Source organism: Ovis aries, chromosome 6, assembly GCF_016772045.2.
Source record: "Ovis aries strain OAR_USU_Benz2616 breed Rambouillet chromosome 6, ARS-UI_Ramb_v3.0, whole genome shotgun sequence".
In the NCBI taxonomy this organism is placed as follows: Eukaryota; Metazoa; Chordata; class Mammalia; order Artiodactyla; family Bovidae; genus Ovis; species Ovis aries.
The window spans coordinates 91,789,134-91,933,090 of NC_056059.1; the positions used below are offsets into that span (position 1 = coordinate 91,789,134).

Here is a 143,957-nt window from a genome sequence, read left to right on the forward strand (position 1 = left end):
GATGCCAAGGACTATAGCTCATCGGGCTCCTCTGTCTATGGGATTCTCCAGGCAAGAATACTGGAGGGGGTTGCCATTTCCTTCTCCAGGGTATCTTCCCAATCCAGGGATCAAACCCTGGGATCAAGATCTCTTCCATCTCCTGCATTGGCAGGCGGATTCTTTACCACTGAGCCACCTGGGAAGCCCCAGAGCATGAGTAATTGGGAGTATTAACCCCCATGCTCCTGAGGGGCTTCCGGGGCTCTGGAGAAAGACTTGAGGCAAAAAAGCACAGCATTGGACCTACCTGAAGTGAGGCTTGTCAGGCTGCCTCTAACTGTCCACCACAGTTTGAGCTCAAATTGGAGGTGGCCTAAGAGGTATGACTCAAGCCTGATTCCATCCACAGGGCGAAGAGCACCTTTCAAATCAAACTCCATGGACCACTGAACACTTGATGACATAATATACAGTTTCCAGTGCAATTTCATAGAAAGTATTTTATTAGTGAAATAGTCCACTGCATTAAGGGTAGAAATACACATGTCAAGAATCACATGAAAGGAACCAGCAGTATAAACTACAGGAAGAACATTCTGGGCAGCATTCTCTTTAATAGTCACAAGTAATTAATCCCAGTGATAGTGTCCAGAGGGCCAAGGATGGAGGTCACCTTTTACAGAACTCTCATTTCAAGCAACTGAAAGAAAGAATTAGTCTCTCTTAAATAAAAACCCCAATAGAAGTTAGTTGTGTAGTACCTGCCCTGCTTGACCATTAGTGATCTTTCTAGAATAAAGTCTAGTGGGAGAAGCCTGGAGTGGAAAGTGGCAAAGCCCATTTCCTGTCCTGTGTTCAACTCCCAGTTTTCCTCGAGAGAAGGGAGGTAACCTCTCTCTGTTGGGTTTCTCTGTAAATTGAGCATCACAGTACAGGACATGGTATTCTTTGATTGTGACAATCACAAAGATTTTGGGAGCCTGTCTAGGATAACAGCTCCACAAAAATGATCATGAGAAACTGTTTGTTATTTTCAACCGAAAACCAAATAGGTACATTCGTTCTTAACCAATCTGTAATCTTGACTGCAGCATATGGGTTTGCCACAGATTTTTTAGGAGGAAAATATCAAATGTGATTTTTTTAAGCCAAGTAACTATTAAGAATCATATGAAAATAATATGTTTTGGGGTCCCTGGCTGTGTGGGACTCAATCAAAACGTGTACATCTTTACCTGTTATCATAGTATTTAAAAATTTCATCTCAGATGATTATATCTTGATAATAGAATGAATCAATGGGTATGCACTGACTTACAGTTTTATTTGTGTGAATAAGTGGGTGCATAACAATAAGATGGACCAATTATCTAGTTAAATGTTGATGAATTAAAACATCTAGATATTTGGCATTACTAAAGACAAATTAACTTCAATTTAGCATCTCACATTTTGGTGATTTGGGGTATCTATAGGTTCTATCTTAATTTATAGAGAAACTGAGAGTTTAATGAATTGCTCCTTCAAAAAAGGGAAACATTACATATTGCTTTAGTGTAGAGAGTAGGAAAATTGGGGCAAGAAAATGATTTATTGGCTCCATACAGGGATCAGAAGCTATATTTGTGAAATCTGTGGCTTTTCCCCCTCATTTGCTTACACTGAAATCTCGTTTTAAACAAAAAAAAATCCTGCAGAATGATTCAATTGTTGAGAAGTTCTCTGTGCGGTCTGCCAGATTAACTGTACAAGTTTCTCAATCCAAAATGAATAGTGAGCATTAAGAATCAGAGAAACTGCCCTTAAATATGCTTGAATTCTGTGACAATGGATGGTTCTCAATCCTGACTCAGGTAACATTGAGAGTCAAGAGGTCTTCTGCAGACAGGTGGCTCTGCTTTTGACACCAAGCGACCTTTCTTAAAAGTACTTCCTGTGCAATATTTTAAAACACCATCACTCTGTCAGCAAAACAATTGTCACAGGAAGCACAGGGCACATTTTTCTCTACTCACTGAGTGATAGTGAGCCACAAAACATCAGAAGGAACTGAGTCTGAGGTGAGAACAACTCAGAAACAATTTCAGAGTTACCAAGAAGACTGCCCCAGAAGAAATGTGTATTTAGTGCAGTAAGACTTCCTGAAATTTAAGTGTAAGTTAGGTTGTGGATAGATGGATTTCCTATATTGATAAATAATTTTACAAATAATCACTCAATAGTATTGTAGTTAATACAGTCATATTTGGCAAGGGTGGTTTGGGGGCAAAAAACATCAGTTACTGATTACATTTTCCCAGAAACACCTTTCCACATCAAGATCATTCTGACTAAAAAAAAAAAACAAACAAACAAACTACCCACAAAAGTCATAACTAGCACTCTATTCTATATGAAATATCTGTACTTGTCCTCACCAACATTATTTATGCATTCTTTCAATTCACAAAAGTACAAGTCAAAAATCCTCAGGTACTTGTCACTATCAACTCATGGGGACCACCCCAACAACCCCTTCCCCACTTAATCCCATCCTGGGTGAAAGCTGGTCAGAAGACTGAATTATTATCCTGGAGGAATTATGAACTGAAGATTTGCAAGAAAGGCAATATGTACTTTTTCAAAAGAGGAAATTAAATGCATTTGAATACTACTGAATGATGTTTACCATTTTACCCTGCATTCCGAACTCTTATTTACTTCTGTTTGGTGGATGAAATGAATGGAGGAATACAACATAAAGTAATATGTATGTATTCTGAGCACAAAGTCTGGTGAATGAAGAGAATTGAATAAGGTTAGACCCAGTAGCCTTAACAAGTGATGCAAAGACATTATAACCACGACAGTGGTCACAAAATTCTGGAGCTACCAGCACCCAACAATAACAAAAAATTACAAGCGTTTATTAAATACTTGCTAGACACATGAAAAAGAAAACAATCTGTCAGGGACCGCAGGATCCTAACGGCCAACCAGGTCAGCCTGTTCCTGAACCTCTGCCGGAAGGTGCTCATCACACGCCGGAGCACCGTGATGAGCGCGTCCTCCTCCTGTCTCACCAGGCGGCAAGCCCGTGAGGACACAGGCGGTTGCCCCATGTCATCACGGCCCAGGTCACAACAGTGCGCATGCTTCCTTCCCCAAGCACGGCTCGTGGTTTGATTAGGTTCGTATGAGGGGCGCTCTTTCGTCTGCAGTTCCCTGAGACCAGAAGAGAGAGGACAGTAGGGTTAGGCGGTCACATCACCGGCTTCTTCCCAGATACAAAAGGTGTGGGGAGGGGATGGAGGAAGGTGGAAAGAGGAGAAACCGCCAGGAAGGATGTCATCCGCTCACCTTCTCTTCTCTTGGCCTGCTTCCTCCCGTTCCTTCTTTAACTTTCAGCTCTAATCCTCTCCAGGAGGCCTGCTCTAACATCCTCACCCTGACACTGGGGCAGTACCCTTCCCTGTGTCGACGTGAAACATAATCCTCATCACACATTATTTAATTTGCCTCCTTCAAGGGGAAACCCATCAGAGAACAATGTCTTGGAGGCGGTGGGTGCAGTCACTGTTTGCTTGTGAATATGTGAAGATGGTTGACTGTAGCAGCACTCATGACACTTACGTGGGCTTTCATCTGTGTCTGTGGCAGTAAGATCCATTTTAGAGTGACTTTAAGATCCATAGATAGAGATGGAAAGATTGCTGCCTCACCCCTAATTCATGCTAATGTGATGGGCGTGGGTCGAGAGGCATACTGGGAGCATGCAGGGAAATCTGAACTAACATGATTTAGATGGTTTCAGCCTATTTCATTTCCTACTTCATATTTGCCTCAGACACTTAATGGAGGTGGTGGAGAGAGAAGGGGAAAAAGCCTTTGCTGCCAACTGGAAAGCTGGTGGGAATTTAAGAAAGGCTCATCGAAGGTGTTTAGACCCCTGGGTTGGCCTGTTGGTCATTTAGGGAAGCCAACCTGACCATTTATCCCATCCATTTGGGGATGTTCCCATCTCTCCAGAAAAGGAACCACTCCCCTGTGTCCACCATTTATTGTGCAGTAACGACTCAGTGGTAGGTATCTCCTGATACACCAGGGATTCTTTCCAAGCAGATCCCTGGCTGCCTTGCTCTGTAATCATGGAGCTGTTTTGTCCTATAACTAATATTTATTGAGCTCTTACTAAATGTTTACACTGGGCCAAGTGCTTTAGGTTTAAAGTATCATCAAGTCCTCATAAAATATTCCTAAGTGAGGCTCAGTTATCCCATTTTACAGATGGAGAAACTAAGGTATGATTTCTAGGGTCATACAGCTATTAAGAGTCAAAACTGGAATTTGAACCTGGACATTCTGACACCAAAGTCTGGGTGCTCAGCTGTTATATATTCTTCTTTCCAAAGATGTAATCCTTACTCCCAGGGGTTCTAGTCCCAACAAGAGAGTCTGAAACACTGAAGAGTATTATTCTATCACCTCTCCATCTTTGACACACTTCCCTTGCTTCTCCTTTGGCTCAGCTCAGCCTAAGTAACACAACCATGAAATCACTGTGCCCAGCATCAAACCTCAGAGTCCACCCTAATGAGCCCACTGACACCCCTTCAGTGAAGCACAGCTGAACATAATCCTGTAAGGCAGACATTCCTCCAGCCACTGCTCACCTCATCTGTGGATCCCTGTCCTCTGCACGCAAGCCAGGTGAAGATCAGACCAAAGAACACACCCAGCGCCATGATAATGTAGGGTATGTTGGTGACAATCAGAGTAGTGTTAATCACAGACTTCAGTCGACTTGCAGTCTCTTTATCAATGAGAACACTCTGCGGAGAGGAGCAAGAAAATAGTATTCCCTTGATTACTAATGAATATCCAGGGGGTAAAGCTTTTTGCGCTATCTTTCTTCCAAATCATTAAACACAATTTGGGTATGTCCTCCTGTCAGCAAACCAGAGATACTGAAAATCCATTTATAAGTTAGAATAGCCAGAGGGGGCACGTAGTCATTAATGTCTCCTCTTTTCTCCTGAGCATGTTTTACTCTAAATTGGAGGGGGAAAGGAGGGAGAAAATATTCAGATAATACCAGGAAGTATTTCCTCCTCCTGAAAAAGGAGGGGGAAATATTGGGACGATACCAGCTTTTCTTTTGTATCAGACTCCAGCTCATCCTTCAAAGTCCAGCTCAGCATAACTTCCTTCCAGAAGTCTTCTCTGGCCACATCAGGCCTCGTTCAAGGCCCCTTTTCTAAGCTGCCATCTCACATTCTAAAGTCCTCCATCACTGTCTTCACATTCTGCATTGTAACTGCCTATTTACCTATTTGTCTCCTCTTGACTGTGGAGTATTCCTGAAGTCAAGACTCTTATTTCAGTCAACCAAAAGCTGGATATAGCACCCCATACACAGTCGGTGCTCAATTAATGTCAGTTGATTAGATGAATAAATGAATGAAATACTCCCAACAAATGGCATGTAGAAAGTATAATTTCTCTCTTAGTTAGCTATACTAATCGGGACCAGAGATCTCAACAGAGAGTGTTCAGAGAAGTCTAGGCTAACCAGAATTGCACAGGGTATTGATATATAAGGAATATTCTAGAATAACACTTTCTGGATGAAAGGCAAAGGTATTATCACCTTAAATTGTCATGGCTGAGGTATCTGAAGAGCTTAGTTCAGTTCAGTTGCTTAGTTGTGTCCGACTCTTTGTGACCCCATGAATCGCAGCACGCCAGGCCTCCCTGTCCATCACCAACTCCTGGAGTTCACTCAAACTCATGGCCATCGAGTCGGTGATGCCATCCAGCCATCTCATCCTTGGTCGTCCCCTTTTCCTCCTGCCCCAAATCCCTCCCAGCATCAGAGTCTTTTCCAATGAGTCAACTCTTCACATGAGGTGGCCAAAGTACTGGAGTTTCAGCTTTAGCATCATTCCTTCCAAAGAACACCCAGGGCTGATCTCCTTTAGAATGGACTGGTTGGATCTCCTTGCAGTCCAAGGGACTCTCAAGAGTCTTCTCCAACACCACAGTTCAAAAGCATCAATTCTTCGGTGCTCAGCCTTCTTCACAGTCCAACTCTTGCATTCGTACATGACCACTGGAACAACCATAGCCTTGACTAGATGGACCTTTGTTGGCAAAGTAATGGCTCTGCTTTTCAATATGCTTCCTAGGTTGGTCATAACTTTTCTTCCAAGGAGTAAGCGTCTTTTAATTTCATGGCTGCAGTCACCATCTGCAGTGACTTTGGAGCCGCAAAAAATAATGTCTAACACTGTTTCCACTGTTTCCCCATCTATTTCCCATGAAGTGATGGAACCAGATGCCATGATCTTCGTTTTCTGAATGTTGAGCTTTAAGCCAACTTTTTCTCTCTCCTCTTTCACTTTCAGCAAGAGGCTTTTTAGTTCCTCTTCACTTTCTGCCATAAGGGTGGTGTCATCTGCACATCTGAGGTTATTGATATTTCTCCTGGCAATCTTGATTCCAGCTTGTGCTTCTTCCAGCCCAGCGTTTCTCATGATGTACTCTGAAGAGCTTAATGCTATAACAATTAATAGCAACAACTGGGAGTTTAGGCTTAATTTAGGCTCAATTTGCAGGTGAAGGCCCATCAGAGTCTCCTCTGGAAAAAAGGGGTGAGAGAGCACAGTCTCCAAGGTCGCTTCCAGGTCTAACGTTTCACTTTCCTAGAGAAAAGTCAAGTTCTTTCTGGGTGGGAGCAAAAGCACGAGGTTTCACTCCATCATTCCCCGGACACAATCCAGTCTTTAGCAAAAAGTCAAAGCAAAGGTTCAGGTGGAGGGGACTTCAGATATGCTGCAACTTGGCAGAACAGGGCCCTGCCATACTCTCACAAAGCCCTACTTCCAAGGCACTCCCCACAAACAATAACAGTAATGACCCAGGAGAAACAGCAAATAGGTCCTGCAAATAGTAAATATTGCCTGAATTTTTCCTATGAAACAATAAAAGCCTTGTCTTAGAATTGTAATCACAAACCCTTCAAAAGTTTATCAGTGTGGCTACTAATACAATGCTAAGTGGAAAAAAAAAAAAAGATATCAAGCTCAATCTACTGCATGGGTCTCAAGTTTGTAATATCAAAACCAGAAAAATACTGAGGCAATGTAAGCAGATGTCACCTGCATTTTTCTCTGAGGGATGGGCTTATTAAGCAGTTCACTTTTTAAATGTTATTTTTAATTTCCCAAGAGTTCCAGAAAGAGCATGTGTTATTTTTACAAAATGCAAAACATCAAATTATTTTTACAAAGCTGTTTTGGAGAACGGTTTTTATAACACATTGTTGAGGAAAATAAAGCAAGTTAAAAACAGTTTACCAGTCTGGCTCAGGTTTTGTGAGAAATCATTTTTAATTTGTCTTTTCTTGCTAAGCTCTGTTACTAAATCTTCTGCAAAGAAAAAATATTTTTATGGAAGATAGAAAAATCACAAAACTTTAAAAAATGTTACTGTTAACACTGGAAGCCAGTCCAGTCAAGAATTTGATCCTGCAGCTTTTCTCTCAAAACTGGGTGAAAGAGAGAAGGGAAATTGAGGAGAAATCCCTATAGTAAGTGTGATATGTGATTCAGAGAAAAATTTATCACAGGTGTTTTACATAGTGGGTAAGTGTTTTCTGAGCCTTCAGAAATATGCTTTATTTACAAAACTTCAATTTATACCTAACAATTAGGGATAGTATTTCTCTGGGTACATTGTCAAAGAAATTTCTTCAGAGAAACTCCTTTTGTTTGAACTAAGACAGGATCTGTTTCCTATAATTCATGATGTATGCTTGTTTATCACAAAGTAGAAGAGACGTCTATGCTGTGATGAAGGATAAGGCAACCACATATCACTGCAATCAATGGGCAAGTATCCCATTTTATTTAATCATTTCTCAACCAGCTCATGCTCTTTTTCACTCTTTTTCTCAAGTAATAAATGGTAAACTGATCACCTTTACATTTTGGTTCTTACACAACCAGCTTCCAGAAAGGAGCTTCACCCACATAATGTTCTTGACAAGGGAAATTTCTGTCATTTTCAAATCTCACAGACAGATTCATGTAAACATATAAACAGAAAATTTCTGAGGACAAACAGGTTTTAAAAAAAAATCACCTTTGCCCTTTCTCACATCTAAAATTACACATAGCAAATAAATAAATAAATAAATAAAATTACACATAGCTACAATCACAGACACCATAATGGAAGATCCCCAAGCTTCCATAGGTGAAATATACCCATGGCTCCCTCCTAGGACTTACCTCATTGATGTACATCACTGGGAAAACCAGGGTTTGAATGTTTCCTGTTTCACTATAAAAACAACAGAAAAGATTATTTTATAGACATCCTCATTATGATGGCACACTGGCCCGATGAGGAAGTGTATATGAAAATTCCAGCATGAAAATTGAATTACCCAGAATTTATGCAGCCTTCTTACCTTTGCAAACACATAACAATCAGCCATTAGATCACAAACAGTCTAGCAATTTGAAGTGTTGCACATTTATGGAAAGTGTCTTTACCAAAGCACAAGATGCTGAAAGCAAATTCATCAAAATGAAAACTATACTCCCAAGAGTTATGGGAGGGAAGGCTCCAGCCACCTCATGGGAAAAGACTCATTGACTCATTGGAAAAGACTCTGATGCTGGGAGGGATTGGGGGCAGGAGGAAAAGGGGACGACAGAGGATGAGATGGCTGGATGGCATCACCGACTCGATGGACGTGAGTTTGAGTGAACTCTGGGAGTTGGTGATGGACAGGGAGGCCTGGCATGCTGCAATTCATGGAGTCGCAAAGAGTCAGACATGACTGAGACTGAACTGAACTGACTAAATATTGTCTATCCAAGAGCCTGGAGCAATCAGCTAGTGAGCACGTACTAAGCACCAGCTCTGCCCCGGGCGTCTTGGGAACACATCTTAATTCTCACATGCAGAGGTATTACTGCCCCAGGTTTAAGACAAGGAAATGATGGCTCAGAGTAAGCTGCCCAGAACTACCACGAAGAAGGGCTAGAGCCAGGACTGTAGTTCCATTTTGATTCTAAGGCTCTAGATCGTAACTACTAAATTATATTCCCTCAGAAATACACACACAAAATACATTCTTACAAACCACACTTGCTTCCTAAAAAGATGCAAAACACCTGGGCTTAAATCTGGCAAATTCGATGGGGGAAACTAACCAAGTCTGATTGACAGGCAGACAGAAAAAAATGATAAATATGATATTACGGATACATACTACAGTTTTGGATCCAGTTTCTTCATTTGCCATTAAATCATAATTAGCATTTTCTCAGTGTCCACTGAAAAGTCTCAGCAGGAGACTGTACTCAGGAATCCTAACTAAGTAGTGGTTTTTAGATGGTGTGTGGGGACACTGAACTCCATAGAGTTTTAAATCACCCACAGGAAAGCTCATGGCTGGCCCTGGGTGGGAGCAGTGGAAAGAAAGGAAGAGAGGAAGGGAACCAGAGCCATGGTGTGGGAAATGTTTGCTGTGTGCTATGCTTAGTCAGTCATGTCTGCCTCTTTGTGACCCCATGGACCATAGCCCTCCAGGCACCTCTGTCCATAGGGATTCTCTAGGTGAGAATACTGGAGTGGGTTGCCATGCCCTCCTCCAGGGGATCTTCCCACGCCTAGGATGGAACCCCAGGTCTCCTGCACTGCAGGTGGATGCCTTACCATATCTATATGATATCTATATAATAGCTAGATATACCATATCTAGGGCTTGCCTGGAGGCTCAGAGGTTAAAGCGTCTGCCTCCAATGTGGGAGACCCAGGTTCGATCCCTGGGTCGCGAAGATCCCCTGGAGAAGGAAATGGTAACCCACTCCAGTATTCTTGCCTGGAGAATCCCATCTAGCCTTCCCTGAGCCACCAGGGAAGCCTGTGAATACTGGAGTGGGTAGCCTATCCCTTCTCCAGAGGATCTTCCTGACCCAGGAATCAAATCAGGATCTCCTGTGTTGCAGGTAGATTTTTTTACCAGCTGAGCTACCAGGGAAGCCCATGGGAAATGCTACTGGATGGGTAAGAACAGCCTCTGTAACTTTACTAGCTGTGTGAGTTCTAGTTCTAGCAGGTTATTAAACCTCTCTGTGCCTCAGTTTTCTTATCTGTAAAATGGAGATGAAGTGAACTGAAGTTAGTCACTCAGTTGTGCCTGACTCTTTGCGACCCCATGGCCAGGCTCCTCTGTCCATGGGATTATCCAGGCAAGAATACTGGAGTGGGTAGACATTCCTTTCTCCAGGGGATCTTCATTCTTTACTGTCTGAGCTACCAGGGAAGCCCCACAGGGTTATTGTAAGGAATAGATAAGTATGTAAAGAACTTAGAACAATGGCTGATTCATGGAAAGAATTCTATACATGTTTGCTTAAATAAAATAAGTAAATTCTAAGTCCAAGGCAGCCCATGAAAATGCTGACTGTGCCTCATCCCTGAAGGACAAGGGTGAACAAACTTAGAAGTGCGCTGTACCCCATCCCGACAGCAACCCCACCAGAAAGTCAATGTAGCAAAACCACCCTCTGCCTCTGCAGAAAGAAGCAAAACTTACATGAAGTCATCTAATTTTCTGACATAAACGTTGATTTGGAACCTCTTGGCTGCTCTTAGGATAACTCCAGTCAACTGCAAATCAGAAAAACAGAAAGAAAACATTCAGTTCAGTTCAGTTGCTCAGTCGTGTCAAACTCTTTGCGACCCCATGAATTGCAGCATGCCAGACCTCCCTGTCCATCACCAACTCCCGGAGTTCACTCAGACTCACGTCCATCGAGTCAGTGATGCCATCCAGCCATCTCATCCTCTGTCGTCCCCTTCTCCTCCTGCCCCAAATCCCTCCTAGCATCAGAGTCTTTTCCAATGAGTCAACTCTTCTCATGAGGTGGCCAAAGTACTGGAGTTTCAGCTTTAGCATCAGTCCTTCCAAAGAAATTCCAGGGCTGATCTCCATTAGGACTTCTTAAAACCACACACAGAATCTTGTCCAATAGAGCACCGTTTCTGTGTGGTTCTGATAAACAGGGAAGACACTGCCATGCTTGCTAGGCAGAGTGGAGCAAGGGACAACTGTTCCCCAAGACAGAATGAGGACTAGGGGTTGGGTTAGGAGCCTGGGAGACCAATGTTTCTCACACTTACTACGCATGTGAATTCTTGGGGACCTTGTTAAAATGCAGATTCTGATTTGGTAGGTCTAGGTTGGGGCTTGAGATTGGGCAGGATGCTGTCACTTTGGGGTTTTATTTAAATAATTTTATTTTTATTTACTTATTTCTGATTGTGCTGGGTCTTCGTTGCTGCATAGACTTTCTCAAGTTGCAGCAAATGGAGCTACTCTCTAGTTGCAGTGCATGAGCTTCTCATCGTAGTGGCTTCTCTTGTTGTGGAGCGTGGGCTCTAGAGTGCATAGGGTTCAGTGGCTGCAACTCTCAGGCTGTAGAGAGCAGGCTCAATAGTTGCGGCACATGGGCCTAGTTGCTCCACAGCATGTGGGATCTTCCTGACCCAGGCATGGAACCCGCGTCTCCTATATTAGCAGGCAGCTTCTTTACCACGGAGCCACGTGGGAAGCCCAGGATGCTGTCACTTTGAATAGCAAAGCACTAGAGGACCTGGGCCAGAGAAGGCAATGGCACCCCACTCCAGTACTCTTGCCTGGAAAATCCCATGGACGGAGGAGCCTGGTAGGCTGCAGTCCATGAGGTCGCTAAGAGTCGGACACGACTGAGCGACTTCACTTTCACTTTTCACTTTCATGCATTGGAGAAGGAAATGGCAACCCACTCCAGTGTTCTTGCCTGGAGAATCCCAGGGACGGGGGAGCCTGGTGGGCTGCTGTCTATGGGGTCGCACAGAGTCGGACACGACTGAAGCGACTTAGCAGCAGCAGAGGACCTGGGCAGGAAGGAGATTTAACAGATACCCTGTTTAACAGTCACCCATAGATGGTGACTGCAGCCCTGAAATTAAAACACGCTTGCTCCTTGGAAGAAAAGTTATGACCAACCTAGACAGTGTATTAAAAAGCAGAGATATTACTTTGCCAACAAAAGTCCATACAGTCAAAGCTATGGTTTTTCCAGTAGTCATGTATGGATGTGAGAGTTGGACTATAAAGAAAGCTGAGCGCAAAAGAATTGGTGCTTTTGAACTGTGGTGTTGGAGAAGACTCTTGAGAGTCCCTTGGACTGCAAGGAGATCCAACCAGTCAATCCTAAAGGAAATCAGTGCTGAATATTCACTGGAAGGACTGATGCTGAAGCTGAAGCTCTAATACTTTGGCCACCTGATGTGAAGAACTGACTCCTTGGAAAAGACCTTGATGCTGGGAAAGATTGAAGGCAGGAGGAGAAGGAGACAACAGAGGATGAGATGGTTGGATGGCATCACTGACTCGATGGACATGAGTTTGAGCAAGCTCTGGGAGCTGGTGATGGACAGGGAGGCCTGGTGTGCTACAGTCCATGGCATCATAAAGAGTTGGATATGACTGAGCGACTGGACTGAACTGGACTGTTGGGCCTGGGTATGCAGGCAGAGGATCAGACCAGTATGAGGAGGATATGGGCACAGCCAGAGAATGGTGCCCATGCACAGCCAGGCCCACCCCACCGAGCCCAGAGGGCAGATGCAGCACCATCCCCCATGGCCACTCCACCTTTGCACCAAGGGTGTGGGGCTGTGCCTTGCCCTGGTGACAAGCACCTGCAAACAGTTTGGTTGCTGAAAAGGAATTGACTGATGGCTAAGACAGAAAAGGGAGAAAACCACACCAGATCTTATTCATAAGATGTGCTGAGTGTGCTCAGTAGCTCAGTGGTGACTCTCTGTGACCCCATGGACTGCAGCCTGCCAGTCTCCCCTGTCTATGGGGATTGTCCAGGCAAGAATACTGGAGTGGGTTGCCATTTCCTCTTCCAGGGGATCTTCCCAACCCAGGGATCTAACCCTCATCTCCTTCACTGGCAGGTGGATTCTTTACCACTGAGCCACCTGGGAAGCCCTCCTAAGAAGATAAGGGCACCAATTTCTCAAATGTAAATGCAGTGAGTAGTTATGAGTGAAATGCCCATAAATTGCTGTGCTCAAAGAATGGGTTTGCTCTTGTATGACTGTTCCATGCGTGTGTTCAGAATCCCAAGAAAGACGATATCGCATTCAGTCCCTACAGTGAGGGGCTCTCATGCTATGAAATGATACTCACATTCTTTTAACATGGTTTTTAGTTTTTCTCCTCTGTGAACATGGGATTACAGTGCATGTATATCTGATGCCCTTTAAATTAATGTTATCATAAACTAACTCTCAAAAACACCTGTATAAAGTGTTTTGCCAAAAGTGACTAAAGCTTATATATAAATATATTTAAATTTCAACTAAAACATTCCTGGCAGCAAGTAAGCAGAGGAATATCTTCACCCTGCTGATCTGTGGCCCAGTGGGAGAAATGCATATATATGTTCAGGCCACTCTTTCGGCAACAAAAGAAGATCCAGGTTACCGTGTCTGATTCCAGTGGTTTCCAATGATGGAACTTTCATTGTTGCTTTTGTGTTAGAGGGGATTTGCTGATATTTCTGCATATTAGCTTCATAGAACTTAGCCTTCTAATGGCCGGGTTATGAGACTATGCACCACATTGCACTGAGCCGAGTTCCCTCCACTTGATATATAAATGAATGGAAGACAATATATTTCTCAAGAGTGCTCAGGGCTAAACTGGTGAACACCATATAGACAGAATAAAATGTCTGCTTTTTAACCAGGAAGACGTGTGTACTCACAGGATTGATGTCCACAAACGTCTCATGATATTCCTTATTTGGATGCATGCCTTCAATGGCAGAGACAAACTTTTCGTCTGCCTGGTAGAAGTGTGGGAAAGACATAATAATAGGTGCACCTGCAGTGTGAGGAAAACAGAAATGAACGGTGTGGTTCTTTCAAGTCTAAGTTGAATATACAGTTCCTGACCACAAATCTGGTTCCTCAGTGAGGGGTGGAAAGCTGGATACAGAAAACTTGAGTGGAGGAGAGGGTCAGGCTAAAAGTCCTAGCTTGGGATTTATACTTCAATTTCTGACATGTCATTTACCCCTATTTTATACCAAGAATCTGCCTTCCAATGCAGGAGACTCAGGTTTGACCCCTGGGCCAGGAAGATCTCCTAGAGAAGGGAATGGCAATCCACTCTAGTATTCTTGCCTGGAAAATTCCATGGACAGAGGAGCCTGACAGGCTTAGTCCACAGGGTGGCAAAGAGTCGGACACGACTGAGTGACTAACACTACTACTACTAGCTGAATTATTCATTTTTCAACTAATATGTGCTGTACTTTTAAAATGCAAGTGTTTTATACACATTATTTTAGTTGACATGCCCAGAAACCCTATGAAGTTAGAACTATTACCTTCCATTTGCATTTGAGGAAGGGGAGGTTGACAGAAGTTACACAATTTCCTGAGGACATTCAGCAATCAGGTGATGGAGACAGAATTCTGACCGAATAAGGGTCGGCTCATCTTCAACCATTTGTTTCACCTGCAATTCTCCAACCGTAAGTGGATTTTCCCCACTGCCCTCCTCACCTGCTTGCTTTTCTGTTTTTGTTTTACCCAAGATAGGCTTTGTTCTCCTGCGTGTGTTGATACAGAATTTTTTTTGGTGGGGGGTGGGGAGGCTGTATCTCATGGGATCTTAGTTCCCCAACCAGGGGTTGAACCTGTACCCTCAGCAGTGAAAGCATAGAGTCCTAACCCACTCTACCACCAGAGAATTCCCTATGCAGATTTTTTTTAAGACTTTGCCTGGTCCTGCCATCGGCCCAGCCTCTGACTAGATCAAGGTCTGCCCCCAGGAAGACACTGGTTTTCTTTTCTTTCTTTTTTAAAAAATATTTTCTATTCCTTTTAAGAAATAAGTAAAGAAGCAAATTATTAAAGGAAACCTATTCTAGGTTTTGCTCTTGAAAAGAAGAGTGGGACCCAGTCACTCCTGCCAGGAAAATATATTTGGGGAAAAATTAGCCTGTGTGTTAGCTGCTCAGTTGTGTCTGACTCTTTGCAACCCCACTAATTGTAGCCCACCAGGCTCCTCTGTCCATGGGATTTCACAAGCAAGAATACTGGAGTGGGTTGCCATTCCCTTTTCCAGGGGATCTTCCCGACCTAGGGATCAAACCTGAGTCTCTTGCATTGCAGGCAGATTCTTTACCATCTGAACTACCTAACGGCAAGTAATTGAAGTCCGAGTCCATGGCTCAGCCATCTCACTTGTCACACATAGAGTTCTGTTCTCTATTGCTACACAGTTTCACAAAGACACGATTTCCTTCCTTCTTTAAAGGACGCTGACCTTTAAAATGTAGTTTTAAAGATGCATTGAAGACAATAAGGGCCAGACACTGTCCTGAGTGTTATGCATACATTTATCTCTCACCTTCACACAGCCTTCCAAGGACGTTATAATCATTCCCATTTTACAGATGAGAAAACTGCTGTCCGGAACCCTCCTTTAGCAACACGGCCAATTTGCTAACAAACAGAATAGGCTTCAAACCCAGATTCCTCTGACTCCAAAACCCTCACTCATCCCACTAGCCAACATGTTCCCCTGAGGAATTCAAAACGCTGGAGGACAGTCCTGGAGGCGACCATTTTAGTCCACATCTGGGAACACAGAAGAGGCAAGAGGAAAAGGACTAGAGCAGGAAGTCTGTTGGAAAATAGAATCCTTCTGGGGGGTTCTGACATCAGCTTCTTGAGGAAGCAGAAGGTTACTGATGTGTGCCTTGAACCACAGAACCATGGGCTGATCAGGCACGTGCTGCTTCAGGACTACCCCGCAGTGAGTTTGCAGGAGAGGTCTAATCTCCAGGTTGGGGTGTGTGCTCCCCAGAACAGTCATTCCTAATCGTGCAGGCATCATCTTCATGAGAATCATATGCAGCCCATTAAAAAATACCGATTCTGGGGCCCTAGTATGTGGGCTCTGGGACAGATGCTTTTAATGATTCTCCGGATCATTTTGATATATGGCCAGTCTTGTGAGCCATGATCTCAACAGACAAGGAAAGAGAGGATTAGCCCAAAGGGAACTTCCAAACCACATGGACAAGGGGTGAAAGTCACCACATTACTCAGAAAAAAAAAAAAAAATTTTTTTTAATCAAGAGAAAGGGGTTACCAAGTTTCTCAACAGAAACTTAAAGAATTGAAGCCCAAGAAACATCACAGTACAAATATGAAAAGACCCTAAATTCTAGCAAGAATTTGCTCAGATAAAGACTTTATTAAAAAAAAAAAATCCTATTCCTTCTCTGAGCCTTGGTTTCCACAGTTATTAAAAGAGGCCACTGGCTGTCTATCTAACAAGGCTATTTTTGCAGCATATGATTGTGAAAACTATCCTTGTGGTACAGAAAATGCTTTTGTCAGCTGCACCGCTGGTCATTTCACCTCATTCACAAAAAGGAGCAGGTTAGCTCAGACATTTTTATGAAACATTGGGAACTTTGTGGTCAGGGTTTAAAACTAACTCTGCTTCAAATTAACTCTTAGTTACAAGAGTAATGAGAATCATTACCAAGGTATGAACTTTCCTATTACCTGAGTCTTTACTTTCTGTTTCAGCCTTGTTTTGAACATGAAATTAGTTAATACTTTACATGTATTAACTATATGTAAATATGTGAAGCACTTACAACAGTGACTGATACTAGTAAGCTGCTAGTAATATGAACTATTATTTCTATTAAAACTGTAACTGGAAAAGATACATGCACCCCAATATTCATAGCAGCACTATTCACAATAACCAGGACATGGAAGCAACTTAAATGGCCACCAACAGATGAACAGATAAAGAAGTTGTAGTATATATTTACAGTAGAATATCCTCAGCCATTTAAAAAAGAAAAATGAAATAATACCATCTACAGTAACATGGATGGGCCTAGAGAGTGTCATACTGAGTTAAGTAAATCAGAGTAAAACAACCATCACATGATATCGCTTATATATGGAGTCTTAAAAAATGGCACAAATTAACTTATTCACAAAACAGGAATAGCGTAACATGAAGAAAATGATCTTATGGTTACCAAAGGGGAAAAGGGTAGAAGGAGGGATAAATTAGGAGGCTGGGATTAACATATACACATTACTATATATAAAATAGACAACTAATAAGGACCTACTGCATAGCACAGGGAACTCTACTCAATATTCTGGAAAAATGTACACGGGAAAAGAATCTAAGAAACAGTGCATATATGTATAACTGATTCACTTTGCTATACAGCAGAATCTAACACAACACTGTAAATCAACTCCAACAAAAAAACTAAAAAAAAAAAAAAAACAAAAATGTGCTAGATTGAAGAGCCGAAGGGAAAAAAAAGGACGCCTAAGCTACAGCCCTGCCCCCTGTGGAGCTGCGCGGCACCCGCGCCATGCGCATGTGCAGGAGACCCGGGGTGGGGCGGGGTCCAGCTCCCCAGGCCAGCGCCTTGTACCAAGGCCACCCCCAGAGCACAGGCGGCCACGAGCCACTCCTAGCCCAGGGCCAGCTTGAAAACAAAGCCAAAACCACTCCTGAACTACTGCCCAGAAAAAACACAACATGGCATCCTAGCAATAAAAGCATTTCAGGAAAGCCAATGCTTTTCATGTCACAAAACTTTTTTTAAAATTGTAGTTAATTAACAATGTTGTGCTCATTTCTGGTGTACAGTGAAGTGGTTCAGTTATACATATGTATTCAAGATATTGAATATAGTTCCCTGGAGCTTGTTCTTTATTTTATATATAGTAATTTGTATCTGCTGGTCTTAAATTCCTAATTTATACCTTCTGCTTCCTCTTGGTAACCATAAGTCTGTTTTCTACATCTGTGAGTCTGTCTCTAACAAAACATTATTCCTAAGAGCTTGGAATTGCTCTTTCTATTGGGCTGACAACCTTCTTTGTTGAGGAACATCAATCGTACATCCAGACCCCCACACCGCCACCTGCATCCCCTCTCTGAATTCTTACCATTCTTGCAGACGCTGACATTCAAAACTCCTGAGCCCAGGCAGTTTCCTTTAGGTATACAGAAGCCAGCGTTGTCTGAGGTATTGGCTAATATTTCTGCAGGCACCTTATACCTCAAGGCAGGCAGTCCCTGGACACTCTCAAAGTCACTGAAAGTTATATACACTGACCTGTTAGGAAGTAAGGATAAAAAGTCAGCTTGGGTCCCCATCAGCATGGTCTGCCTGAATCAGTAAGTCAGCCAACTGTTCTCAGGTATAATATGGCTAAACGCTTACAGGATACACGGGAAATGAAGAGGCCAAAGAAAGACTGAGAGGAGCTCAAGCCACTTAGTGTATAATAAAGTCGGAGATGGATTGCAGTGAACGATGTTTAAGAGGCAGCAACTGTGCTAACATCAGACTGAGAAAAAGACATAATGTGTGGTAGAAAACCAAGACAATGAGTTAGAATGGATGCTTATGCTAAAAGAAAGAAGCGTCGTCCAGACCAGCACGGGCACATGCCAGTATGGCTGAAGCAGAAGCAAAGGAAAGAAAGCCAGGGAGAAGCCGAGACAAAGCGGAAGCAGAGGAGGTGACAAACAGCATGGCCCCGCAGATTCCCAAAGGCCTGGACAAGTGCCCCATTAGACAGATACTTGATTAGATGTACTCTGATACCCATTTCCCCCAAGTAAAAATCGTTTCCATATTTTGCCATGGTTATTTATTTCAACAGAGTAGAACATCAATTCTGCCCTCAGAGATTAGAGTTTCTATCAGTGGTTCCTTCTAACACAAACCACCCAGCTATTTGCGTAGCACCTGAGTGACAGCTGGGCTTGCCTTGTGACTCAGCTCGTAAACAATCCACCTGCAAGGCAGGAGACCTGGGTTCGATCCCTGGGTCGGGAAGATCCCCTGGAGAAGGGAAAGGCTACCCACTCCAGTATTCTGGCCTGGAGAATTCCATGGACTGTACAGTCCCTGGGACTTTCACTTTCACTCTGAGTGACAGCCAAGGCACTTTCACAGGCCTTGTCTTAGAGCCTTCATCCCTGCATCTGAGGGTGTCTGAAGGCTGAGGGGGGCCTCACGTTTCATCTCTGAACCACAGGTGGGACACATCTCTCGCTGGGTTGTGACTAATGTAGGAGTTGCCTTCCACTGTACATCTCACCCCTGCAGCATTTCTTAATGAAAATTTTAAGCAAATAGAAAAATAGAGAAAAATACTATAATAAATACATTTTATAACAAAAACCACTCAGATAAATAAAATGTATATTTACAGCTACAACTGAAGTTCTCTATGTAATACTCCTGATTCTGATCTTTCTCTGCATCCCCAGAGGTAACCACTATCCTGAATTTGGGGTTTATCATTCCTATGCAGACCACTATGCTTTAAAAAAAAAAATAATTAATTTGGCTGTGCCGGATCAAAGTTGGCATGCAGGATCATTGCATTTTTAGTTGTGACATGCACACTTGGTTGTGGCATGTGGGATCTGGTTCCCTGAACAGGGATCGAACCAGAGACCCCTGCATTGGAAGCACAGCATCTTAGCCACTGACCACAGGGAAGTTCCCAGGCCTTTATACTTTTACCTACATACATACTCATAAACAACATGTGGCACTGTTTGTTATTTCTAAATGTTATTTTAATAGTATACCATATTGTTTTTCTGTAATTTGCTTCTTCCTTCAACATTATATTTTTAAGATTTCTTGCATTAAAGTACATGGCTCTGGTTGCTATATTTTACTTTTTATATGATATTCTATCATACAAAGATCCCATTTATTTATTTATGTTCTCCTTTGCATAGGCACTCAGATTACTTTGGATGGAAGAAATTTTTACATATTGAGATATGGGGAAGTGATTTCGGCTTATACATGAATTAACTTAATCTTTATGCTAACGAGAACAGCCTGTCTTACGGCCTGTCAAACATGCATGGTACATCTGCTTTAACCATTAATGAAGAGAATGTATTTAGAAACCAAAATGCAGTAGCTGTGGTTCAGACATCCAGGAGGGAATTGGGTGACCACTGTGGATGTGGTTTCAGACACACTCCTGCATCACTGAAAACCTGAACTTTCTGAACTGCATTAAACTCAAGGACACCACTAGCTGTTCTCAAAACAGTATCTCCTAGCAGTGGTCAGCTGCAACTTTGCAGGGTCAAGGTCTCCCCTTGCAATTAGGCAAACATTTCAGATCCCAGCCAACCCTTGTTTAACAAGCACCCTTACTTCTTGACAGGTCCAGTTATATTTCTTGATAAACAACTCATGTAACTAACTGTAACCTTGAGGTTTTTGCCTTGAACACCTCCCACATTTTGTAGTCTGACAAAATACAATTCAAGTGCTCTCTGAATTAGCGTCTCCTGGGCTACAGCCCTCAGTTTGGCTCAAGTAAAACTTTTCTATGCCAATTATAGATCATTCATTGGTTATTTCTGGCAACACTTCCAATGTTTTCTTAACTACAATCGACGTGTAATTCTCCCTCATATAGGTACCCACGTTCTTCAGGCTAGGGAACCCATGTTGGAGAGGCGTGTGAAACCATGGGGTTGGAGGTCTTTGGCATTGCTAAGCGCTGCCAAGTGGCTCTTCACAAGTGGTGGTTCCAGACAAGAATAAGTTTCCTCTGTGGCAAATCTTTAATAAGCCCCTCCTGCCCTTCTAGGTTTCCTTGTCTCACTCATTGCACTCAAACATGTTCTCTTTCTTCGGCCCTTCCGCAAATACTGACCAGGTAGAACAGCTGGCTGGAAGGTGACTGATAGTCTGCTCCAGAGCTGGAAAAGGTCTGCACTGTGGCACAGAGAGTGGGGAGTGAAAGAAGAGCTCTTTCTGAGGAGGATGACTAGCACTTGCGGCTAATTTAGTGCAAGAGATGAGGGAGATTTACAGTGATTCTGACAGGGCTGGCTGGGGAGGTGCTCAACTGTGTGAAATATGAGAGTCCCTTGGACAGCAGGGAGATCACACCAGTCTATCCTAAAGGAAATCAATCCTAAATACTCTTTGGAAAGACTGATGCTGAAGCTCCAATACTTTGGCCACCTGATGCAAAGAGCCGACTCACTGGAAAAGACTCTGATGCTGGGAAAGATTGAGGGCAGAAGGAGAAGGGGGTGACAGAGGATGAGATGGTTGGATGGCATCTCCTATTCAATAGACATGAACTTGGGCAAACTCTGGGAGATGGTGAGGGACAGGGAAGCCTGGCATGCTGCAGTCCATGGGGTCATGGACACGCTTTGGTGACTAAACAATAAATGAAAGCCAGAAGAACAGCCATTCTTGACACCATAGGGTCAAAGGTAACTAGGTGACGTCCAACGGAAGAGAAGTCTCATAAAAAGCCTTGCAGGAGGGTACGGGAGAGGAAAGGGAGGCTGTGTGATCAGCTACTCATCTGAGCAGTGTGATGGTGAAGGGCGGAAGGAGAGGTAACGATGGGGAGACGGGAGTCAGGGTGTGGAGTAGGATGCCTTCCTCCCACGGAGGGGGCTTCATCATGGGTGTCTGGAGAGAAACAGCAGGTGGGAGAGAGGGATAGATGTGGGCAAGGGTGAGCAGATATGCTCAACGGGAAGGTTAGCACTCAGCAAAGACCTATGAACTCTGAAGTATGGACCACGGCATGATTTATCTTCTATGCACCAACTGGAAGAAGACCAGAGCAAATTTCACACCTGATAGAGGACACCATAATAATGAAGAGCTAATATTATTTACTGTGTGACAGGCCCTGGGTTAAGTATTTTATTAAAGTAACTAATTCATCCTCAAAACAACTCCCAGGGTAGGCAACTATTTCTGTCCCTACTTTATAAATGAGGACAGTGAGGCAAACAGTAGTTAAATAATGTTCCCAAGTCACACAGCTGTAAGTGGTGGAGCTGGTATTCCAACCAACACAGCTGGTCTGTGAACGGCTACACTTTCTCTTGTTTCTCAATATGCCATTATTGCTGGTCACTCATTAAGCACAAATATCCTCATCAAATAAGTGCAATTATATACATCCCTCATATTTTTGGCACCTGTATAGTCGTCACATTTCAAGTTCTTACCTGCAAAAATCAGATGGGAAGACATAAAGGACTTCATCTTTGGTGATTAATGGGTGAAAAGAGTCTCCATCTGTTCCGTTGATCATATTGCACTCATCTGCTGTCCACCAGTCAAGCGACCTGTCACAGGGAAACAAGAAAGAGTCCAGATGGCCACACTGGATTTTACACTATTTTTAAAGATACATATATCTATCTATGTATTTTTGGCTTCGTCGGGTCTTAGCTGTGGCACAAGGACCCTTTATTGTGGCATGTGGGCTCTCTAGTTGTGGTGCACGGGCTTAGTAGCTCTGCAGCATGTGGGGTCTTAGTTCTCAGACCAGGGATCAAACACACAGTCTCTGTATTGGAAGGAGGATTCCTAACCACTGGACCACCAGCAAAGTCCCTAGGCTTTTTTTTTTTTTTTAATGGTCTGGACTTTTCAAGACCTAACTGGGAGCTGGCTACCCACAGAACCTTGTTCACACGCAGACACCAGGGCGATATTGGTTGGAAATTGGATGAAGAGGGGAAAAGCAGGGCCCTGATTTCCAAATATCAGTTCTGACAGAGAAAACAGTCAAACATCCTTCTTCCCTTCCTTCAAAACTGAGGATCTCCTGTAAAGATTTAGAAATATCCACGTGCTTTAAGCAGTGATCCAATTTGCCATTCACAACAGCCGTGTTCACAGCCAGCCCACAGTCAGATGAACTCTGGGCAGACATGTTCAAGAAGATAATATTCACAACAGGTCATTAACTGTCTCCCCTCCAAATAGCTCTCTGATCCAAAATTAATTTCTCTTGGGTCTCAAGAAAGCTTAATTTTGAATCGATTTTATACTCACTAAGAGCACAGTTGAGATAGCAGGTTTTTAAAAATTAATCCCTTGAACAATGGTATAAAATGCAAAAGATAGGAAGGAATGGGCAAAAAACAGGAATTCTTCCAACTTCTGGTCAAGGTGATATTCTAAATTCATGTATTAAGGGTCTCTTCCAAGTAAAATCACAGAGCAGTGGTTGATAAACCATAAAAGGGAACATTTAAAAGGTCTATACTCTACTCAAGCACAAACATCTTTTTCGAGTATGAAAGGTGTTAAATGCCAAGTAGTGAGAAGGGTAAAGCTGCTGGCCTACTGGGCTGCAGGTATGGAAGCCAAGAGAAAGATCTGCAGGTCTAGATTCTGAGGTTGGTGAGGATTAAAGGTGGTCCATCAAGGGCTTGAAATCAGGATCTGGGGCAGGGATTTTTTTCTGCTCAGCAAGAAAGGCTGAAGAAAGCAAAGCTGAGTCACAGGGAGGCAGAAAGCTCCAGACACCTTATAACCAGAACCTGGGCCAAGATGCCTGCTGATATTTTGGCCAGATCTGTGATGTTGTTCAGTTGCTAAGTCATGTGTGCGTATTTCCAATCCCATGGACTGCAGCACACCAGGCTTCCCTGTCCTTCACTCTCTCCCAGAGTTTGCTCAAACTCATGTCCACTGAGTCGGTGATGGTATCTAACTTTCTCATGCTCTGCATAATTTTGAGGTGGAGGTCCACCATGTATACTGGTTTGAGGGGTTACTGGGTGGACTACTGCATACCTGCTACCTAGGGAGAGGTGAGAGGATGGATGGATAGTTGGATGGATGAGCAGATGGATAGATAACAGACTTACCAATGAAAATAATTCTGCAAGTTAACATTTTTTTAATGAAAGCAACTTATGCTAAGAGATAGGCAACAAAATCAACAATGATAAGATGAATTCACTTTTGAAGAAATTAAAGTAATTGAACAATCTGGTTAATAAATAGGCTGTTTAGTATCCTCAAAGACACAAATGAAAGAACAGCATCCTTCAAAAGGAACACTAAACTACTAACAAATAAAAAAGGAAGAATAAAATAACAGTTCAGTTCAGTCGCTCAGTCGTGTCCGACTCTTTGCGACTCCATGAACCGCAGCACACCAGGCCTCCCTGTCCATCACCAACTCCCGGAGCCCACCCAAACCCATGTCCATCGAGTCAGTGATGCCATCCAACCATCTCATCCTCTGTCATCCCCTTCTCCTCCTGCCCTCAATCTTTCCCAGCATCACAGTCTTTTCAAATGAGTCAGCTCTTCACATCAGGTGGCCAAAGTATTGGAGTTTCAGCTTCAGCATCAGTCCTTCCAATGAACACCCAGGACTGATCTCCTTTAGGATGGACTGGTTGGATCTCCTTGCAGTCCAAGGGACTCTCAAGAGTCTTCTCTAGAGAGACCCAAAGAATAAAAAGTAGATAATTTTCAGAATAGAAACAGTTTCTGAAAGAAAAACTCTCTATTGGGATAAACTCTAGACTGTACATAGTTGGAAAGAACAGGCTAAATGAAATATTACTTCAAATAATTTACACAGATATAATCTTAGGAAGATTAAAAATGGAAGGATCAAGATATAGAGACTATATCAAGAGGCTTCAATAAACGTTTAGTGAGAGTTTGGGGGACGGTAGTGAGAATAGAGCGAATAACAGAGAAGCAATAATTTAAGAGATAATTGTTCAAAGTTTTCCAAATTTTAAGAAAGATAGAAAGCCTTAGATTTAAAGTATGCTCCAAGGGCTGAACAGAATAAATAAAATAAATTCAAATTTGGATTATGTTGTAGTAAAACTGCAATAAGGTCAAGGAAAAAGATAATCAAAAGTAAATGGAGTAGTATCTTCATAATTTTGAACTGTCAAACTAGAATTCTATACCAAACTAAAATCATTAAAAACTGAATGTGAAATAAAGATATTTTTAAATATGCAAAGTCTAAGAAATTTTACCACCCACAGATCCTTACTGAAACAACTACTAATATAGGATTTCCCAACCTAGTATAGCCAAGCTTCAGTTTTTCCAATAGTCATGTATGGATGTGAGAGTTGAACCATAAAGAAGGCAAAATGCAGAAGAATTGACGCTTTTGAATTGTGGTGATGGAGAAGACTCTTGAGAGTCCCAGGGAGATCAAACCAGTCAATCCTAAAGGAAATCTACCCTGAATATTCATTGGAAGGACTGATGCTGAAGTTGAAGCTCCATCACTTTGGCCAACTGATGTGAAGAGCCAACTCATCAGAAAAGACCCTGATGCTGGTAAAGATTGAAGGCAGGAGAAGGGGACAACAGAGGATGAGATGGTTGGATGGCATCAACGACTCAATGGACATGAGCTTGAGCAAGCTCTGGGAAATGATGAAGGACAAGGAAACCTGGGGTGCTGCAGTCCATGGGGTTGTCCATGCTGCAGTCCAAAAAGTCGGACACAACTTAGCAACTCAACAACAACAAACAATCCAGTAACATTTTGAGCCTGATGTATGGATGTGAGCGTTGGATTATAGAGAAAGCTGAGTGCTGAAGAATTGACGCTTTTGAACTGTGGTGTTGGAGAAGACTCTTAAGAGTCCTTTGGACTGCAAGGAGATCCAACCAGTCCATCCTAAAGGAGATCAGTGCTGAGTATTCACTGGAAGGACTGATGCTGAAGCTGAAACTCCAGTACTCTGGCCACCTGATGCAAAGAGCTGACTCATTTGCAAAGACCTTGATGCTGGGAAAGATTGAAGGAGGGAGGAGAAGGAGACGACAGAGGATGAGATGGTTGGATGGCATCACCGACTCAATGGACGTGAGTTTGAGTAAACTCCGGGAGTTAGTGATGGACAGGGAGGCCTGGCATGCTGCAGTCCTGGGGTTGCAAAGAGTCGGACACGACTGAGCAACTGGACTGAACTGAACTGACGGAACTCTCTGTAGGGGACTATCTTGTACACTGCAGGATGTTTAGCATCATCCCAGGTCTCTACCCAGTAGACGCCAGTAGCGACCTCCAGTTGTGATGATATGTGTCCAGACATCACCCAGTGTCCTCTGGGGAGCAAAACTGCCCCTGTTTGAGAACCACTGTACTAATGATCTTCAGCAATAAGAAAACTAAACCCAAAGGGAAGATGTGAGAAGAAAAATACCAACAAATTAATAAAACACATTGGTATTTTAATTTACTATAAAAATAATGAACTTTTAAGTTATATTTGGCTTCCTAAAAAGGTGAAACAAGTTGTAGACAAGAATAACACAGACGCTGTGTTAAGAAATGTGTAAAGGTATTGTTTCATTGGATGAAGAAAGATAATAGCTAACTTTAGATTCTGTTAGGAAAAAAAAGAACTATTAACTATAATCTGAGGGTAGAATAGACATAACCAGCTAAGGGTGAAAAAGAATGTCGAAATAAGTGTAAATATATGAAATAATAAATCATTATACAGTAATTGTATCAGTAGTTACAACACATATTTAGTAGGATTAAACTCTATTAAAAGAAAACAACAGATTGGCTTTAAAACAAAATCCAGCTATATTATGTTTACAAGTAAATTTCTCTCTTAGCCTAGTACCCAGTCATCTAGTTATGCCTCCAAAGGCAACACTTTTGCCAGTTTCTTATATTCTTTCAGGGTTCTTATATCCTTAGGAAGGAGTGTGTATATGTGTATGTAAATATATGTGTATGCACCTGGATATATGTGTTATAACAAATTTTAAAAGTTTTTTTAATTTAACAAGTTTTTGCTTTATATAGAATTGTAAAGATAATATTCCACATCAGTTTTCTTGCCTGTATTTCTGGGAAGCTTTAAAGGAAATTTAATGTTCAAGAAGAAAATTTCTCTTACCACAGTCCCTGAATAATTAGCCTCCCTTTTCTTGAAGATTTCTAATTTCTATGACCTAAAAAAATTATTTTGCTTTATGTGTGACTTAATTGCAAGCTGCCTCAGTTCCTTTTTGGAGAAATTTGGTTTTGGAGCTGGTTTGTTTACAAATTATAAATGTGAAATAATTTTGAAATTCTATAGCAATGAACTGAAATGTATTTCATCATAAAAGAGACACAATGTACAATCACTAAATTAAATTAAAAAAAGAAAAAAAATTTCTTTCCTTGCCCGCAAACAGGCAGCAATTTGAAAAATATTTGCCCAGCAGAGACACATCACTCAATGTGGGTTCGATCCCTGGGTCAGGAAGATCCCTTGGAGGAGGAAATGGCAACCCATTCCAGTACTATAGCCTGGGAAATCCCATGGACAGAGAATAGTCCATGGGGCTGCAAAAGAGTCGGACATGACTGAGCAACTAAACAGCAACAAACAATAGCAAGTGGAAAAGTGAAACTTTTCACTGGATTGTGATTCATGCTGTAACCATGAGAAACCTACATATCATTATATGGTAATTGTATACTAATACTAATAATTGTATAATACTAATAACTTAGTATTTAATCTGTGGAGTACCTTACCCCAATCCTGATTTACAAAATAATAATTTTACATGTTTAGACTATATGATTTATATATAGGATATTTTGCATAATTATAGATTTTTAATTGATATATTTTTACCCAAAAATGATTGTGCTAATTTTTTAAAAAAATAAAGCAGAAGTGGACATTCAATTTAAATGAAAATTGAAAACATAATTATACTGATAAGCCATTAGACTTACGTTTTTCCATTCCATTCCACAATCTTGGAAAAGTTAAGGTAATTGTCTTCTCCAGTTAGAAAAACATAGTCTCCGTCATTAGTCCCATTTTTCTGAAAATAAGTGAATACGGTTATTTAAGTTAACTGTGATGGTTCATTTTATGTGTTAACTTGGCCAGGCTATGGTGCCTAGTTGTTTGGCCAAACAATACTCTAGATGTTGCTATATATTGTAGATGTGATCAGTTCAGCTTTAGTAAAGGAGATTACTGTTGATAATGAATGTAGGCTCATTTAATCAGCTGAAAGCTCTAAAAGCAAAATCTGAGGTTTCCTGGAGGAAAAAAAATTCTTTCCTTAAGACTACAGCATAGAAATCTTGCCTGAGTTTCCAGCCTTGCTAGCCTGTCCCACAGATTTCATACTTGCCACTTGGCAGCCCCCACAATCATATAAGCCAATTCCTTAATCCTGGGTTTGCTGGAAGTTCATCTGGGTTTTTCTGTAACACCCTAGGGGCAAAGCAAAATGAACGTTCTGGCCAACACAACATAAATCCCTCAATAAATATACAAATCTCTACTGATTCTGTTTTTCTAGAGACCCCTAAATGATACTAGCGCATTTAATCTTTATGAAACTGCCCTAGTGGAACCTACATGCCTCATGAGACTGAACCAGAACTAGGGAATAGAGTGACTATTTGTTAAATCCCATATTGGCCAGGTTATTACTTTACGCTTTTAAAAAGTATGAGCCCAATTAAACAATGGACAGAGAATTGAAGAGACATTTCTCCAAAGAAATTATCTAAATAACCAATAAAAACATGAAAAGATGCTCAATATTATCAGTTATTAGAAAAATGCAAATCAAAACCACAATGAGATACAACTTCATACCCATGAGGAGGGATATTTTAAAAAAAGGAAAAGACCAAATGTTGGTGAAGATGCGGAGAAACTAGAGCCTTTCTACACTGATGGTGTGAATGTAAAATGTGGCAGTTGCTATGGAAAACAGTTTGTCAGCTAGTCAAAAAGTTATACATAATGTTGCTTAAGACTCCAAAACTCTACTTCTATAATATACCCAAGAGAATTCTACTCCAAAATTTATCTCTAATGGCCATATAAAAACCTGTACACAAATGTTCATAGCAGCATTATTAATTGCCAAAAGTATAAATGAATCAAATATACATCAACTGAAGAATGGATAAACAGTGTGGTATATCCATACAATAGACTATCACTCAGCCATGAAAAAGAATGAGTGCTGATATATGCCACAACATGGGTGTGAAATCATTTATATGATTTCATATAAATTCCATTCCATTTATATGTATGTCCACAATAGGCATATCTATACATAGAGAGAGTAGATTCAAGTTACCGGGAACTGGTAGGAATGAGGAATGGAAGAGACTGCTAACAGTCTGTGGGTTTTGGGGCAGGTGATGAAAATGTTCTGGAATTACACTGGTGATGAAACTGTTCTGGTGGCACTTGCACAACTGTGTGAATATAATAAAAGCCACTGAATTGTATACTTTTCAATGCTGAATTTTATGTTAAGTGAATTCTATCTCAATTAAAAAATTTTAAAAGAAGCGTAAATCCAGGGCCAGGACCTGACTACACTTGAATAGAAGAAAGTGATATTAATATAATTCCATTCTTCAACCAAAATTTTCTTGAGTTGTATATTCTTTCCAGGTTACACTTCTTAATGGCACACATACTCTGTAAATTCTTACAAGTTCTTCACCTGAGATGGAGTTTTGGTTTCTGGGAAATGCACGAGTTACTCTGAAACATTTAAATGTTTAACCACTTAGCTTAGACTACATCTGAGTTAAGTGGAGGACTTTAAGAAGCAACATACACTTTTTTTTTTCAGTATTTTGGTCTGTTTCTTTTTAGTCTTTTTTCTACAGAAAATTTGTTTATAGAACTTATACATATATATGTAATATACATATGTAATATACATAAGCCACACACAATTTTTGTACATATATACAATTTCTTTAGTTATTTGTATATTTCCTGTTCTTCCTAAAAAAGTTCTTCCCAGGTTCAACTTAATGACTTCATATTAGGTGGAAATAATTTAACCACTTTCTTATTACTAAATATTTAGTTTAAAAATTTTTGCTACTATGAATAATGTATGTATATCTTTATGATTAAAACCTTTTTATTTTCTAAATAGACCACTAAAGGTGATACTGCTAGCTAAAAGAACATTAACATTTTTAAAGCTTTTGAAACTCATTAGCAAGTTGCTCAAGATCACTCAGTGGAAAGAGCAAGATACATCAATTTACATTCCTCAGATGCCTTTTGTTAAACTTTGCTTATTGAGTCAACAACAAAAAAAGGGGTTCTTATTTCTTTTTGCATTTCTGTATTCAGTGAGGTTGAATTCTTTTTTCATTCAATCCTTTGCCTTAAAAAACATTCATACCCTTTGTGAATTCTCTTTTCAATTTTTTTTTTTTTTGGCCTACCTGGGTCCTTTTCATCACAATATTATTTCACTAACTATGTCAGTATGTCAACACTGTCCACATACATAACAGTCACATTGTGTTCCACATATGAAGCTTTATATGACTTTAAAATATGAGAAGGGACCTCTCTTTGAGAGCAACAATGTGAACATACAATAACATAGAAGCATACTCACACAAAAGAATGTTGAACCACCAAATTTTAAAAAGACACGTGTTTTACTTCTTGCAGTCCTACAGCTAACTCAAATGTAGGCTAAGCTAAGCGGGTAAGCATTTAAAGATTTCAGTCACTCAGACTTCTCCCCAACTGTTAGTGGCCTAAGAGTCAGACACAGAATATCAATGCTTCCTTGTTACTCACTAGAACTTTTGTTGTTTGAAGACAAATAGGAATAAGTAGGTTTTGTGTTACTGCAGTGGGGATGTGGGTTGCATACAAGAAACATATTACTGCAGGAGGTTGAGAAATGTTCTGAGAATAAGACATCATTCATACTCCTAGCATAACAAATGCATAATCCATCCATGCAATAGGACTGGCTGACTTCTCAAAGATCCTTCCCAGCCACCATCATTTTATGTAACACATCCAAGAATCCACACTCACTGGGAGGTGCCTGAACTCTTTTATGCCGAGGAAAACAGAGGTACCTTAAAATCAACAGGTACAGATATCCTGACTGGCTTTCCAGTAGGCAACTAAGAGATACCCAGCCAGGCCTCTTGCTCTTGGGAGCTGTCTTGCTCTCACACTGTCTGTATCACCTCTTCCTACTCACTCTCACATTCTGTCCTGCCATTTAAAGATGAAACAACCAAATCATTTGATTGTTTCATCATTAAAGTCTTTAAGGAAAAAATGTTCGATGGCCTTAACTAAGGTTTTCTTCTTTAGTCACAAGGTGCAGTGAAGCTGGTGGAATGGTCTAGGGGATCAGAGGGATATGTGGTAGATACCACTGGGATTAAGGAAAGACTGGAGGCCAGGCTCAGACAGGTGCAGAGCAGTAGGTGCCAGCAAAGTACACAAGCCCACGGTCTGTCCCAGTCTTGCATGAATGGCAGCCCAAGTGTGGATCTCTGTACTGCTGGCGACAGAGTCAGTATTTGGCTAGAGCAGATAAAAAACTGAACAAAAAACACCTTTGCATTTTTAAAAACAACAGTAGAGAGAGTTTATTCGGCTCCAAAATGGAAACATATACCAGTCATTCATATTATTAGTAATTCAGGGTCTTCTTTTCTGAGTGAGTCACAGAAAAGAAAAAACCAGTTCCTGAAATGTGTGTTGCAATTTATAGTTTGCAAAGCACTCTTGTGGACTCTCATTTTGGCTATTTCAAACAAGCTTTGAAGTGTGGATACCTTTATTCTCAAGTTACAAATGATGAAACTGAGGGTCAGAAAAGTCCCTTGGTTATTAAATTAAACAGTCAGGAAGTGGATCCAGCCCCTCTTGAGTCAATGTCTCACGCTCTTTTCCTGAACGTGGGAAATCCATGCCAGGTACTAATCCAACTGAGCAATGCTATGGTTTTTCACTAATGAGGTTTTATAGAGTTACAGTGGAGGCAAAGAAAGAAGAAAAAATAAAGTAAACCAACACATTCTTCCTGTGGGAAAGCAAAACTACCAATTTCTTAAATCAGCCTGTAAATGTGAATTACATTTTTAAAAGGTATTTAAGGATATTAGTTATAAGTCTGAGGCATGCATGCATGCTAAGTTGCCTCTATCATGTCCACCTCTTTGTGACCCCATGGACTGTAGCCCACCAGGCTCCTCTGTCCATGGGATTCTCCAGGCAAGAATACTGGAGTGGGTTGCCATGGCCTCCTCCAGGGGATCTTCCTGACCCAGGGATCAAACCCACATCTCTTATGTCTCCTGTGTTGGCAGATGGGCTCTTTACTGCTAGCACCACCTGGGAAGCCCCGTAAGTCTGATGGGGTCAGTGTAAAAACAAAAAGCAAGCTATACAATGAAAATTATCAGAGAAATACTGAGGTATGAGGAATAGAATCTACTTGGCAGATGGGTGGTAGCCTTTGTATCTCTCTGTAGGGAGTTTCCCTGCAATTATTTCTAGACAGGAGTTTAGTCACAACAAGAAATCAGTGCTTCCTCTGGTCCCATGGAAGCTGGGTTCCTGTCAGATGGAACCTTCCAGGGAACATCGATTGGGTCTGCTTGCCCAGAGTGAAGGATTTAGGGTTGGTAGGACCCTAGTCCTAGGACCCTCCTCCTCTTGTGAAGGTAATATCTAAAAGTTGTTAACCATTTTGTTAACCATAGTTTTTAAGTGTTATATATCCCTGACAGTACAGGGGCTGTGTTACCACCATTTACCAACTGAAATGCTAAGAGATTACAGGATGAGGTGATATTCTTCAGTAGTTAGAGCCAGAGAATAACCACAAATTTAAAGATGGGGAAATTAATCACAATTACATATCCTGCCCTGAACTTACCCTCTCTTCCTGAGTTTAAGTTTGTCATTTATCAACCTTTCAACTATCCATTTTACTCAAGTTTTTTTTGGGGGGGGGGTGGCGGGCAGGGGGATACAGACTTTAATTGCTTTTAGGTGGCACTAGCAGTAAAGAACCCACTTTCCAATGCAGATGTGAGACATACAGGTTCGATCCCTGGGTGGGGAAGATCCCCAGGAGAAGAGAACAGCAACCCACTCCAATATTCTTGCCTGGAGAATCCCACGGACAGCCCTCCCTGGAGGGCTACAGTCCATGGGGTTGCCATGAGCTGGACAGGACTGAGCAACTAACACTTTCACTTTCACTTTTTGTTTATTTCAAGCTCAAGCAGTTAATAACATATACTTCAAATAATAATTACTTGAATGCTGATAGTTTTGGTTTGCTCAGTTATGTCCGTCTCTTTGCAATGCCATGGACTACACAGTCCATGGGATTCTCCAGGCCAGAATACCGTTGTGGGTAGCCTTTCCCTTCTCCAGGGGATCTTCCCAACCCAGGGACTGAACCCACTGCAGGCAGATTCTTTACCAGCTGAGCCACCAAGGAAGCCCAAGAATACTGAAGTGTGTAGCCTGTCCCTCCTCCAGTGGGTCTTCCCGACCCAGGAATCAAACCAGGGCCTCCTGCCTTGGAGGTGGATTCTTTACCAGCTGAGCTACCAGGGAAGCCCATTTTGGGGGTTGCAAATCAAAGTAAATAAAATCTGCAAAGAAATGATGCAAAATTTCACTTATAAGCTAAATAAATCATAGGTGAAGGGCACATGGAGTTTCAAATTATCCAACATCTTTCACAAATGAGATGTCTGAAAATATAATAAGTACTTCCCATCCCTAACGTACTATCACATCCCTATTTAGTTTCTCATTTGCCTTTGTCAGGCTGATCCATGGGTTTAGTCACTAAGCCATCGAAACTTGACATTGATCACTCATATTTATGACACTTTGAAAGATTAATGGCACAGCCCCACTTCATACATTTTTTTCACACTCATTCAAAGTCAGTGCTGGTAGCATGTTGAAATTGTAGAAGTTTTTCTTCCCCTACTAAAGTACTTTCTTATTTTTCACATACTCTACAAGAGATCAAGAGTGCCAAGTAATTCACCCAAAGTGAAGATATAATCTGGCTTGCAATGCCCTCCTCTTCAGCTGAACACACAGTTTCTGAAAAGAAAAATCGACTTACCCCATAAAACAGGCCAAAATAGGGAGAGACGTCGTGTTTGAAAACGCTGATGAGGGATAAGATTTCATCTTTGTAACCCCAGAGCAGTTCATCCACCGTGTGGGTCACAAAGAGCTTCTGCCGATAGGCCTTCAGCAGGGCCTCGATGAACTCCCGGAGTAAGGGCAGCTGGCTCCATTCCATGGCGGTCTGAGGAGCACAGGCAAATTCAGACAGCTGTGTCTGCACCCCAACCACCTACCGTCCCTTCAGCAAAGGGGGCTGCAGATCTAAATGTAAGTATTGCGATCAAACAGCTGAAAAATCAGCCAGTGAGCTCCTCTCTGGCTGAGCATGAAGGATAAATCTCTTCACTTATTGTCCTTTCTCAGTATTACATTTCGTAAATGAGATCCTCACTTGCAACCCAGGAACCACAGAAAGGGAACAACTCTTGCGGTGCATTGGCATCGTTGCCACAAGATGGCACTATCTTCCTCCTGATCAGGGCTGGAGGCTGGGGGCGCCCGCATATACTGCCCCATTAGGCAGCTGGGCTGGGCCTGATCCGGGGTCTAATACTTTCCAGGTCCAGGCGCATATGTGGTGGTCACCTAGGAGTTAAGATGGGAGCCTCCGAGGGAATGAGTAGAAGTTTCTTGGGTCTCATGTATTTCTATTAACGATAATTGCCCTTAAAAACAGAGCCCAATACTAGGTTGTCTTCAACAGCCTAGTCTCTGCTATTTAAAAGGAGATGGGGGAAAGTCAATACATATTTTAAGGATTAAAAAAATCCATCATAGGAAGCGAAATATGTACACACTACTATATTTAAAATGGATAACCAACAAGGACCTACTGGAACTCTACTCAGTGTTATATTGTGCCAGCCTGGATGGGAGGGGAGTTTGGAGGAGAATGGATACATGTCTGTATATGGCTGAGACCCTTCACCGTTCACCTAAAACTATCACAACACTATGAACCAGATACACCTCAATACAAAATAAGAAGCTAAAAAGAAAAAAAAGTAGCAAGCAAATTCTATTGCTAGAGTTTCTGAACAAAAACAAGAGGGAAAATAAACACTTTAAATATGATCAGCTACCCTCCAAAATCCTAGAGACATGCTTATTTGCACAAGTCTGATCCTGAACACACAGGAAGAAACTGAAAAAAAAAATCTTAAAATTTGCACTTTGTCACCATTTGAAGAGACCACATTTGAAAAACCTCAAAAAGTCTAAAATGAACTTTAAAGAATGGAAGGGGAGAGATATAGATATATATACACATACACATATTAAAAAATTAAAATATGTACATATTAAAAATATATATATACACCTAAATATATAACTTAATAGCTCCTAAAAGCCCCAAGGAGATCCAACCAGTCCATCCTAAAGGAGATCAGTCCTGGGTGTTCACTGGAAGGACTGATGCTAAAGCTGAAACTCCAATACTTTGGCCACCTCATGCGAAGAGTTGACTCATTGGAAAAGACCCTGATGCTGGGAGGGATTGGGGGCAGGAGGAGAAGGGGACGACAGAGGATGATATGGCTGGATGGCATCACCGACTCGATGGACATGAGTTTGGGTAAACTCCGGGAGTTGGTGATGGACAGGGAGGCCTGGAATGCTGCAATTCATGGGGTCGCAAAGAGTCGGACATGACTGAGCGACTGAACTGGACGGAACTGAAAAGTAAAACTGTAATGGACTTAGCTTAGCTTTTTCCTTTCTTCTAAAATCCACAATAATGAGATTTAAAATGCCTACTTACCAATGCAGGAATATTTATTGTTCTAATTAAGTCAATTTTCGGGTCTCCAACAGATTTGTCTCGTTCAAAAACATAGGCCTTGTTGCTCACAGCGGATATTGTTGTTCCATTATCTCCAAATTGAATTTCGTCTTTGTTTCTGAGTTCCCTAAAAGAAAGAAAAGGATCTTGTTGAAAATAGGCAACACTTTGTTAAGTAATACAATTTTCATTTCTTTCATCATTAAAGTTATTTTCAATATAACATTCTCAGTATACTGGGAGAAACAGCAGATACTGAACCCCCTAAACACTGGAGATTCCAGCTACAATGTGGGAAGGAAATAAGACCCCAGAGAGAGTAAAAAACCTGTTGCTTTCCTTCTTTTCACCCATAATTTGGAAAAGCAATATGGGGTTACTTTGACTAGGCAATCAAAGCCAATAACTCTCTCTGAGGTTATAGTTTGGTTCCAAAACATTTTCAGATTTTTCAGTTTATAGATTCAATTTCCATTTCAATATGTCTACCAGTGTCTTTTCATTTCTAAGTTGAATTCAATTGAAAATTAATTTAACAAAATGAATGTCCAAGGCTTAGTCAATTAGAGGAGTTCACTCATGGTTTTGATATCCAGTTCAGCCTGGTTCAGGAGAGTGCCCCCAGATGAGGTATTGGCAAAGTTGGTAGGAAGTGCCTATTGCCAGGCCTGGGATTAGGGTGAGGGAAATGATGCACCTGTCTTGGGTACAAAATGTAAGAGGAGCCCAAACACTCTGTAATTAAAATAAATAATATTTTAATGCAATTTTAAAAATCAAAATTAATGCCAAAAATTCATGATGAACAAAATATCAGAATTTTACATAAAAACAGGACCAATGTTTTGTTCATTAAATGCCTCATGCCAGTTGTGAATCTGCCTGGTCCACAGTAGATGGTCATTAAATTCCCATGTCTTTCCTTCTCTCCCATGACTGCATACTGTTCTTCCTGTTCCATCTAGGGCTGTGCTGTCTTACCTGGTAGGCCTGTGTCTGCTGAATGTTTGAACTGGGGCTAATTGGAACTGAAATGTGTTATAAGGGTGAGATACACACCAGATTTCAAAAACAGTACCAAAAAAAAAAAAAAAACCAATGTAAAATATCCAATGTTTTAATATCGATTACATGTTTAAAAGATACTATTTTATTCTGTTTATTTTTAAATTGAAGTATAGTTGCTGTGCAATATAAGTTACAGGTTTACAATATAGTGATTCACAATTTTAAAAATTAATTTATAGTCACTATAAAGTATTGGCTACATTCCCTGTGTTGTGCAATATAACCCTGTAGCTTATTTTATACCTAATAGTGTATACCTGTTACTCCCCTACCCTTAGACTGGCCCTTGTTCCCTCCCCACTGGTAACCACTAGTTTGTTCTCTATATCTGTGAGCCTACTTCTTTTTTGTTATATATTCACTAATTTGCTATATTTTTCAGATTCCACATAGAAATGATATCATACAGTAATTTACCTTGCTATGACTTATTTCACTTAGCATAATGCCCTTTAAGTACATCTAAGTTATTGCAAATGACAAAATTTTACTCAATTGTATATGTGTATGTTTGTGTGTGTGTATACATACCACATCTTTATCCATTCAGAAATGATACTATTTTAGAATGAGTAAAATAAACATATATTATTTAAATTAATTGCATGTTTCTTTTTACTTTCTTGAATGTGGTTACTAGAAAAATCTGAAATGCATAGGTGATTCACATCTATTTCCATTGAACAGAGCTAATTTAGAGTTTATAATTCTGACACAGGCATTGGGCAACGGGGTTACTCACCACCTCCTTCAGAGGCCTTTCCTGACCACAGTCACAAGCTGGGTTTCTCATCCCTATACCACACCTCTGGCACTCAGTCATAAACTGCTTAATGATGTTATTTAGATTGTAAATGAATAATCTTAACATCTCAGGTAAATTCTAAGTAAGTCTTTTTTTCCCTTGGAAATGGGTATCTGGATAATTTTAATGCTTTAATATAAATCTGAAAACTGTTTTGAAGACTCTCAGATATAATCATTTCATCACTTAATATAGTTATTCATCAAAAACAGCTCTATGGGGTTAATCTGGTGGCTCAGTTGGTAAAGAATCAGCCTGCCAGTGCAGGAGATGCGGGCTTGATCCCTGATCCATAAGGAAGATCCAGAAGTTGCTCCCTGCCGTGGAGCAACGAAGCCCGTGCCCCACAACTAGTGAACCTGTGGTCTAGTGGCCAGGAGTCACAACTACTGAAGCCTAGCAGGCCTAGAGCCTGTTCTTGGAAACAAGAGAAGTCACCGCACCGAGAAGCCAGCGTACCACAACTAGAGAGCAGCCCCTGCTCACTGCGATCAGAGAGAAGCCCTTGCAGCAATGAAGACCCAGCACAACCAAAATCAATAAATAAAATTAAAAACCAAAAAACCAGCTGTGATGACCTAGAGGGGTGGGATGAGAGGTTCACAGGGAAGGGATCTATGTATACATACAGCTGATTCACATAGTTGTACAGCAGAAATGAACACAACATTGTAAAGCAGTTATACTACAATTAAAAAAAAAAAGGGGGTGGGAAGGAAAAAAAAATCAGGATGCCTCTTAAACCTGTTCTAGATTTTAAAATAAAGAGACAAGCCAACAAGAAACAAATGCCTACCTACACGTGCATGAAAGTAGACGAGTCTCTGTTCTTCTCTAGTACTAAACAGCAAGTTATGCACAGTAATATAAATATCTGAGACTGCACAGCTCTTCCAAAGGTTTGACCACACAATCCTTTTTGATTTCACAGAGGACTCTTAAGAGTCCCTTGGACAGCAAGGAGATCAAACCAGTCAACCCAGAAGGAAATCAACCGTGAATATTCATTGGAAGGACTGATGCTGAAGCTGAAGCTCCAATACTTTGGCCACCTGATGGGAAAAGCCAACTCATTGGAAAAAACCCTGATACTGGGAAAGAATGAAGGCAAGAAGAGAATGGGACAACAGAGGATGAGATGGTTGGATGGGACTATCGACTCAATGGACATGAGTTTGAGCAAACTCAGGGAGATAGTGAAGGACAGGGAAGCCTGGTGCGCTGCAGTCTGTAGGGTTGCAAAGTGTCGGACGCAACTGAGCAATAACAACTTAAAACTATCTGGTATGGTCCCTGCTACTTAGAAGCTGATAATAAATCCTACTGATGTCAAAGTCCCAGGACAGCACAGGCTCAGAATAAAGTTTGCTATTTGCTAATCACAAGGGCCTAGATGTGATAGATACAGTGCCTGATGAACTATGGAATGAGGTTCGTGACATTGTCCAGGAGACAGGGATCAAGACCATCCCCATGGAAAAGAAATGCAAAAAAGCAAAATGGCTATCTGGGGAGGCCTTACAAATAGCTGTGAAAATAAGAGAGGCGAAAAGCAAAGGAGAAAACGAAAGATACAAGCATCTGAATGCAGAGTTCCAAAGAATAGAAAGAGATAAGAAAGCCTTCTTCAGCGATCAATGCAAAGAAATAGAGGAAAAGAACAGAATGGGAAAGACTAGAGATCTCTTCAAGAAAATTAGAGATACCAAGGGAATATTTCATGCAAAGATGGGCTTGATAAAGGACAGAAATGGTATGGACCTAACAGAAGCAGAAGATATTAAGAAGAGGTGGCAAGAATACATGGAAGAACTGTACAAAAAGATCTTCACGACCCAGATAATCATAATCATGGTCGATAATCATGATGATGTGATCACTAATCTAGAGCCAGACATCCTGGAATGTGAAGTCAAGTGGGCCTTAGAAAGCATCACTATGAACAAAGCTAGTGGAGGTGATGGAGTTCCAGTTGAGCTGTTTCAAATCCTGAAAGATGATGCTGTGAAAGTGCTGCACTCAATATGCCGGCAAATTTGGAAAACTCAGCAGTGGCCACAGGGGTGGAAAAGGTCCATTTTCATGCCAATTCCAAAGAAAGGCAATGCCAAAGAATGCTCAAACTACCGCACAATTGCACTCATCTCACATGCTAGTAAAGTAATGTTCAAAATTCTCCAAGCCAGGCTTCAGTAATACTTGAACTGTGAACTCCCTGATGTTCAAGCTGGTTTTAGAAAAGGCAGAGGAACTAGAGATCAAATTCACAACATCTGCTGGATCATGGAAAAAGCAAGAGAGTTCCAGAAAAACATCTATTTCTGCTTCATTGACTATGCCAAAGCCTTTGACTGTGTGGATCACAATAAACTGTGGAAAATTCTGAAAGAGATGGGAATACCAGACCACCTGACCTGCCTCTTGAGAAATCTGTATGCAGGTCAGGAAGCAACAGTTAGAACTGGACATGGAACAACAGACTGGTTCCGAATAGGAAAAGGAGTACGTCAAGGCTGTCACCTTGCTTATTTAACTTGTCACCCTGCTTATTTAACTTATATGCAGAGTACATCATGAGAAACGCTGGACTGGAAGAAACACAAGCTGGAATCAAGATTGCCAGGAGAAATGTCAATAACCTCAGATATGCAGATGACACCACCCTTATGGCAGAAAGTGAAGAGGAGCTAAAAAGCCTCTTGATGACAGTGAAAGAGGAGAGTGAAAAAGCTGGCTTAAAGCTCAACATTCAGAAAACGAAGATCATGGCATCTGGTCCCATCACTTCATGGCAAATAGATGGGGAAACAGTGGAAATAGTGTCAGACTATTTTTTTGGGCTCCAAAATCACGGCAGATGGTGACTGCAGCCATGAAATTAAAAGACGCTTACTCCTTGGAAGAAAAGTTATGACCAACCTAGATAGTATATTCAAAAGCAGAGACATTACTTTGCCGACTAAGGTCCGTCTAGTCAAGGCTATGGTTTCTCCTGCGGTCATGTATGGATGTGAGAGTTGGACTATGAAGAAGGCTGAGCACCTAAAAATTGATGCTTTTGAACTGTGGTGTTGGAGAAGACTCTTGAGAGTCCCTTGGACTGCAAGGAGTTCCAACCAGTCCATTCTGAAGATCAACCCTGGGATTTCTTTGGAAGGACTGATGCTAAAGCTGAAGCTCCAGTACTTTGGCCACCTCGTGCGAAGAGTTAACTCATTGGAAAAGACTCTGATGCTGGGAGGGACTGGGGGCAGGAGGAGAAGGGGATGACCAAGGATGAGATGGCTGGTTGGCATCATGGACGTGAGTCCATGTGAACGATGGATGTGAGTCTGAGTGAACTCCGGGAGACGGTGATGGACAGGGAGGCCTGGCGTGCTGCGATTCATGGGGTCGCAAAGAGTCGGACACGAGTGAGCGACTGAACTGATGAACTGAATCACAGTGATGGTCCTGGTCACTCAGAAAAGGTTGAGTTATGCCCCATGAATTATTTTAATATGGCAGGAAAATAAATGATTGAGATTACTTCATTTAAAACCATTTTTAAGAAGTTTTTACTTTTTAAAACAAACAAAAAGAATTTTTTTTAAACTCCTGAAGATTCAGGCAAAAACCTCACCTCACAGAAGTCAAACAATATGCCTGAGATCAGGAAATCAAAAGGAAAAATTTTAATCAGTTGAAAAACTAACATCTCTGCCATATCTAATTTCTCAGAGGTGTTGGATAAACTAGATATATTCAATATCACCACATAATCCTATGTCCCTTATCATTTCTGTCCTTCATTCACACAAGGCTCTCTGTTGAAAATGCCTGTAAGAAGTGGCTGAGCACACTGGGTAGAGTGTGGGTTGAGATCTGACTGCCAGGCTTTGCATTTAATCCTGGCTTCATCTGTTACTAGCTTCATGCCTTGGTTTCGTCATCTATAAAATGGAAATAATATCATTCCTTCCTTGTAAGACAGGCTTCCCTGATGGCTCAGATGGTAAAGAATCCCCCTACAATGCAGGAGACCCAGATTTGATCCCTGGGTCGGGAAGATCCTCTGGGGAAGGAAATGGCTACCACTTCAGTATTCTTGCCTGAAGAATACCATGGACAGAGTAGCGGGGTGGGGGTAGGGGCCACAGTCCATGGGGTCGCTAAGAGTTGGACGTGACTGAGTGATGAAATTAAAAGATGCTTACTCCTCGGAAGGAAAGTTATGACCAACCTAGATAGCATATTCAAAAGCAAAGACATTACTTTGCCAACAAAGGTCCGTCTAGTCAAGGCTATGGTTTTTCCAGTGGTCATGGACAGATGCGAGAGTTGGACTGTGAAGAAAGCTGAGCGCCGAAGAATTGATGCTTTTGAACTGTGGTGTTAAGAAGACTCTTGAGAGTCCCTTGGACTGCAAGGAGATCCAACCAGTCCATTCTGAAGGAGATCAGCCCTGGGATTTCTTTGGAAGGACGGATGGTAAAGCTGAAACTCCAGTACTTTGGCCACCTCATGAGAAGAGTTGATTCACTGGAAAAGACTCTGATGCTGGGAGGGATTGGGGGCAGGAGGAAAAGGGGACGACAGAGGATGAGATGGCTGGATGGCATCATGGACTCGATAGATGTGAGTCTGAGTGACCTCCAGGAGTTGGTGATGGACAGGGAGGCCTGGCGTGCTGCGATTCATGGGGTCGCAAAGAGTCGGACTCGACTGAGCGAGTGAACTGAACTGAGAGACTAAAACTCTCACTTTCCTTGTAGGGCTGCCATGAGAATTAAATCCACAGAAGCTTGTCATCCAGTCAGAATACTACCGAACACATACCAAGTGCTTTACGAAACATTAGCTTCTAGTACCCAATGGGAAAAGCAAAGGAGAAAAGGAAAGATATAAGCATCTGAATGCAGAATTCCAAACAATAGCAAGGAGAGATAAAAAAGCCTTCCTCAGCGATCAATGCAAAGAAATAGAGGAAAACAACAGAATGGGAAATTCTAGAGATCTCTTCAAGAAAATTAGAGATACCAAGGGAACATTTCATGCAAAGATGGGCTCGATAAAGGACAGAATTGGTATGGACCTAACAGAAGCAGAAGATATTAAGAAGAGGTGGCAAGAACACACAGAAGCACTGTACAAAAAAGAGCTTCATGACCAAGATAATCACGATGGTGTGATCACTCATCTAGAGCCAGACATCCTGGTATGTGAAGTCAAGTGGGCCTTAGAAAGCATCACTATGAACAAAGCTAGTGGAAGTGATGGAATTTCAGTTGAGCTATTTCAAATCCTGAAAAATGATGCGGTGAAAGTGCTGCACTCAATATGCCAGCCAATTTGGAAAACTCAGCAGTGGCCACAGGACTGGAAAAGGTCAGTTTTCATACTAATCTCAAAGAAAAGCAATGCCAAAGAACGAGCAAACTACCGCACAATTGCCCTCATCGCACAAGCTAGTAAAGTAATGCTCAAAATTCTCCAAGCCAGGCTTCAGCAATACATGAACCATGAACTTCCAGATGTTCAAGCTGGTTTTAGAAAAGGCAGAGGAACTAGAGATCAAATTGCCAACATCTGCTGGATCATGGAAATGCAAGAGAGTTCCAGAAAAACATCTAGTTCTGCTTTATTGACTACGCCAAAGCTTTTGACTGTGTGGATCACAATAAACTGTGGAAAATTCTGAAAGAGATGGGAATACCAGACTAACTCACCTGCCTCTTGAGAAACCTATATGCAGGTCAGGAAGCAACAGTTAGAACTGGACATGGAACAACAGACTGGTTCCGAATAGGAAAAGGAGTACGTCAAGGCTGTATATTGTCACCCTGCTTATTTGTCACCCTGCTTACTGTCACCTTTGCTTATTTAATTTATATGCAGAGTACATAGTGTTAAATGCCAAGATGGTTGAAGTACAAGCTGGAATCAAGATTGCCGGGAGAAATATCAATAACCTCAGATATGCAGATGACACCACCCTCATGGCAGAAAGTGAAGAGGAGCTAAAAAGCCTCTTGATGACAGTAAAAGAGGAGAGCGAAAAAGCTGGCTTAAAGCTCAACATTCAGAAAACAAAGATCATGGCATCCGGTCCCATCACTTCATGGCAAATAGACGGGGAAACAGTGGAAAGAGTGTCAGACTTTGTTTTTGGCGCTCCAAAATCACTGCAGATGGTGACTGCAGCCATGAAATTAAAAGACGCTTACTCCTTGGAAGGAAAGTTATGACCAACCTAGATAGCATATTAAAAAGCAGAGATATTACTTTGCCAGCAAAGGTCCGTCTAGTCAAGGCTATGGTTGTTCCAGTGGTCATGTATGGATGTGAGAGTTGGAGTGTAAAGAAAGATGAGTGCCGAAGAATTGATGCTTTTGAACGGTGGTGCTGGAGAAGACTCTTGAGAGTCCCTTGGACTGCAAGGAGATCCAACCAGTCCATTCTAAAGGAGATCAGTCCTGGGTGTTCATTGGAAGGACTGATGCTAAAGCTGAAACTGCAGTACTTTGGCCACCTCAGGCGAAGAAGAGTTGACTCACTGGAAAAGACCCTGATGCTGGGAGGAATTAGGGGCGGAGGAGAAGGGGGTGACAGAGGATGAGATGGTTGGACGGCATCACTGACTCGATGGACGTGAGTCTGAGTGAACTCCGGGAGATGGTGATGGACAGGGAGGCCAGGCGTGCTGCGATTCATGGGGTCGCAAAGAGTCGGACACGACTGAGCGACTGAACTGAACTGAACTGAACCCAATGCGAGAGGGGCTTGTGGTAAGTTCTCCAGATGCAGAGATGTTAAGACCTGGGTCCTGTCCTCAGAGAATCCAAGGCAGAGCACAACGGGCTGCTGTTTACAGGGCTACCTCACAGGTAGAAAGAGCTGTGAATCTGACCCCAAGCTGTCAGGTCAGAGGAGGGGCAGCGACTAGAAAGGGCGCCCGGAGGGAATGCGGAGCCTGAACGCACTTAGTTCTGGAAGGAGTCAGCTCCCCCAAGGTGGGAAGGTGACGGGGTTTCCGAACAGAAGCAGAGCGAGAACAAGGCAGGCGGCACCACGAAACCGCACAGGATGTGTTTCTCAAGTGGAGAGTGAGAAAAGTGCAGTGGGGCGGAAGGTTACACACTGCAGAGGCAGTTCCGCAAGAGTAGCCCGCAGCTCGGGGCGTGGCTGGGAAGGGAGGTGCAGCCAGGGTCGATGGGAGGGCCCGGGTAACAGGGCGGAGCGGGGAGGCGGGCCAAAGTCCAGGTCTGAGCCGCGCGGTCCAGAACCTTCTGTCCTCACTGCCTTGGTCAGCTGGGTTAAAGACTGAAAACCAGAGCCCAGAGCAGGACAAAGAGAAAAAGCACTGGATCCAGGGTGGGGATAGCCCATGTTTGTTACAGGTGTACAAGAAACAGCTTTACTCTTGAAGATGGAAATGGTTCCCCCATCCCCCAAGTGCTACCCTGTCTCCACTGGCTCACCAGGAATGCACGTGCATTTAAAGCCCACCTGGTCACTTCCTTTTTGTACAGGATGCTGCTGCTGCTGCTAAGTCGCTTCAGTCGTGTCCGACCCTGTGCGACCCCAGAGACGGAAGCCCACCAGGCTCTTCTGTCCCTGGGAGTCTCCAGGCAAGAATACTGGAGTGAGTTGCCATTTCCTTCCCCAATGCATGAAAGTGAAAAGTGAAAGTGAAAAAGGCAGGTATTTTTCTTACTTTTGAGTAAAAAAAAAAAACTGATTTAGCTAAAGCTACTTCTATTTCTATTTCGAGAAAAAAAAAAAAAAAGATACCAGAAAAGAGCAAGTCGGGTTTATAGAAAAAGAGATAAGCATTCTGTTAAAATAATGGAAACAATAACCATGGCATTTAAATGTTTTCTATCATCTCTTTGGCATTTATATAGTTTGGCTCAGAGTTGAGGTAAGGACCAAAGGAATAACAGAACAGCATTTGAAACTTTAAATAGAATTCCTACCTTGGCTAAATTGCAAGGAAACAAATCCATAAGAAATTAAATGTGGGGGGGGGGGGAAAGAATACAAGAAAATAGACTCAAACCTTTAGAGAAGTATGACTTTTCAAGCTCGGAAATGATAGAAATGTTCATTAAAGAAGAGATTTGGTTACATGTAAATTTTAAAAAGGCAAACAATAGAGAAGCAGTTGCCACAATTATAACAAAGGATTAATATCATTATTATATAAAAAGTTTGTAAGTGCCATGAACACACCCAGTTCCCAGATAGGAAAACTGGGAAAGGACAAGAACTAACAAAGCGGAAACACAACTGGTTGGCAAACATTCAATCCACTTGGTAATCAAAGGATGGAACAAGAACTGACCGATATGTCTAAGAAGAAGCGAGTGGGGAAGTGTAGTAATATATTCCTTCTATCTCTTGAATATTATCACAAAAATGTATTTATATAAACAAGACAAAGACATACATGGGAAAATACCTATCATGTAATATTCAGTGAGTAGAATATACATGTATGTATATGAACATGCTTCCCAGGTGGTGCAGAGGTAAAGAATCTGCCTGCCAATGCAGGTAGATGCAGGCAACTTAGGTTTGATCCCTGGGTTAGGAAGGTTCCCTGGAACAGGAAATGGCAACCCACTCCAGTATTCTTGCCTGGGAAATTCCATGGTCAGAGAAGCCTGACGGGGTACAGTCCATGAGGTCACAAACAGTCGGACACAACTGAGTGACTGAGCGTGCACACACACACATGAACATAAAGAAGTATAAACAGTATAACCATGCAAAAGGGAAACCCATTCATGGAAAAACGAGAATATAGCCATTAGCACTCATCATCTAAGAGAGAGTGAAATCACGGAGGGTAGCAGCAGTTTTTAAATTTACTGTGCTTTCAACTTTATCTTTGCTGCTTATATATATTATTTTTATAACATAAAATATAGTTTACACTTTTAAAAATAATGCTGTTTATGATACTGTAAATGTTGATTACTTTATCATTCAGTATAACTTAATGGTCAGTGAATTAAAAAAAAACACTTATGAAATACTTATCCCTCACATCTTTTTCCTTACTATCAAAGCAGTAATACTACCTTATAAAAGAAATTAACAATCCAAACAGCAAAGCTCATAAAGTAAAAAAGGAGATACTTACTGGGATATTGTAAATTTAGCAACTACATCTTAGAAACATGAAACTGACTTGAGAGGGCCTTTGGACAAATTAATTTTTTAAAGGCTTGAAATGTCAAAGAGCAGGCGAAATAGAAACCTGACAAAATGAAAAACCTCAAAAAGGATGCAAAAGTCACTGAATACACAAATTTAGGCAAAGAGGTCACCAAGCAATAGGATCACAAGGCAAATTAACTTTGTGTCAACAGACCTGTCCCAGGACTGCTCAATCCACAGCTTAATAAAAATGTAAACAACACGTACATTCCTTAAACCAGACTGACCATTTTGCTGTTTTTTTAATCTACATGTGGAACTTCCACCATATTTTCCCATAAACATTAATATTCTAGACTTATGACTATGTGACAGCTTTACAGAACGTAACACTGTAAACTGTATCCGATCAATCAGTCAAGCCTGCGACTGCCCAGCGCGGTCTCCCCCGCCGCACAGACTCCCACCCCCAGACCAGTCCACACTGACCAGTGGGGGACCACAAGGCCTCCCCTTCTCTGCAGACACACAGCGGACTCAGTCAGGAGGGAACCTGAGAGACTATTAAATGGCTGGGGGTGGGGGTGGGGCAGAGCTTCCAGAATGTTCTGTCTTTCCTGTGTAGGGAAACAATGGCAAATTCACAAGTGACAGAGATCAGATCCACTAAATGGTAACAAAAGCCCATTAGAGGGGCTGAAGGCGCATCCTTTGCACTCTTGCTGGGGGCGTCGGTTGTGTCTTAGGGCTTCCCAGGTACCTACCTGCCAATACAGGAGACGTAAGAGATTCGGGTTCAATCCCTTGGTGGGGAAGATTCCTGTAGCAGAACCCACGGCAACCCCCTGCAGTATTCCTGCCTGGAGAATCCCACAGGCAGAGGAGCCTGGCAGGCTACAGTCCATAGGGTCGCAGAGTCGGACACCACTGAAGCCACTGAACACCGCTGTGTCTTACTCATTCGTTATCACCATTAAGATACTACTTATCAGTGCCAGACAATGGTCCTTTAAATTGAAGAAACTTCTGAATTGGTAAATTTTTCGGGAGCTCATATTATAAACGGCTGTTTTCTTGGTGCCCATGAAAAGAGCAAGTTAAAAGGCAGATACAAAAAAATATAACTTAAGAATTCCCGTATTTTAAAACCAAACTATTTGGAAAGTGTAATTTATGGTCATGGCTTTCCCTTGATGGGTCTTTAGGGTACTACTAAAAACATTAGGTTAATTAACAAGGGAATAGGAAACGCTGAGGAGAAAGTCAAGAGACTGCTTCCCAACAAGGTGGCAATTTTATAGGGGCTCATCCCAACAGGATAGACATCATCCCAACAGAATAGAAATCCTTAGATGGTGATTTAAAAATAGGATTTTTTTAAAAATGGACATTGATGAGATTAAAACAAAGGCTTTAGGGAATTCCCCAGTGGGCTACCGGTTAGGACTCTGGGCTTTCACTGCCAGTGTCCTGGATTCAATCTCTGATCAGGAAACTAAGATCTCACAAACCACACAGCACAGCCAAACAAACAAAAACAAAAAACAAAGGCTCTGAACCAACACTACCCAAAGTTAAATGGGCCAAAGAGGCCCCTATTGGCCCCCCAACATTAAAGGGGCCCCAAACGAGTCTGATTTATTTACCCCAGTGAAAAAGTTTAAAAAAAAATGTTGGAAGAAAATTACACCAAGATACCTGACTAGCAATTGCTTGGTGTAACATTTGGGACAGTTAATCAAGTTGGGGCTTCCCAGCTGGTGAAGTAAAGAATCTGCCTGCCAACACAGAAGCTGCGGAAGACTCAGGTTTGATCCCTGGATTGGGAAGACTCCCTGGAGGAAGAAATGGCAACCCACTCCAGTATTCCTGCCTGGAGAATCCCATGGACAGAGGAGCCTGGAAGACTACAGTCCATGGGGCCCAAAGACTTGGACATGACTGGGCAAGCATGCACAAGCAAGCATTGACAAAGGAGTTCAGTTCAGTTCAGTTGCTCAGTCGTGTCCGACTCTTTGCAACCCCATGAATTGCAGCACACCAGGCCTCCCTGTCCATCACCAACTTCCAGAGTTTACCCAGACTCATGTCCAGTGAGTCGGTGATGCCATAAAACCATCTCATCCTCTGTCATCCCCTTCTCCTCCTGTCCCCAATCCCTCCCAGCATCAGGGTCTTTTCCAATGAGTCAACTCTTTGCATGAGGTGGCCAAAGTATTGGAGTTTCAGCTTCAGCATCAGTCCTTTCAATGAACACCCAGGACTGATCTCCTTTAGAATGGACTGGTTGGATCTCCTTGCAGTCCAAGGGACTCTCAAGAGTCTTCTCCAACACCACAGTTCAAAAGCATCAGTTCTTCAGTGCTCAGCTTTCTTCACAGTCCAACTCTCACATCCATACATGACCACTGGAAAAACCATAGCCTTGACTAGACGGACTTTAGTCGGCAAAGTAATGTCTCTGCTTTTGAATATGCTATCTACGTTGGTCGTAACTTTTCTTCCAAGGAGTAAGCGTCTTTAAATTTCATGGCTCCAGTCACCATCTGCAGTGATTTTGGAGCCCCCCAAAATAAAGTCTGACACTGTTTCCACTGTTTCCCCATCTATTTCCCATGAAGTGATGGGGCTGGATGCCATGATCTTCGTTTTCTGAATGTTGAGCTTTAAGCCAACTTTTTCACTCTCCTCTTTCACTTTCATCAAGAGGCTTTTTAGCTCCTCTTCACTTTCTGCCATAAGGGTGGTGTCATCTGCATATCTGAGGTTATTGATATTTCTCCCGGCAATCTTGATTCCAGCTTGTGTTTCTTCCAGTCCAGCGTTTCTCATGATGTACTCTGCATATAAGTTAAATAAGCAGGGTGACCATATACAGCCTTGACGTACTCTTTTTCCTATTTGGAACCAGTCTGTTGTTCCATGTCCAGTTCTAACTGTTGCTTCCTGACTTGCAAACAGATTTCTCAAGAGGCAGGTTAGGTGGTCTGGTATTCCCATCTCTTTCAGAATTTTCCACAGTTTATCATGATCCACACAGTCAAAGGCTTTTGCATAGTCAATAAAGCAGAAATATATGTTTTTCTGGAACTCTCTTGCTTTTTCCATGAGTCTCCTGCGAGACTTGGGTTCAATCCCTGAGTTGGGAAGATCCCCTGGGGAAGAAAATTGCCACTCCAGTATTCTTGCCTAGGAAATCCCATGGACAGAGCAGCGTTCAGGGCTACAGTCCATGGAGTCATCTCTAAGATATGCAGATGATACCACCCTTATGGCAGAAAGTGAAGAGAAACTAAAAAGCCTCTTGATGAAAGTGAAAGAGGAAAGTGAAAAAGTTGGCTTAAAGCTCAACATTCAGAAAACGAAGATCATGGCATCCAGCCCCATCACTTCATGGGAAATAGATGGGAAACAGTGGAAACAGTGTCAGACTTTATTTTGGGGGGCTCCAAAATCACTGTAGATGGTGATGGCAGCCATGAAATTAAAAGACGCTTACTCCTTGGAAGGAAAGTTATGACCAACCTAGACAGCATATTCAAAAGCAGAGACATTACTTTGCCAACAAATGTCCATCTAGTCAAGGCTATGGTTTTTCCAGTGGTCATGTATGGATGTGAGAGTTGGACTGTGAAGAAAGCTGAGTGCTGAAGAATTGATGCTTTTGAACTGTGGTGTTGGAGAAGACTCTTGCGAGTCCCTTGGACTGCAAGGAGATCCAACCAGTCCATCCTAAAGGAGATCAGTCCTGGGTGTTCTTTGGAAGGACAGATGCTAAAGCTGAAACTCCAATACTTTGGCCACCTCATGCAAAGAGTTGACTCATTGGAAAAGACTCTGATGCTGGGAGGGATTGGGGGCAGGAGGAGAAGGGGACGACAGAGGATGAGATGGCTGGATGGCATCACCGACTCGATGGACGTGAGTTTGAGTGACCTCCGGGAGTTGGTGATGGACAGGGAGGCCTGGCGTGCTGCAATTCATGGGGTCGCAAAGAGTCGGACACGACTGAGCGACTGAACTGAACTGAAGATGGGAACATTAGGGAGTATGGTGACAGTTGGACAGTATTTCACTTCTAGGATTTACCCCCATGACCACATCTACAACAGCACATGAAGGCAGCAGACGCCATGGCCCACAACGTGTCTTCATGAAATATTGGATTTCGTTGGGTTATGATTAGAACCTACATCTTTTTTCAGACGAGGATAACGATGACAGGAACAGGCCCAGAAGACCCAGAGGGAAGACTGTTGGGGTTTTCCTTTAGTTCTCAGGTGAGTTTATTCTTGCAGGGAGTCAGTCATCCTCTCCACTCAAAGGAATTCAGTTAAACCCAGCAAAAGACAAATCCTGTATGACTCCACTTGTATGAGGTATCTACCGTGGTCAAATCCATAGAAACAAAGCAGAATAGTGGTTCCTAGGGGCCGAGGGGAGAGGAGGAAGGGGTGTGACATAATGGCTATAACAGCTTCAGATCTGCAAGAGGAAAAGGTTCTGCAGGTCTGTTTTTACAACGATATGAATATATTTAAAACTACTGAATTGCACTTCAAAATGGTAAAGGTGGTATATTTTCTATTTTTTTTTTAATCATCATTAAAAAATGGTTAAAACTGTAAAACAAACAGGACACTCAAAAATCTTAATTCTGGCTCAACTTCAGTCCCCTGGCTGTACACCCTCAAATGCAGGCCTCGCTTAACCAAGTCCATGGAGTTTCTTGAGGCATTAAATGTACAAAAATGCTTTTTAAAATGAGGACCCAAGTGTTGTCTTTTTTTTTTTTTCAAATTCTACTATACAGTGATAATACAGGCTTTCCCTTGTGGCTCAGCTGGTAAAGAATCTGCCTGAAATGCGGAAGACCTGGGTTGGGAAGATCCGTGGAGTAGAGAAAGGCTACCCACTCCACTATTCTGGCCTGGAGAATTCCAGGGACTGTACAGTCCATGGAGTCCACAAAGAGTCAGACACAACTGAGCGACTTACACTTCACTTCATAATGATAAAGCTCATCTTTACAATTCTGGACATTGATTTACACAGACTAAGACAATCCACTAAGACTAATAATAACATGAAACACTTAACTAGCACTAATTCCATGCCAGACACTAGTCTAAGCACTTAATAAATACTGACCTATTGACTTGGTCTTCATAACAATCTCATGGTGGAAGTCCTATTTTTATCCCCACTTTATTGATGAGGAAACAGAAGCACAGAGAACTGGTAAGTGGTGGAGGTGAGACTGACAACAGGCCATTCGACTCCAGAGTCAGACCCTTAGCACCTGAGGCAGGGACAGAGAACTTTTACCTCTGAATTCCAGCACCGAGACAGTCCTGACTCACAATGATTGAATCAGTCAGCAACCATTTATTGAGCAATCGGTTACGACGGAATCTTGTGGCATTTTTACCACACAGCAGTTCTGAAGAAAGATCTATATGCTTCCTCTAATATTATTATTTTTTTTAACTTGGTAAAGAGAAGCTTTGTTGGAAAGATGTTTGCAAAGGTTGTGGGGGAGGTTACTGTCTTGGAGGTGTGGGAAATACTGCAACGGTGGGGAAAATACTCTGACCGTAAGATCCCCAAGCACCTCCCTCTACTAATCTTTCTAAAAAATGATTAAAGAAATTCTAACTCCCCAATGCTTGCAATCAGTGGTCACTGCCAACAACTCTAACCCACCCTGCCACCTGGTTATCTCTTATACTCAGGAGGGGAGAAAGAAGTAAATAAGAAGAGATAGAAAAACAAGCTCCTACTATATAAAACAGGGAACTATATTCAATATCCCATGATAAACCACAATGGAAAGGAATATAAAAAAGAATGGACACATATACATTCAGTATAACTGAACTGCTTTGCCGTACGGCAGAAATTAGTACATGGTAAATCAACTATCATCTCATCTATGCATGCTCAGTCCTGTCTGACTCTTTCACAACCGCATGGATTGTAACCCACCAGGCTCCCCTGTCCATGGAATTTTCCAGACAAGAATACTGGAGTGGGTTGCCATTTCCTTCTCCAGGGGATCTTCCTTACCCAGGGATTAAACCTGGGTCTCCTGCACTGGCAGGCGGATTCTGTACCACTGAGCCATCAGGGAAGCTATAAATCAACTATATTTCAATTAAAAAAGAAAAAGAAGAGACAGAAAGGCCTGTCTTCAGACTAACAATGACTTCTGGGAACTGGCGTAAGACTAGGTATGTGAGGAGAGAACAAGGGAAAGACCCTAAAGGTCACTATAGAAAATCATGAGCATGCATCCTTAGTCCCTTCGGTCATGTCCAACTCTTTGTGACGCTATGGACTGTAGCCCGCCAGGCTCCTCTGTCCATGGGATTCTCCTGGCAAGAATATGGGAGTGGGTTGCCACGTCCTCCTCCAGGGGACCTTCCCGACCTGGAGATCGAACACATGTCCACCTACATCTCCTGAATTGCAGGCGGATTCTTTACCCACTGAGCCGCCCAGGAAGCCATAGAAAATCAGGGGCCACCTTAAAAGGGTCAGGAGTAGAAGCAGCTATTCATGGCTTAGTAACCACATTCTCCAGCTCAGGAAGAAGCAGCTGCATTTCTAAACACAACAGGCTGGGACTGGCCCATCCACAAAGCCATTCATTCACAGCTGTGTGCCCACCACCAGCAGCGCTTCAGACAGATGTAGTTAGAACCTGTGCTTCCCCGCAGCACACTGAGGAGGCCCGTGGGAAGAGACAGGGGCTCAGGTCACAGGCGGCGCCACTCCATTTTCTGGTTGGCAGGGCAGGCAGGTGCTGAGGACTTACCTGTACGTGTATGGCCCCACTTCTTCCAACCAAGGGGTCTCCCCATTGAGGATTTCCTCTGGATTAGTGACATTGAAGAAATAGAACTGGGTGTACACAGGCAGAGGGGGCTTCTTCCAGGAGTCAAAGGTCTCGGAACCGTTCCTTAACACGATATTCTAGAGGAGGACAAAAGAGATTTATACAGCATAAGGCTCTGAATACAGAGGTAGAGAGAGAGACACCTTCTCCTTTGACCTTCCAGCTCACTTATTTTTTTCACAGGCTGCAGTCTCTCGAGAGCAGGGCTGCGCCTTGTGCCATTATGGAGCCCACAACTCTTATAAGCCATAACAGGTGTTCAATAAACATGGGTGGTAAAGGAAAGGTGCAAGCTAGAGCCATCGTTCATGGATGGAGACATGGCATCACCAAAACCAAGGCCACAGTTTGCGTACAGAAAGGCCTCATTTGCTTTGTTACCAAGAGTCTAGTGGTCGGACAGCTTCCATGGAAGTCAGGCCACTCTGAGAAGCTGCATGCATTCCCAGCTCGCCCATGTGAGGGAACAGGGCCAGAGGGCCAGAAAGCTGGTCCTTCCACTTGAGGTAGAACCACACCCACCCCTGGGGCTTCCGTGGCAGTGCAGACATTAAAGAATCTGCCTGTAATGGGGGAGACCCAGGTTTGAACCCCTGGGTCAGGAAGATCCCCTGGAGAGGGAAATGACAACCCACTCCAGTATCCTTGCCTGAAAATTTTCATGCACAGAGGAGCCTGGCAGGTTATGGTCCATGCGGTCACGAAGAGTTGGACGACTGTGACTAACACACACTCACTCCTACCACTTCCACCACTAGGGGCTTTAAATGCATTTTCTCATCCAGTCCCCAGCAGACCCCTAGCATAGATTTGCCTATCCCAGATCTAAAGATGAGAAAGCTAAGCTGCACTAGTGCTTAGGGTATTCTTTGTCTACAATCTTTCCTTTGTTTCCCATCCTTACTAGGTATTATGGTCTAATCTGTGTGTGCCCCACCCCCAACAAATTTGTATATTGAAGTCCTAACCCCTAGTACCTCAGAATGTGACTGTATTTGGAGACAGGGTCTTTTATTTTTAAAAATACTTATTTATTTGGCTGTGTCAGGTCACTCTTGTGTTGCCCAGACCTCTCTCTAGTTGTGGCACCCAGGCTCTGGAGTGTGGGGCTCAGCTGCCCCAGAGTATATGGGATCTTAGTTCCCCAACCAAGGATCAAACCCACATCCCCTGCACTGGAAGGTGGGTTCTTAACCTCTGGACCACCAGAGATTCCCTGGATACAGGGTCTTTAAAGAGAAATGAAAAGTTAAAGGAGTCATTAGGGTGGGCTGTGATCCAGTATAAAGGATGTCCTTATAAGAAGAAGAGATTAGGATATAAGTACGCACAAAATAAGGATCATGTGAAGACACAGGAAGAAGACAGCCACATACAAGCCAAGGAGAGAGGCTGCAGAAGAAATCAACCTTGCTGACATCTTGATCTTTGACTTCTAGTATCCAGCACTGTGAGACAATACATTTCTGTTGCTTAGGTCACCCAGTCTGTGGTTACTGTTATGACACCCCTCACAAACAAATAGAGCACAGTCCCAGACTAATACACATTGGCCCTTCTACATGACGAGTAACATTGCCACCCTGCAGACTTCAGGTGTGGCCAAGTGACTTGACTTGATTAACTGAATGTGGGTGGAATGGGAATGCCCCAGCTTCAAGCTGAGGCCTTAAAGGCATGGCAAGTTTCCACCAGCCGCCCTCTGCTACCCTGTCCCAGGCAGTTGGTGACCCTTCAGCCAAGGCCCTAAAATGGTCATGTGTAGACCAGCCATGGTGCCAGGAGTCCAGCCTAAGTCAGCTGACATAGCTCAGCTCAAATTGCAGCCAACCTGGCCATAAGGAGTAGGAAGTACATGTTACTTCCTAACATGTATAAGCTGCTGAGTTTGGGGGGTTGTTTGTTATCCAGCATTATAAGAGAAGCCTGATTAATACTGCACCCAAGGTTAATACACATAAACCTAATATCTAGTAGCTAACTTGTTATTAAACTGCATTTTAAGATTTAGCTAATTAAGTTTAATATCGAGCTAAGACAAGAGATGGTTGAATGGCATCACCAAATCAACGGACAAGAGTTTTAGCCAACACTGGGAGATAGTGAAGAACAGGGAAGCCTACCATGCTGCAGTCCATGGGATCTCAAAGAGTCGGACACAGCTTAGTGAGTGAAGAACAGAGATAAGGCATAAAGTTGAGAAGGAAGTACTGTTAAATTGAAGTGAGTTAAATAACTACTGCTTTGGAATTGGACTTGATCTGGGTATTGTCTTGGTATTTTTTGGAAAAACTGCTTTTTTAAAGTTAAGATCATTGAGGGGACATATGTATACCTATGGTTGATTCATGTTGATGTTTGGCAGAAACCAACACAATTCTGTACAGCAATTATCCTTCAATTAAAAATAAATTCATTTTTTAAAAAGTTAAGATCACTTGAGGTGCTTAAGAAAGATAAGACCAGAGACTGAGAATAAATAAACCAGAATGCAAACAGTGACTAACTCTGCATGTTGGGATCTGAAAGTGAAAGTTGCTCAGTCATGTCCAGCTGTTTGAGACCCCATGGACTATACAGTCCTTGGAATTCTCCAGGCCAGAATACTGGAGTGAGTACCCGTTCCCTTCTCCAGGGTATCTTCCCAACCCAGGGATCGAACCCAGCCCCCACCATTGCAGGCAGATTCTTTACCAGCTGAGCCACAAGGGAAGCCCAAGAGTACTAGAGTGGGTAACCTATCCCTTCTCCAGCGGATCTTCCCAACCCAGGAATCGAACCAGGGTCTCCTGCATTGCAGGCAGATTCTTTACCAACTGAGCTATCAGGGATCTGATAGCTGTTATTTTGATCTGATAGCTGTTGGGATCTGCTAAGTTGCTTCAGTCATGTCTAACTCTGTGTGACCCCATAGACGGCAGCCCACCAGGCTCCCCCGTCCCTGGGATTCTCCAGGCAAGAACACTGGAGTGGGTTGCCATTTCCTTCTCCAATGCATGAAAGTGAAAAGTGAAAGTGAAGTTGCTTAGTCGTGTCCGACTCTTTATTTTCTCCTCGACGAGATTATGTATTTTCCAAACGTTTACAATGAATAAAAAAAAACTTAACACTGAGAAAAAAAATTGGGGGGTGTTGTGCCACACGGCATGTGGAATCTTACTTCCCCAACCAGGGATTGAACCTGTGCCCACGGCAGTGGAAGTGTGGAGTCCCAACCACTGGACAGCTAGGGAACTCCCAACACTGAGAAAAATTTTTAAAAGAAGAGAGGAAAAGGAGATCTATGGATAGAAAGAGTATAAGTCCACTAATGAAACAATAACTAGATTGCATAAGCAGCAGCTAATGACATCACCTGAAACCCCTCTAGCGGTGAGGATATGAATCATGATAAACAGAGACATTGGCCTCAAAACAGGATGGAAACCACGCCCTGTGACACAGCACACCACAGGATGCCAAGTTTTTAGTAGTCCAGGCCTCCAATGTAACAGAAGCGGAGTTGTAAGGGAACTTAATGATATTACTCTAGTTCTCAGTGGAAAATATCTCAAGACTCTGCAGGGAAAAACAAAGTGGTGCTGAAATAAAATGCACGCAGAAAACCCACACTTGTCAGAGCTAACACAGTCGTCTGGCGGGCCGGAAATCAATTCCTGTCCGTGAGTCGGCCATGTTATAGGACTGGGGGCTCCTTGTGGTTTGGCACCAGCTGGAACATCTAACCATCTGATTTTTATCCAAACAGCACATTAGTAAAATATTCTTGGCCTGTACTATCGGTACTGATTTACCAATTTGAGGTCAGATTGGTGAGATGGAAAAATTTAAAGAGAAACCACAAAAACCCTTTCCTTCCAAGCTTGGGATCCAGCTCAGACTCACTTGTTGGGGAAACACCCCCCCTCCACTTCCCCCACCCCTGCCACACACACAGTGATCTCTCCCCACCCCAGCCATAGAGCAGCCTAATTGATCATTTTAGGCAGTTTTTTGTTTTTTTTTTTTTTAAGAGCTTTGTGGTGTTTTATCTTATCTTCTAAATGGGAGTCTTAGTTATCTGAGAGGAGCAAGGGAGAGTCAGGCCCAGAGAGAAAGAGAGATGGGGGATAGCAGCTGACAGAGGCTGACCAGATAGAACCCGGAGGCCACGGAAGGACAAGGAAGGGTCTGTGTCTCTTCGTGTCAGAGCCAGGCTTTATATGGTAACTCTATGCAGGAGAGATATACCAGAGTTTCTCTGGTATAAAGTGCACACACAGCCCCTAGAAACAGCTCAGTTAACACTGAACGAAAGCTACCTAAAACTGGTATGTTAACTATGAAAAGTGTAACATGGAAATAATAATTGTCTCCTAGAGGATTTTGAATTGGAGGCCTGGACTACTAAAACTTGGCATCCTGTGGTGTATCTCCCATAGACACCTTTCAAGTTATCTGCTTCAAATAAAAACCTCTTTTTCTTACCCAAAAATTTCCAGGAAAATGCAGGGCAGTAATTTCTCCTCCTTTGTGAAGTCCTTGAGACTCCCCCTTAACTGGATGGGTCATTCATTTTTTTTGAATCTCATAACACATTATATAGGAATTTCTTAGGGAAAAAAGTACTCAGGATGGAAAACATCTTCTAAAAAACTGAGGTTACTCAGAAGCAACATGACGCACGTGATATTAGCAGCCAAAAACGAGAAGTGCAGCTACTCAATATTGGAATATGTTAGGTTACCTGTTGGTGCTGACCTACAGAAAAAGAGTAGGGTTTTGTTTTTTCTTTAATCCTCCCCACTCCTCCAGGACAATGCAGGTTTTGGAGAAATATTGGTTCAGTCAACAGAACATAGTAGAAGAAAACTATATTTTCCATCACCTTTGCTTATAAGATGCTGGGAGAGAAGACCATGATGGGCAACCAGAGAAGAGCAGAAGACAGGCATGAACAGTCACAGCCAAAGCCACAGTCAAGGTCCTGTGAGAGCAGCTTGACAGCTACAAGTCCAAGGAGCCCTTAAAGGGTACCCAGAGGAAGCGGCTGTCCCCTGCCATTTCAGCCACATTCAGATAAGAAAGAAAAGAAAGAAAGTGAAGTCACTCAGTCGTGCCCAACTCTTTGTGACTCCATGGTTTGTAGCCTACCAGGCTTCTCCATCCATGGGATTTTCCAGGCAAGAGTGCCAGAGTGGGTTGCCATTTCCTTCTCCAGGGGATCTTCCCAACCCAGGGATCGAACCCGAGTCTCCCACATTGTAGGCAGACGCTTTTACCATATGGGCCACCAGGGAAGATATGAGAAGCCACCACATTCAGATACGAGAAAGCAATTCAGATAGATACATTAGAATCAGAAACACACAGATCTAGCACCGATTAGTTTCTGTATCTTATTGGTAATCCAGCACCCTAATTTGTGCTTCCCTGGTGGCTCAGATGGTAAAGGATCTGCCTGCAATGTGGGAGACGCAGGTTCGATCCCTGGGTTGGGAAGATCCCCTGGAGAAGGAAATGGCAACCCATTCCAGTACTCCTGCCTGAAAAATTCCATGGACGGAGGAGCCTGGTAGGCTACAGTCCATGGGGTCACAAAAAGTTGGACACCACTGAGCAACTTCACTTTCACTTTTTGCAGCACCCTAAAGAGCTAAGGGGCTTCCCAGGTGGCACTAGCGGTAAAGAACCTGCCTGCCAAGGCAGGAGATGTAAGAGACACAGGTTCAGTTCCTGGGTCAGGAAGATCCTCTGGAGGAGGGCACGGCAACCCACTCCAATATTCTTGCTTGGAGAATCCCATCGACAGAGGAGCCTGGCGGGCTACAGTTCATAGACTCCCAAAGAGTTGGACAAGACTGAAGTGACTTAGCACACACACACACAGAGCTAAATGCAGCCAGTTCCCTTTGTGGGTGGGGAAAAAAAATCTGTGTCCTTCCATGATCTCTTCAGAACAATTATTTAAAGCAATGCTATAACCATGGTTTTCTTGCAAAGTATAGGACTATGCATGCAATGCCTCTAAACACTGTATGTGTATGTGCCAGGCATTGCAGGTTGGGGATCCCTAGCAACACAGGCATGGTTTCTGTGTTTCAGGAGTTTACCTTCTATCTGGGTGATGGTGATATACACATGCAAGATAATAAACAATGTAAAGTAGCAGGTAATAAATAGCCGATGAGCACACCAAACAGTGGTCTCTGTAGTGTTCAGACAATGGATTCTACAAACTGAGACGGAGAAAGGTAGGGCTTAATGTGAGCCAGGAGGAAGGAATAAAAACTTGGCAAGCAAAGAAGTTCATGGGGGTGGATGCCTTCTGGACCGCTGGGGTTGATTCCACTATCCTGTCTGGCTGACAGAGTGAGCCCTTCCTCTGTGCTTGATCTATGTCCATCTCTCCTGGAGCCTTCCGTTTAATCTAATCAGACATAGTGGATATGGAGAATGAGACAATAAAAGATCCAGAGGAATGATGGTATTAGGTCTGACTGGGCGTGGGTTTTATAGGGAGCAGGGAGAGTCATTTAGAGAGGTACCTTAGGGTCACAGAAGTCTAGATTTTATCTAATGTATAAGGAAGGAGTATGGAAGGTTTCTGAGCTGCAGAATACTATCAAGAGCCAAGGGTTGTGTTGTCACTTTATCCCATCCAATCCTCTTAATGGCAGTGCTGGAGAAGACTCTTGAGAGTCCCATGGACAGCAAAGAGATCAAACCAATCAATCCTGAAGGAAATCAACCCTGAATACTCATTAGAAGGACTGATGTTGAAGCTGAAGTTCCAATACTTTGGCCACCTGATGTGAAGAGCCAAATCATTGGAAAAGACTGGGAAAGATTGAAGGCAGGAGGAGAAGGGGATGACAGAGGAGGAGATGGTTGGACGGCATTATCAACTCAATGGGTCGAGTTTAAGCAAACTCAGGGAGATAGTGAGGGACAGGGAAACCTGGTGTGTTGTAGCCCATGGGGTCACAAAGAGTAGTTGGACACGACTTAGTGACTGAACAACAACAATCCTCTTAGTAGTCTTCAAAAGGAAAATCATCTTCCTCGTTTTCCATCTCAGGAAACCAAAGCTCAAAGAGGTTAGGTGAATGCTTGACATCTACTGTACTGGTAGAGGGTGCAGCCTGCCTCCCAGGCCAGGACTCACTGCAAACCTGTACTCCTGGCGACCCTGAATTTTACCAGAGCCTTGTATTCCTGGAAAACAGCAATGGTTCTAGAATCCTTGCTTCTGTGTTCTGGGAAATAGCTGGCTTCAAGAAACACCCTTCCCTGTATGACAGTATCACAGATGTCTCTCTTGTTTACTTAAGACAAGGCCAGACGCTGACCCTCCAGATTCCCATTTTTTGCCTCATAATCAATTAGCTGGACAGCCTGACCCCACTGATCAGTGGTAGCCAAATGCCTGTATGGTGACTACAGTTAATAACACTGTGCTGTACACTTGGGGCTTTCCTGGTGGCTCAGTGGTAAAGAATCTGCCTGCAAATGCTGGAGACCTGGGTTCGATCCCTGGGTCATGAAGATCCCCTGGAGAAGGGAATGGCAACTCACTGCAGTGTTCTTGCCTGGAAAATCCTATGGACAGAGGAGCCTGGTGGGCTACAATCCATGGGGTCGCAAAGAGTCAGACACAACTGAGCACGTACATGCACAGGCCTCACTAAAGATGGGTAAAAAAATGCTTGTTAATCAAACTTCAGGTTTCTCTCCTTTCCAGCCACAAGAATGCCTTGTAAAAGGAAAAGCCTTCTGGTTAACCCTCGGGGCCCTGAAGATCATACAGTCAGATGTACTACCAAATGCAAGATCCCCTCAAACTACCACCAGGTCCTTTCTCCTTTTCAATAATCCTTCTAAACAGCCTCTCCTTATCAAAGCCAGGTTTGTTTTTTATCTGACACTCCTATTGTGCCAGGCTGCCTATTTTGCATTGACACCGCTGAGAGGTACTTTGGAAGCATACACTGGCACTTCATGGCAAATAGATGGGAAAACAATGGAAACAGTGACAGACTTTATTTTTGAGCTCCAAAATCACTGTAGATGGTGAGTGCAGCCATGAAATTAAGACGCTTGCTCCTTGGAAGAAAAGCTATGAGCAACCTAGACAGCATATTAAAAAGCAGAGACATTGCTTTGCCAACAAAGGCCCATCTAGTCAAAGCTATGGTTTTTCCAGTAGTCATATATAGATGTGAGAGCTGGACCATAAAGAAAGCTGAGCACTGAAGAATTGATGCTTTTGAACTGTGGTGTTGGAGAAGACTCTTGAGAGTCCCTTGGACTGCAAGGAGATCCAACCAGTCCATCCTAAAGGAAATCAGTCCTGAATACTTATGGGAAGGACTGATGCTGAAGCTGAAGCTCCAATACTTTGGCCACCCAATGCAAAGAACTGACTCATTTGAAAAGACCCTGATGCTGGGAAAGATTGAGGGCAGGAAGAGAAGGGGGTGACAGAGGATGAGATGGTTGGATGGCATCACCAACTTGATGGACATGAGTTTGAGTAAGCTCCGGGAGTTGGTGACAGACAGGGAAGCCTGGTGTGCTGCAGCCCATGGGGTTGCAAAGGGTGGGACATGACCGAGCAATTGAACTAACGCTGGCACACATGGGAAGGAGGGCTTGGCTAAGATTGTTATAAGGATTAAATGAGGCTTAAGCAGAGTGCTTATCTCCAGTCCCACTCGAAATACTCAATAAATGTTGACTGTGATGTTGACTATCACCATCTCCAGATTGGGGATGAGAGGGTTCCAGATTTTGTCTGAAGAAAAGAAAGGAATCGTGTCACTTCCATGAGTCTCCTCAAATACAGACAACCCAACAAATGTTAAACAAAAGAGAAAAGAAAGAAAAAAAATTTTTGGTCACTATCTTCATAAAATAGCCTACATAAGATTCAGTTAAGGTTGAAATAACAAGGAATTAGCATAAAATTGTAAATAACTAAAATGTTGAACAGGACAAGAATGACTTAGTAAATTATAATAATTCACAGACTAGAGTAGAAAGCAATCATTAGGATTATAAAAACTACTACATAGAAATAAGGAGGGTTTCCCTGGTAGCTCAGAGGTTAAAGTGTCTGCCTGCAATGCGGGAGACCCGGGTTCGATCCCTGGGTTGGGAAGATTCCCCTGGAGAAGGAAGAAACATGCTCATGATGTATGTTAACTGGTAAAAGCGGACAACGCAAAATATGTTTAAGTGTGGAAAAAAATAGCAGATAAAATGCAAACATGAAAACGTTAGGGGGGTGATGTGTAGATAATGTAACAATTTCAATCTTTTAGCTATCTTCAAAATCATCAAGCCTTCACTAGATGTCTAATAGCATTCATCTCTATAAAACAAAGTTAGGTGGGGTGTTCCAGTCTCTCTGTGATGTTTCTCTGCACTATTTGGATTTTTTTTTTTTTAACAACTAAAATAAACTACTTCCATAAGCAGAAAAAATAACTGTTCCCTTATACATATTTTTTAAGTGAAAAATCTAAGGAACTCAATTCTATAAAATATATTAATTAGACCCCCAAGGGAAGGCAGAAGTGGATACAGAGGACTAATTTCATCTAGCTTTGCCTCTGTCCTTGCGAAACAAAGGCGAGGCTGATGCCTCATCAGCTGTGGTCGGCTCTCCCTCACCAGGGCCAAGGGCCTCCATCCCCCACACTGGGCTTTGCAGTACTGCTCCTCCTACTGTTGTCAGGATAGCTGACGTAACACTCTGTATTCCTGGCCAGCTTTTTCTGACAAGATATGGATGCTCACTCATTCCAGAGTGAGAAAGGACTTGCTGCGGCAACATGGACAGACCTAGAGTTTATCAATAAGTCGGAAAAAGGTAAACATATAATTTCACTTATACATGGAATATAAAAAGTAATACAAATGAACTTATTTACAAAACAGAAGCAGACTCACAGAAATAGAAATTTACGGTTAGCAAAGAGCAGGGCGGGAATGGAGAGGGATAAACTGGAAGTATGGGATTAACAGACGTATGTTTGTCTATGTAAAAAACATAAACAAGGAGGACTAACTGTATAGCACAGGAACTATATGCAATATTTTGTAATAAGCTATAATGGAAAAGAACTGAAAAAAGAATATGATATGCATATACACACATACTGAATCACTTTGCTGTACAGCTGAAACTAACACAATACTATAAATCAACTACACTTCAATAGGAATAAAAGAAAAGATTGGCAGCCTCATTTACTTATTAAAGTAAAGAACATCATCTCAGAATTATCCATGCCCAAAGAGCCAGTCAGTGTGAGTGAAGGGATGGTAAACTGCCTGAGTTTATCTTGCCTGGTTTGTATCCAGTTTAGGTAAAAAAAACAAAAAAAAACAAAAAAAAAACAGTCTGAAGACAAGAGGAAGAGTTCCCAGAAAGAAGGCAGGTAAAACCGTTCTCAGAAAAGAGGGTAAAACTGGCTGTTCTCATGACAGTCTGACTTGAACTTACTGCTACAAGTTTCAAGTTGATGACAGTTTCAGGATGGAAGTAAATATCTGGTCAACTGGAGTCCTTCGCTAAGCAAACCAAATAAAAACCTAACAACAACAACAACAAAAACACCAATGCCTGACAGCTTGCCAGAGCCACACCGACAGCATGTGCTGTTACAATCGGGACTTCTCCTCTCTGTAGGCCTCCACCCCCACCCCTGGTCTCTCCCCGGTCACTCTTAGCTGAGTCAACATCCTTACAAGCTTCACACCATCTTTGACTTTGAATCCACTCAAATTTTGCTCTCAAGAGTATCGGTTTTTCCTGTGCTTTTTTTTTTTTTTTTTTTGGCCATGCCCTCAGCAGCGAAAGTGGAGACCTCCAGGGTCAGTGAAACTGGACCTCCAGGGAATTCCCTCCTGCACCTTTAATGCGTCCCCTGGAGCCTGACCTCCCCACTCACAATGGCCCGCAAGGAACCTAGTGTACAGTGTAAATCCCAGAGTAGATGGTGTGGGGGGTGTGTGTGTGTGTACACACTAAGTAGAGAAGAGGAATGAGAGAACAGAAGGCAGTTTATAAATACAGCTGCCAACGTTTCTAAAACAGTTGCTTCTTTATTTTTATCTCCTTCCCTGATGTTCAATTCAGAGAAGGACAATTATCATTACTACCAGGCTGCTACTGACTCAAAGTCTCCAGGAGGCAGGTGCTCTGCTGGGCATTATGGACACTTTAAGCCTTCCATTGGCCCCACAAGGTAAGAATTCCCATTTTGTGGGTAAGGAAATGGGGGCACCAGCTTTCCCAGACTCACAGAGCCAGTTGAGTCAAGTCAAATCCCACCAAGTCTAGGTCTGTGGGTTTGCAAAGTCCATGCTTGACCACTCTAGGAGCTGCTACCCCATCACACTTCCAGAGTACAGCTGCCAAATTTAGTGAGTAAAAACACAGGATGCCCAAGGATATCCCAAATATTGCATGTGTGTGTGCCAAGCTTCAGTCGTGTCCAACTCTGTGCGACACTATGGACTGTAACCTGCCAGGCTCCTCTGTCCATGGGATTTCCCAGGCAGGAATACTGGAGTGGGTTGCCATGCCTTCCTCCAGGGCCTCGTCCTGACCCATGGATAGAATCCACATTTCTTATGGTTCCTGCATTGGCAGGAGGGTTCTTACCACTAGTGCCACCTGGAAAGCCTAAAATATTGCACAGGCTATGTCAAAAATGCTTTAATTCTTAGGATGCAATGCTGAAGGATTCAGGGGCAAAGTGTTGTAATATCTGCAACTTGCATTCAAAAAATTCAAGAAAGAGTATATAAGAGAAAGATGAAGTCAGCACAGCAGGATGCTAACAACTGACAAACTGAAGAGAATCGAAATATTGCATAGACATACTCACTAAAATATTACTTGAAGTTTATCTGAAATTCAAATTTAACTAGGCATCCTGAATTTTATCTGGCAACCTACCCCAGAAAGACCATGAAACTGTGGAGAAACCATCACTTGGACTCCAAGACCTCCCAGGGCCACTAGATAACCCTGCAACCAGCAGAGTCTTCCACTTATGCTAAATTAAAAATCAGCATGAAGTTCCAAATCAGTTTTACCATGTGACTTTGGATAGTGCAGAACATGATGAATTTTTCCAGGCATAATGTGGTACTACTACCATCAGAAGAAATATTGGAGGGACTTCCCTGGTGGCCAGTGGTTAAGAATCCACTTGCCAATGCAGGGGACATGGGTTTGATCCCTGGTCTGGGAATTAAGATCCCACATGGCTCAGAGCAACTAAGCCTGGGCGCCACAACTACTGAACCCAAGTGCCCCAGAGCCCATGTTCTGCAACAAGAGAAGCCACTGCAAGAAGAAGCCTGCACACCGCATCTAGAGAGTAGCCCCCACTCACGGCACCTAGAGAATGTCAGCATACAGCAACAAAAACCCAAAGCAGCCAAAAATAAAATACATAAATATTTTAAAAAGAGAAATATTGTAAAGATGATTGAGTTATGTGGTCAATCTGCCATGTCAAAGCCAGGTTAATCATCTGGACTGAAAAACCTACCTTTCAGTTAATTTGCCAATATGTATATATTGAGAGCTTTCTTTGTGCCCAACAAGCATAGGCCCTGTTTCCAGAAGACATTTAGCTAAGGACGTAACATTGACATGCATGTAACAGTGAACGTTCATGTGCAAGGCCCAAAGAAGGGCTATGCCTGAAATTACTGGGATAATATCAATTGTATGGGTCCATGGGTTGCCCTGATGGCTCAGACGGTCAAGAATCTGCCTGCAGTGTGGAAGACCTGGATTTGATCCCTGGGTTGGGAAGATCCCCTGGAGGAGGGCATGGCAACCCACTCCAGTATTCTTGCCTGGAGAATTCCATGGACAGAGAAGCCTGGCAGGCTATAGTCCATGGGGTCACAAAGAGTTGGACATGACTGAGGGACCTACACTTTCATCCTAAAATTTCCATCTGGATACCTCGCAGGCTGCTCAACATCAATGTGACCAAAAAAGGGGCTCATGATTTCTCCCCTAATCACTCAGTCCTACTGATGACAGGAGTCCTACCTCCTCCTCTTCTGCATTTCTTTTCCTGTGCCTATCCCATCACTGGGCTTCCCTGGTGGCTCAGACAGTAAAGAATCTGCCTGCAATGCAGGAGACCTGGGTTCGATCCCTGGGTCGGGCAGTTTCCATGGAGAAGCAAATGGCTATCCACTCCAGCATTCTGGCCTGGAGAATTTCATGGACACAGGAGCCTGGTGGGCTACAGCCCATTGGGTTGCAAAGAGTTGGACATGATGGAGCGATTAACACTTTCACTTTCATCTCATTACTGGCCAGGACTGTGGTAATATGGTTCAGTGTTAGGTAGTCTCCCAACTGGTGCCCTTTTCTCCAGCTTTGCCCCTTTCAAAGGTGTTATCTATATCAGCTTCCAGAGAGTTCCATCAAAAGTGCCTATCTGCTAACAGGATAAACTCTGAGGTCCTGATGCAGCCCAAGATGTCAGTCCATGGGACCTGACTCAGCCCATCACCTGCCATCCCAACAGGCCCTTTAAGAACCAGCAACATGGAGTGTTCCACCTTCTCCCAGGTATGACTGGATTAGCTGCCTCTGCTGAGAGGTGTTAATTGCTCAGTCATGTCTGACCCTTTGTGACCTCATGGACTGTAGCCCACCAGGCTCTTCTGTCCATGGAATTCTCCAGGCAAGTGGGTTGCCATTTCCTTCTCCAGGCGATCTTCCCAACCCAGAGATTGAACCTGGGTCCCCTGCATTGCAGGCAGATTCTTTACTGTCTGAGCCACCAGGGAAGCCCATGACTTGGTACAGCCACAAGACACAACACATCCACAGCAGCCTGATGGAGATCTTTCGGGAAAGCAGCAGAAGGATGGCTGAGGAACCAGCTGTCCTGATAAAAGCCACATGCAGATGATAAGAATAAGCCCTCAGGGAACTGCGTTGGGCTTTAATGCAAGTAACTTAATATTTTCAGAAACTTTCAGGCCTCAAGAGCACTGCTGCTTGTACTTTTAGTTCAACAAAGTGCTACTTAATAATTAAACACAAACTCAGCATCCACATTGCCATCTACAGAGTCTAAACTTACCTGGAGACAATGCAGACCAACTTTGAGAAAACCTGATCTAATAGTGTGTGGAAGATTCTCATTGGATTCCACATTAATAAAATTCACCAAATATCAAAACACCAGTTGGTTGGCATTATTTTTAAAACTTCTCCCTGAAATCAAGCAAACCCAGGGCAGATTCTCGGAGTAATATAAGTAGTTTGTACTATTTATCTTTCTAAATACTCTGTTGAGGTAAAAGAAATACGCTGCCATTAACATTTTACCCTTATTCTCTGACCTTATTTTTAACTTAGGACCAAAAGCATTGGCTTTCTTTTTTTTTTTTCTTTTATGTCATTGTTATTGAACTCATTTTGCTTTAATTGCAACTCCAATAATTGCAGCTAATGAGATCTGACAGTTGAGGCTCCAATGTCAGTTTATGCGTCAGCTGCTGCTCTGTCTATAACTCACAATTAGGACAAGAGGGTAGAACAGTTACCGTGAAAAAGCTCCTGCTACAAAACACCCAGTAGAATACTTTGTAAATACTTCCAGGTAATTTCAAATGTGAACCCAAGGTCGAGAACTGCCAGCCTCAAGGGAGAAAAATCAGCCACCAGACAGAAACTTAATCAAAAGGATGAGGTGAAGAGCGGGGAGATATACGTGGATTCTGGCAGGGGATGGGGGTGAGGAGATGTAGGAACAGTTGAATGAGTGGATGAAAAACAGGATTTTAAGATGTGAGTAAATAAGAAGTGTAGTCATGGCAATAATGCCAGGTTCTCTGTATAACTTGTAGAGCCAGTCTTATTATTTTACAACCTGTTTGGTTGTGACTATATCTCTCAAAGATGAAATAAGGGATGTTTCCCTCACCTGTTTATATCTACATCTCCTATTCCTTCCATTACTGTGGATTATCAGAAGAATCATATTAGAAGCAATATCCTTAAAAGGGGACTTGCAAGAGTAATGATGACATTCCTGTAACAAGGAAGCAAGGCATTCTGTCTTGCTTTCTTTAGAAAGAATGTAAAATTCTGAAGTTAAAGGAGCCACGTGGGGAAGGTCAAGGAATGAAGCAGGTACGGGTGTCTGCATGTTTGCATGCCAAACCCTAGCATTAATATTCACTTCTACACAGAAATATGCCCTCGCCCATTTTTGTTAAATGCATGTTAAGTTCTTCAATACTAAAAGAATCAACCCTGAATATACATTGAAAGGACTGATGCTGAAGCTGAAGCTCCAATACTTTGGCCACATGCTGCGAAGAGCCAACTCATTAGAAAAGACCCCGATGATGGGAAAGATTGAAGGCAGGAGGAGAAGGGGGTGATAGAGAATGAGCTGGTTGGATAGCATCAGTGACTAAATGGACATGAGTTTGAGCAAACTCCAGGAAATGGTAAAGGACAGGGAAGTCTGGTGTGCTGCAGTCCATGGGGTCACAAAGAGTCAGATACAGCTGAGTAGCTGAAAAACGAATGACCTCTTCAGGCTATCTTTTCATTTTCCTTCTTGTGGTAAAGAGCATCAGATACAAACAGATATTTCTCCACTCTGTGAAAGACAGCAGAGCAAACCCCATGACAAAGGGCACCTTCCCTGGACCCTGGGGTCAGGGACAACAGGAGTGTGACAGCGGTGGGGGCAGGGAGGGAGGTCCTGTCTGAAGGGCAGCCTCCATTCTGCCCCAGCTGCGGTCACCCAGACTGTGATGGGGCCAGTACTGCAAAAGACCCATACTCGGGAAATCCAAAAAAGAGAGGATAGATGTGTACGTACAGCGGATTCACTGCTGCACAGCAGAAACTAACTCAACGTTATAAAGCAACTATGTTTGCTGTTGTTTAGTCTCTAAGTCGTGTCCGACTGTCTGTGATCCCATAGGCTGTAGCCCTCCAGCCTCCTCTGTCCATGGGATTTTCCAGGCAAGAATACTGGAGTGGTTGCCATTTCCTTCTCCAGGGGATCTTCCTGACTGAGGGATCAAACTTCTATCTCCTGCATTACAGGCAGATTCTTTATCGCTGAGCCACTGGGGAATCCCACAAAAGCAACTACAGTCCAATAAAAATTAATCAAAATGAACAACAAAAAAAACCCGAACGGTCACATGTTCCCAGAGAAGCTGGAAAGCTGGATTATTCAGCGAAATTTCCAGATTTTAAAGGTATAAACTATTAGTAAGGCAAACGCGACCACTGGAACAAAAATGTGTAGCATAATAACAATTTATAACCAAAATCATCCTGAAGATATTAAGTTCTCATCTCTCCACTCATCCACGTGATGTTTAATAACTATCTATTTTGTATGACATTCATTTAACAGGTTGAGAAGATGATACGAAGCTACATATGGCCGGACCCCTACCTTCAAAGAGAACTTTGGGGCTAGCTTTAAATACTGAATTATGTCCTGTGGATAGAGAATCTTTAGCAGGGCTGAGGCTAGAGGGGAATTATTGAAGAATTCAATTATGGAGCTGCTAATGTTCTGGTCTGATTTGATTAACACACAGGAAAAGACAGGAGATTCCCTGAACCTGATTCACTGATGGCCCAAACCCACTGTTCTTCACGCTGGACCCATGAGGACACCAAACAAGCATATAAATATATACCAAAGTAAACAAGACCCTGGTGGTCTGAAAACATTAAAAACATAGTTCCCAAAGTAGCCTTACAGAAATAAAGCAGGTATATTATGTCATTTTAAAAATTCTAGAAGTCAACAAAATTAATTAAATGAAAACCAGATCAGTAGTTCTCAAAGGGTGGTCTGAGGACCCCTGAGGGGCTCCAAGACGCTCTCAGGGGATTCCTCATGGTCAAAACTATTTCTGTAGTAACATTTAACTATCTGCCCTATAGTGGAACTTTTTAAAGGTTATACAGGTTGTAATGATGTCATTGCTCCGACAGCTAATGAAATACGTGCTCATGTATACTTGTATCTTGGCTTCCCAGGTGGCACAAGTGGTAAAGATCCCACCTGTCAATGCAGGAGATCAAAGAGATGGGGATTCGAGCCCTGGGTCAGGAAGATCCCCTGGAGGAGGGCATGGCATCCCACCCCATTGTTCTCACCTGGAGAATCCCATGGACAGAGGAGCCTGGTGGGCTACAGTCCATGGGGTCACAGAGTTGGATACAACCAAAGGGACTTAGCATGCACATACTTGTGTTTTAAAAATGTATCAGCTCTTTTTCACGGCGCCTCGGAGGCTGTCGGCCGCCTCAGAATGAAGCTGAACATCTCTTTCCCGGCCACTGGCTGCCAGAAGCTCATTGAAGTGGATGATGAACAAAAACTTCATACCTTCTACGAGAAGCGTATGGCCACAGAAGTTGCTGCTGACACTCTGGGCGAAGAATGGAAGGGTTATGTGGTCCGAATCAGTGGCGGGAACGATAAGCAGGGTTTCCCCATGAAGCAGGGTGTCTTGACCCATGGCCGAGTTCTCCTGCTTCTGAGTAAGGGGCATTCCTGGTACAGACCAAGGAGGACTGGAGAAAGGGCAAATCTGTACGGGGTTGCATTGTGGATACCAGTCATCGTGAAAAAAGGGGAGAAGATATTCCTGGATTCACTGATACTACAGTGCCTCGTCGCCTGGGTCCCAAAAGAGCTAGCAGAATCCGCAAACTTTTCAACCTCTCTAAAGAAGATGATGTCCGCCAATATGTTGTGCGAAAGCCCCTAAACAAAGACGGTAAGAAACCTAGGACTAAAGCACCCAAGATTCAGCGTCTCGTGACTCCACAAGCTCTGCAACACAAACGCCGGCGTATTGCTCTGAACAAACAGTGTACTAAGAAAAATAAAGAAGCGGCTGCAGAATATGCTAAACTTTTGGCCAAGAGAATGAAGGAGGCCAAAGAAAACGGCAGGAACAGATTGCCCAGAGATGGAGGCTGTCCTCTCTGAGAGCTTCTACTTCTGAGTCTGAGTCCAGTTAAAAATGAGATGTTCTAAGAGTAACAAATAAATAAGATCAGACATCAAAAAATAAATAAATCAATAAAAATAAAAATGTATCAGTTTTAATTTCTAATATTATAAATATTGATAGATATAACCAATAGAAACATAAGTTCTTTGGTGTCTTCAATAATCCTTAAGAGAATAAAGGCATCTGAGTCCCAGAATTCTGAATTAGATTATAAATTCCATAAGGGTAGGGACTCGATCTCATTTACTATTGTACCCATAGGTCTCAGCACACTGCCTCACAAAGGATTCATACTCGGTAAATATTTCCGAAATAAATGGATGACTGCCAAAGAATATACCTAAAAGTGCTTTTGGATATAGAGAGCAAACACTGAAAGTAGCCTTTATTTTTCTCAGTTGCTTTTGACTAGCTACCAGCTTTGATAAATGGTTGCTTCATGTAATATGTCATGGATATAGACTATGTATCTTGATGATATAGACCATAAATGCCTAATCACTTGGCCAATATCATGTGTTTTCATTAATGATTTTATAATCCCACCTGCTGATTCCTCCCCGGCAAACAAGCAAATGTCTGGCAGAACAGATGGCCCCTTCACTGTGGCCTGACAGTGAAACAAGAAAGCAAAAAACAGTTCTCATAAGCACAGACCTTCCCCTCCCTCCCAAAAGACATTTTCTTTGATGTAAACCTGCAGAATAGTAGTAATTACTAAGAATAATAGCCCCAACTAGAATTATCAACCCTTTTGTATGCTAGTCATGCCAGTTGGAATTAAAAATAAATACAGGGTGAGAACAGAAGCACCCCATTTCTGTAAAGTATATGTGCTACTATAATGCACAAAGAAAAAAATGTGGATTAATCAACAGTATATTTAACAGTGGTTTCTTTGTTTCTCTTTTTTTTCCTTTGTTGTCTCTGACTTTTTACAATGGCGTATATATGTCTTTACCAGAAAAATAGGCAAAAATTAAGAATAAAGTACAGGGATGTCCCTGGTAATCCAGTGGTTAAGAACCTGCCTTGCAATGCAGGAGACACAGGTTCCATCCCTGGTCCAGGAGGATTCCACACGCCGTGGACCAACTAAACCCATGTGCCCCAACTATCAAGCCTGTGTGCCCTAGAGTCTGTGCTCTGCAATAAGAGAAGACACTGTAATGAGAAGCCCGCACACCACACTGAAGAGTAGCCTCCCACACACCACAACTAGAGAAAGCCCACACATAGCAACGAAGATCCAGTGCAGGCAAAAATAAATAATTAATTTCTTTTTAAACAATAAAACACAAACAAAAAAAGAATTGCCATCTCAAGGAGTGAAGACATGGGTTAACAGAATCAGTCTCAGTTTTGACCTGGGTGCTAGTCCCAGGGACTCTGATTCAGCATGGTTGGTTGGGCTCTGGGTTTTTTCCATAAGTGATTCTGATGTGATTCCCTAGAGTCCAGGAAAAACACTGAGAACAACTTACTCCCTTGTCTTAACCTTTAGTACTCCATACACCCACAGTCACCATGAATTAGTAAGATGCTGAAAGAAACATCATAAGATTTTGATATCACCAGATCACATTTCCAAAGGCCAGGGAGAAGTTGGATGATTTTGTTGAGGAGTTAAAGACTCCGGCAAGGATATGGCCTCTGTTTATAGAGCTATGGTTTCTGCTGGTGGTGAGCCAATCACATGACTCTGTCACGAATTTGGAAGGAAGAACTGAGAGATGAAGCATGTTCATGGGAGGCTCAGCAGCTGGAGCATCACAGAAGGTCAGGGCTAGGGGAGCCCCAGATGAGGAACCAGCCTGGGCCCGAGGACACAGAGGAAGCTGGTGGGGAAGGCAGAGGAAGAGGGAGAGACACACTGGGCCTGGATCCTGCTGACCTTCCAGTTTCTACTGGATTCGCAGGAGGCCTTACTGTGCTGTGGTTCTCACCCTTTGACTTCTACCAGCTTCCTCTTCCAATCTTCGAGGGAAAAAAAATCCTCTTTCTTGAGCTAGCGTGAGGGTGCCTCATTTCCTCTGACAGCACAGCTCCTCTTTAACGCCAAGAAGTGGAAGACGATGTGATGTGTGAGGGTAGAATTTACGGTCACCAGGAATCTTTTGAAAGGGAAGAAGGTGCTAGTAATTGCTCTAGGATAACAGGTGTAAATAAGCCAGAACTGTCACAGGCAATGGGATGTATGATCACCTTCCGGATGGGAAAAGTGAACTAGAAGACCCAGTTTGTGCACCTGACTTCATCATGTGGTCTTTGATAAGTCACTTCTCTACGTTTCCAGGGTCATATAGGGGTAAAGGTAATTCAATACCCTAATATGTGCATGCGTGCTAAGTCGCTTCAGTCATGTCCAGTTCTTTGTGACTCTAGGCTGTAGCCCGCCAGGCTCCTCTGTCCATGGGATTCTCCTGGCAAGAATACTGGAATGGGCCGCCATGCTGTCCTCCGGGGGATCATCCTGACCCAGGGATCGAAACTGTATCTCTTAGATTACTCCATGGCAGGCAGATTCTTTACCACTAGCGCCTCTGGGAAGCTCCTAATTTGATACCCACCACTATCTATGTTCGAATTTACAGTCTCAGTTTCCTTGACTAGAAAATAACAGATTAAGCGATGCCTACTCTAAGATTCTATGTCTTTATAACCCTGAAGAGAGGCAAATCAGGAAATGGGGTTGCTAGGCAAGAAGGAGCCCTTGAAGATTATATATAGTTGACTGTCTTTATATAAACAAAAATGAAGATGTTTTACTCATCTGACTCTCTTAAAATATCACACAGCTTCACCAATCAGTGTTACTTGCTTAAACTGTCAGGGATTATATCTTATCTCTTCGAGCTCCAAGGTTGCTCTCACTCCCTGCACAGGCCAGCTGGTATTTGCCCAGGGCCTCAGGTTTCCAGTGAAGGGTAGGTGACTCTGTCATGTTGGTCCCATCCCTGAGCCCTAATGCTGCCGTCCTTCCTTGGTCTATGAATAGGAAGCAAAGTGTCAACAGTCTCTTGCCCTCTTGCTGCTTCCCCTGCCAGTCCATCTCTTATTAGCCAACTTTGCCCTTGGCCAGCTTGCGCCCTCATTTCTGGGAGATATTCAAACTGTCAGCAAGCCGAAAGGCAAATTTAATATCCTGCGCTGCAGAGTTTCTCTCAAGCACAGGTCACGTACCTGTGTCATGGAATCTCAGGATTTTGGAGCTAGAAGGACCTTTACCTACTCTTTAGTTCCTGTCTGTGAAAAGAACAGCTGGAAACAATAAATGTTTATTGTTGGCTGTGCAAATATGTTGCCTATACAAATAATGGTAACAAATTCAGGCACCAGGAAGGGACGGTACTATATGCTTTACATCAATCCTTTTATTTCATTCTTGCAACAGCTCAGAGGTAGGTATTCTTATGACCCGCATTTTCAAGATGAGGAACCTGAGGTTTTGAGGGGGTTCAATAATTTGCTACTTGGCTTGTCCAATTTAATCCAAGTATTTGTTAGTGACCGAAAAAGGAGTTTGCACCAAGCTCTGCTGATTCTTAGGACACTGCTCTTTCAACTAAAACAATTAGAAGTGAGGCAGCAGGCAGTTAACTTACCCACCACGTACCAGGCACTGCCCTAGTTGCTAGGACAATTAGTGGGGTTACCAGACGAAATGTAACATAAAACCGTGCCCTTCTAGGTTCTAGACAGAAAAAGAGATTGCTGGGTCCCTGCAAAGCTCTGTCTTCAGGGAGGTCAAAATGCTCAATAAAGAGGGCCTGGCCCATGCTCAGAGTATCCTCCAGGATGTGGGTGTGAGCAGCCAAGAAGGGAAAAATTTCTCTGCCTCTTCTGCAACTGAGAAACATAAAGAGAAACAGTTGGGCTTCCCTGGAGGCTCAGTGGTAACCAATCCACCTGCCAATGCAGTACATGCAGGTTTGATCCCTGGATTGGGAAGATCCCCTGGAGAAGGCAATGGCAACCCACTCCAGTATTCTTGCCTGGGAAATCCCATGGAGGGAGGAGCCTGGTTGGTTAAGTCCATGGAGTCACAAAACAATCAGACACGACTGAGTGACCAAATAACAACAACAAAGACAGTTACAGGGCTTTCTCAATGTAAGGCAGACTATAACAAGCCCAGAATGGAACCAGACTGTCCTGGTTCCTTCCACTCTACTCAACAGCCGAGATCAAAATCTCCCTTCAGTCATCTCTGGCTGTTGTGGGCCCCAAAGACAATTATCAAATGAGACAGAGTCTTCTAATAGGAATTATGTTACTAAGCTTCTCACAATTAACCCAACCTACTCATTTGATTTTCATCCTTTTTCTCTCTCCTCTTTTTGATGTAGACAAAGCAGGAAGTGGACAATCTTCAAAGGAAAAAAAAATTAAGAACAAGAAATATCAGATTGTATTACAAGTATATTAAAGTAAGCTATGAATGAATTTTCCATAACAACGTTAACGGAAATGATGATGGAAGCTGTCATTGGGCACCTGTTCCAAGCCTGACACCTGCTTAGTGCTTTACACAGATGACCTCACTAAGCTTCACAACAGCACATACACAGGCATATCCTAGGTCTGTGTGAAGCTCATACAGTGTATGGAGGCTGTCCCTAAGAAAAGAAAACATTGCATACAGAATTAGGTAGAGGGCCTTGGAAGGGCCCGTGCAAGTGAGGGACCCAAAGTGTAAGCTTTGTGAGTTTCATGGTAAATGCACCCCCAAGATGGCTAACATTCTCATTTCTCTCAGGAATGAAACAGGTTCAGAGAAGTTATGTAACTTTCCCAAAGGCAAACAGCCTAGAAATGTCAGGGCTAGGATTTGAACATAGGGTATCTAACCTCCAATCTCATGTATTTTTTATTTGCTTCTAGCAAAAATAAAACTGCTATCATTTACAAATAACTATCGTGGTGGTGGTGGTTAGACGCCCCATGAACTGGAGCCCTCCAGGCTCCTGTGTCCATGGGATTTCCTAGGCAAGAATACTGGAGTGGGTTGCCATTCCTTTCTCCAGGGGATCTTGCCACCCAGGGATTGAACCCATGTCTCCTGCATTGCAGGTGGATTCTTTACTGCTGAGTCACCAGGGAAGCCCTACAAATAACTATACATACTACTGTATCCCATGAAAAGTACACCCATTTTCTCTAGTAATTCTTATAATTCTTCTATTTACATGAATAGTTGTTATCCTCATTTACAGATGGAAAAGCCTAGAATTAAGAAAGGTTAAGTACTAGCCTAAGGTTACCCAGCTAGTACACAGTGGAGCCGGATTCCTGCCTGCGAATTAACCTGCGAAGTCCTTACTCTTTCCGCCATCTCATGCTACCCCCCTACAGGCGACCCAGGAAAGCGGAGTGGTAGTGATGGTAACGCGTGACCTCTGGTTGTCTTACCATATTTCCACACCTGTCCACACCTAGCCCTGTCATTAGTTTCAAACAGCACATGGTGCAGTGTTCCTTAACAGAGTGAGCCAGTTCTGAAAGTTCACTTCTCCTGTACTTTCATTTACAGTCAGATCAGAGTCCATTCTTCATGGAGAAAACCACCTTTAAAAGCCAATCACCAAATATCAGTGCAAACTTAAGCCGCAGCCCAGCTGCCTTACAACTGCCCTCCACCCCCACCACCTCCCTACCCAGTGCCCATGAATGTAGACCCACAGAGCATCCGAAGGCTGACAATGCCTGAGGCACAGGGTGGGGAGGTCACCCATCTCACAGACCTCTCCTGAAACAGCCTTTCAAAGCCACACAAGAAAATCCAATTGACTATCATTGGATTGCTTAACTCTAGACATCCAAGCAAGAGGTTACATCCTCAAAGAGGTTACATCCTTAAACTACCTTGCCAAGGACAGGTGGACAAGGGTGGAGAGATTCAATTTAGTTTTTTCTTTGAACACGCTTTGAACAATAGCCTTTGAGAAGCTCAGACAGTGGGTTCTGTCACCCCTTGACAATGTGAACTTTTAAAAAATTAAACTATGTTTTGCCAGGGCATTTTTTTTTAAGTGGCTTCAGATTTCAAGTAATTGATGACTTTTAGAAACCTCTATTTAAGAAATAGGTCTGTTGCCACCTGGAATGAAACAATTTTGCTAACTGGGAGCGCAGTGACCAATTCTGGAGGAGGCCCCAGCTTTTATTATCTAGCCAACAGCAAGTGTAAACGAGTGGAAGAAATCAGGCAGTGATGGGTGCTAACAAGAAAGGCTTCTCCAATAACTTTTTAAAAAGGAAAAAGTGACCCCAATAACTCTCTCTGGTTCCTCTTTCCACACAGATTGGTGGATGTGGGTGAAAGGGCAAGAGAAATGACCACTGGTGAAATCATAGGATGGAGAGGTCTGAAGTGACCAGCTCTCCAGCCCACTCATCTGAGAGGAAGAGATGGGCTCAGATTAAGAATTTAAATGGAGCTTTGCCTAAGCTTAGGGTTGTTTGCGGAGAAGGCGATGGCACCCCACTCCAGTCCTCTTGCGACTTAGCAGCAGCAGCAGGGTTGTTTGAGAAGAGCAAGAAATCCATGTTGAGACAAAGCAGCACAGACTGCTGGTACAAGACACCAAGCTGCTAAGTCAGCTAGTCAGCACAGGCTCTGATGAACTGAAATGTCACCCAGCCCGCAGGCCTGGCCTGGCTACCAAGTGCGGGGCTCAGCCCAGGAAGGCAAGAACACAACAGACGAGGCACCAGCCTCTCATCCCCATCTCACACCACTTCAAAGGCCAGGGCAAGCAGCCAACACACCTGCGGGGTGGCGGTGTCTTTCATTTAGTTTTTCTTCATAAAGTGGGAGGGAAATGAGTTTGGGCCCAACAGAGATTGGGGCGCGGGGAGGGCCCAGAAAACAAATGACAATGTAAGTGAAAGCCTTCTTTCAAAATCTAGACCCACAGTCTTGTTTATTACTCTAAAAGGAACAGAATTATTCCTCTCCAGCCTTCCTTAACTCTTACCCACCCAGCCCAAGAAGACAAGGAAGAAAGGAGGGCCCTAGCCTCTGGACTAGGGTTATAGGGGGTGCAGATCCACCCTGCACAAGGTTCAGCAGTGGGAGGGTGGGCTGAAAGTGTCCACCCAACCCGGCTCACGCGCGCGCCCGTACACGTACACACACACACACACACACACACACACACACACACACAGCACACACACACACACACACACACAGCACACACACACACACACACACACACACACACACAGCACACAGCCCGCCACGCCTCACCTTCTCGATAGTCTGGTCCACGGCCTTCTGGAAGACTCGGGCCACCAGCAGCGTGATGCTAGTCACCAGCAACAGCAGGGACAGCGTCCCCACCGCGTAGAAGCAGCACCTGCCCATTCCGCGCACCGCTCCAAGGCCGGGAGGCCAGCGACCGGAGGAGAAGGAAGGAGGGAGAGACGGAGGGGCGCCGGCGGAGCGGCCGGAAAACCCGGGACCCTCGGGCGCCTGCGGCCCAGCAGAGGGGCCCGGCTCCCGGCTCCGCGACTGGGCGAGAGCGGCCCCGCTTGCACCCGGCCGGCCGGAGGGGAGAGGGAGTCTCGCTTTGGTTTCGCTTTCTCCGGCCTCGGTCGCCGCGGCGCCCGCCTGGCGCAGCTCGCGAGGCAGAGGGAGCGCGCAGCGCGGAGACGCTCGCCGGCCCGGCCCGCCGCAACCCCGGGAGGCGACAGGCGGCAGCTGCGCGGGGAAGCGGGCGGGGCGGAGGCTGAGCCCGCAGTCATGTGCCCCGCGGCAGCGGCCGCGATTCGGCCCGAGCGCCCCGCGGCCGGTCCCGGGGGCCGCCCAGCCCCGGCGGCTCCCTGACCCTCGCCCAGCGACGCCCCCGCCCTCTCGCCGCAGGCCCCGTGGTTACCGCGGGAAAATCGCCTGCTCTCCAGTCTCTACTCTCTCCCCAAGATACGAGCTGCGGGCTACCAAGCGCCGAGCGCCGGGGATTCAGGATGGATACACGCTGCCCCTGCTATCTACACGAGCTCACAAGATAGCGGGACACTGTTACAGCAATTAAAGCACAATGTAACTAGTGCTTTCAGAGGTGGATGAGGAGAGCTGTGTCAGCAAGCACCTCTACCCTGGTGATCTAGCACCCCACGACTGAACCGGTCAAGGGGGATGGGTAAGGGTTTGTCATGTGAAGGGTGTGTACAAAGGAGAGGGGAAGCTTTTGGAGAAGAAAAAGCTGTGTTAAGATATCGGGGGCGAGGGGCGGGGGGTGGAAAAAAAGAATTGTATTGATCAACCATGCTAGAGGTCTCTCCATTATTTCTATAGAAAAAATTGTTTGTATAGACATACTTATTCTATAGAATAATTAAGCTTTCATAATTAAGAATAAGCTTTTTAAAACTTAAAAAAAAAAAAAGGATATTGGGGTTGAAAAACCCGAGATTGCCGGAGTAAAGTCTTTTTTGACTCTAGGCTCTGGTGTGCAGTATGGGGTAGGGGTATGGAAGCCCCTTGGGGTCAGACTTTGAAGGACTCTTGTGTCCTGTAGGAGAGTTGGGACTTTATCCCTCCGCATTGGGGGCAGCAAGAAGCTTCAAGCAGGGGGCCCTCATGTTCTCATCTGCTTTGCTCACTAATGTGTTCTAGTCACCCCAGGTAAAGTCCTCACTCAGCAGAGACTCAATAAATATCAGTTGAGTGAACATCAACTATACTCCAGGCCTTGATTAGGTGCTCACACATCTATTTAATACTGGCAGCAGCCTGGTGGCTCTTTGTCCTGGTCCCCCGCCCAAAGTATCTGGAGGGGAGACTGCTCTAGAGATTAATGAGGGAACATGGTTGGGGAGCTAGACCTGGGGTGCAGGAAGGAGAGAGGGGAGGAAGGAAGGTTGAGTTGAAAGAAGCATCTTATGCTACAGTGAAGCTCTAAGAAAGTTCAGCAAGGCCTTGGGGGAGTCTTCAAGCCAAGCTACCCTGTCCCAGGAGCCCAGCGCCTCCCAGGAATAGGCTTCTCGTATTTAGTCATGGGCTGGGAGCAGCACTAGGAAACTGGCCTCTACACCATGCTGGGGATGAGAACTAGATGACAGATTTTAGGGCTCAGCAGCTGGGGCCATTGGTCATTTGTGCACGATCTGAGAAGTACATTTTCTTGGCCACGATGGTAGTTTTAATCCTCTTTTACACACAGGGAAACCACAAGGCTCTTAGGGGCGAGTAACCTAACAAGCTCAACCGGTTGCTGAGTGGTAGATCCTGCCTGTACCAGAATGCAGGCCTGGTGGCTTCCAAAGCCCTTCCCTTTTCTACCCTGTGCATTGCTGCCTCCCAGCTGCCATCAATGAGAATCTGGGACCTGGAGGTTCAGTTAGGAGACTTTGCTGACCACTTGGTGAGCTGCTATGATGCATTAAAAATGGTGGCAAAAACTTTGATACTCCTTCTATTGAGTATTGTTGCCTGGAGAATCCCATGGACAGAGGAGCCTAGGAGGCTACAATCCGTGAAGTTTCAAAGAGTCGCACATGACTGAGGCAACTTAGGGCAGCACACAGCACTATTGAGAGGAGCATCTACACGGTTTGCCTTGGACTTGGGCTGGATTTAGGGATGGAAAGCACTAAGTCACCATGTCCTAGAACTTCTGAAGATAGATCATAAACACTTGCAGTTTCTTCCTGGGCCTCTGAAAATAGTAGCTTTTGGTGCCCTGAGCCACCACTAAGCCCAGCTCCCCTGAGGCCTCCAAGCTGGAGTGAACAGGGAAAAGACCATTGGGTGATGCCCTGCCAGCCTCTTGCTGCCCCCAGTCTCCTGCTGCTGCTGCTGCTAAGTCGCTTCAGTTGTGTCCAACTCTGTGCGACCCCATAGACGGCAGCCCACCAGGCTCCCCCGTCCCTGGGATCCTCCAGGCAAGAACACTGGAGTGGGTTGCCATTTCCTTCTCCAGTGCATGAAAGCGAAAAGTGAAAGTGAAGTCGCTCAGTCGTGTCCCACTCCTAGCGACCCCATGGACTGCAGCCCACCAGGCTCCTCCACCCATGGGATTTTCCAGGCAAGAGTCCTGGAGTGGGGTGCCATCTCCTTCTCTGAGTCTCCTGCTACCCCCAGCCATTTGAGTCTTGGGCCCCAGACATATGGAGCAGAGTGGTCCCTGCCTTGTCCGGCCCTGCCTGAAATGCAAAATAAACCACTGTTGTTGTTTGAAGCCACTAGGTTTGGGCATGTTACTGGGTTTTAGATAACTGGAGCAGATTGTGAGGGCAGGTCTGAGCCTGGACTCTGGCAATGACAGTACCCCCCCACCCCCGCCCCCGTTCCCAGGTCTACCCATCTATAGCTACCAAAGGTCAGCAGCAGCTGCCCTAGAGAACCAGGCCTGGGTGGGGTCTGGAATGATTCAGCTCCTCCAAACCTCATGGCCAGAATGTCTGGGTGGTCCCCAGTCATTCTGACACCACCAGCAGCCTTTCCCTACCTCCAGTCCTGACATGCTAACAGCCTGTTCTTTCCTCATCTCTGCTTCGGATTCTAGCTATCTCCCTGGGCTCTGTCCTGTGCCCCAGTTTGCTTCAGGGGCTGTGCCAGCCTGGTAGCCCTCACTTATCCCTTTCCTCAGCAGCCTGAGCCTGTGTGTGTCCTCTCCTGCACTAACTAGAAAAAAGTTTCGGTAACCTGCTTGCTTGAGTATTTGGCACCCAGTGGTCCAAGTTCACGTTGAATCCCCCTCCTTCATCTTCAGACTAAGACCAGTTTTCTGTTTGCAGGTTCCATTAACTAGGAATGCCATAGTTACCCACCTACTCAGCCCTGGGCCACCAGCCTCAGGGCACAGCTCCTCATTGTTCACTGAGGTCCCTTCTTGCCTCTTGTCTGGGCCACTAGGGGAGTAACAGACAGTGGGGATGGAGAGATGGCTCCAGATTTGATAAACACATCGCGTCTGAACCAGGGTTTCCAACTCAGTTACTCTCGGTTCACCTTCCCTTTGAGGTGCTCTCACTGGACAAGAGCATTCCACCTTGTCAGGCGGCTGGCAAGCCACTTCCCCTTTAAAACTCTGCTCCAAACTGGACAAAAACCTCTTTCTTGGTTCCTCTTAGCACAGCTGACCAGACTAGCATTTTAAAAATGTACTAAACACTGAGAGAGAACAAAAAGGACCTAAATTTCAGAAAATATAAACAGCTTAAAAAAAAAAAAAAGAACTCATATTCCCAAAATAGCCATCTGTGATCCCACAGCAATTTCTTTCCTATTATAAAGAGCTGAGGACTTCTGAGCTCCTAGCCCAGCTGTCCCTTCTGTTCAGTTTCCTCTTCTCCATCCCATGGTAACTACTGATGGAGACTTTGCCCACAGCCTCCCAAATTCTCATACAAGCTTCCAAAGCCCCTAGGGAGATCCTCTTCATTTCTGATCTGTAGGATAGGTCACCTTCTCTGTTCACTGGCCTCATTAGTTTTCTTTGAGCTGTTGAATCATCTTCCCCTCCAGATGAGCCTCCATCTCTGCTTACAAGGAGTGGGTGCTGCGGGGCATGTACACAGACTATTAAACTGCTCCCATGCTCTGGAGGGTCAGATGGTGGAGGAGGGTTACTGCTGCAACTGGTTGAGTAGGAAGACTGATGCCCTGTTAGGGAGGTAGTCGGAAAATTTCCCAGAGACCCCTATATACCTAAAATCAGAACAGGAACTTGAAAACAAGCGCCCTTGTGAATGAATGATTACTGATGCCTGCTACAAATTATACAATCACTCAGGACTCAGAAGGAAAAAGAACTTCCTGCAAAGTGTAAGACAGGCTCCAGAACAAGACTCTGAGTCAGGAAGCAATACTTTTTGGACCCCACTTTAAATTTAAAATAGTTATTATACTCAAAGGAGGTTAATTATATAGTCAACTGTATATGGTTATGTGAAAAGTGTTGATGTGTTAAATGTCAGCGTTTAAAATGCACTGCAGTTTTTACAATCTTGTGTGGAAGATAGTCTCTAAATGTGACTGTCAGCAACTCTTCCTTTGTAGGCTCCTGCAGCTCCTCCAGTTAAAAGTGGTGTTTGTTCCCCTCCCCTTAAATCTGGGCTGGCCTTGCACCCTTCTCTGACCAGTAGAATGGGTGGTGGAATTGATGGGAGTGTGTCCATTCCAGGTCTAGGTGGCTCCTTCCTTTACATTTTTGGATGTAACTGCCATCTGGTGTTTGTTCATTTTGTGTTTTAATTTATTTGGCTGCACTGGGTCTTAGTTGTGGCACACACGGGATCTTCAATCTTTGTTGTGGCATGTGGGATCTTTAGTTGTAGCATGAGCACTCTTAGCGGCAGCACGTGGGATCTAGTTCCCTGACCAGGGATTAAACCAAGGCCCCCTGAATTGGGAGCTCAGAGTCTCAGCCATTAGACCACCAGGGAAGTCCCCCCAACTCTTATGTTAGAAGCTCAGATTTCACCTCTGGATGATGAGAAGCCACATGGAGAGAGACCCTGGGGAAGGAGAGAGACCCTGGGGAAGGAGAGAGGCCCTGGGGAAGGAGAGAGGCCCTGGGGAAGGAGAGAGGCCCTGGGGAAGGAGAGAGGCCCTGGAGAAGGAGAGAGGATTCACAGCCCATTTAAGCTCCCAGATGACCACAGCATATGCTGCACGGAACAGAGATGATGCACCGTCCCTGTGAGCCCCGCCCACACTGCAGAATTGGGATGTGGCCAAATGCATGGCTGTGTATTAAGCAACTACATTTTGGGGTGGTTTGTTATGCCATAATGGATAACTGAAACACCCTATTTTGTTATTTATTAACTAGGAGCTTGAAAAAGAATGGAAGTGGCCCTAGGCCTTGCTTACTTTGTGACTGGCCAGCTCCAAGAAGTTTCTAAAACTCTTAAGCTTTCTTACTGCAATTTGAAGGTGATCTAGAAAATGTGCCTTCACACCCTAGTGATCTGATATTTTTATTTTTAAATGTTTGTGGAGCATCCTTAACCCAGAGCAATGTGGGATCCATAATTAAGAATTTCTGTCTCCTCCCTTTCCCCTTACCAGATCCCAAACTTCTCACATTTACACAACTTCTTTTGAGACAAGTTACAGGCACGTGGATTAGAGCTTCTTTGTCATTTTTACGCTATCACACTCATAGCAAACCAGGGCAGGGGGGAAGCCGGGACAATGTCCGTGGTCTGTCTGCTGCCTCCTCCAGCCAGGAAACCGTATGCCTTCCCTGTTATCATCTTTGTGCCCCAAGTGAGGGGAATCCTTTCTAGTTTGTTTGGTTTGGGTTTTGGTTTTATTCTTTTGGGGTTTATGGGAAAATGAGATTCTCCCTCTTCAAATGTTTCTTTTCTTTGTTCCTTTAAAGCTGCGGAGTATTTGAAACACAACAACTAGGAAAAGGAAACATTTTCATCTTATTTCCTTCCCTCCCCTGAAGCCACAGCAGAGTCTCTTCTAACTGAGGCTGGGGTAGTGGGGGGGGGGGGGGGGGGGGGGTGGGCAGTAAGTGGAAGCAGAGGGGCGAAAGAGGGAAAAAAGAAACACTGGGGGATAAATGGTTACCCTGGGGCTTCTCTGGTGGCTCAGTGGTAAAGAATCCACCTGCCGACGTAGGAGACATGGGTTTGATCCCTAATCCGGGATGATTGCCACATGTCACTGAGCAACTAAGCCCACAGAGCAACTAAGCTCTCATGGGTAAAACTATTGAGCCTGTGCTCTAGAGCTCAGAAGCCACAACTGCTGAGCCCACATGCTGCAACTACGGTGCCTGAGCGTGCCGGAGCCCATGCTCTGCCACGAGAGAAGACACTGCAACGAGAAAGTAGTCCCTGCTTGCCGCAACCAGAGAAAGCCTGCGCACCTAGCAAGACCCAGCACAGCCAAAAATAAATAAATAACTTTAAGAAAAGAAAGAAAATGTATGGATTCTTTGGGGGAAAAAAATGATTACTATGTCAACAATTCTATCCACTGCATGGACATATGCCAAGCACTGTTAGATCCTGGACTTACATTATTTCATTTAGCCCTCATAAAGTCCCATGAAGTACATACTTTATCTCTATTTTTTTAAGAATGTGGGCACTGAGGCAGAGAGAGGTTGACAAAGTGGTCCAAAGTCACATGGCTTGTATGAAGCAGACGAGTTTTGAAATCTCAGTCTGTCAGACACTTAAACTTTAGCCACATAACCATTGCTTGGAACTTCTGGCTTCGCATTTATTGCGAGCTAAACAGAAACAGTGAAAATTGGTGAAAAAGCTGTGGCAGTACCAACATTCTCAGTCACATGGGCAACCAGGAGGGGCAGTGAGATCAGAATTCATGGTTTGAGAGACAGAGTCCTCTGCTTGCCTGGACTTGATGGACTAGAACCGCAGGCCAGGAATGAGCTCCAGGTGCCCCTCAACTACAAGCTGGCTAAAAACACAATCCTCAATGAATGCGGTCATGTGAAAAGCATTCTAATCTGATGTTACGAGGTAGTCTGGAGGTATTTTCTAGAAGCAAATGAGACTTGGGGTGTGTGTTTAGATAGCTGTTCAACTCTTGGTGTGGCAAAGCCAGAATATTATGAAATATCAGGGCTGTCTGATTCTTGCATATTATGAAATCAGCGCTAAGTAAACCACTGAAGCATTTACAGTTATTCCTTAATGATGTATTCCATGGTTAGAAGTTGTTTTAAATGAGAAAGTCAAGTATACTCAGTATCTGTCTCTGGGTGGGAGTAGGATGGGCCAATGGGCAGTGAAGAGGGGGCCTCGTGAGTGTCAGGGAGGAAGCGTTCGGCTGGGTACAGGGTGTGTTAAAGGTAGGGGTGGGGGCCAAGGTATTAGCCTATAGAAAGGAAAAATAGAAGAGCTGTATTTCACCTCTAGCCTAGTGCCTGCAGGACTTCTGGCCACCGCACTGATCACATCTCCTGAGTCTCTGACATTATCAATCAGAAGCTTCCTGTAAAGGTTCAACTTCAAAGAAGATTGTTAGCTATCAGTTTAGAAACATCTCCAATTCTCTGCTAAACAGCAAACACTCTTTTTAGCCTCAGTGAAGAATGTTTCAGAATATTCATAAGGGATTGCTTCGACTGCATTACAAGCTGTCTTGAGCAGCATTGTTTTTCTGCATTTCTAATTAAACCAGAGGAGACAGAGATCTCACCACCATTCTCCAAAAAGTTGAACATAGACAGACCATATGTTGCAGAAACTCCATGCGTGGCTACGTACCCAAAAGGACTGAAACTTGGTACTGAAACTAATCTTTGTGTGCAAATGTTCATAGCAATACTATGCAGAATTGCCAAGGGTGGAAACAAGCCAAATGTCTATCAGCCAGTAAATGGGTAAACAAAAATGTAGGAATATGTACAGTGGCCCATTATTCAGGCACAGCAAGGAATGAAGAACTGACATGTGCTACAACAAGGGTGAATCTTATAAATAGTATGTCAGGCAAAAGTTGACAGACGCTAAAGGCCACATATTGTATGATTCCATGTATCTAAAATATCCAGAGCAAGTAAATCCTTACAGACAGAGAATAGATCAGTGGTTGCCAGGGAAAGGGTAGGAGGGAATAAGGCATGACTGCTCAATGCGTAACATGCGGTTTTGGGGCTGATAAAATGTTTTGGAGCTGGAGATGGTAGTTATACAACAAGGCAGTTATACAACTGTCACTGAATTGTGCACTTTAAAACGGTTAGTTTTATGATATGTGGATTTCACTTCAATAAAAGTGCAAATCACAGGGGAATTTTATAAGGAGATGGCAGAGGACAAGAAGGAGATGTTTAGATATGAACTACTACTTCCAAGGACTTTTTTTTTTCTTCCTCATATCCCATTTCTGATTTGAGTGATAATCACTCTTGGAATGTGATCTTTTGAAAATTCAGTGATGGTAGGGAATTCTAGAAAGGTCTAGCATCTTTTTCTTCAAGGAGAAAACAAAAAGGAGCGCCCTCATTCTCTCAGCAGGGAGATGACACTCAACACTCTACTTTCCATGTGACTGTGACTTGCTCTAAACCTTCCTTACTTCCTCTAAGCCTTCCTTACTTCCTCATGGGACTCTGCGTACCTGCATATCTCACAGGCATGTACATCCCAAAGTCCCCAGGTGCAGGATGGATATGTGCTATGTGCTGTGCTTAGTTGCTCAGTCATGTCTGACTCTTTGTGACCCTATGAACTATAGCCTGCCGGCTCCTCTGTCCATGTGGATTCTTCAAGCAAGAATACTGGAGTGGGTTGCCATACCCTCCTGCAGGGGATCTTCCCAATCCAGGGATCAAACCCAGGTCACCCGAGTTGCAAGCAGATTCTTTACCATCTGAGCCACCAGGGAAGCCCAAGAATACTGGAGTGGGTAGCCTATCCCTTCTCCAGGGGATCTTTCCAACCCAGGAATGAATTTGTGGTCTCCTGCATTGCAGGTGGTTTCTTTACCAGCTGAGCTACCAGGGAAGCCTGCAGGATGACTGGCATTCCGAATCAACTCAAGTAGACAGCCAGCGCCCTAAACCCTGCCTGCCTGGCACTGAGCAGTCCGTTTATTCCCTTATAGGGAATAAAGGTCACTTTCTCACACTTGCCCCACTGGAAGGGAGATATCCATTGTGGGGAGAGGATATATAAGAGAGAGTGGTAGGGAGAAGCTACCCAGCAGCTTTGATCCTGGTGTTGTGAGTTTTCATCAACAAAGCCTACTTCTTAACCTTTGCTGGGTGTTACTGTGGAATTAGTTCCAGACTCTTAAACAATAAGCGACAGGCTGAAGGGATCTACCTGGCATGCTAATATCTATGTGTGAAACCATAAAAAGAAACTGCTCATTTAACAATGAGAGTCCTTGGGAATTCCCTGGAGGCCCAGTGATTAGGATTTGGTGCTTTCACTGCCAGGGCCCAGGTTAAATCCTTGATCAGGAAACTGAGATTCCACAAGCCACCGTGGTATAGGAACAATACCAAACCAAACCAATGAGGGTCCTCAAGACAAGGTTGTTCTCTCTCACCACTTCTATTCAACACAGTACTGGAAATTGTAGCCACAGCAACAGGCAAGGAAAAAAAATAAAAGTACCCAAATTCTACTGTATAGAGAAAACTCTGAAGATGCCACACAAAAATTACTAGAACTTCACTGTTAGTGCAAAGACATGCAACTGATTTCTGTATGTCAGTCTTGCATTGGTTGCATCTCTTTACACTAACGGTGAAGTATCATAAAGGGAATTAAAAAAACAACACATTTTAAAATTCCCTTAAAAAAATACTTAGGAATAAACCTGACCAAGAAGGCAAAAAACTTAAATGCTGAGAACTATAAGCCATTAATAAAGGAAATTGGAGATAATTCAAGAAATGGAAAGATATCCCAAGCTCTTAGATTGGAAGAATTAACATTGTTAAAATGGCCATATTATCCAAAGCAATATACAGATTTAATAAAATCCCTATCAAATTATCCATAGGTCTTACCTGTAGCTCAAACAGTAAAGAATCTGCCTGCAATTCAGGAGACCCAGGTTCAATCCCTGGGTAGGGAAGATCCTCTGGAGAAGGGAATGGCAATCCACTCCAGTACTCTTGCCTGGATAATTCTATGGACAGAGGAGCCTGGTGATCTTACAGTCTGTGGGTTTGCAAAGAGTCAGACATGACTGAGTGACTAACAAACACTACACTACTATCAAATTATCCATAACATTTTCCACCAAACTGGAACAAATAATCTTAAAATTTATATGAAACCTTAAAGGACCCAGAATTACCAAAGCAATCCTGAGAGGGAAAAGAACAAAGCAGGAGGCATAATATTCCCAGAATTCAGACTATACTACAAAGCTATAGCAATCAAAACAGCATGGTATTGACACAAAACAGACATGTGGGTCAGTCAATGGAACAGACTACAGAGCCCAGAAATAAACCCACACACCTACAGTCAATTAATCTTGGCAAGAATATACAATGGGGAAAAGACAGTCTTTTCAGCAAGTGGTATTGGGAAAGTTGAGCAGCTGCATGTAAATCAATGAAGTTAGAATACATCCTCACACCATACACAGACATAAACTCAAAATGACTTAAAGACATAAATATAAGACATAACATCATACAATTCCTAGGAGAGAACATAGGCAAAATGTTGTCTGATATAAATTGTACCAATGTTTTTTTAGGTCAGTCTCCCAAGGCAATAGAAATAAAACCAAAAAATAAAAAATAAAAACAAAAACAAATGGGACCTAATCAAACTCATAAGCTTTTGCACAGCAAAAGAAACCATAAACAAAATGAAAAGACAACCCTCTGAATGGGAGAAAATATTTGCAAATGATGTGAATGGCAAGGACTTGATTTCCAAAATATACAAATAGCTCATACAACTCAAAAGCAAAATAAACAAACAACCCAATCCACAAATGGACAGAAGACCTAAACAGACATTTCTCCAAAGAAGATGCCTAATTATTAGAGCATCTAGGCATCACTAATTATTAGAGAAATGAAAATCAAAACTACAGTGAAGTACCACCTCACACTGGTCAAAATGGCCATCATCAAAACGTCTACAAATAATAAGTGCTGGAGAGTATGTGGAGAAAAGGGACGCCTCCTACATTGTTGGTGGGAATGCAAATTGGTGCAGCCACTAAGGAAAATAGTATAGATATTACTCAAAATATTAAAAATGGAACTACTGTATGATCCAAGATTCACATGTCTGGGTTATAAACGAAAGGATTGAAATTGAGATCTCAAAGAGGTATCTGGACTCCGATGTTTACTGTAGCACTAGTCACAATAGCCAAGACATGAAAACAACCCAAGAGTCCATGGATGGCTGGACGGATAAGCAAATGTGGTATGCACATATCGTTGTCTTTCACAAGGGACATGTGAGACAACATGGATGAACCTGGAGGGCACTGGACTACTTGAAATACGCCAGTCACAGAAGGACAAACACCATGTGATACTACTTGTATGAAGAATCTAATGTTGTTAAACTTATAGAACCAGGAAGTAGAATAGTGGTTACTAGGAGTTGTGGGATGGGAAACAGGGAAGTATTAACGCAAGGGTACAAAGTGTCAGCTGTGTAAGATAAATAAGTCCTAGATATAGAGCCTATAGTTAACACTGAGGGCAGATCTTATGTTCTCATACACAGAAAATAAAATAATAAAGAGGGTGGGAGGAAACTGCTGGAGAAGATGGATATGTTTGTGGCACAGTTCAGTTCAGTTCAGTTCAGTCGCTCAGTCGTGTCCGACTCTTTGTGATACCATGAATTGCAGCACGCCAGGCCTCCCTGTCCATCATCAACTCCCAGAGTTCACTCAGATTCATGTCCATCGAGTCAGTGATGCCATCAAGCCATCACAGATCATACTAATTGTGGGTGTATACTTATCTCCATGCTCATCAAGTTGTATGCATTGAATATGTACAGCTTTTCATAGGTTGATTATACCTCAATAAAGTGGTTTTAAAAAGAGGAATGAGGGTCCTAACCAAATATAATGCCTTCAGGGGACTGGGAAGGCCTAATCCTTTACCTGAAATAAAATCTTAATATTAGGTGGTCCAAAATACCACTTTTTAAATTGAGCCTCCAGTCCTTCCAAACAGTATCCAGCTTGTGGACGATTTCTCTGATCATCTCCTTAGCTTTCCTCTTTCGCCCTTCCCTGCACCCCAGCTTTGTCAAGGATGGGCCTCTCAGTTCCTGTGTAAGCACCAGAATCTTGACGGGGTCAACAGCATAAACCCAGACTCTCGTGCTAATGTTGAATGCCTCTCAAATTCTCTATTTACTGTTTCACCAAAAGTTAAATATTACCTGATATTACATCTATAACAATGCTGAGTGTAGCTAAAGCCCTTGCTAAGAAATGACATGTGTCCTGTTAATGGGCCATAATTTCTGTAATAAAGGAGAAAGAGCAGTGCCCAAAAGCTAGATAACTTTGTCGATGACATAACTATGCTGATGAATAACCTTAAAAAATCTGTTCCCCTCTAGACATTTCTCCAATTTATCTTAACTAAGAGCTTTATTACAATTGCCCAACTTGTGTATGGGTATTAGTCATTCAGTTGTGTCAGACTCTTCATGACCCCGTGGACTGTAGCCCACCAGGCTCCTCTGTCCATGGGATTTCCCAGGCAAGAATACTGGAGTGGGTTGCCATTCCCTTCTCCAGGGGATCTTCCTGACCCAGGGATCAAACCTGGGTCCCCTGCATTGCAGGTGGATTCTTTATTGCCTGAGCCAAGATTGCCCCACTTAATTAAACTTAAAAACCTTTGCATAGCAAAGGAAACAATAAACAAAATTAAAAGACAACCCTCAGAGTGGGAGAAAATAATTGCAAATGAAATAACTGACAAAGGATTAATCTCCAAAAGCTCATGCAGCTCAACACCAGAGAAACAACCTGATCAAAAAGTGGGTGGAAGACCTAAACAGACATTTCTCCAAAGAAGACATACAGATGGTCAACAAACACATGAAAAGATGCTCAACATCGCTCATTTTTGCAGAAATGCTGATCAAAACTACAATGAGGTATCACATCACACCTGTCAGAATGGCCATCATCAAAAAGTCTACAAACAATAAATCCTGGGAAGGATGTGGAGAAAAGGGAACATTCTTGCACTGTTGGTGGAAATGTTAATTGATACAGCCACCAAGGAGAACAGTATAGAGATTCCTTTAAAAATTAGGAATAAAACTACCGTTTGACCCCAAAATCCCACTACTGGGTATATACCCTGAGAAAACCTTAAGCTAAAGAGATGCATATACCCCAATGTTCATTGCAGCACTTTTTCCAATAGTAGGACATGGAAGCAACCTAGATGTTCATCAACAGATGAATGGATACAGAAATCATGGTACATATGTACAGTGGAATATCACTCAGCTATAAAAATGAATGTATTTGTCAGTCCTAATAAGGTGGATGAACCTAGAGTCTATTATACACAGTGAAAGTAAGTCAGAAAGAGAAAGACAAATATTGTATACTAACAAGCTGAAACTCCAGTACTTTGGCCACCTCATGTGAAGAGTTGACTCATCGGAAAAGACTCTGATGCTGGGAGGGATTGGGGGCAGGAGGAGAAGGGGACGACTGAGGATGAGATGGCTGGATGGCATCACTGACTCGATGGATGTGAGTCTGAGTGAACTCCGGGAGTTGGTGATGGACAAGGAGGCCTGGCGTACTGGGATTCATGGGGTCACAAAGAGTCAAACACGACTGAGCAACTGAACTGAACTGAACTGAACACATACATATGGAATTTAGAAAGATAGTACTGATGAACCTGTTTGCAGGGCAGCAATGGACACACAGACACAGAGAACAGACTTATAAACACAGTGGGGGAAGGAGAAGGTGGGATGAATTGAGAGAATAGCATGGAAACATATGCATTATCATATGTAAAATAGATGGCAAGTGGGAATTTGCTGTGTGACACAGGGAGCTCAACTCAGTAATCTGTGACAATCTAGAAGGGTGGGATGGGGTGGGAGGTGGGAGAGGGGATAAGGAGGCGGGGGACCTATGTATACCTCTGGCTGATTCATGCTGATGTATAGCAGAAGCCAACACAATATTGTAAAGTAATTATCCTTCAATTTAAAAAAAAAGAGGAAAAACTTAAAAAAAAAGAAGAGAACAATGATAAACTAAATTTAAAAAAAAAAAGATTGTCCCAAAGAATATTGTAAATATATATATATATATTTTTTTTGTTGTTGTTGTTGTTCACCTATGGTAATATTAGAAAATGAAGGAAAAATTTCTTTTTTTTTCTGGATCTTGAGGAAGTAAAAATGTATAACAGTACCAGATATGATAGACCTCTGGGAATGAGATGGAGGTCTTTGCTGTACATCCTGAAGTTTTCCCTCCTGGAAATTGAAAGCAAATGTAATGTTGAAGAGGAGATAGAACTCTTCATTGTGTTATACATGTGCCTTACTCTTGACATGGTATAAGAATGGAGAAACTGACTCACAGAAAGTTTCAACCCTGTGATTATTTCTGCAGTGCCCAGAAAAGTTCCTGGAACATCGAAGGTTCTTAATATCTGTTGAAAGTTTAATGTCAAACTTTTGACTAAGGTGGGAGGAATCTCAGGGTTCTAGTTTAGGGAAAATGAAAACTTCTTTTGTCTCAATCATCTCTGTACTTGGTATTATTCATTATTCTAAAGCACTCCCTCTATAGCTGTCCTTATCCAATGTATTTTCAATAATCAAGAATCAATCCTATAGACAGAGCTTTAGAATGGAATATACCCAAATTGGAACTCTATTTCTTTTCTTTCTTCAAAATACTTTTTAGCCACATCACATGGCATGTGGGGTCTTAGCTCCCTGACCAGGGATCAAACCTGTACCTTTTGCACTGGGAGCGCAGTCTTAAACACAGGATCATCAGGAAAGCCCCCCTGGAACTCTGTTTCTGTGTGAACTCTGTGAGAGCAAGGTTTTACTTATTTCTGCACCCTAGAATGTAGTGAAAGTGAAAGAAAGTGAAATCGCTCAGTCGTGTCCGAGTCTTTGCGACCCCGTGGACTGTAGCCCGCCAGGCTCCTCTGTCCATGGGATTCTCCAGGCAAGAGTCCTGGAGTCAGTTGCCATTTCCTTCTCCAGGGAATGTTCCCTACCCAGGAATCGAACCCAGGTCTCCCACATTGCAGGCAGACGTTTTAACCTCTGAGCCACCAAGGAAGAATGTAGTACAGTGGTACATAGTGGATGCTAGTAAATGCTGCGCAAGAATTTTACTAAAGCTTTCTATTGAGAACTTTTGCATTTGGGTGACGTTTTGGAAGGGAGAAAAGGGGGCGGTGGAGAGAAAGTGATTTGGGGAAAGGAGATCTGATTTCAAAACTTCAAATCTGTTTACACTCTTTTAACAACAGCAGACAACTCGAGCAGTCTTCGTTTTCTATAAAATAAGCTTACCTCCCATCTTCCCAGGGATCTGTCTTCTCTTCCCTTTGGTAAAGAATTCTGAATTGATTATGACAGGCTGGATGAAATGTGTGTGGGCCAATTTGCCAGCAAAGGCATTAACTACCTGACTGCAGTTGAGGACTCTCCAAACTGGATTTTATTTTCTCAGGTATTGGGGGTCTTGTCCTGAGCGGGTAGATTTGTGATGTGAAGACAAAACACACTGGAAAAGTAAAGATATCCTCTTCTTGAGGCTATTATAAGGGGGAAAATGCTCATTAAGAACAGATTAATGTCTCAAAAAAAAAAAAAAGAAGGTCTAGAGTTTTATAGAGACAGGTAAACCAGAGAGTCCTGAGGAAGGGTGATGATAAATCTTATTTGCCATAGGCAGGGTGAAACTTAGAGATTAGCTGGAATGTAGAAAGTCCAGGAGATATCTCAATTGCTTTTTTGGAGATCAGGGTTCAGATAAAGTTCAACATGGTCAGTAGACACTGAAGGCCATTTATGTTTGAATTCTACTTTCATTGTCTAGTAGCCCCATGACCTTAAGCAAATTACTTACCCTCTCTGTGTGCCATTTATAAAATGGAATAATATATAGTACTTACCTGATGGAGATGTTTTAAGAATTAAATGAGATGAAGCATATAAAGTTCCTGGTCCTATATAATTGTTCAGTAAATGTTATTACCATAGGGTAGAACTTAGGTTTACAAGGAGGGATAAAACTTGCTGATGATCTCATCTGAAACTTTACGAAAGTCAAGAAGCTTCACTCAGATAAGACAGATTGTTTCTTCTGTTTGTTTTGGTTTGTTTTTTTCGGCCGTGCCATGCAGTACTGTTGTTGTCATGGTTGTTGAGTCGCTGAGTTGTGTCCAACTCTTTGTGACCTCAAGGTCTTAGCATGCCAGGCTCCTGTGTCCTCCACTATCTCCTGGAGTTTGCTCAGATTCACATCCTCTGCCTCCTCTTTCTTCTTTTGCCTTCACTCTTTCCCAGCATGAAGATCTTTTCCAATGAGTTGGTTCTTCTCATCAGGCAGCCAAGGTATTGGGGCTTCAGCAACAGTCCTTCCAATGAATATTCAGGACTGATTTCCTTTAAGATTGACTGGTTGGATCTCCTTGCTGTCCAAGGGACTCTCAAGAGTCGTCTCCAGCACCACAGTTCAAAAGCAACAATTCTTTGGCGCTCAGCCTTCTTTATGGTCCAACTCTCACATCCATACAGGACTACTGGAAAAAACATAGCTTTGACTATATGGATCTTTGTTGGCAAAGTGATGTCTCTGCTTTTTAATATGCTGTCTAGGTTTGTCATAGCTTTTCTTCCAAGGAGAAAGTGTCTTTTAATTTCATGGCTACTGTCCACTGTGATTTTGGAGCCCAAGAAAATAAAGTCTGTCATTGTTTCTGCTTTTCCCCCTTCCATTCGCCATGAAGTGATGGGATTGGATGCCATGATCACACGGCACACGGGGTCCTAACTCCCCTACAGGGGCAGTGTGGAGTCTTAACCACTGGCCCACCAAGAAGTCCCAGACAAATTGTTTTTATGCCTCCTTAAAAAGTTAACACACAGAAATGCTGAATAGGTACAAATGAAATAACTTAGAGACTTTCTTTTAAAATGTTAAATTATAAAGTCAATTAAACAATAGTTCAAATCTTTGTGTGTGTGTATCTGTGTAAATAGTTTTCACATGGTGAAAACTCCCATGAACTACTGGAATTTGTTTAAATTACTATTTAATTATTATTATATATTTATATTATTATATAAATTGTTATTGTACTTATTAACAATTACTAGATTATTATTTTAAACCACTGGAAATTGTTTAAATGATCCCCCATCATTATTTCATTTGGCTTAATGTTAGTCTGTCTTTAGAATTGTCTTGTGGCTGATTCAAATAGTAAAATTAAATGAAGAAAAATTTCATTCGGGGGAAATCGTTTTAAAATATAATTTCAAGCTATTGATCCTGGATAAGCTTAAGGCAGTCATGAGGAGGACCACGTCTCCACTTGCACCGGGGACAGAGGGTGGCAGTCTCCACAGTTTCCTTTCCTTTCCAGTACTCCCTTGAGGGAGCGATTATATCCCAATTTTAAATTTGAAAAAATTCCAGGGAAATCGCAGAGAGTTCAAAGAATCTGCCCAAGACTATGAAGCTAGTCACTGGGCACAGCTATGGATTCTTAGTGCAGGGCTCAAGAGAGCCCGTCAGCCTCTTGAGGGAAAAGAAAGCGGTTTTGATTTTCATGTCACCCTCTTTGTTACCATGTCCTGCTGTTTAATAAAGCTGCTCTGGGGCTCTCCAGATTCACAGATCATTGCAACTCACTGGTTGGTTCTATTTAAAGTCCCGTTTCAGAAACCCTCTGAATTACAGCCCTAATATTTACTGGAAGCTTAATTACATGCTAGGCACTGTTTCAGGCAATTAAAAAATATTAATGAATTAATTTTTGGCTGCTCTAGGTCTTCATTGCTATGTTCGGGCTTTCTCTAGTTTCGGCGAGCCAGGCTGCTGCTCTCTAGTTGCCGTGCGGGGGCTGAGAGAGTCATTTCCTAGGCAGGTTGATAAGAAGTCTAGGGGTCCCCAAGGAGAGAGGGGTCTGGAATTCTCAGGGAGGAGGAAAGGACAAACTTTTTTTTCCTTCTCTACATTCCTTAGACAATAATGTATCCTGCCTGAGGATAGTCTCTGGATTAAACCTTCTGGCTAATTCTGTAAATTATGGGAGTAGACCTGCTCTTTACAAGGATTATATAACAACAATGTATTCTGCCTGAGGACAGTCTCTGGATTAAATTTTCTGGCTAATTCTGTTATCTTAAAATGTAAATTATGGGAGTAGGTCTGGTGAGGTCTTTACAACCTCCAGACATTCTTTGGATTCATTGGAGAGTATATAACTTCATTGCTAACACTAACAAGGGGGTACTCTTTCTGCCCCCTTCTGATGCCTATGTCAGAAGCTTTCTCTATCTCCTTTATACTTTAATAAAACTTTATTACACAAAAGCTCTGAGCAATCAAGCCTCGTCTCTGGCCCCAGATTGAATTCTTCTCCTCTGGGAGCCAAGAATCCTGGCGTCATGATTCAACAACGACCTTTCAGGGCTTCTCTTGTTGTGGAACTTGGGGTCTAGAGCATGGGCTCAGCAGTTGTGGTGCTCGGGTTTAGTCGCCACGTGGCATGTAGGATCTTCCTGGGGCAGGGATTGAACCTGTGCCCCCTGCACTGGCAGGTGGATTTTTAACCACTGCACCACCAGGGAAGTTGTCAGGCATTTTATACATAGTAACTCCTTTAATCCTCAAAAAATCCAGTGAGGTCAGTGCTGGTACTGGTCTCATTTTCACAGATGACAACACTGAGGTATAGAGAGTTTGGGTAACTTTCCTGAACTTGTCAGCTAGGAAACAGTTGCTGCTGCTGCTGCTAAGTCACTTCAGTCATGTCCGACTCTGTACGACCCCATAGATGGCAGCCCACCAGAATCCCTGGGATTCTCCAGGCAAGAACACTGGAGTGGGTTGCCATTTCCTTCTCCGAAGGAAAGTGAAAAGTGAAAGTGAAGTCACTCAGTCGTGTCCGACCCTCAGCAACCCCGTGGACTGCAGCCCACCAGCCTGCCCCGTCCATGGATTCTCCAGGCAAGAGCACTGGAGTGGGTGCCATCGCCTTCTCCAGGAAACAGTAGAGCCTGGCACTAGTGTTCAGGCTCTCAGCACTCTTCTATATAAGCTCTGACACCGAGACAAAGTGGAATATTCAGTTTGAATGTTGTATACATGTAAAGTGGCAAACTGACAGAAACCTGTCAGGCTGGTTATTCAAGTGAAGTCAGTTTCTAGCTTTCACAAGAATCGTAAAGGAAAATAGTGACAACAAACCGAACTTAGATGATTCACCCCAGTGTAAACACAATTATAAATATTCCTTATTCTCTGTAGCAATCTAGATGTGTTGGGACCTTGACTTGACCAAGTCTGGACCTTTGCTCCATTATCTTTATTTCATATAATTAGATGATCAAAGGTGAAGTGAGAACACAGAAACTGCTACAGCCTGGTAGAGTCCACATTTAGCTAAAAGTTGGCTTGACCTAGTACGAACAACAGTGAAGGTGTGTATGACTCAGGGTAAACTTTAGTCCTTTAGATGCCTCTCTGTCTCAATCTTCTTTCATATACTGTCAGAATCACAGAAAGTAAAGTCCAGTCATTCTAAGGATAGAAATTATAAAGAGATAAGCAGCAAAGATTTACTATATATGTGTAATGCAATAAATAATATTCAGTATCTTATAATAATCTACAATGGAAAATAACCTGAAAAAAATAACTGAATCACTTTGATACACATCTGAAACTAATACAATATGTAAGTCAACTATACTTCTATAAAAAATTATGATGATAAATACCACTGAGGGTGTGAGAAAAGTCTTTTTTTTTCCCCCAGCCACTGAATTTACATCAAATACTGGATCGAGCTGAACCAAACCTTGATGGAATGCCATGCATTGATGGACTTGGGCTGGGTAGCTGTCCATACTTGAACCAGTCATAAGTCAAATTCAATTACAGTAGTTCCTAGGAATCTATCTTAATAAAAATTCAACTAAAGTAGTTTCTAGCAACGTATCAATCACTAGAGCTGGATGCAGTCATTCTCTGCAAATGAGTGACTGCTACATAACGGGGAAGGGGTAGTGTGTGTAGTGTCCACTAAAAACGCTAAATGCTTGATACTCAATAGAAGGGAATATCAAGGGAGCTCTATTGGAGGTAAAAGAGGGAAGGAAAGATTCCGTCTCTGGAAACACGTATGGTTAGAGTTGGGAATTGAAAGATGGTGATGGAGACCAACTACTGAGGGATTTTTAGGTAAAGGGTACCATTAGAACAGGGGCTTCCCAAGTGGCACAGTTGGTAAAGAATTCTCCTGCCAATGCAGGAGACACGAGTTTGATCCCTGCGTCGGGAAGATCCTCTGGAGTAGGAAACGGTAACCCACTCCAGTACTCTTGCCTGGAGAATTCCATGGATAGAGTAGCTTGGAAGGCTGCAGTCCATGGGGTCTAGAAGAGTCAGACACGACTGAGTGATTTCACTTTTACTTTTCACTTTCATGCATTGGAGAAGAAAATGGCAACCCACTCCAGTGTTCTTGCCTGGAGAATCCCAGGGACAGGGGAGCCTGGTGGGCTGCCGTCTATGGGGTCGCACAGAGTCGGACACGACTGAAGCGACTTAGCCACAGACTGTCAACCTGAGAAGCCTTAAGGAAGGTTATGGCATTAGTCTGTGTTTGCCAAGACTGAAGATTTTTCTGTATCCAGACTGACCTAACTCAGGCTGAGTGTCTCCAGGTCACCCTGGCTTAGGCTGGTGTTTCCAAGCCTGACTCAGCCTTAAGGGACTAGGGACAGAGTTTCCTTTGCTGTCTCATTTTGATCTTGCCTGAGGAATCTGTTTCCACCATTCTCCAAATATAAGTGCCATCTTTCTAAGACAGCTGAATACTGCCTTGCGGGCTTTCTAAGAGATCTGGCCAGGGCTATGGCGAGTCTGGCTCCTCATTCTACATTTATCTTTGGGCTAGCCACTAGCAGAAGGGAGGGTTCCTAGCTCAGCCTACTGATCACCAGGCTCTGAAGGCGTTCAGCAGGGGAAGGCAACAATGACACCATGTGCTGAGGTGTTTCAATTGTGTCTGACTTTGTGCAGTTCTATGGACTCTATCTTGCCAGGCTCCTCTGTTGATGGGAGCTGGGGGCTCCTCACCAGGCAAGAATAGTGGAGTGGGTTGCCATGCCCTCCTCTTTAAATGACACCATAAGCAGACATAAAAGAGGCATTTCAGATGAATTAATTGTAGCTTTGGGAGCCAGATTACCAAGAGAGTCTAGGAGAAATATAATGAGAAGGATAAAAGGAAGGTGTTTACCCATGTCAGGTTCAAAGAAATAAATTTTATAATATAATTTTGACTCCAGGCATATACCAGTGGTAATAAAAGCATATTAAATACCTACCCAGCTGAATGCAGTTTGTTTAAAAGGACAAAGTCCTGTGAAATCCCTTATGGAGGCTACACTCTTCCTCTTGGTTCTCAGGGAAAGTCCCTAATCTGAAAAAGCGAACAGAGCTAACCACCCTCTGCTCACGCCAGAAGGAAGAAAAGGAAACATTCCCTGGAGTAAACAGTACAAGAATAACGGAAATGGAGAAAGTACATGATTTCAAGCTTATGTGACTAAGAAATCTTTTCTCTGCTTATAATAGAGTAAGGAATGCAACCAATCTGTGGATAAGCCCGGGGAATGTTTCTGAGTCAGTACTCTGAGTGCTGCCTTTGTACCAGGAACTTGGCTACATACTCAATATTTGTCTTGGGCTTCCCTGGTGACTCAGACAGTAAAGAACCCGTCTGCAATGCAGGAGACCCGGGTTGGATCCCTGGGTCGGGAAGATCCCCTGGAGAAGGGAATGACTACCCACTTCAGTATTCTTGCCTGGAGAATCCCCATGGACAGAGAAACCTGGAGGGCTATAGTCCATGGGATCACAAAGAATAGAACATGACTGAGCGAATGATACTACTTTAACATTTGTCTTGCCCAATAGGATAGTCACCAGCCACATGTGGCTCCTGAGCAATTGAAATGTGGCTGGTCCAAACTGAAATGTGCTTAAATTTCAAAGACAGTAAGAAAAAAAAGAATGTAAAATATCTCATTAATATTTTTACACTGATTGCCTGTTAAAATAATATTTTGATACACTGGAATAAATAAGATATGTTATTCAAGTTAATTTTATCTGTTTTTTTTTTTTTTTTTTACTTTATGACTACTAGAAAATTTAGTTACATAAATGGCTCACATTTGTGGCTTGCATTGTATTTCTGTTGGAGAACACAGCTTTAGATCATTTCCATTCTGCATCCTCACAACAGCCTTACAACATAGACTATTACTAGGTCTATTTATTGAAGAAGAAACTGCTGAGGCATAGAAACTGCAAGAGATTTGCCCAGCATGGTTAAATGGTGGAGTTGTGATTCAAACCTGGGTTGGTCTTAGTCACTATATTAAATTGCTTCTTCAGCTTGCTTTATGAGTCAATATTTTTCTGGGTGTCTCAAGTGTAGAACTCTGAGTTAGGATGTGGTTGTCCCCACTAATTGCTTGCATGAGCTTGAGTGATTATCTTCATCTCTTCATGTCATTAGCCAGGAGCCTAATAAATCTAATAAGTCCATAATGCATTATTGTTTTATTTGAATCACTTCTTTGGTTTCACAGTCTATGGAAACAAAGATTCAGTTCAGTTTAACAAACATCTCCTTAGCATCGCTATGTGCAATTGTGTAAAAGCCCAAATAAGCACCATCAAATATGTTAATTCCTGAGAGGGAGTTAATTATATTTGGAGTAACACCAGAATGAATGAGAAAAATACAATTTAACTTTTCCAGTTACTTATTTGCAAAGCAGAAACAGAGGCAAAGTCCTAAAGAACAAATGTCTGGAGCCCAAGAGGCCAAGGGGGCATGGTGGGATGATTTGGGAGATTGGTACTGACCCTACTGTAGAGCTCAGGGAACTCTACTCAATGCTCTGTGGTGACCTAAATGGGGAGGAAATCCAGAAAGGAGGGGACTGGTGCGTGCCAGATCGCTTCAGTTGTGGCCAACTCTTTGCAACCCCATGGACTGTTGTCCACCAGACTCCTCTGTCCATGGGATTTCCCAGGCAAAAATACTGGAGTGGGTTGCCATTTCCACCTGCAGGGAATCTCTCCCACCCAGGGATCAGACCCACATCTCCTGCATTGGCAGGCAGATTCTTCACCACTGAGCCTCCTGGGAAATCCCAGATTTTAATTACATTGGTGAGATTTCACGTCCTCTGTAAGACACTCCAAATGTTTCTTGTTTCCAATTTTCTAGTGCATATATTGATCATAATCTGAGCCCCATTTGAGAAAACAGCTCACTCTTCAAGGCCATAGTTGATCCTTAAAAGCATGTCAGAGAGGCACTTCCTTGGTGGTCCAGTGGCTAAGACTGCTGCTGCTGCTAAGTCACTTCAGTCGTGTCCGACTCTGTGTGACCCCATAGACAGCAGCCTGCCAGGCTCCCCCGTCCCTGGGATTCTCCAGGCAAGAACACTGGAGTGGGTTGCCATTTCCTTCTCCAATGCGTGAAAGTGAAAAGTGAAAGTGAAGTCGCTCAATCGTATCCGACTCTTAGTGACCCCATGGACTGCAGCCTACCAGGCTCCTCCATCCATAGGATTTTCCAGGCAAGAGTACTGGAGTGGGGTGCCATTGCCTTCTCCAGTGGCTAAAACTGCATGTTCCCAATTCAGGGTGCCTGGGTTTGCTTCCTGGTCAGGGAATTGGATCCCACATGCTACAAGTAAGACTTCATATGCCACAACTAAAAGATCCAGTGTGCTGCAATGAAAATCTTGTGTGCCACAACTAAGATAAATCACAGCCAAATAAATTTTTTTTAAAAGCATGAAGGAGAAATTTTTGGTATCGTTTATATTTAGCTGTGAGACTCCAAGTCATAATCTCTGCGCATGCTTGAGTACAACTGACAAAAATTTCAGACTCAGAATTCTCTTTGAGCTAGGCTCACATAAATTTATCACGGAATTTTGACAGCACCCCCACTTTCTCCAGTACTTGTCACTATCTCTTTGCTTCACCATCTGTCCCGTGTTGTTTTTATTACTGAAGCTAACTTGGCTTTCAGAGAAGGCAATGGCTCCCCACTCCATTGCTCTTGCCTGGAAAATCCCATGGATGGAACAGCCTGGTGGGCTACAGTTCATGAGGTCACTAAGAGTCGGACACGATCGAGCGACTTCACTTTCACTTTTCACTTTCACGCATTGGAGAAGGAAATGGCAACCCACTCCAGTGTTCTTGCCTGGAGAATCCCAGGGACGGGGGAGCCTATGGGCTCCCGTCTATGGGGTCCCACAGAGTCGGACATGATTGAAGCGACTTAACAGCAGCAGCAGCAACTTGGCTTCAGAGCGGATTTTGTTTCCGCATTCCACAAGTCACAGTGTGTTCTTGGAAATTATGTCTCAGTGTCACCTAGTAACTATTTTCTGGCAACTTTTTTCAGCTTCAGGTATAGCACATTGGTTAATCTTTAATTCATGGTATTCTATTAGCATTTGGGTGTATAAGCCTCTCTCTTAACCATTCATTCATATACTCCTTTTCTTCTCCATTTTTCACTATTCCTCTGCCCTCTCCATAAGCAACCATTCTTGAGTATTTAAGTATATCCTGCTCACTATGTGCATTCTGTAAAATGTCTACTTTGTTTTGTATGCATACGTTTTTTGGTACTAACTTTAATTTTTAAATTTATTCATTGATTTTTAGTTGCACTGGGTCTTCATTGCTGCTCTTGGGCTCTCTCTAGTCGCGGCAAGCTGTGACTGCTCTTCGTTGTGGTGCATGGGCTTCTCACTGCAGAGGATTCTCTTTTGGTGAGCACAGGCCCTAGGCACACGGGCTTCAGTTGCTGCAGCACTCAGCTGATTAGTTGTGGCTCCTGGGCTCTCGTGCTCACGGGTTCAGTAGCTGTGGCACAGGGGCTTTAGCTGGCCTGTGGCATGTGGAATCCTCCCAGACCAGGGATCAAATCCATGTCCTCTGCATTGGTAGGCAGGTTCTCATCCACTGTTCTACCAGGGAAGTCCTGTATGCATACATTTTTAATTTATATAAATCATCTTATAGTAAAAAAAAAAAAAAAAAAAAAAAAAAAAAAAAAACACCTCTCTTTCTTTACGCAGTATTGCATTTTTTAGAAATCTAACCATGTAGTTGAGTAAAATCTATACTGTTGCATCTGGGACCTAGTTATCCATCCATTTTACCCATCCATATCACAGAGATGGACATGCACATTGCCCTTAACTCGCTGATACTGCTAATAATGCTGTGACGAACGTCCTCATACATCTTCCCTTACAGGTGAGAATCTCTCTGCATTCCTACAGAACAGTAATACCTGGTGGCAGAAATGCTCGTGTGTAGGTAATATATGTATCAGTCTGGGTCCGACCAGGAAAACAGAAGCTACTCTAAGCATGTAATACCAAGGGACTTTAATGCAAAGAACATGTCACAGAGACAATGAGGTAACTGAGACATTAGCAAAAGCAGGAATGCTCCTGCCACATCCAAACTGCAGGAATTACTTGCATGGGAGCCTGAGTTTGAAAGAAGCTAGAATCATATCAGGGCTGACCGGTGCAAGCTGAAAGAGGAGGAAAAATATATATAGATACTGTACCCTCTTGGAGACAGAGGGAAAGAGAAATAGCTGAACTTTTCCCTTCCCCCATTCCTATCAGGGCTGTCTGCTACATTCCCAAATGCATCCTGCAGCTTTCAACACAGAGCAGGGACAGGTGAGGAACAAATAGGCAGAGGGTTGTAAGCACACCACACATTTGATTTGACTGTTGTGCTAGACTGCTCTCCGTAATAACTAGCACCAGGTACATCCTCCAGCAGCGTGTCCCCAAGTACCGTCTGCCCTTTATGGTCTGCTGCTGTTGCTGTTTAGTTGCTAAGTCTTGTCTGACTCCTTTGCAGCCCCGTGGACTCTAACCTGCCAGACTCCTCTGTCCATGGGATTTCCCAGGCAAGAATATTGGAGTGAGTTACCATTTCCTTCTCCATACTCCAAAAAGTAGACATCTCTCCCATCTTCCTTAGAATGTGTCTAGCCTATTGTAGAGGCCTCAGATATCTCCTTAAATCTAGCAGCCTCCTGGAGCTCAGAGGCCATCCATCCATCTGGCCATAGCCTCTTTTTTACTTTATTTTTGAGCCATAGCCTCTTGAGGGCAGCAGCCTCATCTGTTTTATTTGTAAGCCCCTGCTTGTCATTATACTCAATGCCGCCGACCAAGTGATAAAGTGGTTTAGTCATGCCTTACTCCTTTTCATTATGATTTGGCTTGCAGACTCAATTGGTGGCAGTTTTCAAGAAACCACTTGTGAAATTGTGGAGGGAAATCTCTAGGGAGATCCTGTGGGTGAAGGAGAGAATTGATATTCAGCCAGCAAACACAGTTTAAGACTGTGATGGTTGTCAAAGCGCTGAGTTGGTTGGTCAATAGTTTCTGCTCTGAGCCGTCCCTAGTAACCGCTGTGCCCTGACTGCCTCAGCCACTTCCTTGGAGCCATCCTTCCAACCAAAATCAACAACTAAAGGGATATATATGCCTGGCCTGGCCAGGGACTCTAGAACCTGCTGTCGCAACCTGGCTGCCACTTTCCTGATAGGTTCTTTTGTCTTTCTTTCTTTCTTTCTTCTTTTTTTTAATGTGGACCATTTTAAAAAGTCTTTATTGAATTTGTCACAATTTTGCCTGTTTTATGTTTTGACTTTTGGCCAGGAGGCATGTGGGATCTTAGCTCCCAGATCAGGGATTGAACCCACAGCCCCTGGATTGGAAGGTGAAGTCTTTACTGCCAGGGAAGTCCCCTGATTGGTTCTTGCATATGCCTTGTGTGTGAGCATGTGTGCACTGTCATGGGTTGTGACCCCATGGGTTGTAGCCTGCCAGGCTCCTCTGCCCATGGGGATTCTCCAGGCAAGAATACTGGAGTGGGGTGCCACGCCCTCCTCCAGGGGATCTTCCTGACCCAGGGATTGAACCCCCATCTCTTATGTCTCCTGCATTGGCAGGTGGGTTCTTTACCACTAGTGCCACCTGGGAAGCCTTACTGGTTGTTAAATATTTAAAATACCCCCCCCCCCCCCCCCCCCGAAGGAGTATCACAGAAGACGTGCAGGGAAAAGTCTGCAGACTTTTGTGTTCTATGATTCCCAAGATCCTGGCTTCTTTGTGTGATGATGGCGGAGAGAATTCTCCAGGATTATATTCTTGATGGAAAACACTCCATCTTTTTTGCTTCTCTAGTCATTTACAGCACACACAATACACAGCACATGGCTGCAGGGTACAGCTCATCGAATGTTTACATGGGTGCACCCGTGTATCTTCCACCAGATCAAGATATAGAACATTTTCAGCCTCCCAGCGGGCTCCCTTCTGTCTCCTTTCCATCAATTACCCCAAATAACCACAATACCAACATCTATCACTATAACTTAATTCTGCCTGTCATAAAACTTCCCGTAAATGGAAGCAAAGAGTACATAGTCTTTTGAGTCTGGTTTCTTTTTCTCAGTGTGAAAAATGTACTACTTTTATATTTTATTTGGCTATTTCCCCAAATTGTTAAATTGGAGTCTTAGCTCACTAATTTCAACCTTTCTTCTCTTTTTTTGTATTTTTTAAAACAATTTTTAAAAATTGTGGCAAAATACATACAACATAAAATTTTCAATTTTAACCATTCTAAACTGTATGATTCAGTGGCATTAATTACACTCCTAATGTTGTACAACCATCAAGATTATTTCCAAAATTTTTCCTCACCCCAAACAGAAATTTCATATTCGTTAAGGGATAACTCCCCATTCCTCTTCCCCTTGAGTTCTTGTAACCTCTATTCCTGTCTCAGGGAATTTACTTATTCCAGATATTTCATAATATGTATCCTTTTGCACTTGGCTTATTTCATGTAACATGATGGCTTCAAGGTTCATGCATGTTGTAGCAGTATCAGAATTTCCTTCTTTTTGTGGTTTTATAGTATCCCATTGCATGTATATATCACATTTTTTTATCCATTACTTGTTGATGGACACTTGAGATGTTTCTGTCTTTTGGTTACTGTGAATAATGGTGCATGAACATTTTGCACAAATATCTGAGTCCCTGTTTTTAACTCTTTTGGGTATATACCCAGGTGTGGAGTTGCTGGGTCATATGGTGAGTCTTGTGGGTGGTGCATGCTCAGTCACGCAATTGTGTCTCACTCTTTATGACCCCACGGACTGTAGCCCATCAGGCTATGTTGTCCATGGAATTTTCTAGGCCAGAATACTGGAGTAGATTGCCATTTCCTCCTCCAGGATATTCCTGACCCAGGGATCAAAGCCGCATCTCTTGAGCCTCAGGCATTGGCAGGTGGACTCTTTACCACTGCACCGGCTGGGAAGCCCATGGTAAGTCTATGTTAGAACTGCCCAACTGTTTTCAAATTGGCTGCATCATTTTACATTCCTAGCAGTAATCACAAATGTTCCAATTTCTCCACATCATTGCTAATCTATGTAATTTTCTTTGTTTTTCTAGCCATCCTAGTTGGCATGAAGTAGTATCTCATTGTAGCTTTGATTTATATTTCACCAATGACTAATGATTTTGAGCATCTTTTAATGGGCTTACTGGCCATTTGTGTATCTTTAGGAAAATACCTATTCACGTCCTTTGCCTATTTTTTAATTTGTCTTTTTGTTATTGAGTGGTAGCAGCTTTTTTAAAAAAATATTCTAGATGTTATACTCTTATCAGATATATAATTTGTAAATATTTTCTCCCATTCTGTGGACTGTTTTCTCTCTTCATTACCTGCACATGCTGCAGTGAAGATCTGGTGCAGCCAAATTTAAAAAAAAAGTGAGGATGATGGTGTTTTTTTCTTGCTTTATTGGCTGATAGTATGATCTTTCTATTTCCAAATACCCATTTTTAACTAGTTTTTAGAATTTCATCTATTTGTTTATGTTTGTATTTATTGTGGCTGCACCGGGTCTTTGTTGCTGTGCGTGGGCTTTCTCTAGTTGCGACAAGTGGGGGCTATTCTCTAGCTGTGGTGCGTGGACTTCTCGTTGCCCTGGCTTCTTGTTGCAGAGCCCAGGCTCTAGGCTTACAAGCCTCAGTAGTTGCAGTGGGTGTGGGGGCTCTCGAGTGCAGACTCAGTAGCTGTGAAGCGTGGGCTAAGTTGTTCCACAGCATGTGGCATCTTCCTGAACCAGGGATGGAACCTGTGTCCCTTGCATTGGCAGGAGGATTCTTAACCACTGGACCACAAGGGAAGTTCAGGCAGGATCTTAAGTTGTGGCAGGGGGATCTAGATCTCTGACCAGGGATTGAGCTTGGCCTCCCTGCACTGAGACCAAGGAGTCCTGACCATTGGACCACCAGGGACTTCTCCATCCTTCCTCTTAAAAAACATCTACTTGTTAGATTACTATATGTAACACATTTTTCCTTTGTGGTGCAAAAGGGAAAGAAGGGAAGAGAATGAATGAGAGATTCCCTGAGTGATGACTATAATGAAGGCATGGGATGTGGTGAAATAAAAAGAAACTTAGTACATCCAGTCCCATCACTTCATGGCAAATAGATGGGGAAACAGTGAAAACAGTGAGACTTTATTTTCTTGGGCTCCAAAATCACTGCAGATGTGACTCAGTTCAGTTCAGTTCAGTTAAGTCGCTCAGTCACGTCCGACTCTTTGAGACCCCATGAATCGCAGCACGCCAGGCCTCCGTGTTCATCACCATCTCCCGGAGTTCACTCAGACTCATGTCCATCGAGTCCGTGATGCCATCCAGCCATCTCATCCTTGGTCGTCCCTTTCTCCTACTGCCCCCAATCCCTCCCAGCATCAGAGTCTTTTCCAATGAGTCAACTCTTCACATGAGGTGGCCAAAGTACTGGAGTTTCAGCTTCAGCATCATTCCCTCCAAAGAAATCCCAGGGTTGCTCTCCTTCAGAATGGACTGGTTGGATCTCCTTGCAGTCCAAGGGACTTGAAAGAGTCTTCTCCAACACCACAGTTCAAAAGCATCAATTCTTTGGAGCTCAGCCTTCTTCACAGTCCAACTCTCACATCCATACATGACCACAGGAAAAACCATAGCCTTAACTAGACGGACCTTAGTCGGCAAAGTAATGTCCCTGCTTTTGAATATACTATCTAGGTTGGTCATAACTTTTCTTCCAAGGAGTAAGCGTCTTTTAATTTCATGGCTGCAGTCACCATCTGCGGTGATTTTGGAGCCCCCCAAAAATAAAGTCTGACACTGTTTTCACTGTTTCCCCATCTATTTGCCATGAAGTGATGGGACCAGATGCCATGATCTTCGTTTTCTGAATGTTGAGCTTTCAGCCAACTTTTTCACTCTCCTCTTTCACTGTCATCAAGAGGCTTTTTAGCTCCTCTTCACTTTCTGCCATAAGGGTGGTGTCATCTGCAGATCTGAGATTATTGATATTTCTCCTGGCAATCTTGATTCCAGCTTGTGTTTCTTCCAGTCCAGCGTTTCTCATGAGGTACTCTGCATATAAGTTAAATAAGCAGGGTGACAATATACAGCCTTGACATACTCCTTTTCCTATTTGGAACCAGTCTGTTGTTCCATGTCCAGTTCTAACTGTTGCTTCCTGACCTGCATACGGATTTCTCAAGAGGCAGGTCAGGTGGTCTGGTATTCCCATCTCTCTCAGAATTTTCCAGTTTATTGCGATCCACACAGTCAAAGGCTTTGGCATAGTCAATAAAGCAGAAATAGATGTTTTTCTGGAACTCTCTTGCTTTTTCCATGATCCAGCAGATGTTGGCGATTTGATCTCTGGTTCCTCTGCCTTTTCTAAAACCAGCTTGAACATCAGGAAGTTCATGGTTCACGTATTGCTGAAGCTTAGCTTGGAGAATTTTGAGCATTACTTTACTAGCATGTGAGATGAGTGCAGATGTGACTACAGCCATGAAATTAAAAGACGCTTGCTCCTTGGAAGAAAAGCTATGACCAATCTAGATAGCATGTTAAAAAGCAGAGACATTACTTTGCCTACAAAATTCTGTCTAGTCAAAGCTATGGTTTTTCCAGTAGTCATGTATGGATGTGAGAGTTGGACCATAAAGAAAGAACTGATGCTTTTGAACTGTGGTGTTGGAGAAAACTCTTGAGAGCCCCTTGGACAGCAAGGAGATTCAACCAGTCAATCCTCAAGGAAATCAGTCCTGAATATTCATTGGAAGGACTGATGCGGAACCTGAAGCGCCAATCCTTTGGCCACCTGATGTGAAGAACTGAGTCATTGGAAAAGACCCTGATGCTTGGAAAGATTGAGGGCAGGAGGAGAAAGCGAAAACAGAGGATGAGATGGTTGGATGATACCACCGACTTGATGAATATGAGTTTGAGCAAGCTCTGGGAGTTGGTGATGGACAGGGGAAGCCTGGTGTGCTGCAGTCCATGCATGGGGTCAAAAAGAGTAGGACACGACTCAGCAACTGAACTGAACTGAGCAGATATGAAATCAAAATTGCTACATGAAGCAAATATCAACTTGTGAGAATGCAAGAGTCATGAAAAACGGGTGATTTCTTATTCACACAGCACTACAAACTAAGTAACAGGATGACAAACACCAAGGCTGTTTTATTCCCCATTGCATCCCCAGTGCCTAGGAAGGCCATAACAGACAATATCTGTTGAATGATGACCTACTCTGTGCCATGCACAGTACAAAAGGCAAGGTGGGCATGACTCTAATCCTCAGTCCTAGGGAGAAATCCTATTTCCTCAAAGTAAAAAACGTTTGAATTTGCAATCCAACAATATTAAAGGTATTATCAAAGATGATAAAAACAACTAAGAGGACCCCTTATCATGATTACATTTGTAGGTTTCTACATTAACTCTTATAGCAACCCTGGGAAGTAGCTGGGCAAATATTATTATCCCCAGTTCACACCATCTGAGCCACTAGGGAAGCCCAGAGATAATAATCATACTCAGTAATTCTTGAGGGATTCCTACTTCCCAGCACTGCATTAAATGCTTTACATTCATCATCTCACTGAATTTCCCAATAACCCTATAAGTTATTACTTCTTATATCCTTTTATTTTCCCCATTTTCAGGCTAGAAAATCAATGAAACTAAAATTTAAGCAACTGTACCAGGGAGTGGTGTATGTGTGTGCATAATTTTTTTAAAGAACTCATTAAAAAATATTCCTTTATTTATTTGGCTGCTCTGGATCTTAGTTGTAGCATGTGGGATCTAGTTCCCCGACCAGGGATGCAAAGTGGGCCCCCAGTGTTGGGTATGCAGAGTCTTAGGCATTGGGGTGGGGAGTCCTTGTGTGCATAACTATTAAACAGCAGAGTCCTGGGTTATCTCAAGTGGTGGGACTCCAAGGCATTCACTGTGCCCAGAAAAGACCGTTGAACACACATAGCAGGTGAAGATGCTGAAATTAGAGACAGCTGGGGCACCTTTATTACCATCCAGATATTTAACAGGTGCCGAAATGTAACGCTAATTTATTCCCGAAGAGTTTGAAGAGAAGACTCATCTATAAATGGCCGAAAAAAGTATCCCACCATAACAGACACAATTTAACCATTGCAATATTTTTGGAAGAGAATGTTTTGCTGCTATTTCCTCTAGAAGCAAGGCTTACTATTTAAATCAGGAACACTCAGAAGTAGCAAGAGAACTTAGCAAACCCAAAATACATCCTCATGCAATCCATATTTACGAGGACATCTGCCTACCAGGGCCAACTGGATGACATTTTCACTGCTTTAGTGAGTCCAGGCAGAAGGAGCAAGTAACACAAGAGCTAGGCGGGACTCTGGGAACCAGCTGGTGACTAGTTACCAGTGCACAGCCCCCGATTTACAGAGGCGGTGAGTTACGGATTTCCAGGACCTCCAGAAAAACATTCCGTGCTAAAAGGCCTCCCCACCATTACAAGTCAGTCTATTCCTTTCGCTCTCTTTCCATTCTTTCTTTTCTCACCCCAGCTGCTTTCTTCCTTCAACAGTTTTTGAACCGGTGGTGTGCAAGAAAAGCATGAACACTGACCCCAACAGATTAAATCCCGATAGATTTAATCACAACAGATTAAAAAAAAAAAACAGAATTAAACCAAGAACCTGATTCTTCGAGCTTCCCCTGCCACTGTCCACGCCCCCAGGCGTTGGAGGAGGGGTTGTGGGGCGGGGGTGGCGCAGGGACGCCTCGGGGTCGCTCGCTCCCGGGTAGCAGCAGGGGGCGCCTGGGCTGCTCCGCGCCCGGGGCGAGTCTGGGCAGCACTCAGCTCGGCGGGTCTCTTAGCGACCCGAGCGGCGGGGAACACACACCACCGGAGGCCGCGTGGGCGGCCGAGGCACCATGGCTGACCACTGGCGGCTGTTCCCGCCGGCGCCGCGGGCCGGGATGCGGGTGGGCAGGAACTGCAGGCCCAGGTAAGCGCGCGCCCGAGCGAGGGCGCATCCCGTGGGTGCCGCGTGGGGGCGCCTGCGCTCCGTGCTTGCCGGGGTCGGGGTCGGCGGGTGGCCGATGGCCGCGGAGGACCCGACTTCCTTCCCTCCTTTAGGTCTCCCGCACCTAAATGTTCGTAATAGAACATAACCAGCTCATGCCACGCTCTTTACTGTCCCCCTAGAGGCAGATTCCTTATCTGTAATGCAGGAGACACGGGTTCGATTCCTGGGTCAGGAAGATCCCCTGGAGAAGGAAATGGCAACCCACTCCAGTATTCTTGCCTGGAGAATCCCATGGACGGAGGAGCTTGGCAGGCTTCATCAGCTCATGGGGTCGCACAGAGTCGGACACAACTGAGAGACTAAACCACCCCCAGAGGATGTAGATTAATACACCCTTTCTATATGGGAGGGCTTCCCTGCTGGCTCAGCTAGTCAAGAATCCGCCTGCAATGTGGGAGACCTGGGTTCAATCCCTAGGTCTGGAAGATCCCCTGGAGAAGGGCATGGTAACCCACTCCATTATTCTTGCATGGAGAATCCCATGGATAGAGGAGCCTGGCGGGCTGCAGTCCCGTGTGGTTGCAAAGAGCTGCTCAAAACTGAACGAGTAACACACCTCCAGATGGGAAACTGATGGTGGAAGAGTCCTCTGCGGAGAATGGTTTAGCCTGCAACACACTGTTCTCGGGATTAGCCGCCTGCATCCTACATCCAGTGTGAGGGGTCTGGATGTTTGAAGGGTCGCACCAGAAGTCTTTCCCTGCCCAGCAGGTGACTGTGGCCAAGCCGAGTTGGTGTTTTGGGGGGGTGCCTCAGGCCCTGGGGTGGTCAGTTGCCATTATAAATGGTTGGCATCACTGCACAAGACAGGAACCCGAGGCTTTTTGCCTTGGCTGGTTCCTTGAGCGGGTTATGAGAATGGAATTCAGTGCTCTTGGAGGCAGCAGCCATGTGGTGGTGAAGATTCCAGAGTCTACAATCAGCAAGGCTGGAGTTGAAGGCCAGTTTTCCTCGTTTGACTGGTGACCTTAGACAATTAGTTGCTCTTTCTGGGCTCAGTTTTCTTAACTGTAAAATGAGAACAATAAAAGGAATGAGCTTTCTAGGATTGCTAAATGGCAACCCATTCCATTATTCTTGCCCAGAGAATGCCGTGCACACAAGAGCCTGGTAGGCTACAGTCCATGGGGTTGCAGAGTTGGACATGACTGAGTGACTGACACACAAACTGTGAGGATTTAGTGACTTGGCACTTGTAAAACAGTCACTGCCATATATATGCACTGTATACATGTTAGAGTTTATGGACTCTTCTGAGAATCTCTCCCACCCCCAGTTTCAAACTTTTTGTTTTGAAATAACTATAGACTCACAAGAAGTTGCAGATATAGTGCAGAGGTCCCATGCACCCTTCCTCCAGATGCTTGCAGTGATACCACCTTGCATAACTATAGTACATTACCAAAGTAGGAAATCAGCACTGTGTGTATGTATGAATTAGATGGTAGACTTTACTTGAATTTCACCAGTTTTCACTTGTACTTGTGTATGTGTGTGTGTGTGTGTGTGTAGTTCAGTAAAATATTGTTATAGGTATATATCAAGATACAAAACTGTTTCCTTACCGCAAGGGAGCCACTTCATGCTATGCTTTAATTTTCACTCACTTTACCACTCACACCACTTGGCAACCACTAATTTGGTCTCCATTTCTAGAATTCTGTTCTTTTGAGAATGTTAGAAAAATAGAATAATACTTTTATAAAAGATATAAAACCTTTTGAGATTGGTTCCTTTTCATTAAGCAGAAGCCCTTGAGACCCATCCCAGATGTTGTATGCATCAATAGTTCATTTTTACTGCTGAGTCATATTTCATGGCACAGATGTTTATCCATCGTTTTTCCATTCCCCTGTTGAAGGACATTCAGTTTGTTTCTGGTTTTTAGTTATTATGTATAAAGCTGTTATAAACATTTGTGTACAGACTTTCTTGTGAAGATAAGTTTTCATTTCTTTAGGATAAATGCCCAATACTCTTTTGCAGTTCTTAAAGATGGAAATATCTGAGTATCATATAGTGACTGTGAAAATAGTAGATGCTTAGAAAAATGTTCTTGCTTTATACTCTGGGTTAAGCAAAAATTTTCATGAACTTAACAGAATGCAGAGAGGCAAGTTTATCAGCTATGAGAGGCAAAGTGAGGTAAGTCCTCCAGCCAGACTGTTCCCTTATTCACCCCTTTGGAACTTCATTTCCTTGTTGAAAAGTGAAGAAGTTAGACTAGATTTCTTTCAAAGTTTGTGCCAGCTCTAATGTTCTATCAGGCTTGAGCTAGCTGCCACACTTTCATTTTGAGTTGCATGACTGTGCTTGAGTAAAAATATTGGTCATCAGATTTTATTTTATGAAGTGATTGGATCTTTGAATTAGTTGTAAATGTGTGGGAAACAGGCTTCCCTGGTAGCTCAGCCGGTAAAGAATCTGCCTGCAATGCAGGAGACCCAGGTTTGATTCCTGGGTCAGGAAGAACTTTGGTACTATAGAGGGTAACTTGCTAACAAGTCATACTGAGTGAGTCATCAAATCTCAAGGCTAGATAGAATTTCAACATCCTCACCACTTAACTATTTAGGAGTGATTTATTAATTGCAAAGAGCAACTTGTAAACTCATATTTTTGTATCCTCTCATCTGTATTTTCACAGTGAAAGTGAAAGTGAAGTCTCTCAGTCATATCTGACTCTTTGCGACCCCATGGACTGAGGAGCCTGTCAGGCTCCTCAGTCCATGGAATTTTCCAGGCAAGAGTACTGGAGTAGGTTGCCATTTCCAGATGGATTAAACCCTTAAAACACACACATGCATGCACAGACAGTAAGAAGTGTCCAGGACTCACAAGAAAAGGATAAGGATAAAGCTGGAATCTCTTAAAATGTTTTGTGCCTATAAAGATGAGTGTGACAAGAAGTAGATTTACTGTAATGAGTCATTATAGATGAAAGGGGCCTGGAGGTGGAAGAGGCTTCAAGGAAAGACACCAATAATATAGAAATATCTGACTAGTGCCATGTGATATATTAAGATCATGAGAGACCTGCCATTAAGCTGCTCAAATGCCAAGTCCTGACTTTGGCAATGCCTGGATATATTAGATTATCCAGGTCTCAGTTTTCTTTCTGTTTGTCCATCGATCTCTTCCATCTTAGCTTCCTGCCCTAAAAACTCCGTGCAAATAACTGTTTGATGAGGTAAAGAGACAGTGTGAAGCAGGTTTCGTATTCGGTAGTAGGGAGCAGTGGAGACTGTGGATAAGAGAGCACAGGACTTGTCTAAAGATGGCAGCCACTATGCCAATAGGGGCTCCACGGGAAGGTGGACCTAGTGTTCCCAGAGCTCCTGATTTTTGTTCCACATTATTTGTATGGGCATTTTTATATGTCAGAAGCTCTGACGTATAAACACCTTTCTCACCTTTCTCCAGAGTCACACTGTATTAAAATCCCAGCTCTCCCCCTTATTAACAGTGGGAACTTTGACAAGTGTTTGTTTTGTTTGTCAACTTCTTTGTGCCTCAGTCTCCTTATCTGGAATAATGTTAGTGCCTACTTCATGGGATTGTTATGAGACTGATTCGTGTAAAGCATTGAGCACAGCACATGCTATACAGAAATTTCTCCTTACATGTGAACTATTACGGTTCTTATTAAAGCACCAAGGGGATCAAATGATGGGTTTGTGGGCCTGATACAGCACATGAACGGTTAGTTTGTGCCCTTGACCCCACTGAGCTGAGAGGAGAAATCAAGGCCCACAGATTAAATGTAGGGTGAACATCCTTCAGCTAGTTGGGGGTGCTGTGCTGTGCTTAGTCACAGTCATATCTGACTCTTTGTGACCCCGTGGAATATAGCCTGTCAGGCTCCTCTATCCGTGGGATTTCCCAGGCAAGAATACTGGGGTGGGTTGCCATTTCCTCCTCCAGGGGATCTTCCCAACCCAGATATCAAACCCAGGTCTCCTGCATTGCAGGCGAATTCTTTACCATGTCAGCCACCAGGAAAGCCCAGTTGGGGGTGAGCTGTCACCACGTCCAGGTTCTTCCCACTGCACTGTGTCCCTTTAAAGGATAAGACAGAGTCCAGGAGGGGTTATAAATTTTAAGTATCTTTCAAAAAGAGAGGGGATAGCTGGTGACTGCAGGTGATAATAATGAATTACATTTACACAGAGTGACATGGATAGGCCTTCATGGTATCATGCTTTGTAAACAAGTGACAGAATAAGACCATTTATGTACAGTAAGGATACATGGACACAAAAGAACAATACAGATCTTATAAGGATGTCTTCAAACAGAAGTGAAAAGTGAAAGTGTTAGTCACTCGGTCGTGTCTGATTCTTTGTGACCCCATGGACTATAATCCACCTGGCTCCTCCATGGAATTCTCCAGGCAAGAATACTGGCATGGGTAGCCATTCCCTTCTCCAGGGGATCTTCCCCACCCAGGGATCGAGCTCAGGTCTCTTGCTTTACAGGCAGAGTATTTACTGTCTGAGCTACCAGGAAAGCCCTGCAAACAGGATATATTCCAAATCTGTTAGAGTGGTCGTGCCTGTGGAGAGGGGGCAGTGAGGATGGAATATCGGAATAACGTCGAATAAAGAAACAGGAGAGAGGGTCATACGGACCAGTGATGATGTGCCCTGAACCAGGAGTATGGGAACTCCGCCTTCTCACATGACCCTCCCTTCCTCCAACTCTTGCCTAACACAGGTAGAGGCCAGCCTCCTGGAAAACTCCTTCTCCCACGCTCACCCTTGTGGTCAGACTGCTGCCGTGATGTCTTGCAGGTACAGAGAGAATCTGCCCTCCAAGTGCTTCATGGAGCACAAGGGCAGGCTGCCGTGTCCCACCTCCCTGGACAGCCGGCGGTGGAGATTCGTGAGAACAGGACAGGATGACTTCAGGAGAGGCTGCCCGCCTTGTGAAGCTCTGACCACGCTGGGCCCCAGGGAGGGCTTTCTCCCCCAAATTTATCACAGAGCTCCCCAACCTTCTCCTAAGAAGAGGCTGCCCAGGCACGCAGCCCTGTGTTCCAAGCTCTCGCCGGCCCAGCAGGCACGGAAGGCATTCCTGGCAGACATTGAGGCCCAGCTGACCCTGTACCCCTTGGCTCTTTATCCAGACCTGGAAGAAGACATGCCCGCCGAGGTGACCTCCTGTCCCGGGGTTGTGGGTGGGCCTTCAGTGGGGCCTGGAGAATGTTGCTCCTTAGATGCCTGGGGAGTTCCCTCCAGGAGTGAAGACGATGACTGTCTCCCTGGGGAGAGTTCTCCTGGGGTGTGGAGCAGCCTTTCAGGAAATGCCGATGACAGCACCATACTGCCAAGAGGCCAGCCAACTTATAAAGGCTCAGCAACCCAGAAATGTTTGACTTGTTTACCTCTGAAGCTCTACCAGTCAGTTTTGCTTGTGACTCTTTTGAGGGGAGAAAACAGTGGAGGAATTGTTCAGTCTTGCTTCTGTCATTTTAGCCTGGTCTTGGGAGGTGTCCATAAGATGTTATTAATGGATGGGCACCTGAAAAGTCACAGGGAAATTCACCAGATTGCCAGGACCAGAGCTGGGCAGCAGCTGCAATGTGTCATCAATATCCCAGGATTCTTTGACTTTCAGCTCCAGTCAGCTCCTATATACTTAGCATGGGCTTCCCTGGTGGCTCAGTGGTAAAGAATCCACCTGCAATGCAGGAGAGGCAGGAGACAGGGGTTCAATCCCTGGGTCAGGAAGATCCCCTGGAGAAGGAAGTGGCAACCCGCCCCAGTATTCTTGCCTGGAGAATCCCATGGCCAGAGGAGCCTGGTGGGCTATGGTCCGTAGGGTCGCGAAGAGTCGGATATGACCTAGTGACTGAGCATGCACACATGCATAGTTGCTTTACAATGTTATGTTAGTTTCTGCTACACAGCAAAGTGAATCAGCTATATGCCTACATATATCCCCTCTCTTTTGGACTTCCTTCCCATATAGGTCACCACAGGGCACTGAGTAGAGTTCCCTGTGTGCTACAGCAGGTTCTCATTACAACTGGAATTTGTAATCAATGGTTTGCCCCCTGGTCTTTCCTTCACTACCCTCCCGTGGATCAGAGCTTCTGAGTCTGTGGCAAAGAGATCCTCTGCACGCATCCTTAGAGGGCACATGGAACTGTGGTTTTTATTCTCATATCTGACCTCCTCAAATAGATGTGTTGTCTTCCTTCTGAAGCAGGATCTCTTCTTGTGGTGCTGTGATTGCCACCAGCAACTCTAGATGTCAGTTTTACTTTGGAAAACAATACATCTTTGCATGGTTCCAGGAAAATTTCATGACCTAATTCCCCTGGGTCTCATTGGGTTAGCCAGTCACCGTAGGCCTGATTGGCCAGGCCAGTCTGTAGTGTGAAGAGCTGTCAGGCCAGTTCAGACCACAAGGACTGAGACTGGAGGGAGAGGTGATTTTCCAAAGAAAAGTCTAGATACTGTTACTCATAGGAGGATGAACGGATGGTGAAAGTGAAAGTGTTAGTTACTCAGTCATGTCCAACTCTTTGAGACCCCACAGTCTATAGCCCATCAGGCTCCTCTGTCCATGGGATTTCCCAGGCAAGAATACTGGAGTGGATTGCATTTCCTTCTCCAGGGGATATTCCTGACCTAGGGATCAAACCTGGGTCTCCCGCATTGCAGGCAGATTCTTAACTCTTTGAGCCACCAGGGAAGCCCTGAATGGATGGTAGGCAGTCAAAAACCACAGACACCCTCTAGAGGTACTTTTCTCAGTGAGGTACTGGGGTCCAAGTGGGCCCAGAGTCACTGTTCTATCTAGAGGAGATGGAAACTTAAATAAAAAGGCTACACAGCTAATGTCCAGCTGAAGGACATTAACCAGCATCACCCAGGACCGTATTTGCACTGGAGCTGATGAATGGTATTGACCAACTAGAAAGGCAAAGCGAAGGGATGTGTTGGTCTGTTGTGTTTGAGAATCAGAGAGCCCCCTTTTCAGTACATCTTTCTTTTCTCCTAAGTTGTTTTCTGTTTGTAGCTCTTATTAAAGGTGCTGGAAGTTCTGGATCCTGACAAGAAGCTGGAAGACACATGGGCTTATTGTCAGGGCATCAGGAAAAGAATGAAAAAACCCACAAAACTTTTAAAAAAACGTTCAACCCAAGTCTATTTGGGACTGTAAGTATGGTTCTTTACCTCTTGCTCATTCCTGTCCCCTGATGAAACGTTCTAGTACAAATCTTCCTCGACTTAACAGTGGGATTGTCTTGATAAGCCCATGATAAATGAAAAATACCATCAGTCAAAAATGCATGCAATACATTTAACCTACCGAAAACCATAGTTTAACCTGGCACACCTTAACTATGCTCAGAACACTTATATTAGCCTACAATTGGCAAAATCATCTAACACAAAGCCTATTGTATAATAAAGTATTGACCATCTCACAAAATTTATAGACAGATTACAGTACTGAAGGTGAAGAAAATGTTGGTTGTGTGGGTACAGGGTGGTCGTAAGTGTATCGGCTGTTGTCCCTCGTGATCACATGGCTGGTGGAGAACTATGGGTCACTGCTGCTGCCCAGCATCACCAGACAGGGTCATCACAGCATATCACCAGCCCAGGAAAAAAAAATCCAAATTCAAAGTACATTTTCTTCTGAACAGCTATTACTTTGCACTCTCATGAAGTGGAAAAATTCTAAGACGAATTGTCATTAAGTCAGTGACTCTCTGTAGTTACCTTCTCAAAGCTTCTCATCTTTAGAATACTGTCAGTTAAAGTTCAGTTGCTCAGTTGTGTCTGACTCTTTGCAACCCCATGAACCGTACCACACCAGGCCTCCCTGTCCATCACCAACTCCCGGAGTCTACCCAAACCCATGTCCATTGTGTTGGTGATGCCATCCAGCCATCTCATCCTCTGTCATCCCCTTCTCCTCCTGCCCTCAATCTTTCCCAGCATCAGGGGCTTTTCAAATGAGTCAGCCCTCCGCATCAGGTGGCCAAAGTATTGGAGTTTCAGCTTCAACATCAGTCCTTCCAATGAAGACCCAGGACTGATCTCCTTTAGGATGGACTGGTTGGATCTCCTTGCAGTCCAAGGGACTTGAAAGAATCTTCTCCAACAACACAGTTCAAAAGCATCAATTCTTTGGTGCTCAGCTTTCTTCACAGTCCAACTCTCACATCCATACATGACCACTGGAAAAACCATAGCTTTGACTAGACGGACCTTTGTTGGTAAAGTAATGTCTCTGCTTTTCAATATACTATCTAGATTGGTCATAACTTTCCTTCCAAGGAGCAAGTGTCTTTTAATTTCATGGCTGCAATCACCATCTGCAGTGATTTTGGAGCCCCCCCAAAATAAAGTCAGCCACTGTTTCCCCATCTATTTGCCATGAAGTGATGGGACCAGATGCCATGATCTTCGTTTTCTGAATGTTGAGCTTTAAGCCAACTTTTTCACTCTCCTCTTTCACTTTCATCAAGACGCTCTTTAGTTCTTCTTCACTTTACTTTAGGACTAGTTAAGAATCTTTACAATAATTAAGAGAAGTAAAAGTAATTAAGTTCCTGACAAGGAGGGAAAGGATCCTTGGGTTCTGCTCTGAGTAGTGTTTAGTCTGTTGTTGTTTAGTTGCTTAGTCGTGTCCGACTCTTTGCGACCCCATGGACTGTAGCTCACCAGGCTCCTCTGCCCATGCAATTTCCCTGGGCAAGAATACTGGAGTGGGTTTCCACTTCTTTCTCCAGGGGATCTTCCTGATCCAGGGATTGAACCCCTTCTCCTGCATTGACAGGCAGATTCCTTGGTACTGAGCCACCAGGGAAGGCTTTATTTCATTGAAAGTGAAAGTGTTGTTTGCTTAGTCATGTCTGACTCTCTGCCACCTCATGGACTGTAGCCTGCCAGGCTCTTCTGTCCATGAAATTCTATAGACAAGAATACTGGAGTGGGTAGCCATTCCCTTATTCAGGGGATCTTCCCAACCTGGGGGTCGAACCTGGATCTTCTGCGTTGCAGGAAGATTCTTTACCATCTGAACCACCACGGAAGCCCCTTATTTCGTTAAATGGATGCAAATTATCAGCAATAGAGGGAATTCAGTTGTGTCTACACTACTCTTGGAGAGCTGTGGGAGAAGAAAACTGCTGAAAATCTGAATGGTTTTGATTAGCCCAGAATGGCTTTTTAAATTATTTGTGGTAGAAGCCCTTTTATTCATCATGATTGAGATCAGTAGTTTGGTGAATAACCAACCAAGCAAACAAAAAAAAGGTTAATACAAGAAACTGTTTAACATTTTCCTTTGAACATATAACTGGCATTTGAGACTTGATAAATCCAAGCTGAAATCTTAATTTCTTCCCCAAACCTACTCCCCCTTCTGTTTCCTCCAGATCAGTAAGTAGTAACTCCACTCTTTCAGTGACTTTTTAAACAGGGGTTGCAATCTGCCAAAAAACAAATTCTAATGCCTGTACCTTTGAAATATATCTGGAATCTTGTCTGTTTTACTACGGTCAGTCTGTTCTGAGGTGCCATCATCTCTTGCCTGGATTATTGGAATGGTTTACTAACTAATCTCCTGGCCTCCACCCTGCCCCCAACCTGTGCCGTTTTATTTGTTGCACAGTAGCTAAACTGATTCTGTAAAACAAAAACCAAAAAACTTAAGTCGCGCAATATCAGTCCTGTGCTCAAAATTTTCTAATTGCTTACTTATTCAGAGTAAAATCCAAAGTCCTTATCCTTGCCTCTCACGTCCCTTATGATCAGGTTCTGGTTATCTCTTAGCCCTCATCCTCTACTATTGTATCCTTTAATCACGCCTCTCCAGCCACAGTGGCCTTTTTGTATTTCTCATATATTCTCAGCTCTGACCTTGGGGCCTTTGCAGTGCTGTGCTTATCAGCCTAGTAGCTGAATGTTCGATTTCTACATGGGTTGGTCCCTTTCTTCTTCTGGGTCTGCTCAAATATTACTTTAGTAGAGAGGCCTTTTCTGTATAAACAGCCGCCTGTCGTCACTCTCCATCCTTCCTGCCCTGGTTTATTTTTCTTTAAATCACTTACAGTTACCTGGTACATATTTGTTTGGGGCTTCCCAGGTGGCGCCAGTGGTAAAGAACCCACTTGTCAATGCAGGAGACTTAAGAGACAAGGGATCAGTCCCTGGGTCAGGAAGATCCCCTGGAGAAGGGTGTGGCCACCCACTCCAGTATTCTTGCCTGGAGAATCCCATGGACAGAGGAGCCTGGCGGGCTCCAGTCCATAGTATTGCAAAGAGACCTGAGTGAAGCAATGCAGTGCATACCACGCACACATATTTTTTTACCTCTTTGCTGTGTCTCCCTATCAATTGTAAGGGCTTCCCTGGTGGCTCAGCTGGTGAAGAATCCTCCTGCAATGCAGGAGACCTGGGTTTGATCCCTGGGTGGGGAAGATCCCCTGGAGAAGGGAAAGGGTACCCACTCTAGTATTCTGGCCTGGAGAATTCCATGGACTATATAGTCCATGGGGTCGCAAAGAGTTGGACATGACTGAGGACAGGGTCTTAACTTTATTTTTGAAAATGTTTTTTAATATTTAATTTTACTTTTGGCTGCGCTGGGTCTTCATTGCTTTGCACAGACTTTCTTAGTTGCAGCAAGTAAGGGCTACTGTTTGTGCAGAGCTTTGGCTTCTCACTCCAGTGGCTTCTTTTGCTGCAGAACATAGTCTCTGGGTGCTCAGGTCTCAGTAGTTGTGGCCCCTGGGCTCTCGAGCACAAGCTCAATAGTTATGGCACATGGACTTAGTTCTTTCCCGGCATGTGGGATCTGTATGGATTAGGGATCGAACTCGTGTTCCCTGCACTGGCAGGCAGATTCTTAACCACTAGACCACCAGGGAAGTCCTGGTTCTTAACTTTATTTACAGCTGAATCCTAATGCCTAGGATAGTACCTGGTACATGAAAGTGAAAGCATTAGTCACTCAGCCTGACTCTTTTTGACCCCATGGGCTGTAGCCTGCAAGGTTCCTCTGTCCATGGAATTCTCCAGTCAAGAATACTGGGGTGTCTTGCCATTTCCTTCTCCAAGGGATCTTCCCAACCCAGGGATCAAACCCAGTCTCCTGCATTGCAGGCAGATTCTTTACTATCTGAGCCAGCAAGGAAGTCATAGTTGTTGCCTAATAAATATTTGTTGAGTGGATGAATTAATATATAAGTGCTATGAATGAAAGGTACAGGTTGCTTTGAATAAACTGTGGGTTCTGGGGACAGACTGTGCGAATGCCTTCCTGAGAAAGGGAAAATATATTGAGACATAAGGGAGGTAAGGGGTTGGAGATAGCATTGCAGTCAGATAGAATAACATGTACAAAGGCCCTGTGGCTGGCTGGAAGCATGATGAATTCATGGAACTGAGGAGAGGCCACCATGGCTGGAACTCAGAGAGTGTGGAAGGGTGGTAATTCCGGAAGAATCTGGAGAGATGGGCAAGGAGCAGGCCATGAAGAGTCTTGAAAACTGCGTTAAGACTTAGATCTTTATTGGAGAAGTGAAAGAAGGTAGTGAACACAAAATCTTGTGCCTGAATATCCATAGCAGCATTATTCATTATAGCCAAAAAGTGGTAACAAGTCAAATATCCATCAACCAACTGCTGATGGATAAACAAATGTGGTCTATCTATACAGTGGAATATTATTCAAGCGTAGAAAGGAATAAACTGCTGATACATGCTACAGGATCTGTGAAACGAAAACATTATGCTAAGTGAAAGAAGCCAGACAAAAAATGTTATATACGGTTCCATTCAGATGAAATATGCAGAGCAGGCAAATCCACAGAGACAGAGAGTAAATTAGTGGTTTAAGAGCAAGGATAATGGTAGGGAAGGGAAGACAAATAGTGACTGTTAATGGCTATGAGGCTTCTTCTTTTGGTGTGATGAAGATGTTCCAAAATTAATGGTGATGGTTATACAACTTTGTAAATATATGAAAGCAACTGAATTGTATACTTTGAAATGGTAAATATTATGATGTATGAATTATATCTGTTTTTAAAAAGAAGCTACTGAATAGGCTTAATCCAGGATGAAATGTAGCTGCATTTGATAAGACTGAATTTATATATTGAAATGACAGTTTTGGCTACAGTGTAGAGAATGGATTAGGAATTGGCAGTTGGGCCTTAAGAAAGATGCAGAGATACATTTTGTGACAGGCCAGAGAAGGGAACAGAATTAAAATCTACTAGATTTACTAATAGGCTGAATTTTAAGGCTGAAGGAGAGAGAAGCCAGGATGTCTCCTGCTTGTCAAGATTGTCTAAGACTTTGGAAGATTCCAGTCACTATAATTTGTGTTTTTACCTGACACAGGTCTTAATAAATGGTACTCATAATTTTTGAAAAAATTAACTTGCAATGATAAAATTCTATATCAACTTTAATTGTTCTAAATAACATGGTATACTTGTCTTTTTGATATTGATAATGAGAATATGATCTTTGAAAATATTAACACATAATTTGTATGAGCTTGCAAGAGTGTTAAAAATACATGCAATTATGAATTCCTCCCCAAGATACTATTTGAAATCCACTTGGATTCATGGCATCTTATATTATAATTCTTTGATGATTTCATTATCTTTAGTCCCAAGAAGACCCCTGTGTCACATCCATGCCAATGGCTTTATGAGAAAAGGAAGCCAAGTGAAACAGGTTTGCTCCAAAAGGATGGTCTGCTTCTTCACAAAAATGTTCGCCAAGCAGTTAGCGACTTCTGCAACTGGGCTACTGCCTTTGTAAGTTACTAGTAATACTTACAACTTACTTTTTACAATTTGAGCTCAAAGTTGCTTTCGTTAAAAAAAAAAAAAAGTGTTAGTTGCTCAGCATTTGGATAACTCTAAGTCAAATAGACAAAGTCATAAAGGCATCTTTTGACTCTCCCACCATGTGAAATAAAAATGTTTCTTGTAGGTGAAATTTCTGGTAAGTTTGCAAGCTTGCAGCCAATGCATAAATGTTTATATGTCATATTGCTGTTGTTTCATGTATTATTTAAAGTGGCTCTTTGTTTTTCCTCAACTTTATTGAGATATAATTGACATATAACATTGTATAAGTTTAAGGTATACAGTGTGATGGTTTCATACATGCATATAGTGTAATGCTGGAGACCCATTTTCGAACCCTGGGTCGGGAAGAGTCCCTGGAGAAGGGAATGGCTGGCTACCCACTCCAATATTCTTGCCTGGAGAGGTCTATGGACAAAGGTTACAGTCAATGGGTCCCAGGGAGTTGGACACAACTGAGCAACACTTTAGGTTTATTTACTCATCAAAATGAAATTTGGAGCTTCCTGGGTGGCTCAGAGGGTAAAGAGTCTCCCTGCAATGTTGGAGACCTGGGATCTATCTCTGGGTCAGGAAGATCCTCTGGAGAAGGGAATGGCAACCCACTCCAGTATTCTTGCCTGGAAAATCCCATGGACGAGGAGACTGGCAGGCTACAGTCCATGGGGTGGCAAAGAGTCGGACAGGACCAAGCAACTAACACTGTGACTATAAGAATGTACATAGTTACATTCAAGTATGTAATCCAGTATTGTTAACTATAGTCATTATGCTTTACATCAGATTCCCCAGAACTTATTCATCATATAACTGGAGGTTTGTATCCTTCACTCCTTCTTCAACTCATTTCTCTTGGTTATGTTGTTGTTGTTCAGTTGCTTAGCCGTGACCTACTCTTTGTGACCACATGGACTGCAGTGTGCCAGGCTTCCCTGTCCTTCACCATCTCCTGGAGCTTGCTCAAACTCATGTCTATTGAGTTGATGATGCCATCCAACCATCTCATCCTCTGTCATCCCCTTCTCCTCCTGCCTTCAATCTTTTCCAGCATACTCGGGTTTCTCTTCAGATCATATAAATCTTTCTTGGTTATATTTAAGTACTTTGGAAGCTATGTTTGACTACAGTCATTACAAAAAGTATTTGACATGAAGAGACTTTTGACTCAGTTATCAAATTCTATTCTTGCCCTCCTTAGTACCTATTCCTGTCCTTGAGTCCTCTCAGATGTCTAGATTCCTGATGCTGTTTCCTGGATTTAAGACCTTCTAGAATTTTCTATCCCCCACCCTCATTTTTTGAGTGTGTTAGTCAGTTTTAGTCAATGTATTACTTAGGACTAATTCTTTGGCAAATGGTATAATTCAGACTAGATTAAGGGAGAAAAGGGAATCATCCAGAAGTCTTAGGAGCTTCAGGCACAGCTGTATCTGGGTGTTAAAATGTTTTTAGGCACTCTCCCTATCACTTGGCTGCTCCCCTCTATCTGACTACACTTTCCTGTAGTCTTTCCCTAAGAGATGCCAACTGCTGCTGCTGCTGTTAAGTCGCTTCAGTCATGTCCGACTCTGTGCAACCCCATAGACGGCAGCCCACCAGGCTCCCCCGTCCCTGGGATCCTCCAGGCAAGAACACTGGAGTGGGTTGCCATTTCCTTCTCCAGTGCAGGAAAGTGAAAAGTGGAAATTGAAAGTGAAGTCGCTCAGTCGTGTCCGACTCTTAGCGACCCCATGGACTGCAGCCCACCCAGGCTCCTCCATCCATGGGATTTTCCAGGCAAAAGTACTGGAGTGGGGTGCCATTGCCTTCTCTGAAGAGATGCCAAAGTAGTCACTAAATTTTCAAAACTTAAATCCCACCACTCTAACCTATATCTAACCTGGGTCACACCTACGTGTGAATTATCCACTATGAGTAAGGAGATGGAATATGATTATTGGCTAGTCCCAGGTTACATGTCTTACCTTGAGGTCAAAAGATGGCCATGTCCAGCCTTCTGCAACATATTGACTGAGAGTGGTGGAGGGAGGCTTCCCAGAGGGTGGCTGGACTAGGGATGCTAGACAAGAAAGCACCCTACCCACTGATGCCCACTCTACCACTGCTTGTCTACAGTCCGGCTGGATGGGATTGCCTGACTTCCAGCTCTTCCTCTTCTCCCGTTTCTACTGCTGGAGACTATTCCTCTTTCGGCAGGAAATGTAAGGAACCCTAGGATAATAGTATAGGTGCTCTGGTGACCAGCCTCGTCTTCAGTCCCTTATGACCAAGGTCGCATCTTTATCTGTCACACTACTTTGGTCCCTATCACATCACCCTGTGGTATTTCCTCCATAGCACTAGTTTACGCTTTCCTTCCGTGTTGTTTATTTATTTATTTTTTACCTCATTGGTTCTGCTTGCTCTGTTTCTGTTTCAGTATTATTTCAGCTGAGTTTATACCCCTGACTCTATTTAATGATCCCTGTCTGTAAGTTTCACTTCAACATCAGCTCAGTTGCTAATGACCTCATCCTCTATGTTCCCCAACTTATATAGTCCAAAGTGGGATTGTGTTGACTCTGTAGGGGAGGGAAGAATAATTTTCTGTTTACTCGTCTAAGTCCTCTCCAGGATCTCTATAACCAAAGAGAGATTAACAACTAAAAAACAAACAGAAGTTTATTAACAATTATACCTCATGTATACATGGGGATACCCAGGGAAAAATGAGTAACTCTCCTAGGTGGGCTAGAATTCAGGCTCAAACACCATCTTCAGCCAAAGACAAAAGAGGAAACAGTATGGGGAGTCAGTAACTGGGGAGGTGACCAGGAAAAAGAGGAGAACAGGATTATGATTTGTTGTGCAGATTTAAATGAGTGCCTTCTACATTGATAATATGATTTAGAGTCTTCCTTTTTCTCCTAGAATGGAGATGGAGACACGGTCACAAATAGAGATTTTTTTTAAAATTAATGTAAATTTCACTTAAAGGGTGACTTCTACTCTGTTTCTAGATTGTTTCTTGTGTTGTCTGCTGTTTCTCAAAATTAGCAGCTCAAAATAACCCTTGGGCCACAGGCATATTTTGGGATGCTATATTCTACTATCCTTCAAATGTAAACTATCTTTTAGTCACATCATACATCCATGATCAGCCTACAGATGTTTGCGTGCTGCGTGATTGCTCGGTTGTGTCCGACTCTTTGCAACCCATGGACTGTAGCCCACCAGGCTCCTCTGTCCATGGGATTTTCCAGGCAAGAATACTGAAGTGAGTTGCCATTTCCTCCTTTGGGGGATCTTCCTGACCCAGGGATTGAACCCGCATCTCCTGTGGGTCCTGCATTGGCAGGCGGGTGTTTTTTTTACTTAACCACTGAGCCAGCCATCCGGGAAGCCCCTATGGATGATTAGGCGCTCTAAATGTGCGCATCTCTGCTCCTCCCAGTTTTGGCTGAGGGAGAAGGAGATGTGTTCTGTGCACAAATCATGGCTTCAGTAGGAATCCCAAACAGGGCAGCTTCCCTTATAACCTTATAATGGCTGTGGGCAGACCAAACACTAACATTTATAGATGTGTCTGGAAAATACCTCTAGAGATGCCACTCTTATAATGTGTTAAGAGATGTTTGCTTTTGATCAAACAGACTGAATTTTCCGCAGCCCCATTATTTCCCTCAGGACTCCCTGCTTCTTATAGGTCCTAAGTTGTTTCAGTACACTGACAAAACTCTCCAGACCCCAAATCCTTGTCTCCTACAAAAGCATTTTCCACCTCTTTTTTAAACTACCGCTCTCTTCTCCAGTCGTGGCCAAACACCTCCTTTAGATTAAAGAAAGAAGAAACATTTCGACATTTGTCCTTGACTCATGCCCTGTGGCATTCTTCCAGGGGAGCCTGAACATTGATGAGGAGTTTATCCTGAGACAGTTTGACATTAACTATCAGAGCAAACCACGCTATAATGTGCTCCACACAATGAGACCCAGCCAGGTTCCTCTGCAGCTAAAGAAAATGAGTGGGCTAAATAAACTGCAGGAACCACAGTTGTTCCAGAAGCTAGACTGTGAGCAGAGACTTCGGAAACCACAGGTAATTGCGAAAAAGGGAGAAGACTGAGAGTCAAAGAAAATTAAATTATATCAAAATGTTAAATGTTCTTGAATTTGGGTACTTCAGAAGGCACTGACCTCTATTTAGTAAAAATCTTGAAAAATTCTTTGATGTTTAATATTTGTTAAAAAATCTAATAAATAAACATATGTTAAGTGAGTGAACATTTACTACATCTAACGAAGTCAGTTATACAAACAAGGCATGCCATTTAGCATTTTTGGTGACATCTGAAGAGTCATTAGTTGTTTTTTTTTTTTTTTTTTTTTTAACAAAAGCACAACAGGACAAATCCACACTTTTATTTATTTTCAAGAAGTAAATTCTCGAAGGATACAACATCACATGAATTCTGTGTCCAATGGCCTTAGCAGGAAGGTTGCTTCGGAATTTGGCACGAACCATGCCACTGTTTCCATGAGCTCGAGTGATCTTTCCCCAGATTACTCTGGTTTTGTTAGGTTTTCCACCAGGAGTTACTGTGTTGTTCTTTGCTTTGTACACAAAAGCACATCTCTTGCCTAAATAGAATTAAGTTTCATCTCGAGCATATACACCTTCAATTTTCAGGAGAGCAGTGTGTTCCCTTTGGTTCCATAGACCCCGTTTATAGCCAGCAAAAATTGCCTTGGACCACAGCCTTCCAGACATGTTTGTCGTTTCAGAAGTCCCGTGCTCAGCAGGCCTTCACAGGGTCCAAGATGGCTGAAAGAGACTCATTAGTTCTTTTTATGTGTTTTATGTGTTGAAACAATCGGTTTGTTTTATATGTTGAAACTTACGCATTTTACATGTTGAAATTCCAGTATACATGTATGTTTACTATTATAAGAGTAAAATGTTTGCAGTCAATGACTAGAGACACTGTTCCTGTCCAAAGAATTCTTAAATTTTTATGGTGGTGTTTTTGACCACAAACCATCATTCTTGACCACATGCTTGCCTGATAATTAACAAATCGCTCAGTTTTCCAGCACCAGTTTCCTGTGAAGACAGAACAAGGAAACAGTAGAAAAAACATGCTATGTTCCAAAAGGAAGTACTATGAACCCCTAAGAACCTTTCTATACAATGTGTTAGTGCGGCTATATATATACAAGTCAAATTGTGCCAGTCCGACAACAGATTCCAGTGCCTGTGTGGGAGTTGTGGGGTGAGGCGGTTATACAGTTTGTTTCTCTGCAAGTGAAGATAATAATTACCCTCTGTCTTTTATACTAAGTGCTATTCAGTTGCTCAGTTGTGTCTGACTCTTTGCGAACCTCATGGACTGTAGCCCACCAGGCTCCTCTGTCCACAGAATTCTCCAGGCAACAATACTGGAGTGGGTTGCCATTCCCTACTCCAGGCTTGTTACTATTTTTCCAATATTTTTGACACAATAACTTTGCCATTTATATTTAAACATAATCAGCTGACCTAGTTTTACACTCATGATGTTTTCCACCCTTGACCCTGTTGCATAAAATTTATGAAAACTGTACATTCTGTCACTAATATCAGCACTTAAAATTTTCCATTTTCCATTCATCTTTCTAAAGTGTAAAGTATAAAATGATCCTGGACAGGCAAATTATATCCACATGGTTCAGGCACATGGTTCAGGCACATGGGGCCTGAACCACTGCTTGTTCTGAATCTGGGCTGAATGAAATTGCTCAAGTATGTGTACTTACAAATAATTGCACAAATGCTGCTTTATAAAGCATGGTGGTTATTGCCAAAATTGAACTTTTGACTGGCAGATGGAGGATCACTGTGCAAAAGTTCAAATAGATTTCCACATGGTATCATTTTCCTTCAGCCTAAGGGATTTCCTTTGATGTCTTTCTTTGATATCTCCTCTCTACCTGGGTTTCCCTGGGGCTCAGACTGTAAAGAATTTGCCTGCAATGCAGGAGGCCCATGTTCAATCCCGGCTTCGGGAAGATCCCCTGGAGAAGGGAATGGCAACCCACTCCAATATTCTTGCCTGGAGAATCCTCCTGGACAGAGGAGCCTGGCAGGCTGGCAGGCTGCAGCCCATGGGGTCGCAAATAGCCAGATACTACAGAGTGACTAACACTTTATACACACGTCACACTCAGCCAGTGCAGATCTGCTGGCAATGAATTCTCCCAGCTTTCCTAGGTCTGAAGCTATCCTTATTCTGCCTTCATTTTAAAAGGTATTTTTATGGGTATAGAATTCTAGATTCAAAAGTTTTTTTGTTTGTTTTCAGTACTTTAAAGATGCCCCCACTGTCTTCTTGGTTGTGTTGTTTAAATCTTATGTCATTCTTATCTTTGTCACTGATTTTGAGTAGTATGATTATTATACACAATGGTATTTAGTTCATGCTTTTTATGCTTGGGGTTTACGAAGCCTCTTTGATCTGTGAGATTATAGTTTTCAACTATTGGGGGAAATTTTGGCTATTACATGGTCAAATGTTTTTTCCTTCAACCCCCTCCCAGGACTCCAATCACATGGAAATTAGGTTGCATGAAGTTGTCTCATAGATTATGGCTGCTCTGTTCAGTTTTGATTCTCTTTTCTCTCTGTGTTTCTATTGCTATGTCTTTAATTTCTCTAATTTTTTCCCCGCAGAAGATTGAGGGCAAGAGGAGAAAGGAGTGATAGAGAATGAAATGATTGGATGGCATCACTGGCTCAACGGACATGAGTTTGAGCAAACTCAGGGAGACTGTGAAGGACAGGGAAGCCTGGTGTGCTGCAGTCCATGGGGTCACAGAGAGTCAGACAGGAATTAATGACTAAAGAGCTACAGACATCTAGTGGGTAGAGACCAGGAATGCTGCTGAACCTCTTGCAATACCCCCACCCCCCAACAAAGAATTATCCAGCTCAAAATGTCAATAATGCCTAAGTTAAGAGACCTAATTTTAATCCAACAAATGTTTAATGAGCACTGATTGTGTCCTAAGTATTGTTTTAGATGCTGGTCTCAGATGCTTACATTTTAGAAGGTGAGAGGTGAGATAAGCAATCAGAAAAATAGTTAGGACTTTCCTGGTGGTCCAGTGGTTAAGAATCCACCTGCTAACGGAGAGGACATGGGTTTGATCCCTGATCCTGGAGCATCCCACATACCGTGGGGTAACTAAGCCCATGCTCCACAACTACTGAGTCTACACTTTACAGCTGCAATTACTGAGCCCACAAACCTCAACTACTGAAGCTTGAGCATGCCCTAGAGTCCATGCTCTGAACGAGAGATGCCACTGCAATGAGAAGCCTGCATACCACTAGTAGAGAGTAACCCCTGCTCACTGCAACTAGAGAAATCCCACTCACAGCAACAAAGACCCAGCACAGGCACAAAGAAAATATTTAGCATATCAACTGGTAATAACTGCTGTTAAGAAAAATGAGTCAGGGAAGGAAGACAAGCAGTATTGTGATGGGGGTTACAGTTTTTGAACTGGGTGGTCAGGGAAGACACAACTGAAAAGATGACCTGAAACGGATAAGGAGTGAGCTGTGTGGATATCTTGGGGAAAAGCATTATGGAGAGGGAACAGTGAATGCAAAGGCACCGAGGCAGCAATGTGACAGGTGCTCTAGAAATAACAAAGTGGTCAGGAGGCTTGGACTGGAACTCATAATGCTGAATCCAGCTCTGAGAAGGGATTTCCCTCCTGTGTGTTCGGTCCCATCCTGTCTTCTTCAGGCAGGTGTTTCTGGCTTGACTCTAGAATGGCCCATACATTCCACTTCATAGTTTAGATATGAGTGACCCCAGGGACTCAGTCCATGGAATTTTCCAGGCAAGAATACTGGAGTGGGTACCCATTCCTTCTTCAGGGGATCTTCCTAACCCAGGGATTGAACCCGAGTCTCCTGCATTGCAGGCAGATTCTTTGCCATGTGAGCCACCAGGGAAGCCTGAGAAGGGGGAGGAGCAGGATCTTTGTGTTTTATATCTCTTAGTCCTGTGCAAACATTAGATCTCCTTTCATGATGAGACAATGAGTGGGTATTGCATCACAGCACTGGGCTATGAACTAACAGATGAACTCCTGATGTTGCCAAAATACTGGCCCTCTGTGCACCAATACGAAAAAGAAATACGGAGACAGAGTTTTGGAGGAAAGAGAGTAGCTTTATTTCTTTGCCAAGCAAAGAGGGAACATGGGAGGCAAGTGCCTCAGAAGCCGTGCCCTCCTTCCTGGGAAATAGGGAGAGGTCTTAGAATCAGGACTTGTAGCCAGGGTAGGTGATAAGGATGAAAACAGTGAAGGTCTTATATTTTTCTTTCTTCTGCAAAAATTTCAAAAGGGCCACAGCTGGCATCAGGAAGCTCAGTAACTGGGTCTGTTCCCCTCCAAAGTTATCAACTGGTGACCTTCTTCCTGAAATGAAGAATGCTACAGGGGAGTGTTACAAGAGAGTGTGGAGGAGAAAATGCCAGATGCAGGATACAGTTTACATAAAGGATACAGTTCACATCAAGTCAGAAAGTGATGAAGGAATTAACTTTGTGAAGGACAAATCTAGTTGCATATTCTACAGATTAGTAACAGTTAAAACTGCAATTGCTTAACTTTTACAGACCTGGTTTGCTGTCTCTATGGCTATTAACCCCTTCCTTTGTTTCTCTTGTTAGTAGGAAAGAAAAGTTTCATTTCTTTTTTTTTTTTTTTTTGCAACATGAAGACTTTATTTCATAACGCTGAAATAGTCAACATTTTACATTACACATGTATTTTTGAGGTATTCACCCATTTTGGTGCACAATTCAATGATTTCACATTTAAAGAATTGTGCAGCCATCACTGCAACCCCATGTTAGGACATTCCCATCAACCCACAGATCTTTCAAGCTCATTTCCAGGGAATCCTCTTTCCTAGAGTCTGCTCCAGGCAGATCTACTTTCTTTTCTTTATATTTGTCCAGAAATTTTCTCTTTTTGTTGCAACGCTGAGTCATGGGAGAAAGAAAGACGACATCTCTTCTTCCATCCCTTTCTCTCTTTCAAGACAAGAGATTGGTGTTGGATAGCATTTGGATCAAAAGTAGTGTACCATTTACAAAGCTGAGCACAGAGCTGGAGTAATAGGCTAATAACATTATTTTGATTGAGTATTGTTGAAGGTCATTACCCTTCATTGAAATATTCGATTTTTAGCTATTTTACATAGTTCTTTCATTTTTTCTTCCCAATAACCCTATGGGGTAGATAACTATTATCTCTATTTTACAAATGAAGAATTTGAGTAACTTGTCCATGGTCTCAAAGCTACTAAGTTGGAGAGGGCTGGATTTGAGCCCAGGTTTGTCTAAATCGAAGGCCATGTTTACCTATCACATTATTTTCTCAGTAGTAAACTTTTCATGTTTGTAAAATCAAAGCCTACTGACACTTCATAAAATGCCTTGGAATGGAGTAAGCATAAATTAAAATAAATGCTACCATTTTCACAAGTTTAATTTTAGATTTATTGAAACGACAAACCAAACAAACTAATGAAATTGGGAATTTTGTTATTTATACAGAAACCTCATAAACCAAAGTGGGTGAAGATGAGATATGGAGCGTGGTATCTGAACCCCAAGTTGTGGAAAAAGCAAAGAGCTGATGAGCCTTTGGTTGACCCCAAGGTCTTACGTAAAGCTCAAGATGAGAATTTTAAAAAGGAGCTACAGAAGCAGGTATGTGTGTATGCTGAGACTTGATCATCTGACCCAGTGCAACTGCCACCTCATATTGAAGTCAGAGTCTCTGGAGTAATTCAGAGGCTGCTGAAAGTCTTATAACTTGCATATTGAATTTGACAATGAGAAAGCCAAGTCATTTTATGAGGAATAGGTAATAAGCAAGACTTGAGATCTCCTAGCTTCATGGTAGACACAATGTCTCTAAAGATGGGGCAACCACTCATTGTCCTCCTCCTTTTCTTGAGTCCAGAATAAATTGGTTGCTCAAAGGATGGTGTGACTTGGTAGGACCATCTCAGTTGAGAATGGATATAATGTCATGAGTTCACTTTGAGTGAAAATGTGAGGCTTTTTTTTTTTTTAATCGGCAATGGATGAATGCTAAAATTGGGATTAAAAAAAGAAAAAACTACTTTTATGCCCTTCAGCAGAGTTGCAGGATCTCTCTGAGAGAAAAGGGACAAAGGTTAAGCACTGTTTGATGTTACAAAGCAACAAACACACACAACAAGGATATGTTCTGGTTTTACTGTAGATAAGCTTTGTGCCTGCCCATCTCTTGTGAGCAAGTACCTAATGGAAGAAGATCCTCACTATAGTCCTGAAATTTTGATGCAATGCTTATACAGGACCCTGCTGAGAATATTTGTGATCCTCTTCTCTGGATCAGCAGATTCAAAACTTCTCCCAGATAACATTGTGAAAACATTTCAAAAACGTAAAATGCTATAAAAGTTTGGCTACTCATTCATTCAGAAGTCACTCATCAGTTGCCTCCTTTTGCTTGGAAAGCTGAGGCAGAAAGTATTTTGTCTTTTCTGGAACTGGGTATGAAATTCTTATTTTCAAATGGGAAACATGGCATGAATTTATGAGGCCAAGATGCTTATGTATAAGCTTCAAAATAAATCATATTAGGCAGAGTTTCTTGTCATACAGTTTTTGGAGCTGCCTATCTAAATTTATGTGAGTTTAACACATGACATGCTAGAAAAGTAATGCTCGAAATTCTCCAAGCCAGGCTTTAACTGTATGTGAACCGAGAACTTCCAGATGTGCAAGCTGACTTAGAAAGGGCAGAGGAACCAGAGATCAAATTGCCAACATCTGCTGGATCATAGAAAAAGCAAGAGAGTTCCAGAAAAACATCTACTTCTGTTTAATTGACTACGCCAAAACTATTGACTGTGTGGATCACAACAAACTGGAAAATTCTTCAAGAGATGGGAATATCAGACCACCTGACCTGCCTCCTGAGAAATCTGTATGCAGGTCAAGAAGCAACAGTTAGAACTGGACATGGAACAATAGACTGTTTCCAAATTGGGAAGGGAGTACATCAAGAGTGTATATTGTCATCCTGCAAGTATATCATGCGAAATGCCAGGCCTGGATGAAGCCCAGGCTGGAATCAAGACTGCTGGGAGAAATATCAATAACCTCAGATATGCAGATGATACCACCCTTATGGCAGACAGCGAAGAACTAAAGAGCCTCTAGATGAAAGTGAAAGAGGAGAGTGAAAAAGCTGTCTTAAAACTCAACATTCAGAAAACTAGGATCATGGCATCCGATCCCATCACTTCATGGCAAATAGATGGGGAAACAATGGCAACAGTGACAGACTTTATTTTGAGGGGCTCCAAAATCACTGCAGATGGTGACTAAAGCCATGAAATTAAAAGACGCTTGCTCCTTGGAAGAAAAGCTATGACCAATCTAGACGGCGTATTACAAAGCAGAGACATTACTTTGCCAGCAAACATCCATCTAGTTAAAGCTATGTTTTTTCTGGTAGTCATGTACAGATGTGAGAGTTGGACTGTGAAGAAAGCTGAGCGCAAAAGAATTGATGCTTTTGAACTGTGGTGTTGGAGAAGACTCTTGAAAGTCCCTTGGACTGCAAGGAGATCCAACCAGTCCATCCTAAAGGAAATCAGTCGTGAATATTTGTTGGAAGGACTGATGCTGAAGCTGAAACTCCAATACTTTGGCCACCTGATGCAAAGAACTGACTCACTGGAAAAGACCCTGATGCTGGGAAAGATTGAAGGCAGGAGGAGAAGGGGACGACAGAGGATGAGATGGTTGGCTGGCATCACTGACTTGATGAACATGAGTTTAAGTTTTAGGAGTTGGGGACGGACAGGGAAGCCTGGCATGCTGCAGTCCATGGGGTCGCAAAGAGTTGGACATGACTGAGCGACTGAACTGACTGACTGAACATATGACATAAGACGGTTCCAGTTCACTTTCAAAAATAACTGAACATCCTCAATGAGTTAAATATTCAAAAATAAAAATAGTAATGAAACTTTTGATTAAGGTGTCTAGAAGTTCTCTTTTAAGAAACATATTCTTTTTTTAAGATTTTTTTTTTGAGGTGGACCATTTTTAAAATCTTTATTGAATTTTTTACAATATTGCTTTGTTGGCTTTTTGGCCCCAAGGCATGTGGGATCTTAACTCCCTGGCCAGGGATTGAACCCTCACCCCCCTACATTGAAAGGTGAAGTTTTTAACCACTGTCCCAAGAAACATATTCTTAAAGACTTAAATAATTTTACAAAAAGATTTATCTTAGTGGTGAAAGCCAGTAAAGACATTTGTCATAATAGTTACAGTCAGCTCATGAAAAAGAAATAATACTTAAATTTTGGAAATGTGGTTTATAGAACTATTACAGTAAAAGACTGTTTATCAGGCAGTTTAGACACAGGAAGGACTCAAAGCAATGGAATTGTTCTGTAATGATTTTTGTAAATCACACTTTTATAATACCTGAAGACTGAATATCTTGTGTACTTTAAGTGATGCAACTTGGCTATGCACCTCAGTTCACAAGACATGTGTGCAGCTGTGTGCTGGTTAGGGCCAGTCACCATGAGGGCATGGCTGTCTTGCTGGAAATAACGAGTTTTTACTATTCTTGATTGAATTCATTTGGAAAGTGAAATGGCCTTAAAGAACTGAATTACAATGATAAAAACTTCTACATCAAGATTTTAAATTCAAATAAATTGAAGAAAGACCAAATGAATGCATGAATGCCCTGAAGATTTTGGGACTGGATCAAATCTTTTTTTTTTTTTTTTTTAATCATGCCCTTTGGAGTTAATTCTAAAACTTACAGATATATACTGAGTAGGGAAACACTCCTATTTCTTCCTCTACCATTCTCAATTCTGGTCAGTAAATGTACTGAGGTTTTTTTTCCCCACACCGAGCAGTTTTCTGACTCTCCAACACCAGGTCCTATGATTGTACTCAATTCTGACACTGCCTACCTGGAGACAGCATCCGATCCCACAGTTTAAAGGCTCAGACCCTAAGACTGCCTCCACTGCAAATACCAGTCTCAAGTCCAGGTTGTCACCCATGCTTCTGGCTGAGTGGCTGTAAATCAAAGGTTCCCATGACCCCCTCCTTGGGTTTGATCGTCTGCAAGAACAGCTCACAGAACTCAGGAAAACAGTTTATTTACACTCTAGTAAGATTACCAGTTTATTATAAAGAGGTACTTTCAAAAGCAGCCAGATGGAAGAGATGCACAGGGCAAGGTATGTGGGCAGGACTCAGAGCTCCCTTACCTTCCCCAGGTACCTTCACATCCTTACCAACACGAAAGCTTGCCAAATTCCCTTCTTTAGATTTGTACAGAGGCTTCATTATACTGGGCTTCCCTGGTGGCTTAGACGGTAAAGAATCTGCCTCCAATGCAGGAGAGCCAGGTTCAGTCACTGGGTTGCAAAGATCCCCTGGAGAAGGGCATGGCAACCCACTCTAGTATTCTTGCCTGGAGAATTCCATGGACAGAGGAGCCTGTTGAGCTACAGTGCATGAGATCACAAAGAGTCAAACATGACTGAGCAATTTTAATTGATTACATCACCAGCTGTTTCTGATTAATTCAATTCCAGCTCTTCTCCCCTCCCAGGAGGTTGGGGTTGGAGCTGAAAGTGCCAACCCTCTAATTTCATGGTTAGTTTCCCTGGCAACCCTCTCCCATCTTGTAGCTATCTAGGGGGTTTCCAAAAAGACCTCGTTAAGATAAACTCTGACGTGGCTGAAAGGTGCTTGTTATAAATAAGGAAAAACTCACCTCTGTGGCTTTTATCACTTAAAAAATTTCAAGGCTTTTAGGAGCTCTGTGCCAAGAATGGGAAGAAGACCAAATACATATTTCTTATTATAAATCATGGGCTTCCTTGGTGGCTCAGACGGTAAAGAATCCACCTGCAGTGCAGAAGATGTGGGTTCGATCCCTGGGTTGGGAAGGTCCCCTGGAGGAGGGCATGGCAACACACTCCAGTATTCTTGCCTGGAGAATCCTCATGAACAGAGGAGCCTGGTGGGCTACAGTCCATGAGGTCACAAAGAGTCGGACATGACTGACTGACTAAGCACAGCATAGCACATTATAAATGACTATCCATGGGATTTTCCAGGCAAGAGTACTGGAGTGGGGTGCCATTGCCTTCTCCATTATAAATGACAGTATGACAATTATTAATCTCAAATAGAGTCTAGACATCCTAGGTCAATAATAACCTAATTGATAAAATGTGACCAGGGAAAGGAAAGTTGGGTATCTTTTGAAAACCTTTGTGGTCATCAATTTCTGAACATTATTTATACACATATTCCCACATGAGAAGGAAGTAGTTTAAAATGAGGTACTTGATAAAGGGCTCAGTGCTTTTAATTAGGACAAGTATGACATGAAACTTCTGACAGCTGACTGTTTTTTAAACTGTGGACCCTCTTTCAGGAGGAGTTACTTGCAGACCTTCAGGGAGCTGTTGCCTTTAAGGATTTTATCCTGAGCAGGGGCTTCCGGATGCCGAGTGTGAGTAAAGGGTCATTTTGGAGAGACCCGCTAAGGGGCTCACAATTGCTAATGGGAAAGGGGTCAGTGCCCTGATGAAATACTTCTTTTCCAGGCGCACACCAGGACTCAGCCCTGGAGGAAGGGCGTGCTTACCCCAGACAGGGGCCCACAGATGGCGTTTGTTGTTTTGCCCTTTTGATTCTGCCTGTTTGCTTCCTGTTGACTCACCTTCCCTGGGTTTGGCCTTAATGGGACCAAATGAAAGGGATCTGTGTGCAGGGCGAGAGGCTGCTGCTAAAACACTGAAGCCTCCAGGAATGTTAAATCTCCCTCACTTCCACTTCTAAGGTCAAGGAGCCATGCTGGGGTCAGGACCAACTGGAGCTGGGAGTCACAGTACTGCTATTGTGCTACATGTGGGCAGGAGGAGAAGAGGATGAGATGGTTGGATGGCATCACCGATGCAATGGACATGAGTTTGAGCAAGCTCCAGGAGATGGTGATGGACAGGCAAGCCTGGTGTGCTGCAGTCCATGGGGCTGCAAAGAGTCAGATAAGACTGAGCAACTGAACAACAATGCAGGGTACGGGAGGATGCAGACTAGGCCAAAAGGTCACTTCCCGGGCCTCCCTGAAGGCTCTTCTGTCTTTTTCTCACTTTGCGTTGCCCTCTCCGTGAGCCTGTGCAGCTTCCCCTTGCTGCCTCCCATGTGGAGACTCTCCTGGAAGATGACAAGAGTGGGGCGGGAGGCTGGTAGAGCAGACCGTTGAGCAGGAGGGCCAGCAGCCTGGAGCTCTGTCCCTAGACCAGCCTGTCACCACGGCAGGAAGCCAGGCCAGCCTGGGGCCTGAGTCATGGCTGATGAGTTCTGAGTTTGTCCCGTGTCCTCTGTGTGCACTCGGCCTGAGGAGTCTTTAGGAGCAGCCAAGATGGTAGTCTTTCCTGGAACTAGGATACTGGATTTCTTTTTTCCAAGAGTGATAGAACAAACAGTAACTTATACTGACTGGCAAATGGTGGAGAAGGAAATGGCAACCCCCTCCAATATTCTTGCCTGGGAAATCCCATAGGCAGAGGAGCCTGGTGGGCTAGTCATGGGGTCGCAAAAGAGTCAGACACCTCTGAGCGACTAAACAACAACACACTGGCAAATAGGTATTTTGATCAAGCTCAGATACAGACTGACTCAAAGCTAAATCAGGCAATGTGAGGGGAAAGTCTAGTGTGTGACATAGACCAATGGGCTAAAAGACTCTTACAGAACTAGGAATGAAATCTGTCCTTTAGCTCTGAGCATCAACTATAGGCCTACTAGATGTAGTAATGTACTCATACATATTTATGTATTTTTAATAACTGCCTCATTTGCATATACAGCCTACATAAGTATATTTATATGTATAATGTAAAAATGTGTATATATTTTACGATTATATAATTTTATAGATGATTATATAATACATGCAAACTTATTCTTAGCTTAAATATAATTATGTGTGTGTGTATATATATATATTCATGCAGACATATTAATATATATTCTTGCCAAGGAGATAGTGTGTTTGTATGTATATGAAGGTGAAGGTGAATGTGAAGTCGCTGGGTCGGGTCCGACTCTTTGCGACCCCATGGACTGTAGCCTACCAGGCTCCGTCCAGGGGATTCTCCAGGCAAGAATGCTGGAGTGGGTTTCCATTTCCTTCTTCAGAGGATCTTCCTGACCCAGGGATCGAACCCAGGTCTCCCGCATTGGAGGCAGACGCTTTAACCTCTGAGCCACCAGGGAAGAACGTATACATTTATATATATATATATACACACATATATATATATATATACACATATATATGTTATAATTGGGTATCTTGTTATTATGATGACTCATAGTTTTTCTGAATATTCTTAGTGGCAAGAGATTTGTTTTTTCATTTTGCTTTGTCCCCTATTCATTTAATCCATTCTGTTGATGAACATTTAATTCAATTTTGGGCAAAAAGAAGCATGAATCACTGGCTACTCTTTTAGCTGCATCAACTGAAGAGAGATGATGCCCCTGGCTACAGCTGAGTCCCATGCGAACACCTGTATGTCAAAACCCTGGAATATTTTCTCCCTTTCTTATGTCTTATATCCTTGATTTTATCAGTTAGATTCTAACTAAAAGAGAGGAGGAATTCTACTATGGTAAATTATATATATAATTTATAAAATAATTATATTATATATTATATTATTATATAATTATATTATATGATTATATATAATTATTATATATAATATAATTTATATATATATAATCCTTTAGTCATTGTTTAAATTTATATGTGAGCATTTATTCTCTTTTCACTCCCCTAATTTCTATGTACACTGTGTATATACACATATGTTTGTTACGTGAGCATAGGTACTTACACATTCCAGTATTTGCTTCTGGATTAACTGCTCTGTACATTACTGACAGCTTCATTCCCTCAGCTACACAGAGGTCCAAGCCTTTAATAGCAGAGATGAGCAGTACAAGGCTGTGCTGAGCTGAGCTGAGCTGAGTGTGAATTAATCTAGGCATTTCTGATGATATGCAGCTACCTTCCAAAGTCCACCATCTAGCATGGTCTAGTCATCAACATCAGATGTTGAGTACTATAAGGGTATACAGTAGAATATGAGATTATGAATTCAGGTATGGTAGTGGTTCTGACCAGACTGTACAATTTTCATTTGCCAATTTTAGCTTCTCTGATCTTTTTTCTTTTTTTAGTTCCTTGAGAAGATATATATGAAGAAAGAATATAAATGTGAGGGTAACCAGAGTCCTATAAAATCACTCAAGCATGGACAAATCTTGGGAAGATGATTAGACAGTTTTCATTTACTTAGCTATTTCTCTCTTGTTAAACATTAAACAAAATTTATGATGAATGTCCCCCCACAAATGTACAACTTTGACTTGGCAACATACATAAAATTTATAACTAATACTTGTAAACATTTCAGAATGGTCTTCTGCTTCAGTTAATCAATATTTTATTTATCTTATCAACTATGAGATAAGTATTCATATTTGGTATTCTAACACTTTTGTAGTAATGTCAATATTACATAGTTATGTCAACTATTTGTAAAAATAAAAAAGCTGAATTACTTTCTTGCATTTTTCCAGAGTATTATTTTCCCTGCTTTCAATGAATACCTCCTTTACTCTTTCTTTACAATATTATCTTCTTTCATTTGAATTCAGCTTACTGAGAATTTTTCCCCATTTTTTGTCATGTTAGTCTTGATAATAAATGTGTACTCATAAGGTCATGGATCATAAAGTTTAATGGAAACTCAAAATAACATTTTAAAATTAAATTTTAAAATATTTTTATTAAAAATGTTAATGCTTATGTTAGGAAAGTTAGGAAATATAGACTAGCAAAAAGAACATTAAAAAATACAAAGAATTTCTGTAGAGTCTGCAATAACCACTCTTTAGTTATTGGAATGCATCTTTCTAGATCTTTCTCTCTAGATTATTTAATCAAAAGGAGTTTATTAAAAGGATACTGGGGAGTTCCTGGTGGTCTAATGGTGGTTGACTCCACACTTC

At 43.1% G+C, this 143,957-nt stretch overlaps 2 protein-coding genes and 2 pseudogenes across 7 annotated transcripts; 2 read left to right on the forward strand and 2 right to left on the reverse strand.

Annotated features, from left to right (window-relative positions):
- Positions 1–467: 467 nt before the first annotated feature.
- SCARB2 (scavenger receptor class B member 2) lies at positions 468–79,353 on the reverse strand. 2 transcript variants are annotated; one of them, XM_015096290.3, is made up of 12 exons: positions 78,897–79,353; positions 53,510–53,667; positions 35,649–35,796; positions 33,879–34,067; positions 27,685–27,776; positions 22,151–22,270; positions 18,061–18,230; positions 13,809–13,927; positions 10,577–10,650; positions 8,256–8,307; positions 4,635–4,793; positions 468–3,186 (listed from the first exon to the last, which is right to left on the reverse strand). In XM_015096290.3, exons 1-12 carry the CDS (start codon positions 79,011–79,013, stop codon positions 3,148–3,150), a joined length of 1,437 nt encoding a protein of 478 aa, XP_014951776.2. In that variant the 5' UTR covers positions 79,014–79,353; the 3' UTR covers positions 468–3,147. The 2 variants fall into 2 exon arrangements, with proteins under 2 accessions (XP_014951776.2, XP_060273234.1); XM_060417251.1 differs by having other exon boundaries at positions 468–4,793.
- Positions 70,889–71,648, forward strand: LOC105607839 (small ribosomal subunit protein eS6-like; annotated as a pseudogene).
- A 33,280-nt stretch (positions 79,354–112,633) lies between the features above and the next one.
- Positions 112,634–143,507, forward strand: FAM47E (family with sequence similarity 47 member E). Of its 5 annotated transcripts, none has more exons than XM_027971104.3 (8): positions 112,634–112,832; positions 117,707–118,067; positions 119,943–120,082; positions 125,568–125,718; positions 129,650–129,850; positions 135,372–135,527; positions 140,305–140,382; positions 143,124–143,507. In XM_027971104.3, exons 1-8 carry the CDS (start codon positions 112,759–112,761, stop codon positions 143,217–143,219), a joined length of 1,257 nt encoding a protein of 418 aa, XP_027826905.2. In that variant the 5' UTR covers positions 112,634–112,758; the 3' UTR covers positions 143,220–143,507. The 5 variants fall into 5 exon arrangements, with proteins under 5 accessions (XP_027826905.2, XP_042107457.1, XP_027826906.2 ...); XM_042251523.2 differs by having other exon boundaries at positions 140,713–143,239; XM_027971105.3 differs by lacking the exon at positions 140,305–140,382.
- Positions 130,061–130,585, reverse strand: LOC105615570 (large ribosomal subunit protein eL33-like; annotated as a pseudogene).
- Positions 143,508–143,957: the final 450 nt, after the last annotated feature.

Coding starts and splice junctions, on each gene's coding strand:
- SCARB2 (XM_060417251.1), bottom strand. CDS start 79,013: ATGGGCAGGTGCTGCTTCTACGCGGTGGGGACGCTGTCCCTGCTGTTG. Junction 13,928..18,060: donor TGTCAGCGTCTGCAAGAATG/GTAAGAATTCAG, acceptor CTCACACTGCAG/GTGCACCTATTATTATGTCT. Junction 10,651..13,808: donor CGTTTGTGGACATCAATCCT/GTGAGTACACAC, acceptor TCTGATTTGCAG/TTGACTGGAGTTATCCTAAG.
- FAM47E (XM_042251523.2), top strand. CDS start 112,759: ATGGCTGACCACTGGCGGCTGTTCCCGCCGGCGCCGCGGGCCGGGATG. Junction 112,833..117,706: donor GGCAGGAACTGCAGGCCCAG/GTAAGCGCGCGC, acceptor GATGTCTTGCAG/GTACAGAGAGAATCTGCCCT. Junction 118,068..119,942: donor AAGAAGACATGCCCGCCGAG/GTGACCTCCTGT, acceptor TTCTGTTTGTAG/CTCTTATTAAAGGTGCTGGA.